The sequence below is a fragment of the Diceros bicornis genome, chromosome 20, assembly GCF_020826845.1.
Source record: "Diceros bicornis minor isolate mBicDic1 chromosome 20, mDicBic1.mat.cur, whole genome shotgun sequence".
NCBI classification, from domain to species: domain Eukaryota; kingdom Metazoa; phylum Chordata; class Mammalia; order Perissodactyla; family Rhinocerotidae; genus Diceros; species Diceros bicornis.
In genome coordinates this window covers 6,057,861-6,177,550 of record NC_080759.1, presented here as the reverse complement: position 1 = coordinate 6,177,550, position 119,690 = coordinate 6,057,861, and the positions used below count along the sequence as shown (strand labels likewise).

General features: G+C 56.9%; 4 protein-coding genes across 10 annotated transcripts in view; 3 read left to right on the top strand and 1 right to left on the bottom strand.

Annotated features, from left to right (window-relative positions):
- Window positions 1–5,576: 5,576 nt before the first annotated feature.
- FKBP8 (FKBP prolyl isomerase 8) lies at window positions 5,577–14,704 on the top strand. 5 transcript variants are annotated; one of them, XM_058563788.1, is made up of 9 exons: window positions 5,577–5,667; window positions 7,020–7,330; window positions 9,652–9,821; window positions 9,939–10,027; window positions 10,343–10,563; window positions 11,185–11,357; window positions 13,122–13,199; window positions 13,633–13,764; window positions 14,165–14,704. In XM_058563788.1, exons 2-9 carry the CDS (start codon window positions 7,045–7,047, stop codon window positions 14,432–14,434), a joined length of 1,419 nt encoding a protein of 472 aa, XP_058419771.1. In that variant the 5' UTR covers window positions 5,577–5,667; window positions 7,020–7,044; the 3' UTR covers window positions 14,435–14,704. The 5 variants fall into 5 exon arrangements, with proteins under 5 accessions (XP_058419771.1, XP_058419770.1, XP_058419769.1 ...); XM_058563787.1 differs by lacking the exon at window positions 5,577–5,667 and having other exon boundaries at window positions 6,331–7,330; window positions 10,346–10,563; XM_058563786.1 differs by lacking the exon at window positions 5,577–5,667 and having other exon boundaries at window positions 6,332–7,330.
- Window positions 14,705–24,996: 10,292 nt separating this feature from the next.
- ELL (elongation factor for RNA polymerase II) lies at window positions 24,997–97,790 on the top strand. 2 transcript variants are annotated; one of them, XM_058563781.1, is made up of 12 exons: window positions 24,997–25,148; window positions 69,589–69,636; window positions 75,791–75,912; window positions 76,236–76,399; window positions 78,878–79,152; window positions 82,145–82,269; window positions 88,765–88,861; window positions 90,131–90,605; window positions 93,167–93,233; window positions 93,433–93,604; window positions 94,765–94,809; window positions 95,559–97,790. In XM_058563781.1, exons 1-12 carry the CDS (start codon window positions 25,014–25,016, stop codon window positions 95,673–95,675), a joined length of 1,842 nt encoding a protein of 613 aa, XP_058419764.1. In that variant the 5' UTR covers window positions 24,997–25,013; the 3' UTR covers window positions 95,676–97,790. The 2 variants fall into 2 exon arrangements, with proteins under 2 accessions (XP_058419764.1, XP_058419765.1); XM_058563782.1 differs by lacking the exons at window positions 93,167–93,233; window positions 93,433–93,604; window positions 94,765–94,809; window positions 95,559–97,790 and adding an exon at window positions 92,956–93,150.
- Window positions 97,791–100,972: 3,182 nt separating this feature from the next.
- Window positions 100,973–104,181, top strand: ISYNA1 (inositol-3-phosphate synthase 1). Its single transcript, XM_058563780.1, has 11 exons — window positions 100,973–101,012; window positions 101,116–101,244; window positions 101,399–101,560; window positions 101,920–102,052; window positions 102,145–102,338; window positions 102,540–102,689; window positions 102,771–102,986; window positions 103,084–103,248; window positions 103,335–103,448; window positions 103,520–103,737; window positions 103,870–104,181. Exons 2-11 carry the CDS (start codon window positions 101,125–101,127, stop codon window positions 104,066–104,068), a joined length of 1,671 nt encoding a protein of 556 aa, XP_058419763.1. The 5' UTR covers window positions 100,973–101,012; window positions 101,116–101,124; the 3' UTR covers window positions 104,069–104,181.
- Window positions 104,182–104,412: 231 nt separating this feature from the next.
- SSBP4 (single stranded DNA binding protein 4) overlaps window positions 104,413–119,690 on the bottom strand; it is a 15,636-nt gene continuing 358 nt past the window's right edge. The window contains exons 2-17 of one of the 2 annotated variants that reach the window (XM_058563784.1): window positions 112,063–112,135; window positions 111,680–111,741; window positions 111,510–111,594; window positions 108,146–108,235; window positions 107,293–107,352; window positions 107,138–107,207; window positions 106,904–106,971; window positions 106,756–106,823; window positions 106,392–106,437; window positions 106,262–106,297; window positions 106,110–106,164; window positions 105,951–106,021; window positions 105,783–105,861; window positions 105,398–105,426; window positions 105,131–105,238; window positions 104,413–104,779 (exon numbers count right to left, since the gene is read on the bottom strand). In XM_058563784.1, coding sequence (XP_058419767.1) covers window positions 104,750–104,779; window positions 105,131–105,238; window positions 105,398–105,426; window positions 105,783–105,861; window positions 105,951–106,021; window positions 106,110–106,164; window positions 106,262–106,297; window positions 106,392–106,437; window positions 106,756–106,823; window positions 106,904–106,971; window positions 107,138–107,207; window positions 107,293–107,352; window positions 108,146–108,235; window positions 111,510–111,594; window positions 111,680–111,741; window positions 112,063–112,135 — 1,030 coding nt within the window. In that variant the 3' untranslated portion in view covers window positions 104,413–104,749. The remainder of the gene's footprint in view (window positions 104,780–105,130; window positions 105,239–105,397; window positions 105,427–105,782; window positions 105,862–105,950; window positions 106,022–106,109; window positions 106,165–106,261; window positions 106,298–106,391; window positions 106,438–106,755; window positions 106,824–106,903; window positions 106,972–107,137; window positions 107,208–107,292; window positions 107,353–108,145; window positions 108,236–111,509; window positions 111,595–111,679; window positions 111,742–112,062; window positions 112,136–119,690) is intronic. The other variant, XM_058563785.1, reaches the window with a different exon arrangement.

Genomic DNA, 119,690 nt, shown 5'->3' with positions numbered 1-119,690 from the left:
ATTATTAATTGGAATTCTACTGTAAACAAGAGCTGTCCATTCTCCAATTATGGATTTATTCAAGTATTTGTATCACTATGAACTTATGAATATTTATTTTATTCTGTGGATTATAGTTAACTTCTTTTCTTTTTTCCTTTTTTTTTTTTTTTTTGCTGGTAACATCCACTGCCAATCTTCCTCTTTTTGTATGTGAGCCACTGCCACAGCACGGCCACTGACAGACGAGTGATGTAGGTCCACACCCAGGAACTGAACTTGGGCCACTGAAGCAGAGCCTGCCGAACTTCACCACTAGGCCACCAGGGCTGGCCCAATTTCTATATTATTTATTTTTCTGCCTCTTTAAGTTAGCCCCTATGTCATTTTAATATGTCTGCACCTTTCTCTGAGCACTTCCTTACTTTTGGCACCACAAGATGTTCCATGCTTGCTTTGGAATATCTCTGGAGTCAGCCATTTCTCCAAAGAGCCTGGTACCTTTTCTTGGAGAATAGGATTTAGAAACCAAGATCTCGGGCCAGCCCCGTGGCTTAGCGGTTAAGTGCACGCGCTCCGCTGCTGGCGGCCCGGGTTCGGATCCCGGGCGCGCACAGACGCACCGCTTCTCCGGCCATGCTGGGGCCGCGTCCCACATACAGCAACTAGAAGGCTGTGCAACTATGACATACAACTATCTACTGGGGCTTTGGGGGGAAAATAAATAAATAAAATCTTTAAAATAAATAAATAAATAAAAGAAACCAAGATCTGGGTGCTGGCCATGCTCACTGCCACTGGGCTATCATTGCTTAGAGACCCTCTCAGCAGTCAGAGTTAGCAAATACATGTATGCCTGCTAACCCATGCACACACATTTATATTTACTTCTATATCTGTCTCCTTGTATATAAACTGAAAACTGTGAGTTCATACTGATATGAGGATGCATTTTTAAGTGAAGTAATCCAAGTTAAATGCAAGAACAAAATGGGGCAAATAGTAATTGCTCAATAAATGTTAATTAATTACCATTAGTTATTGAGGTCTTTTTATTTATTTATTTATTTTTGTGTGAGGAGATCAGCCCTGAGCTAACATCTGCCAATCCTCTTCTTTTTTGCTGAGGAAGACTGGCCCTGGGCTAACATCCATGCCCATCTTCTTCTACTGTATATGGGACGCCGCCACAGCATGGCTTAACAAGCAGTGCGTTGGTGCGTGCCTGGGATCCAAACCGGCGAACCCTGGGCCGCCGCAGCGGAACGCGTGCACTTAACCGCTTGCGCCACCGGGCCGGCCCCAGTTGTTGAGGTCTTATGATGTGTATATGTTATATATTGTATGTCTAATTTTTCTGGGTCTCAGTTTGTTAACTGGGTGATCACAGCATCTGCCTTTTAAGGTCGTTGAGAGCTTGGGAGATATTGAGAGCTTGGGAGATGCACACATGCTCTTAGGCACATGGAAGACTCTTTAAGAGTCCTGGAATTGGACATATGTGAGTTCTGATTCCAGTTCTGTCACATCCTAGCTGGGTGGCCTTGGGCAAGTGGTTTAACCTTATGAAATCATGCAGGTTAATTCCTTACAACAAGTCTTGGCCCACTGTAAGCCCTCGGTAAACCGAGGGTAGACTGTATTATTACTGCCACACTCTGCTGCCTTCATTCATTGAAAAGTTAATGAAGACCAGGATTCTTATATAGTCAGTTCAACAAACAGTTTTAAAAATTGTTCAGTAAACTCTCTAGCCACCCTTTCTAGGAGTGGCCCATATTCTGGGCATCCAGAGAGTACTCAATTCATGCCTAGCCCTGGAGGATGGAGACAGAGTCTGACACAGACACTCCCATCCCTAGGGGAACAGTGCTGGGCTAGAGGGAGGAGAGACTCAAGACTGAAGGAACCTGAAGAATGGGGTATGAGGACTCGTTTTGGGGACAAGGAATCAGGTACATCTGGATGGTTTTTTTGTGTGTGTGTGAAGAAGACCAGCCCTGAGCTAACATCCGATGCCAATCCTCCTTTGTTTTGCTGAGGAAGACTGGCTTTGGACTAACATCCGTGCCCGTCTTCCTCTACTTTACATGGGACGCCGCCACAGCATGGCTTAACAAGCAGTGTGTTGGTGTGCGCCCGGGATCCGAACCGGTGAACCCGGGGCTGCCACAGCGGAGCACATGCACTTAACTGCTTGCGTCACCAGGCTGGCCCCTGGATGGGGTTTTGAGGTAGGATTAGGAGTTTTCTAGGTGCTGACAACCATTCAGGACTGAGGGAATCACAGGAGCAAAGACAGGATGGTGGGAAAGCACATATCATGGACTCTATCTTTGTAAAAATTGTGGAGCTCAGTAAGCCAGGCGGCAGCCACTGCTGAGCGAGGAGCCGGGGCGGAGGCTGCTGGGAAAAGTGGAACCACAGCTCTGTCTGCAGGCTGCAGCAGAAGAGGCCCAAGCTGGAGAAATCAAGCTTTTTGATGGGTCCCTTGGGCTCTGTTGGAGGCCAGGAAACATTTACAAGGGTCCTGGAAGGGGTGGGGGTTGCACATCGGGCCAAAAGGGACTTGGCTGGCCTCAGATGTTTTGTGCACAGTGGAGTGGAGACAAGAAAATATTTCCCTCCTTTGTGTGTTCAAGGGAGAGGGTTGGAAGTGATGGGAACACTCAGTCAGCTCAGTGATGGGGCCACTGGTCTGGGGAAGGCCTAAGTCTGGGGACTGGAAGCCTTTCTTTTCAATTTTTTTGCCACTTCTTTTTCCTACATAACACTCATCACAGCTGCAAATTAGATACTTAACTGCATCATTCTTTGTGCAATATCCAGCTCCTTGGCTGGAATAAAAGCTCGGTAATGGAAGATACCTAACCCATACTGCCCTTCATCACTGTGACCTTGAACAAGGTAATTACCTTCTCTGTGCCTCAGTTTCCCCATCTGCAATATAAGGATAACCTTACCAAAACACATGCACCCAGTCCTAAAGAAAGCAAGAAAGCAGAGAGAAGAGCATAGAGCAGGTAGGACAGAGAAAAAAACACACAAGATGGCATATTTTAAGTCCAAATAGGTCCATAATTACATTAAATGTAAAATACACCAAATGCACCAATTAAAAGACAAAGATGGGGGTCTGGCCCGGTGGCGTAGCGTTTAAGTTTGCGTGCCCCACTTTGGTGACCCAGGGTTTGCAGGTTCAGATCCTGGGCGCGGACCTGCACACTGCTCATCAAGCCATGCTGAGGCGGCGTCCCACATGGAGCAACTAGAAGGATGTACAACTACAACTATCTACTGGGGCTTTGGGGAGACAAAAGGAAAAACGGAGGAAGATTGGCAACATATGTTAGCTCAGGGCCAATGTTCCTAAAAAAAAAAAAAAAATTTCCTCCTTCGTTTAAAAAGAAAAAAGACAAAGATGGGCAGACTAGACCAAAGAGCAAAACTCAACTCGATGCTGCTTATAGGAGACACATGTACAACATGAGGATACAGAAAGGTGGAAGATAAAGGGTGGAGCATTTAAAACAGGAACCAGGGGCCAGCCCGGTGGCGCAAGCCGTTAAGTGCGTGCGCTCCGCTGCAGCAGCCCGGGGTTCGCCGGTTCGGATCCCGGGCGCGCACTGATGCACTGCTTGGCAAGCCATGCTGTGGCGGTGTCCCATATAAAGTGGAGGAAAATGGGCACAGATGTTAGTCCAGGGCCAGTCTTCCTCAGCAAAAAAAAAAAAAAAAAAAAAAAACAGGAGGATTGGCAGATGTTAGCACAGGGCTGATCTCCTCACACACAAAAAAAACAGGAACCAAAGGAAAGCAGGTGTGCGACCTTAACACCAGACAAAGTCCACTCTAAGGCAGGAAGCATGGAGATAAAAGGGACATGTCATAACAATATAAAGTTCAGTTCACCAGCAAGATATGATAATTGCAACTCTGTCTGCAGCCAATGACATGGCCTCCACATATCAGAGTATTTGTCTCATAAGACTGATGTAAGAATTAAATACATGTAAAGCATTTGCCTACACCTGTGATACCTAAGTGCCAGCTGTGATTATTAGTGTTTTAATTGTTGGTGTTCTTAGTTTGTATTAGTTTATTATAGTTGTTTATGTATTAGTATGGTTGTTGGTAAGTTTACTACGGTTCCTCCCACCCCAAACAGAGGTGGGACTGGATAGGCAAGTGATTCCACTGTGCAGATAAAACACAGAGGTTCAGAGGTGGACGGGGACTAGTCCAAGGCCCTCAGGATCAGGACTGGCCCAGGGTTTATTTGACGTTCCTTCTCAGGCAATTTCTCATGTATCTCTGCTGCCCTATCACCTCTTCTGGATGGCCAGCCTGCCTTCCTTCCTTCCACAATGATTTCCCCGTATCCCCCACCCACCATTGTCAGGCACTGTGTAAGCCTCAGGGCTAAAACAGTGAGAAACAACAGACCGTTCCCAGACTCTGGGGGTCTTCCAATCTAGTGGGCAAGGCAGAGGTAAGTCAAATGATGGCACAGATACAAGTAAATCAGTTATGATGTAGAGGTTCATCGTGCCAAGAGGGCAGCCAATCAGGGCAGCTGGCCTTGCCTTGAGGAGGTCAGGGAGAGCTTCCTGTAGGAGATGACCTTGGAGTTCCAATCTGACAAATCAGTTACCTCCAAAGCCAGTTACCTCCTCCACTGTTATCTACCTCCTAAAGCCACTGTCCCATTCATTCATTCATTCAATTATTCATTTATTTATTAAACTCCCATAGACGCTAGCCATTATTCAAGGAGGTGGTGGGGACAAAACAGGCAAAATTCTTTCCAGACTGGAGCAGAATGGGGGTAAGTGGGGGAAGCAAAAGAATGAACAAGGTCATTCTGGAAGGGGGTAAGTGCTGGGAAGGAAATAAAATAGAGCGAAGGAGAAGTAAGTGCCCCCTACTTTCAAAACGTGATAGATAAAAACCCTTCTAATCGTTGCTGCCACCTTCTCCGGGGCAGTGGGCACCTTGTCACTCTCCAGCAGAGGGTGTAGGGAGGAGGAACTCCCAGAGGCCCTGCTCAACTCAATCACTCACCTAGACCTTATTGAGCTCCTCCTGTATGCACTAGGTAACCTTCCAGGGATTAGACAAACCACGCAAGGGGCGGGGGTTCTGCGTGCCCTTGGGCACGTTGCTCTCCCTCGGGGCCACATCTATAACTAGGGCTTCAGGGTGGGTTATCCAGCAGTCCCAGAGCCGCCCTGTCAAGCCTGAGCTCCTTAAGAAAATATCATTTAGTGCTGTCCTCGCAGCAGCCCCCAGGGTGACAGTGCGTGGATACGGGTGTTTATCCCCATTTCGCAGATGAGCAGGATTAAGCTCAGATTACAGCGGTGAGTCGCGCCAGGCTGCGCGGCGCTGACTGGCAAATAGACTCTGGTCCGAAGCCCTCGCCTTCGCCCCCGCCCCCGCCCCCGGTGGCGCGGTGGCCTCTGCCCCTTTAAGAACGCCCAGCGAATACCTGCAGGAAGGGGGCGGTGCCAGCGCCCGAGACGGATGTGCGTGTGGGCCACTGAGCGCTACAGTCGCGGCGGCAACAACCAATGGGCGCGGTGGGGGCGGGGCCAGGCTCCCGAGCCTGGTTCCCGAGGCGCGGCGGCCGCGGCTGGGGGCGGGGAGGGGGGCGCAGGACCCCAGGCGGGGGTCCCGGAGCTGGAGGCACGTGTAGAGGGGCGCCGGAGGCGCCGGGCCGGCCGAGGGCGCTGCCTGGGTCTGGCCCGGTCCGGAGGCCGGCGCGGCGGGGGCTATGGCCGATGGGCGGGGCGAAAGGCCGCGGGGGAGGCGAACCGGGGGGCGCGGCTGGGCAGTGGCGGCCGGGGGTGGGGGCCACCGGTGGCAAGGAGAGCGGGTGGGGGCGCTGCCGGCAGAGACGTGGCGGGCAAGGGTCTCCTGAGGGGTGCGGGCAGTCGGGGGCCTCAGATTGGTGGCGTCAGACAGGCGTGGGGCGTTGGGGGCCTGGGTCGGAGGTTGACGGAGGGCCAGGCCTGGGCGGGGGGGGGGGGGGCGTCTGGAGGGCGTGGGGTGTTATGGGATCGGGAGGGAGGCGTCAGGAGACTTCGAGGTGTTTACGGGGCGACGGAGCGGCTGCGTGGGGAGCTGGCCCGGGCTGGGGGCAGTGGTTGGGGGAGGGAGGAGGGCGATTTATGTGGGCGCAGGGGATTGTGGGGGTGGGGGCTGGGAGGGTCTCAGAAAATGGGGCGGGAGGCCGGAAGGAGCAGGCAGGTGAGAGTTGAGAGGGGATTCTGTGGGTTAGAGTGACGGCTCCACCACCTCTGAGCTTGGGGCCTCGGGGAGGGAGACAGTTCTTGATGGCCCAGGGAAGAGGCTGTGAATGCAGTGGGGGGTCTCTACCACCCCTGTAGAGGAGGCTCCTCTGAGAGGGTGCCCTGGAGGCCTGAGGAGAGGTGAAAGAGCTTCCAGGGAAAGGTTTGGGCCAGGATCCCTGGTGTGTAGGGGTGGTACTAGGTTCAGGGTATGGAAGGAGAAGGTTTGGGGTTTCTGAGTGCCTCCCCTTAGGAGCCCTGGTAAAGATTCAATTCCCTTTCTGTTGGGCTCTAAAAATAGCCTGCTCAAGACCTCAGGGGCTAACCTCCTAAAAAACCTCAGCACCCCCTCTTGGCGTGTAATCAGATAAAGTGCCAGGTTCAAATCTTGCCCCATGCAGTTGGCTTGCTCTGTGACCTGGGGCAAACCACTCTGGGCCTCAATTTTCCTTTTCTGCAAAACATGAGGGGATGTTCCCTACTTCCTGTGGTGTTTATAAATATTAAATAATAATTAGGTCCTGTAATAGCTAACACTGTTTGAGCCTGATGTCCCCAAGGCTTGATGCTTGGTGGCTAAATCCTCTAGACAAGCCAGAGTTGTTGCTCTACCCACTGTGTAGATGAGGAGACTGAGGCCTGGAGCCCCTGAGGCACACGGCAAGGATCAGCAGTGTGGGGAATGGATGCAGAGAAGAATTTGAGGGGCTGGGTGGGATTCTTACCCCTGTCCATTCCCTTCGCTAGGGCCAATTCCCGTCCCCCCAGCAGCATGGCTTCCTGTGCTGAACCCTCTGCCGTGGGCCCTGAGCCCGCCACCCTGCCACCTGCTGGAGTCCCACCGCTTGAGGACTTCGAGGTGCTGGACGGGGTGGAAGACGCAGAGGGCGAGGAGGAGGAGGATGAGGACCTGAGTGAGCTGCCGCCACTTGAGGATGTGGTGCGGCCCCCACTGGACGAGGCTGAGCAGCCCGGGGCCCTGGCCCGAGAGTTCCTGGCAGCCATGGAGCCCGAGCCCGAGCCCGCCCCGGCCCCGGAAGAGTGGCTGGACATCCTGGGTAAGGAGCAGGGGTGGCTTGGGTGACCCACAGGGCCCAGAAGCTCAGGTTCAGGAGTGACCTTGGCCCAGGCCCTCTCCTCCCCTGAGCCTCATTTTCCTGTCTTTGCTGTGGAGTATGTTGGAAGTCAAACGTGGTAACCGTGATGATCGCCAGCCACAGGCAACTGCTTGAGGCGCTTCATGTTTGTGAACCCCTTTCATTGTCACACGCGCACTCACAATGTGCTACGTCCCTGTTTCCCAGAGCGGCTAACAGAAGCTCAGAGAGGCTGATTCACCCGCTCAGGACCACACAGCCAGCACACCAGGTGCCAGCAGGTCCCAACCCCCACTGGCTCTTTTCTCAGCATTTGTCTGGCAAGTGCCTGTCCCCTGAAAAATGTGTCTTAGGGTCAAATAGATCTGGGGAACATCCCCTTTTGTTCATCCCTCTGTCTGGTTCATAGTATCTATTATAGTTCTCATTGCTCAGAGAAGTCCTGCAAGAAAGAAACTAGGAGAACCCACACATGTGCCCCCCACATACCCCAAAAACTCTGGAAGCAACTCCCAAAGCTACAGAAATGTATTGCTGCTAGTGCTGATATCTAACATACTAAATAAGGCTACTGTCCACACAAATAGTAGAAAACAGAATTACTACTACCATTAATACTAATGATACTAAAGCCACAGTGTCAAATAATACTGACGCTAATGAAACAGGATTGTTACTAATATCACCTCCACTACTCCTGATAAAAAATGTTACTACTTCTAAGAATAACACCAGCTAATAATTACTGAGCACTGGTTCTGTGCCAGGCCTGTGCATTATCTTATTTTATTCTCACAACAACCCTGTGATATAATTCCTGCCGTATCCCCATTCTGCAGATGGGGAAACCAAGGCTCAGAGAGGTGAAGCTCTTCTCCTCTACTGATAGTAAGAGCTGCCCTGCTCTGCCTCTGAGCACAAGGCTGACTCTATTGTTTATATTTGAGCCAGCCACTTTCTGAGGTCAGAATTCTGGCTTGTAGACAAGTAAACTGAGGCCTTGAGAGGGGACGTGAGTTGCCCAGAGTCCATCCTGCTGAGAGGCAGTGCCGGGTTGTGACCCTGCCAGCACATCCACCATTAGTGCCCAGAAACCTCAGGACACAGGGGTCCCTCAGGATTCACTAGTTCAGTTGTTCTCAGACTAGATGCAGGGGCATGTACAAATTGGGAAGCAGTACAGAAACTTGAAACATTCTAGAATATTACAGAATATGCATAGATAACTCTGTGTCCCTAACCTTTAGATTAGGGTCCAATGGGATTTGTGGTATATTCCAGTCATCGCTGGGGGGGCTCTGTGAGTGGATTCCTGAGGGCACTGGGCTTTGTGCCTGGCACTCAGTAGGTGTTGGCTGTGGCCATTTGGCCATTCCTGCAATTGTGGGAATGAGGGAAGCACAGTGGTCTCCTCGGGGGCTGTGGGGGCATCGGGCTGCTTTTACTTATGGGCCCTTTGGCTCTGTTTAACTTTTAAATTCAGTGGTGTGATGCTTTAGTGGGGTCACACTCCCAGTGTCACAGGCATTCTGCAAACCAAGCAAACTGCTCACCAGGGTATTGCCGGGAGACCCCCTGATCACCCTCACTTCATGGCTGGGTAAATTGAGGCCCAAATGACACAGGACTGAGATTGGAACGGGGTGGGGGTGCTCCAGAGTCTCTTTTCTGGGTGTCCCTGCCACCCTGACTACTTTGGGCAAGACAGCTTTTCTCAGCTCTGCTTTTGCTGAACCAGATTTTCCTTTTTTTCTTTGTGAGGAAGATCAGCCCTGAGCTAACATCTGCCAATCCTCCTCTTTTTGCTGAGGAAGACTGGCCCTGGGCTAACATCCGTGCCCATCGTCCTCCACTTTATATGGGACGCCGCCACACCATGGCTTGCCAAGCGGTGCGTCGGTGCACGCCCAGGATCCGAACCGGCGAACCCCGGGCCACCACAGCGGAGCGCGTGCACCTAACCGCTTGTGCCACCGGGCCGGCCCCTGAACCAGATTTTCTTAAGATAATGATCAGACCAGGCAGTGTTCGCTGAGCCCGTCCTTGGGGCCAGCATCATTACCCCCTAGATCCATCCCTTCATGCCCAGTGTCCAGCCAGAGACACTGAGGCCCAGAGGCATGGGGTCACCTGCCTAGTACGTGGCAGAGTGACCATTTGAAGCTCAGCTTGTGCCCCAGTGCTGGGCTACCCCTGGGATGGATGGAACTTTGGGGGGGCTCAAGGAGTAGGTGCCCTCTGAGCTACCTGGTGACAGGCTGCTTGTCCCTGGTCCCTGGCAGGGAATGGGCTGTTGAGGAAGAAGACGCTGGTCCCAGGCCCACCCGGGTCAAGCCGCCCTACCAAGGGACAGGTGGTCACTGTGCAGTTGCAGATGTCACTGGAGAACGGCACACGGGTGCAGGAGGAGCCGGAGCTGGTGTTCACCCTGGGCGACTGCGATGTCATCCAGGTGGGGGTGGGGTGGGATGGAGGCGGGATGGGGGAGGAGGTGGCTGAGTGGGTTGGGAGGTGGGCCGGGGCTGCGCTGCACCTGGACCTCGCTGACCCTCATGCCCTGCACACCTAGGCCCTGGATCTCAGCGTCCCGCTCATGGATGTCGGGGAGACAGCCATGGTTACTGCTGACTCCAAGTACTGCTATGGCCCCCAGGGCAGGTGAGAACCTGCTGCCAGCAGGGCTCCCCAGCTTGGGCGGGGGAGGTGGGTGAGGCAGATGCCCCCTCATCTCGCCCCATCTGCCTGCACATTTTATAGAAAAGGAAACTGAGGCTTAGGGAAGGCAACTCACCAAGTCCTATAGCTCGTGGGTGGCAAGAGTTACCGCCCTGTGTTTTACCGAGGAGGGAATGATAGCGGGGCCAGCTCTGGGCCTTGAGCTCTTTCCCACCTGCTCCCGAGCCAACCCGGCGTGTCTGGGGTTCCATCATGGTGGCTGCTAGGCCTGAGTGCTCCCCTCGCCCCACCCCCTAGCAGGAGCCCCTACATCCCCCCGCACGCGGCCCTGTGCCTGGAAGTAATACTGAAGACGGCCGTGGACGGGCCTGACCTGGAGATGCTCACTGGGCAGGAGCGCGTGGCCCTGGCCAATCGGAAGCGGGAGTGTGGCAATGCCCACTACCAGCGGGCTGACTTCGTGCTAGCCGCCAACTCCTACGACCTCGCCATCAAGGCCATTACCTCCAGCACCAAAGGTGATTGACAGGTCCAATCCCTCCACCTCCCCTGCAAAGGCATCCACTAGTGCCAGAGACCTCAAGCCACAGAGGGCCTTAGACTCAGAATGTTCTAGAATATTCCAGGATGTGGATAAATGGTCAGCTGTCCCTAACCTTTAGGCTAGGGTCCACTCCAGACTTGTGTTATATCCCAGATCCATGGAGTGTTAGAGGACACAGGTGATGTTGGCGTGTGGGTGACTGTGACGACGTCAAGCCACGTGCCCCGTGGTTCAGCACTCACTTCGCTTAGGCTCCGTTTGTAGACTCCTTGGGAGTGCCCTGAGGACGGTGCTGTTAGAGATGGGGAAACTGAGGCTAGAGAGGCCCGAGGTCCCCTGAGGAACAGGTAGTGGAGGCCCCAGCACTGGGAGCTCGGAGCCCCCCCACTTCCCGTGACTGGGACGCTCAATTAGAGACCCCTCCCCTAGTATCCTCCACCACCAGGTGCAGAGAGGATGGTCTTGGCTTGGGTCCCATAGCGAGCTGGGCCCCTTTCCCTGAAGTAGAAGGTGGCCAGCTCCTCTGCAGATGGGCGCTTGTGGGGGGTCAGCGGCATGGTGACCGCTGCCTTGGTTGGCCGCCATCTGCCTACAGTGGACATGACGTTTGAGGAGGAAGAGCAGCTCCTGCAGCTGAAGGTGAAGTGTCTGAACAACCTGGCGGCCTCGCAGCTGAAGCTGGACCACTACCGCGCAGCACTGCGCTCCTGCAGCCTTGTGCTCGAGCACCAGCCAGACAACATCAAGGCGCTCTTTCGCAAGGGCAAGGTGGGCCTCAACCACAGGCAGACAGACTATGGGCCACGGGCAGATGGGCACAGGCCAGTGGCAGGCAGGCTGCAGGCCGGCTCCCCCAGCCCAGAGCAGTGGGACTGGTCCTGAACCTAGGATTTGAAAAGGGCGTGGGTGTCAGCCAGCTGAGTTCTCTGGGGTACAGGTGGGGAAACTGAGGCCCAGACAGTGCAGAGGTATAACTTGAGTCACAGCAATTCATTGAGGCTAGACTCGAACCTCAAGCCTTGGATTCCTTCCACTTCCCTACACTACCTTCTGGCCCAGTGGTGATTGCTCTTCACGTATAATCCTCCATGGCTCCCATCTCTCTCAGAAAAAAGCCAGGTCGCCATTGCAACCCTTGGGGCTCTGAGCCATCTGATCTGCTTCGTGCTATCGCCTTCCACCTCAGCTCTTGCTTCTCTCCATCGTGCTCAGCCTCCTCACTGCTTGCTGCCCAGGCCAGGTCTGCTCCCACCCCAGTGCCTTTGCATAGGTTGTGCACTCTGCCCAAGACATTCATACCCTATATGCCCCCATGGGTTCCTCCCTTACCTCCTTCAGGTCTTTGCTCTGATGTCACTTCCTCAGGAATCCCTCCCTGCCACCCCCATTCTGACCCCCTGTTCTATCTCCATGTTTACCATGTCGCTATCAGCACAGGCCAGTGTCATGCTTCTTGTCTGTCTCTCCCATCAAAAGGCAAAGATTTTGTCTGTCTCACTCACTGCTAGGTCTCTACCTTGCAAACAGGGCCAGGCACACAGTAGGTGCTCAGTAAGTGGTGGGGGAATGTAGGGGTGAATTTGGTCTGTGCAGACTTGATCTTAATTGCTTTTGCCCCATGTCTCTTCATCCTCACAGCAACCCTGGGGGTGGCTTTCAGCACCTTTTAGCAGAAAACTGAGGTGCAAGCAAATGCTGGGTCACCTAGAGTGTTTGTGAGCGACTTGAGCAGGGTCTCCCTCCAGCCAGCATTTTTTAAGCACTTGTTGTTTGTAGAATTCTCCATAAAAAATCCCTGTTTTTGAAGGATTTATAATCCTCTTGGGGGCAGTAGGACTGTCTGCTCGTGTTGCCTCACATGTTTGGATCTGCTGGTTGAAGGTGACAGAAACCTACTCAAACAGATTGCAGCAAAAGGAGGAATCGATGACTTGTGAAACTGCCAAGTCTGGGGTATCTGGCTTCAGGCATGGGATCCAGGCATTAGTGTTGTGGGGATGTTGTGTCTGTCTGCTGTGGGTTTCCCTCTGAGGCAGACTCCTCAGGGTGACCAAGATGCTCCCCACTGCCCCCACCAAAGCTCCAGGCTTCTATCTTTCTTATTTAGAAGCCGGCCTCCCAGTGGTACTAGTATAGCTCAGGCTTGTTCCCATTGACTGGCTTGAGTCACACACCTGGCTCTGAATCGTTCATTGTGGCCCAAGCTTTGGCAACATCCAGTTGGCTTCTTGAGCCAACAGCCAAGGTGGTGAGGGAGGAGGAGGTGAGGCCAGTTCCCCCAGTCTTCTGCACAGGCTGAGACAGAAACACAGAGGAAGGAGCAGGTTGGGGAGACAACACTGAGCCCAGTGGGGCGCTCCCAGAGTTTCAGGTCTCGGGAGAGCAGTGTAAGGGAGGCTGGACCCCAGGGTGGTTGCTGGAGATAGATTTAGGACTTGTCAGGGTGGCCAGGAGCCTAGCAGGCCTGGGTTTCTTGAAGGAAAGCGTGACCCAGTGTGGGTTCAGAGTGATGCCACCTACTTCTTCCCACAGGTGCTGGCCCAGCAGGGCGAGTACAGTGAGGCCATCCCCATCCTGAGGGCGGCCTTGAAGCTGGAACCTTCCAACAAGGTGAACGGAATGGGGCGCCCTGGGCACGTGCCCTGCTGGCCTGTCTAGGAAGTCTGTCCTGGGGTCTGCCCCTTGTTCTTGCTGTGACTCTCCCTGTGGTGTTCCTACCGGGGCAGTGGCAGGGAGTGGGTGGCTGAACGGCCCCAGCCAGCTTGCTGAGACCCTCATGACCCCTGCAGAGGTGGTCTGGGCTCACTGCCACCCCCAAGGGTCCCAGAGGCCGAGGCCACTGCCAACCTGGCCAGTGCTGATATCCTCAGCTTTCCTCCCAGAACCTTCTTCTCTCTTGGCCACCTTGTGCTCCATCCCATGTCCCAGTGGTCCCAGCTTCCAAGTGACCAAGGGCCCCGGAAAGGCAGAGTGCCAGCGATGAGTGTCAGGTTGGCTGCTGCCACCACATGTTCTTAACTGAGCTGACACCTGCCTCTCACAGACGATCCACGCAGAGCTCTCGAAGCTGGTGAAGAAGCACGCAGCCCAGCGGAGCACAGAGACCGCCCTGTACCGGAAAATGCTAGGCAACCCCAGCCGGCTGCCTGCCAAGTGTCCTGGCAAAGGTGCCTGGGTAAGCTGAGGCTGAAAGGCACAGGCAGCTCCCAGAGAAGGGGCAGGGGCTGTGGGCAGGGCACACCATGCAGAGGGAGTTTCTTTATTTTGCAAACATTGATGTCTTCATCAATCGGGCTATGCTGAACCATACTGGAGACACAGGCCCCAGCCGTGTGTGACCAGGGCCAGAGCAGGAGATGGAACACAATCTGGAGGACTCAGGGTGGGAATGATGGTTCTTCTAGAGGGGATGGGGAGGTGTCCTAGAGGAGGGGACATTTGGCTGGAGTTTTGATGCATGAGTAGGAGTTTGCCATGAGACAAGAAAGGCATTGTCAGGCAGTGGTTTGCTGGGAGGACTGTTTGTGCTGTGTTAGTAGCTGAGGCCTAAGACATTAGTCTTGACTGCTCTCCAGCCTCTTCCCTTTATCCACAGTCCATCCCGTGGAAGTGGCTGTTTGGGGCGACTGCTGTCGCCCTGGGGGGCGTGGCGCTCTCTGTGGTCATCGCTGCCAGAAACTGACTGCCCAGGTGGCTGCCACCTCCTCTGCACACCATGGACCCCACCCTGTGCTCCCGAACTTCCCCAGACTCCTTGTCCACTGCCCTATCTAGCCTATCCCCCTCCCCTGGGGGGGTGCAGCGAGGTTTGGGGGTCGTGTGGCCCAGCAAGCAGGAGGGACTGAGGCCCTATAGGAGGAAAGTGAGGCAGGGCCGGGGCCCCACGTCCAGCCCAGAGGGAGGGGGCCCTCATTCCTCCAGACCCAATTCCCACCCCGACTCCCACCCCCCTGAGTTAGGTCTCAACAGGGGCCGGCCTCAGTTTCCCCTTCCCAACAGGCCTGGGGGCAGCCCTTCTCCCACCCAAACCTTGTCCAAGTGCCATCCCCTCTTGCCCTGCCTGCTGCCCTCTGTCCAGGCTCCCCCCACCGTGAAATAAAGCCTCCCACCCCACAGTCTGCTGGCTCTGGAGCCTTCTTCCAGCGTCGCTCAGGGCCGGGCCAGAGATAGCCTGTGCCCCATGCAGGGTCATGCAGCACCCTGGTGTAGCTGAGCCAGGACTAGAGTGGGGTATCTCCTCTCAGGCCACAGCAGACCTGCTTTACAGAGGGGAAACAGGCCTGGAGAAGTGGGGCAGTGTGCTCAGGGTGCCCAGCTAGACTCCACAGGAGTTCACACCCAGCTATGCTCGTGACCCCACCTCTCTTGGCCTGTTGCCTCACCTGAAAATGGGGACTCCGACAGGACCTAATGGAGCTGCGCTGCAACTGACCCCTGGGGTCTGGCTGGGCAGGAGCAGAGCCAGTGTGGGGGCCCTGGAGCAGGATTGAGCCTGCCGTGTTCAAGGGGGGTGAGCAGCAGAGCTGGACCCTGCAGGTCCTCAGGGGCAACAGGAGGGGTTGGGGTTGATTCCCCACGGAGGAGCTCCTCGATGTCATTTGGTCCTCCCCTCAATGCTGTCCACCGTCACAGCCAGGACAGGCAGAGCTGGCGTTGGGGCCTGCGTCGGCTCAGCAGCCTAGGCCCTTCTCGCTGCTCCATCCTGCCTCCTGGGGAGGGACCTCCACAAACAGCCTGCTGTGGGCGTCTTGCCTGCACCCTCCTTTTGCAGCCCAGGCGGAGAGGCCGCCAGCCACAGCCTCCTAGCAGGAGTTGCGTGGTCAGGCCCTGACTCTGGGTCTTTGGCCTGATTGCTCCAGGGCCCTGCTCTCTGGGCCACCTGGCTGACTCTCAGGGCACAAATCTGGGGGTGGCTTGAACCTGCTCCTCATCGCCACCATTCAGTCCTCTTAGGCTTCTGCTTTGTCTTCAGACAGGGTGGGGGGTGCTGTGGGTTGGCCAGGCTCTCTGGGCCTGAATTCCAGACAGGAGACCCCCTCTCTCCTCAATCTCACCAACCTCAGGCTGCGAAGCTGGCCCGAGTGGTGGCCAGTGGGACCATAGGCTGCTGGGTGACTTCCGGTCCTGGGTGTGAGAGTCACACTGCTGTCCTTCCTGAGTGCCGATCGCGTGCGGTGTGGCCTTAGTCCACTGGGTACCCACGGTGGCCTCATTCTGTGCCCACTTTTCATATATTCTGGGCACAAGTCCTTTGTCAGGTATATTGTGAACATTTTTCCCACTGTGGCTCACTTTTCATTTTCTCGCTGGTATCTTTCAAAGAGGAGATGTTTTAATTTTTTTTTTTTCCCTTTTTCTCCCCAGAGCCCCAGTAGATAGTTGTATGTCATAGTTGCACATCCTTCTAGTTGCTGTATGTGGGACGCTGCCTCATCATGGCCGGACAGGCAGTGTGTCGGTGCACACCAGGGATCCGAACCCTGGGCCGCCAGTAGCGGAGCGTGCGCACTTAACCGCTAAGCCATGGGGCTGGCCCCAAGGTGTTTTAAATTTTGATGAAGTCCAATTTATGTTTTTTTCTTCCATTCTATGTACTTTTGTCAATATTTGCTGAGCTCAGTGTGTAGACATTGTCCAGGTTTTATTTTTATTTTTTATTATTTTTTTTGTGAGGAAGATCAGCCCTGAGCTAACATCCATTCCAATCCTCCTCTTTTTGCTGAGGAAGACTGGCCCTGAGCTAACATCTGTGCCCATCTTCCTCCACTTTATATGGGACGCCGCCACAGCGTGGCCTGACAAGCGGTGTGTCGGTGCACGCCCGGGATCTGAACCCGGGCCGCCAACAGCGGAGCACGCACACTTAACTGCTACGCCACGGCGCCAGCCCTAGGTTTTCTTTTAAATGTTTTATAGCTTTCACTTTTACATTGACGTCTATGATCCACTTTGAGTTAATGTTTGTATGTGGTATGAGGTTGGGGTTGAGGTTCGTTTTTTTACATATAGCCATCCAGTTGTTCCAGAAACATCTGTGGGGAAGACTTTCTTTTCCCTGGTGAGTTACTGTGGCTGCTTTGTCAAAAGTCAGCTGACCAGGGCCAGCCTGGTGGTGTAGTGATTAAGTTCGTGCACTCCACTTCGGCAGCCTGGGGTTCATGGGTACGGATCGCAGGTGTGGACCTACATGTGGCTTGTCAAGCCATGCTGTGGTGGCATCCCATATACAAAGTGGAGGAGGACTGGCATGGATGTTAGCTCAGGGCCAATCTTCCTCACCAAAAAAAAAAAAAAAAAGTCAGCTGACCACACATGTGTGAGTCTTCTTTGGATTCCGCTCCATGCTATGGGTTTCTGTGTCCCCTTGGCAGGTCTCACACTGTCCTGAAGACTGTAGCTTTTTAGTAACGCTGAAGTCAGGCTGTGTGTGCCTCCCAATGTCGCTCCTTTTCTCCAAGGTTGCTTTGGTTGTGCCCATTGTTAGCTGAGCAGACTGAGGCCCAGAGAGGAGATAGCTCCTGCCCAGGGTCCCACCACCTGGAAGCAACAGGCAGGATTAGGCCCTGGTCAGCCTGCCTCCAGAGCCCATGCTGTGCCCATTGGCCAGTTCTGCACCTCCCTGCAAATTACAGCCAGGAGACAAGAGAGGCCTTGAATGCCAGGGCCAGGAATGTGAACTTTATTGTGTTCATCCCCTTGGTCATTCCATCCTCAACAGTCTGAAAAGGCAGGGTGGGGAGCCAGGGCATCCAGGCTGGGGCTAGGGGTGGCATGGAAGTTGTCTTGAAGGCACACTGGGCTGTTAGCAGGTGGTAAAGGGCACTCCCGGTGTTGGCATGGCACGGGCAGAACTGTGCTGGCTGGATAGCACGTGGTTCGTTCAGAGGACAGCTAGGATGGATTTTTCTTTCACATCAAAACGTGCCAGTGCCTCCTGTGTACTGTGTCTTGGGCAGTGACAGCCTGGTCTTGCCCTCTAGGGACGTGGCTCAGAGCAGGCTGCAAATTAGAATGAGCTGTGTGTGTATGGGTGAGAGTTCACATCTCCTGAGCACATCAACAAGAGTTGCATGCAGGGCCGGCCCCGTGGCTTAGCGGTTGAGTGCGCGCGCTCTGCTACTGGCGGCCCAGGGTTCGGATCCTGGGTGCGCACCAACACACCGCTTCTCCCGCCATGCTGAGGCCGCGTCCCACATGCAGCAACTAGAAGGATGTGCAACTATGACATACAACTATGTACCGGGGCTTTGGGGGAAAAATAAATAAATAAAATTATTAAAAAACAAAAACGAAAAAACAAGAGTTGCATGCCTCCATCTCATGTCATCCTTAAAGGACAACCTCCTGGGGGTGAGGGCTGGCTGGGGTCACCCAACGTGGGACCATCAGTGCCCCTGAATGCCTGTCCTCTGGTTCTCCTCCTGTTGGAACTCACCTTTACTCCTTTCCATGCAGATGGGGCTGGTCCCCACCAGCCTTCAGGGGTGGCTATGCAACCCAGGCCTAACCAATCATAGCATTGCAGCCTCCTGGCCACAATGATTGGCTCCTGGACGGTCATGTGACTTACAATGAGCCAATCAAATACTTCCCTGATATTTTTGCTGGAGCTATGGGCCAGTAGGTGCCCTCCTTCTCCAGGAGCTGCTGAGCTGGTGGGATGACGGCCTGGCACGGCTGTGGTTATCTTTGCCTCCACGAAGAGAGGGCCTGACTAAGAGTGAAAGCCACCTGGAGAGCAGAGCTGAGAGAGAGACTGAGTCATGGTGACCTTATTCAGCTCCTGGAGCCAGCTGTGCCTGGAGCCTGTCATTTCTTCAATCTTTTGAGCCAACACATTATTGTTTTTGCTTGAGCCAGGCTGGATTTTCTGTGGCATGTGAGCATTTGGAGGAGGAGAGTCTGCCAGGTTATATCAGCTTCTTTCCATGGCCTGTCCTTGTCCTCCTGGGGGAGCTTCCCTGACTGGAAGAGGACATAAAGGAGTGATGATAAATGCTTATGGACTGGAAGTGTTTTAATTGACACTAGAAACTTCCCAGAAGGTGCAGCCACTGCACAGGCTACCTTTGAGGAAGGGTCCCCATGGGGGTCACTACAAGCCTTTCCCAGGTCATGCTAGGCCTTACCCTCTTTATTGCTCATGGCAAGGATGATGCAGCTGACTCATGAAGCAAGATGGTGGTTTAAGAGCACTTGGAGCCCCACCTGATGTAGAGCAGTAAAGAAATAACTCAGCAGGCCTGCGTTGTCCAAACCCTGCACATTCCCAAAAAAGGACTGGCCCTTGATCAACTCCTGAGAGGTCACCTCTATGCCCTTGGAATGTCCTGACTGGTAAGAGTGTCTTTGTTTATCTGTGACCTTGGGCCACACCACATAGTCTATGTTAACAATGTGATTTAGGGTGGGGGCCTTTGGCCACATGGTATGAGCTTGACCTCTGGAGGTGCTGGAGGCTGAGGTCAACCACATGGGTGGTCAGCCATGTCTGTAAGACTGATCCTTTCTCCTCAGTAAAAACCCTGGACCCCAAGGCTCGGGTGAGCTTCCCTGGTTGGCGATGCTCTGTGGTGTTATCACACATTGCTGCTGGGAGAATGAAGCGCCATCTGCAACTGGAAGCTTGCACCCGGTTTCTGCCTTATGTGCCCTTTTCCTTTGCTGATTTTATTTTATTTTAATTATTTTATTGAGGTTGTATTGGCTTATATCATTGTGTAAATTTCAGGTGTACATTATTATATTTCAGTTTCTGTATAGACTGCATTGTGCTCCCCACCAGTAGTCTAGTTTTTATCCATCACCATACATATGTGCCCCTTTACCCCTTTCACCCTCGTTCACCCCCTTCCCCTCTGGTAACCACTAATCTGTTCTCTTTATCCATGTGTTAGTTTATCTTCCACATATGAGTAAAATCACGCAGTGTTTGTCTTTGTCTGGCTTATTTCACTTAGCATAATACCCTTAAGGTCCATCCATGTTGTCGCAAATGGCACGATTTTGTCTTTTTTTTTTATGGCTGAGTAGTATTCCATTGTGTATATATATATACACCACATCTTCTTTATCCAATCATCAGTTGACGGGCACTTGAGTTGCTTCCATGTCTTGGCTATGGCGAGTAATGCTGCAATGAACATAGGGGTGCATAAATTCATTTGCTGATTTTAGACCATATCCTTTTGCTGTGAACAATCATAGCCACGAATATAACAGCTCTTCTGAGTTCCGTGAGTCCTTCTGTTGAATCATTAAACCTGAGGGTGGTCTTGAGGACCCCTGACAATAGATGTCTTTATTCCCCATCCTGAGAATGGCTGTGAGCTTCCCCATTGCACGGGTGAGGCCTGAGGCCCCAAAAGGTGGACTTGCTGGCTCTCAGGTGCCCATTAAGGGAGTAGTGGAACAGGCATGGGACCATGGGAGCCTGAGACTGCCTGCTGGCCACCCCACCATGCAGAGGGGCCGGCTCCAGACCGAGTGCTCCCAGGGATCCTCATGTTCCCTCTGCTGCAAAACAGTGTTTCCAAATCCCTAAGGCCCATTTGCTCTCACCAAGCAACTCGACTTGTAGGAAGTTGTGGGACAGATGTGCAGAGATGGTGCTCCAAGGGCTGTAGCCTGCAGAAATTTTAAGGTGTTCCTTAAATTTCTCATCCTACATCATCCCAGGACTGGGAATGGGATGGATCTTATTCCCGTGATGATGTTGTTATTGGGCACCGCTGACCTTAAGATGTGGAGGTAATCCAGGTGGGCCTGACCCCACTGGTTGCAGAAGAGGAAGTCAGAGAGATTCGAACTATGAGGGGGATTCACTGTGAGGGAGGCTTTCTATTACTGAGATGGAGGAGGCCTCGTGGCCAGGGCCTCAGAGTGGCCCCCAGCTGACAGCAAGGAAATGGGGACCTTGGACATGGATCCTTCTCCAGCTGAGCCTCTGGATGAGGACGCAGCCTGGCCAATACCTTGATTGCAGCCTCGTGAGACCCTGAGCAGAGGATCAGTTAAAACATGCCAGACTCTGACACACAGAAGTGGTGAGATAATAAATGTTTGTTGTTTTAGGCAACTAAATTTGAGGTACTTTGGGCCAGCCCAGTGGTGCAAGTGGTTAAGTGCGCACACTCTGCTGCAGCAGCCCAGGGTTCGCCAGTTTGGATCCTGGGTGCGCATCGACGCACCACTTGTCAGGCCATGCTGTGGCCATGTCCCATATAAAGTGGAGGAAGATGGGCACGGATGTTAGCCCAGGGCCAGTCTTCCTCAGCAAAAAGAGGAGGATTGGCAGATGTTAGCTCAGGGCTGATCTTCCTCACACAAAAAATAAATAAATAAAAAATAAATAAATTTGAGGTACTTTGTTACACAGCAGTAGCTAACTAATACATGTATAGCCATAGCCGACTAATGAATAGTGGGTGTTCATCCCACTGTGGTTTAAAAACCCATAAGCTGCAAACAACATAAATGTCTAACAGAAAGGGATCATGTAGATAAACTATTGTAAACCCATTAATAATAATAATGATTTCCATGATGATGCCATTTGCCATTGGTCCAGGGCCAGGCTCTTGGGTAAATGCTGTTATTATCCCTCTTTCAGGTATGAGAAAACTGAAGAACAGAGAGGGCAAGTCATGTCCAAGGCCACACAGGGGATAAGGGGCAGGCTAAGGTTACTGTTTCCATGATAAAGCCAGAGCTTCTGCAATGAGCTCACCAGATGGAGTATGTGTCAAGGGGCCACCCCGAGGTGATCAATTGGCCTCCAATTGGTGACTTAGTTCTTAGAGACTTTTGGAGAACATGCCAATGCCCGATGATTCATCCAACATTGTTCCTGGTGTCTCACTGGGAGCCACTGGGGCATTAAGTGTAAAGTTGGGAAATGCTTGATCACAAGCAGTGCAGCCCATGGTTGTGGTGTTCCTAATTCTCTCAACTTCTCCAAGCCTCAGTTTCCTCATCTGGCAGATGGGTCCAAACCACTGTATCTACCCCAAAAGGCAGTTGTGGGTGCCAAGCACTGAGCACAGAGCCTGGTGCGTTTTAAGCACTCACTGTAGGGTGACTGTTGTTACTGTTGTCTGTTTCTCATGAATCTACAGATGCTCAGAGAGGGGAAGTGCCTTTCCTACCATCACACAGCAAGTTGGTCAGCCCTTAAAGCCAGCTCCTCCCGTGTACTCCTCCATTCAGCAGTCCGGCTGTTTCTACCCTCTCCATCCTCTACTCCAGACCACCTGCTCCCTTGCTACCCTATTCCTGCCCTTCTGTGGCCCCTCTGGGCAGTGCAGCCCTGCCTAGTCCAATGTTCATCTGGCCTAGCTTCCCAAATAAACAGCTGGGCACAGACAGTGGGCAGACAGGTCAGTGTGTCTGAGAAAGTGACGGGATCTTCCCTGTAGGATCGACTGATCTCAAGTGAAGGGTGGAGGGTCCCAGAGCTTTGACCCTTGGCTCAGACAGGCTGGAGTTGGAATTGCTGCAGTAGCACATGAGACCTTGCTGTCTTTCTGGGCCTCATTCTCCTCATCCATGAAATGGTCTGATAGCTGTGTTTTGAGGATTAAATGAGATCATTTATTCATTCAACACATATTTCCTGAGCACCTACTCTGTGCTAGGCCCTGTGCTGGGGGTGTTCAATGGGGAAATATATAGGAAGGGACCTAGGTACCAGCGGCAGGGTGAAGGCTAATCAAGAGGGCTCTGGGTCAGAAAGATCCAAGTTCAAGTTCCAGCCAGCCTACTACTGGCAGGCTGAATGCCCCCACGTGCTGCCTCACCCCTCTAAGCCAAGTTTCTCCATTTGTAAATGGAGATATTAATGACAGGTACAGGAAAAGGTTGCCAGGAATCTAGCATTCCCTTTGGGGCCAGCAGTTCATAGTCAGGGGGTAAATGGATGGTAGTGCCAGCCTGGCAGCAGTGGGCAGAGCTAAGGAGATCGCCTGGTAGAGACATAAGACGGTCACTGAACTTCACCTTCCCGTCTCACCTCAAAATCTTCATCCTATGACCACGGTTTGTAATTAGAATAAAGCAAGAAAGAAAACAACTCAAGAGCTTTCTGCAGGTCAGGAGACCTAGGAGCCTAGGAGGAGCTTGCCTGGGCAAGCTAGCACTGACTGGTCTTCAGCCTCAGTTTCCCCACCTGTAAAATGAGAGAGTGATAAAATGGCACAGTTAGGGGGCAAGCCCCATGGCTTAGCGGTTAAGTGCGCGTGCTCCACTACTGGCAGCCTGGGTTCAGATCCTGGATGCGCAGTGACGCACCGCTTGTCCGGCCATGCTGAGGTGGCGTCCCACATACAGCAACTAGAAGGATGTGCAACTATGACATACAACTATCTACTGGGGCTTTGGGGAGAAAAAAGGAAAAAAAGGAGGAGGATTGACAATAGATGTTAGCTTAGGGCCGGTCTTCCTCAGCAAAAAGAGGAGGATTGGCATGGATGTTAGCTCAGGGCTGATCTTCCTCTCACACACACACACACACACACACACACACACACACACAAATGGCACAGTTCCTGTGAAAAACGGTCTGGCAGTTCCTTGAAAGGTTAAACATAGAGTTGCCATATGACCTAGCAATTTCACTCCTAGGTATACACTCAAGAGAAGGGAAACATCGTCCACACAAAAACTTGTATATAAATGTCCACAGCAGCACTGTTCATAATAGCGAAAAAGTGGAAACAACCCAAGTGTCCACCAATGGACAAATGGATAAACAAAATGGATAAACAAAAACAATTGTGTGGTCCATCCACACAATTGAATATTATTCAGCATAAAAAGGAATGAAGTCCTGCCGCATGCTGCAACGTGGATGATGAACCTTGAAAACATCAGCTGAGTGAAACAAGTGTTGACCTTCAAAAATAAAATAGCCAGTTATTTTACCAGCAAGTGAGTTTATTCTGGAATAGCAAAGGAATTGCAATTCGTGACATGTAAACTATGCGGAGCCACAGGCAAATCGGAGAACAAAGGAGAAGAGCATTCTTTTATAGAGAAAAAGAGGGGCATTGGGAGGGGCTGTTTGGAAGGAAACGCCATCAGAGCAGAGTGAGAATTTGAACTTCTCATTGGTTGAGCGTAGTGGTTTCTCATTGGCTGGGGTGTTGCTGGGTCAGGAGAAAATCTTCCTTCTTCCTGCCGGGGTAGTAAACTAACCTTCTTCCTTTGGGGGATGAAAGGTCCAGATGTACATTCCTGTTTAGAGCCTGCAGAGGGCAACGAGTGGTGTTTGAGAGCTCCCCTTTCAGGGCTTCTTAACTCCAATTTAAATGAGATTTCCTTTTATTTTCACAGAAGCCAGTCCAAAAGGTCACATATTGTATGATTTTGATATGAAATGTCCAGAAGAAGGAAATCTATAGACACAGAAAGTAGGTTAGTGGTTGCCAGGGGCTGGGGAGCGGGATGGGGAGTGACGGCTTAGGGGGTACCGAGTTTCCTTTCAGTGTGATGAAAATGTTCTGGAACTAGATAGAGGTGGTGCTTGCACAACATTGTGAATGTGCTAAATGCCACTGAATTGTACACTTTAAATAGATTAATTTTATGATATGTAAAATATATATTTTTTTTAAATGGGGGAAGCTGGGGATGTAGCGGTTAAGTGAGTGCACTCTACTTCAGTGGCTGAGGGTTCTCAGGGTGGATCCCGGTCTGCAACTACACACTGCTTGTCAGACTATGCTGTGGCTGTGTCCCATATAAAGTGGAGGAAGATGGGCACGGATGTTAGCTCAGGCCAGTCTTCCAAAGCAAAGAGGAGGATTGGCATAGATATTAACTCAGGGCTGATCTTCCTCACAAAAAAAAGAAAAAAAGTCTACTTTTGGGAGCAAAGATTACCCTAATCCCGCAACAACCCTGGCAGGAGTCCCATCCGCCCACCAGCCCAACCCAGCGTCCAACGCGCTCTCGGTTTGCATAGTCAAGCCCACTCACCCGCCAATCCTCTGGCCCCGCCCCCACACGTGTCTCACGCCGGCCCCGCCCCCCCACGCCCTCGCTGCGGCTCTCAACAGATGCCAAAGACGGAAGGCTTGGAGAGACTTCATAAATAATGCATCACGTCAGCGGCCGGTGGGGCGGGACTTCGACGTGCCTGCCTGAGTCAGAGTCATGAATAATACATATTGAGGAGGGGCCTGGAGGGGCGCGCGTGTCGGGGCGGAGTTCGGGTGGGACTTCCGTGCCCACCTCTAGGGCCTTGAGAGGCGGGGCCATCCACGCTTCGAGGAGAATATACCCCCACGCTGGACCCGGAGGGGGCGTGGCCAGCCGCGTCATGAATAATGAAGCACGTCGGCGGGCGGCGGGGCGGGGCGGCGCGTGGCCGGCGATCCAGCGCTGGAGCCGGGAAGGGGGGGGCGGGGGAGCGATGGTCGCAAGATGGCGGCGCTGAAGGAGGGACGGAGCTACGGGCTGTCGTGCGGGCGGGTGAGCGACGGCAGCAAGGTGTCCGTGTTTCACGTGAAGCTCACCGACAGTGCCCTGAGGGCCTTCGAGAGCTACCGCGCCAGCCAGGTGAGCGGCGCGGGCCCGGCGCGGCTGTCGTGAACGTCGGGGCGCAGGCCGGCCTCGCGCGCCCTTCGCCGCGGCGTCCTGGCCTGAGGGCGCGGGGTTCGGCGTCCGCGGTGCTGCTCTCGGGTTCCTGGCCGGCATGGATCGCGGGGAACCCCGTTCCTTTTCAGCGCGGGGAGGCGATACTGGCGGGCGGCCCAGGCGGCTGTGGGGCCCGAACTCGCGCGCCTGGTCGGGGGGGGGGGTGTCTGGGTCGGCACTTGGAGGCGTCCGGGGCCTTTCCTGGCTCACCCGGCACCAGGGCAGGAACTGATCTGTGCACTTGGCCGGGGGAGGGGGTGGCTGCGCTGTCCAGGCACGGGGGCTGGTGGGGCTTGGGCTTCTCCGTCTGGGTCCCTGGTAGAGTGGCTAGTGAGGTGATTGCCCTTCCGAGGAGTAGCTTTTTCGTCTGGGTCCCTGGCAGGGTGGGTCAGTGGGGCACCGCTGTCGGGGGCACTGTGGGGTCCTGTTCCGTTTGTGTGGGAAGGCTGTCTGCACTTGGGGGCCGTCTTTGACGCTACCCAGTGACGCCCCTGCAGTTGGGCTCACTCTTGGTTCTTGAGCAGGGCAGTTGGGGCAGAAACTAACAGCTTGTCCCACTGGACACCTTTGGAGAGTGGGAGTGTTTTTGGGGGAAGAAGCTGTGCATGTAGGGGTGGCTGGCATGGTGCCTTTCTCAGGCTGGGAGCCCGTGGTGGGCACCTGGTGGGGAGCTCTGGCCACTGCTCCTGGCCGCCGACTCTCAAACTTCTCCTGGGCGGATTTGGGCCCATCTTGGAGAAGTTCCAGGCGTTTCAGTTCTGCCACCTGGCCTGGGGTGCTGGGGGTGGGGGAAGGCCGCTGTGCATCTTCTTTCAGGTCTGATTTTGGGGCACGTCTGGGGCGGTGGTCAGAAACCTGCTTCTTCCCATTTCAGTTTGTATCATGGCACCCTCTGTCTGTGGTGGGACAGAAGTTGCAGGTGCCCAGTGGTCAGGTCCTGAGGGGAAATGGGTTGGGGGCCTTTCTCCGGAGTCCTTGCCTGGAAAGTGGAGGCTTCATAGTCAGAAGGTGTCTGGGGAGGGGTCTGGTGTCAGGCTCAGGGATGCCCCACTCCCTGCGTGTGTGTGTGTGTGTGTGTGTGTGTGTGTGTGTCTGTGTGTCTGTGCGCGCGCGTGTGTGCGTGTGTGTATTTGTATTTGTGTATACTGGGGATGGGGGGGGCTCAGGCGGGTGAGGAGAGAGACTAACTAGGAAGGAATGTGGCTTTCTTCCTGCCCCAGACTTGTTCAGCACCATTAGCTAAGCTGGGAATTTCTTCCTCTGTTTCGTTCCCACCACTTTCCTGGTGCCCACCCTTCCCGTGCTTCTTCCCCCTTTTTGGGGCAATTTCCTTCCCTGTTCTGGTGTCTCAGTTTCCCCTTCATAGAACGGGGACTTCATCTTTTTTGGAAGAGCGAGTTCTCACCTTGTCAGAAAGATTCCCCAAGGTGAGGCTAAGGCGCCCCTACAGGTGAGGAGGAGGAGGTGGGGCCAGGAGGTGGAGCCTCCCTTCCCTGTGGAATTCTAGCCCTGAGCCATCCTGACTTGTCCTGCAGGAAAGCAGGCTTTCCTAGAGACAGCTGAGGGAGAGCTCATGAGTCATGTAAATGAGGTGAACTTGGTACCTGGTCACTGCGGGTTAGGAGCCCCACCTTCCCTGCCATGCTGCCCTCGCTTGAGCCGGTCGTCCAGAAGGCCTGCCTGTGCGTCCACCTCATGCTGTCATGCTGCTATTTTTAATTTAGGGTGTTGGTTACATCCCCTAGCTAAGCTGGATCTTCCTCATGTAAGGGTGAAGGTATAAGGCAGATTCAAGCTCGTCCCCCGCGGAGCCCAGCTGTGTACGTCACTGTTAATCAGCCAGGAGGGGCTCCCTTGAAGAACTACTCCAAGCCATTCTGGGCGACTTGGCTGGCTGGGCTAAATTTTGGGGGTGACCCAAACTTGCGTTTTTCTCAGAAACTGACTGGTAATTTAAGTTCCTTGGCAGTTTTCATATTTAGTCTTACCTGTTGGGAAGTGTAGTGGACTGAGCTAAAATCGGGGCAGCTTGAGAGCTCTGGGTGCTTTTGGGTGGTGGGCCTGGGAAAAGGGACTTGAAGAACTCGTTTGTGTGACCAGAGAAGTGTATTGGTTGTTAACAGAACCTCACATGCGCAGCTGTCGAGAGCTTTCTACTCTTTAGCACGATGGTTGTATGGTTTGCCAATGGCAGCTTGTGGAGAGGGTTTTTATTTTTACTTTTTAATTGCAAAGGGGCATTTACAAATTCAGATGTGGCAGGGGACTGGAGAGGAACTTCCTGCGAAACTTTCTCTGTGGCTTCAGGGCGCGTGTAATATTAGCGCTGGAGTAGCCCCAGCAGAAGTCCCCCACGGTTTCTCCCTCCAGAGGGGTCTGAAGTCTGAACTGCCTTTGTGCAAACCTGGTAGCCAGCCTGGAATGTAGTGGAAGGTAAAGATGTAGTGATATATGCAGCTGCCACTGTCCAGACTTGAACTTTGTGCACTTTCTCCTTGAATATAAAAACTCAGGTGAGTCCCGAGGTAGCTACTCCTGTGGATCTCCCTGTGATGGGCTACTTCTGGGAGAGAAGAGAGAGGAAGTGTAGACACAACCCATCCTTCCAAGATAGTGTTATGCGCCTGCTCAGAGAGGCGTCCCCTGACCACTCTGAGGAAGTGGCCCTCCCTGGGGCACCTGCCTTGACCACCTGGGTATTTCATCATTGGATTTGGTGGGCTGTGTTGCTTTTCCACTCTTGGATTATAAGCTCCTCCGTGGAGAGGGACATATCGTTCAGGAAAAATTGAGGGCCCAGAGAGGGGGCCCAAGGAGCCTGGGGATTGGAGCCTATCTGGGTTTGAATCTGGCTTTGCCTTCATGAGGCCTTAGGCCAGTGCCTGACCCTACCCAGTCCGGATCCTTCTCCTCACAGCTACGAGGATCCCAGTGCCTGACCCTCTCTGAATTCCAGATCTTTCTTCTGTCAGGATTTGAGGGTCCCCGTGTCAGACCCTCTCTCAGCTCCAGATCCTCCTCTTCTCAGGGCTGTGGGGATCCGTGCCTGACCCTCTGAATTCCGGATCCTTCTTCTGTCGGGATTTGAGGGTCCTAGTGCTTGGCCTCTCTGAGCCCTGGATCCTTCTACTCTCAGCCCTCAGCACATCTCTGACCCCTCCCATGCTCTTAGCACTTGGTGCCTGGACCCAGAGCCGGTCTCCTTCTGGATGTTGGAGTGGAACCTGTGGAGACAGGGAGCCTGGGCTCCTGCATCTGCCTAAAGCTGATTGAGCACTTGGTCTGTGCAGGACCATTGCTCAGGGGCTGGACATTCACCAAGACAGGCCCCTGGTGTCACAAGCTGACATTCTAGGAGACAGATAATGACCAGGGTGGCACAGAACTCCATACGAAGAACTTGTCAGTGGTCAGTATCAGGAAGGAAATAAAATTGGGCAACATGAAAGGGCACTTCCAGGAGATGCTAGAGCTGAAGTCTGCCAGGTGGTGGTGGTGAGGGAGGGTTTCAGGCACGGCGCATGCACAAGCCTTGAGAAATAGGGGGCCTGGGAGGGCATTCCGGCAGGGATGAGGCCAGGTCCAGGTTTGGAGGCAGCTGCAGGGCTCTGTCCCCGGAAGGGTGGGTAGGGAGAGGAGGTGGAGCAGGCCTGTAGCGAATACTCCATGACTGTTCTGGAGCTGTGCTGGGGGTCGCTTGCTGGCTGCTAAGGGGGTGGCTGTGTGGATGTCAGTCTGGCACCGTGGCAGGAGGAGTCTTAATTTAACCTCTATTCCTCTGCCACTGTGAGGCCCTGGGAGGCAGGCTCATCTACTCTTTCTGGGGATGCCCCACTTGGCCTTAACCAGTAATAGCCAACTCTGCCCCTCCTGGCTGTAGACCAGGCCGCTGTAAGCCCTTTGTCCATGCATGTGTCATCTTGACAACCTTGGCGGAGAGGGTAGGTTATTGTTTCTACTGTGCATTGAGGTTAGTTGAGGCTCTGAGGGGCAGTGTCACCTGCCTGAGGTCACTCAGACTATCCTCACTGGCCCAGGCTGCCTCTCGAGTTGGGAGGGAGCCTGAGCCACTGGATACAGCTATGAAAGGGAGTCCCACCGCGGTCTCCATTTCTAGTTGAACGCCAGTGTTCCGGGCTGCAGCGAGCCTAGGTGAGATGAATGGCTGTGCAAATTCCTGAAGTTGCCGGCTGTGACTGTGCTATATCCCCTCCTCCAAGAAACCCTAAAGATGATGATAATTAACACCTGTGGATCGTGCCCCACATGCCAGCACTGGTCTGAGGTGCACATGTTCCTTCGTCTCATCCCCTGTCAGCCCGCCCTGTGGCAGGGAGCGGTTCCCATTTCTCAGGTGAGGAAATGGGCGGAGACTCTGGGAGGCTGAGTCACCAGAAGGAATCTCCCAGCTGGGACAGGGCATTGGGCTCCAGTGCTGTGTATGGCCTGGAGCTCTGCCGCCCCCGAAGGGCTGTGGCTGGGCTAGATGGGCTGAGTGGAGTGGGCTGGCCTGTTGGCGTCAGGACCATGGCCTCCTGTTCCCTGGGCATAGGGGTTCAGTTTGCTTGTGTGTTTCATAGTGGGCACTTGATGGTTCTGGGTGGGATGAGTCTCTCCCAGAAGGTGCTTGTCTCATAGTTGCTTCAAGAGGGTGAGCACCCCGGGGTGTAGGGTGAGTGCTGGTGGTTACAGTAGGAGGCCCTCGAGGCTGTATGTGAGTGGCTGAGCCCAACCTCAGCCACTGTGACCCTTGACTAGGCTTCCAGCTCCATGTTGTTGGACATGGTGATTGTGTGTAAACAGCAGGCTGCTCGCGGAAACCCACCCTCTGTTGACTCATAGGCAAGGCCAGAGTTCACCACCCTTGAAGCAATTTTGACATCATACCCGAATTGTGACATCTCTGGGGAGTCCTTGAAAAACAAGACTGCTTTTCCTGTTCTGCGCAGCTCTGGGCCTGGAGCAGACCCTGGTTTTGGGAAATCTGCTCCCGTGGCAGCAGCCCTGCTTGACACGGCCTGGCAGGGCCCAACCTGGCAATCTGTACTGTGCCTTTGGGGTTTGCCCTCCCCGGGTCCTTCATTTTTAGGGCCTCGCTCTCTCACTCTCTGCCTTTATGACTTTCTCCTTGGTCTGTTACTTGCACAGCCTGGAGTTGTCTGAGATCTCATCACCAGTCATATGTGGCGGCTCCACAGTCACCCAGAGCCCAAAGGGACACTTTTGAGAACAGTCCCCCCAAATGACCTGTGACCTGTAGATGTAGTGAGTGACACAGACAGCCACATCATCTGGTTGTTTTGTCACTTTACTTTTCAATAAAAAAGCTGGTATGCAAATTAACCATCCAGAGGGGAGACCTGTCCCCACACCAAGTGGCCACACTGGAGTCTGATGCTAATTATATCCTCTGGGCCAGGTCCCTCCCCAGCCACGTTGAGACTCGGCTCCCGGCTGAGTCACTGGGTCAGCGGGCGCATTTGTGACTTGCCACAGCCCCTCTGGAGGGGGGTGGGGGCTCGCATGTTTGGGAAGTTTCAGGGGTCACTAAACTCCTGTTTAAAAGAGACACATGTGAAGTTTATTTGTTTTTATTATAAAAGCAGTATAGTTCAGTGTAGAAAACTTGCAAAATACCTAAAAGTAGCAACTCCCATGTGTCAAGGTCGTCGCTGTTGTTGGCACGTCTGCACCTTCCTCTGTCTTGCGTCCGGGCACTGCATCATCACAGTGGTGTCCTCATGTAGTCTTAGGTCTCACTTTTTCCCTGACACTGTATTAGCTCTGTTTTTTGTTGTAATCATAAGCTTTACTTTTTAGTGGCTATGTCTTCTGTGCAGTGTGGACCCTGACAGGTCAGTATTCCTCCAGCACCTTGTGTTCCAGGCCTGTGCTGATCTGGGGATTCCCGGGTGCCTGGTCCTCTGTCCCGTGCTGGGGGCTGTGTAGAGGCACTGAACCGCGATGGGGGGGCGCCCCCAGTGTACCTGTGTGTCCTTGAGCGCAGTGGGTGGGTGCAGGTGCTGAGTGGTACAACTACTGTATGTTGAAATCCAGGCCCCGGAGGGATGTGGTCTGGCCTGTGGGGGTGGATGATCAAAGAGGGCAGGGCTGGAGGTGAGGAGGCTGGGATGGAGGCTCTGAAGGCCTGAGCTGGGGTGGCGCTGGGGGACGGGCAAGGGGACAGATGTGGGAAGTATTTGGGTTGCCACCTGTGCCTGGTTGGGGGAGGTGGACGTTTCCAACTTTTCCTGATTCTGGCCATGTGGCGGAAACGTCTTCACCCGCTCAGCATCACTGACATGCCTGAGCTGGGTTTGTGAAAGTTAGGTTATGCAGGGCTTGAAGAAACGCTGACAGTCGCCTCTGGTCTGGAGGAAAGGTGACTGCAGCCAATTAGAGAGCCACCTTCTGTCTGTGGTGGGTGCACATCATCATCCTCCTCACTGAGGTTGAGATAGAAGACGTTTGTGCACTGCGGCCATGGTGCCGGCTGCAGAGCCCACGTCTTTCTGGATTGCCGTCTTTGTCCTGGGGCATGAATGTCAGAGGTTCTTTCAGATGTCCTGACAAGTGCAATTTGAAGATGGTTTTGAATGGATGTGGTGGCTCTGGAAGCCAACAGCCTTTCTTTTTCCAGTTCTTGGATTGTGGTCTTTGCTCGGAGGCAGTTGGATGCCAGGTGTCCCTTATTGCGATGGTGTTGGCCATTTCTGAACAGTGGGTGCTCTGGACAGAGGGGCTGAACCCCAAGATGGTGTCTGGGGGTCAGCGTCACTCCGAGTCAGCCTCGTGGGCAGGCAGGTGATGCTGTCCAAGCACAGAGAACATCGGGTTGAGGGCCCTGTGCCTGCTCATCACTTCAGCGTTCCCAGACGTGCTCTGAAACAGGCAGCCCTGGAGTAGCTCAGCCCACCTTGGACCATGCTGCCTTTGAGAAATGAATGAGCCGCTGGCCATCGAGGGCCGTGCTTAATCCTCCCGCCACTTCGCTGTCGATGTTCTCCTCCACATTCTTAAGGTAGGGGGCCTGAGGCTCGGTGCAGGGACACCTTCCCCGAGTGTGTGCCCTCCCAGCTACCCCAGTACCTACCCTAGGCCTGGTGGAAGGCGTCAGCTCCTCGCTGTTCGCCTTGCTGCCACTGTGTCCGTCTTAGACACTCAGGGAGGGTGTCCTAACGAGGAGGCGCTTCCCTTGAAGGATGCCACACATTGGGGTCAGGTAGACTGGCTCCGGCCAGCTCCCACTGACAGCCTGGGGGCCTGGGCCTCTGACTCCTCCCCGAGCCTCAGTTTTCCTGGTTGACGCAGCCTATGATATCAGTGGTCCCCCAGGGTACGTGGAGGTCAGACTGGCGAGGCTTGTGGATGCTGGCCGCTCCTGCCCCTGTGCATGTGTCACTGTCCTGCAAATGGCCTGAAAAAGTGAAGCCCTTAAGAATTTACAATATCTACTCCTTTGCCTCTGCTGTCAAGGATTTTATTTATTTTTTATTTTTATTTTATTTTTTGTGAGGAAGATCGGCTCTGAGCTAACATCTGCCAATTCTCCTCTTTTTGCTGAGGAAGACTGGCCCTGGGCCAACATCCATGCCCATCTTCCTCCACTTTACATGGGACGCCGCCACAGCATGGCCTGACAAGCAGTGCGTTGGTGCGCGCCCAGGATCCAAACCGGCGAACCCTGGGCCGCCACAGCGGAGCGCGTGCACCTAACTGCTTGCGCCTCTGGGCCGGCCCCAAGGATTTTATTTTTAAAATAAAGAAATAGCTTTTCCCAGTTTCTTTAGCAGCTTTCTTGCTGGGAAGTCCCCAGCAGTGTGTTGAGGAAGCTGGGCCCTCTGTGCATTCACATTCTTGATCCCTTGAGCCTCAGCTAGCCATGCTGCTGGAATTGGGCAGCAAGCAGGAGCCAGGGGCCAGACAGAGCTGAAGAGGGAAAGAAAGTGCTGGCTGGAGAGACATCGGCCGGGCCTGGGGTGACATGTTGAGCCCACCGAGCTGGTAGCTACTGCCGGCAGAGCGTGAGGGGTCAGGCGTGGCGGCGCCGACTTTGCCCTCAGCTCAAGCTCGTGGGTGTTGGGGAGTCACGTGAGGGCAGCCTCAAGGGGCCAAACCCCCTCTCCACTTGAGAGTGCTGTTGCCCGTGGATGTGAGGTGGGGGTTCCGTGTCCTCCATCGTCCAGCCTGGGCGAGCAGGGCCCTGGCAAAGTTGTGTAAGGGCTGAGTAACTAGGGGCCACCCCTGTCTGCCTCTGCCCTTTCCTGTGCCCCTCAGCCTCTTTCTGGGCAGGAGCAGCAGGACTTGGGGACAAGAGGCCCAAGCAGTTCCTAGCCCACCTCTGCTCCTACCTGGACACTTGCATGTGGCCTCGATGTCCTGTTTATCAGACTGATTTGGCATTTGTTGGTGGGCTGAGGTGGGCCAAGAGCCATTCTGGCCATGGGGGCCCCCATGTCTTGGTGATAGGCAGGCTGGCCAGGCCTCGCCCTTGGGCCCCCATGTCCCCACTGGGGTGGCTGACTGAGGGCATGGTGGTGATGATCACGAGCAATGACCACCAGGAGGGAGAAACACAGCGGGTGATGGGTGGGAGGTGCCCTGGGGAAGTGGGACAGGTAAAACCATTTGGGAAGAGGCTAAGGTTGCTGACATCCGAGTTAGATCTGAGAAAGTGGTCTTGGGAGGGAGGGTGGGGTGACGGAGCAGCCGGAGGACGTGGGAGTGAGGGGTATCCGGGCAGGAAGTTGGGGTTAATGTTGTCATCCGCGGAAGCCCCGACTAAGCCGCTGTGGCTGCGCTGGCCTGCGTGGGTGTAGATGGCTCCAGCCCCTTCCTGGGCTCACTTTGGGGGGCTCGACCCTGCACTGATTTCACTCCACGCATGGATGAATGTTTTTCCTCGGGGGGCTTCGTCCTGTGACAGGCAGGACTGGGGCTGGGGCTGGAGTCGGGGGGGCCTTGGGAGCTGAGACCAGTCAGCTGGAATCTTTACCTAGGATCTCTTGGAGCCTTTTTCTTTTTTTTTAAATTTTTTATTTGTGGTGAAATACACATAACATAAAATGTCCCATGCTAACCATATGTAAGTGTCCAGTTCAGCGGCATTAAGCACATTCACATTGCCGTGCAGCCATCCCCACCATCCACCTCCGGAACTTGTTCATCGTCCCAAACTGAAACTCTGTGCTCGTTAAGGACTCGCTCCCCATCCCCCTCCCCCAGCCCTTGGAACCCTTCATCCTACTTTCTGTCTGTGCGAGTCTGACCCCTCTAGGGACCCCATATAAGTGGAATCACACAGTATTTGTCCTTTTGTGACTGGCTTATTTCACTGAGCATAGTGTGCTCAAGGTTCATCCATGTTGTCATATGTATCAGAATTTTCCTCCTTTTTAAGGCTACATAATGTTCTGTGATATTATATAGAGCATTTTGTTTATCCGTTCATCTGTTGATGGACACTCAGGTTGTTTCCACCTCTTGGTTGCTGTGAATAATGCTTTGAACGTAGGTGTACAAATACCTATTTGAGTCCTTGCTTTCAGTTCTTTTGGATATACACCCAGAAGTAGAGTTGCTGGATCATATGGTCATTGTATGTTTAACTTTTTGAGGAACTGCCAGACTGTTTTCCACAGTGGCTGCACCATTTTACATTCCCACTAGCAGTGCACAAGTGTTCCAGTTTCTCCACATCCTCACCAATACTTTTTCTTTTCTGCTTTTTTATTAGTAGCCATCCCGTTGAGTGGGAGGTGGTCTTGGAGCCTTTAAAATAGACTAAGGTACATATGACTCTCTGAGGAGAGTTAGAGTCTCCTTGGCCTTTGACACCTGCTGGACCATCAGTTGGCTCAGGAGTCCCCTGGTTGTGGGTGACAGAGAACCTGACCCCAGCAGAATGGGGGCATGTTGGCACCCACACTTGAGGTGGGCTTGGGCTCACCTCAGGCCCTGCCTGAGGGAAGATCTTGAACAAGGTCACCTGTGCACAGGAAGATGAGAGGAAGGGCAGGGATATCCAGTGTGGCCCCGCCCTGGATAAGAACTCCAGGCCCAGTGGAGATGACAGTGATGGTGCAGGAGCCCAGCCCAGTCAGGCCTTGGTTCTCTAAGCTGGGAGGGTTAGTAAGTACCATGGGTGGTCTAGAGAACCTGTGGGAGGGGCAGGCAGTGGGGGCTGAGGACCAGGGAAGTGGGGGTGACATGAGCTCTGCCCGGGTGGCTCAGCTTTCCATGACCCCTCACCGCCTCCTGGCCCTGCCAGCGGCAGGACTTTTGTGCCTTCTACTCTCCCTAAAACCAGAGGCCCTGAGGGTGACAGAGTGGGCTGGGCTCCGGCCTGCAGGCACCTGAGGCTGCTGAGCCCTTCCCTGGCCACGAGCTCCAATGGGGTGGAATATCTGCGATTCACACAAAGAGTTTAGCTCTTTGTGACCCATGTTGAACCACAAAGTGACTCTTGTGGAAAACGGGCTTGCTTCCAGGTGTGAAGTAGCCTAGAGGCCCCATGGTCAGGCACTGCCCTTTGGGGGGCTCTGTGTATGCAGGGCTGCACTGTTGTCCTCGCTCCCGCCCTTGTCCTGGCCACGGGGCCTGTGCAAAAGTGTGTGGGAGGGAGGAGGAGGGATGTTTTCTCCTGACCCCACGGGCAGATGCGGCCTACTTGCCTGGGGATGCCCCTTGCCCCATCCTGCTGCTGCCTCCCCTCCTTCTGCCCTTCCTGGTGGGAGTGGTGCTGCTGGGACCCAGGAGTCCAGGGTGGCCTCAGCTCTTCCCACTGGCCTGAGGAGGGTAAGTGGGTTGGGAGGTTCCTTTTTCCTTTTCCTCTTTCTTTAGACAGTGACTTTTTAGGGGAATTCAGCTTCCTGTTGTGGACCTTGTGGTTCTCCCCACATCTGGAGGGAGTGATTTAAGGGTCCCAGTGTAGCACTTACAACAAGGAGAATGCTCACTGAATTGCATCAGGATAGCCTGGCTCACAGGGGCTGAGAGCAGGGGCGAGCCCCTAGATGGTGGGAGCCTCAACCTGCGACCTCCCCGCCATGTTGTTCTTGAGGTCCTGACAGGCATCCTGTGCTTATCTCCCAGGCTGCTCCGTTTCTCCATGGCATTAGTGGTAAAGCTCACAGGTCCTTGTTTTTAGCGCCCAAGGAAACTGAGTTCTGTCCACTGTGCCCAGTGTCACTGCTGTAGCTGCCAGCCCCCAAACCAAGGCCTCCAGCATGTTTGCTGCTGTGTTAGGTGAACGGAATTGGATAAGGAAGCTGACAAAATGGACTGTTACAAGCACGTTCTCTTTTCAGTGTCAACCTTAGAATCTAAAACACCTTGGTAAACTACAGCCCCAGGGGCAAAGCTGGCCTGCCACCTGTGTTTGTAAATAAAAGTTTTATTGGGACACAGTGGCATCCTCTGTGGCTGCTTTTGTGATATATCGGCAGCCTAGTCTTTGTAACAGCGACTGTCTGGTCTTCAAAGTCTGAGATCTTGACTCTCTGGCCTTTTACAGAAAAAGCTTGCAGGCCGCTGGAGGTCTGGAGTGTTGGGATGTGTGTGTGACAAGAGGACTCCGTGTCTGAACGGAATGTGCCGTCCTGGGCGAAGCTCAGGCCTCAGATCCCTGTCCCCCGTGCTGTGGTGTGCGGCCCTGCAAGCCCGGGCAGATGGCTTGCTGTCGCATCTCAGGGCTGGACTAAGACCTTTCATTTTACCAATGGGATGCCTAGAGGATGGTGGCTGACCCACAATGACATGACATGGTCAGCATAGACGTATCGAGCCTCAAACCCGAGGGTGCCCACTCTGGGGGTGCCCACCACTGACTGCCCTCCTGATTTCATGCAGATTCAAAATGCTTCCCACCCTGCTGGCGAGTCCCTGGGTTTCCAGGAGCTTTTCTTAGGCAGTATCAAGCCTGGCATAGCTTACAGTGGGCCTGGCCTTTTTCTTTGTGACCTGCTGGTGAACTCTGGAAACAGTCACGCGAGGCCTGGGCGGGAAGGGCCAGTGTGCCTGGGCCTGGCGGAGCTGGGAGGGCGGGCATCTGCCTTTAGTTTAAGCTGGGCTCTGGCCACAGCCCCCCGGCCCCTTGGCCTCAGCTTTGTGGGCAGACAGTGCGGCTGGTGGTGTCTTCTCAGGGGAGATTGTGCCCAGTAGGGAGTTGGCTTTTTGCATGATGTCTCAAACATGCGCATCTGGCATGAGGAGCAATCAGATGATGGTGGCTTCAGACGGGTCTCTTCTGTGGAGACAGTGGGCAGCAGGTGTCTCCTCCCCAGGAGTGAGCTCTCCATGGGCCAGGGGGCCTTGGTGAAACTTCTGGAGCTTTCTCAGCTTGGGATGAGTACCATATGTAGATAGATTCTGACCATTGCCATCTGTCAATGATTCTGAGTTAGATACCAGCAGCCTGAACAACTAGGAGAGGGTTTCTCAGGCAGGCCTCTCTGCCCAGGGGCTGCGGTTTCTGAGATCTGTCAGCAGAAATGGCATGATTTTGCTGTTTTTATCTTTCAATGTTGTTTCTCCCTTTTCAGAGTTGGGTGGAACTGTTGAACCGCTGCAGGCTGGGCAGGGGGACCGTGCAGGGGGAACTCCAAGGGGGAATCACATGCAGGACATCCCAGGGCGGGGAGACTGTGGGGAGACGTCTGAGGCAGGGGCAGGTCACAGCGAGAAGAGCGTGTTCCTTCCTCCCCTGGTGACACTATTTTTGGTGTTGGACACTCACAGATGTCTGATTGTTCCAGCAAATATGCTCAGCTCACAGTGGATCTGGCAAGTGGGACAAGGACAGCCAGCGCCGGTCGTCTGTGTCCATCTTGTCTCCAGCCTGCTCTGTGACAAGGCCGACTTTACCTGGGCACAGGGTCCCACAGATCGAGGGCCTTGTGCATAGAGCCACGTGACCCAATGATCTGTACCAGCTCCTCTTGACAGGAAGTGAAGCTGTGTTAAGAAGGATTCTGGGGGCCAGCCCCATGGCTTAGCGGTTAAGTGCACGTGCACGTGCTCCGCTGCTGGTGGCCTGGATTTGGATCTCGGGCGCGCACCGACGCACCACTTCTCCAGCCATGCTGAGGCCGCATCCCACATACAGCAACTAGAAGGATGTGCAGCTATGACATACAACTATCTACTGGGGCTTTGGGGGAAAAAAATAAATAAATAAAATTTAAAAAAAAAAAGAAGGATTCTGAGGTGCTGTCTGGCCCAGAGTATAGGATTGATGATACGTGGCCCCTGGCCCTCCCTGCTCTTAGTCTTGCCATGTAGCATCTCTGTGGGAAGGGTCCCCTTTTGGCTCTGAGCAGAGGAGGTTAATGGCCCTCCAGGTGAGCCTGGCCTCTGAGAGTGGGGCCAGTGAACGCGGTCTTCCGGCCCCTGGGTGTGCAGGGTGAGGCTCACAGGCCATCAGTGGAAATTGAGCTGGTGCTGTGCTGCAAAGGCATGAGGCTTAGGGCCCCTCCTCCCCAGGGGTGAGGGGCGGCTTGTCAGGGTCTGTGCGCCAGAGCTGTGGCTCTGATTGCACTTCGTCCTGGGATCTTCACACGGCTCCTGCTGCTTGCTTCTCCTCTTCCTGGTCTTGGTCTGTCACGTGTGAATTCACTGAGGCCTGGACACTTTCAGGTGACAGGAATTGCCAAATGTGTGATCTGCTGGGCACAGCTCAGCCTTGGTGAGTGGCTGGTCTGAGTGGATGTGGCTCCCAACCTCCGTGCCCTCTTCTTGGGGCTCCTGGTGCTGTTCCTGGGGCTCAGTCGTTCAAGAGCAAGCACGCCACATGCTGTAGGTGTGGGCATCCCTCTGTTGCGTGGCTCAGGGGGCAGGTGAGCTTGGAGTTGTTGCAGGCAGGTCACTGGAAGATGCAGGACACAGGGACCATGACTAGGGCACTGCAGCAGGACATCTCGAGTTGGCTGAGCTGGGGCTGATTCTGAGCTAGCCTGCAGACCTGGGGAGGCTGCCCACTGCCCTGAGTTCATGTGGGTGCCCAGCAGGCCTAGGCACAGAGATTCCGGCTGTCTGAGGTACTGTCCTTTGGACAGCTGAGGGCCAGGGCCAGGGGCAGGTTGTATTGTTTCCAAACCCTCGCTGGTGTTGAGTGCACTGGGCTGGGCAGCTGCAAAGTGCAGACCAGGACACAAGCCTAGGGGGAGTCGGGGAGAGTGGGCTGGCTGTACAGTGGCGTCACCCTCTGGGCCTCATTTTCCCCCCTGCAGGGTAGGGGTCATCGTTATGTTGTGGGGTCTGTGCCTGCCTACAGACCCCAGGAGACTGTCCAGGAGAATAGTCAAGGCCTGCGGCGTCTCTGAAAGGCAGGAATTTGTTCCTCCTTTGCTCCTGGTCAGAGCCATGGGCCGAAGGTCTCCTGGGTGCAGGCATCACAGACCCCAGGCCAGCTTGCTCCTTGGGCGCTCAAGGCTGCAGGGTCTGTGTGGGCCCTCAAGGCCTGTCAGCTGGACAAGTTGGTGGCAGGACTTGGTGGTGGCTGTGGGGCGCGTCGCAGAGTGGGCAGGTTCTGACGTAAGTAGCATCTCTCATGATATCCTGCAGGGCGTGTTGGAGGTAGGGAGCGGGCACAGCTCACTCGCAGACACCGCGCAGACACTGCTTGGCCTTCGCCAGGATGCAGCCTGGAGAGCTCCTTTTGTCTCAAGTTGGGCCTCAGGATTTTCGTTGTTACTTATTAATCCATGGATTTACCCCTGTGGATGGTGCTAGGCTCACCTCAGGTCTGATGGGTGGGGTGAGGAGAACCAGAGGCTGAGCCTAGCAAGCTGACCAGTTCTGACGGACAGGCATCGCTGCTCTGAAAACTGGGCCTCCAGCCTGAGGGTACTGAAGCCTCTAGCAGCTTCCCCTTCTGCCCAGTAGCGGATGAACGTGACAGAAGTCAGATGTGCACAGCAGTTTCACATTGGAGTCCAGGAGAAATCCTGAAGTCTGCGGAAAATTTAGGGGAAACGTAGAAAAGCAAGCCCCATGTCATGGTTTTCACTCAAGATGTGCGTTGAGATTTTTGTAACCTGGAGACTCATAAGATTGCATTTAAGAAACAAAACAGGAGTGGCATCAGTCAGCAGTAGGCAGATCGCTCCACGGAGTGGCCAGCTTCCTGCCCCGCACCCGCCTGTGGGGCCAGCCCTCAGCCCTCTGTGCCGCCCCGGCCTGTCTGCACATCACCCAGGGCCTGAAATGGGATGTGTGTGCGTCCTCTGTGCACTGTGGCCACCTGGCGAGTCCTCCCCAAACTCTGAGGCCCAGAGCGCCTGTCCTTGATCTTGGCCAGGCTGCAGCCCGGCCTTGTGTGACAGCCAGGTAACCAAACACGCGTCCCAGCCCCGGAGCGCCTGGTACTGTGCTGGGCAGTGTGGGTCCCGAGTGAAAAGCGACGGTCCCATGGGCTCTGATCCAACCTACAGGCCAGGAGGGCTCCCCGGAGAAGCAACATTTGCTGGAACCCAAAGGAAAAGTGGAGTTCCTGGGCTCCCGGGCCAGTGGTGAGGAAGAGCCTACACCCTAGGAGGCCGTGTCAAGGGAGAAGCCTGGCCCTTTCCTGCGAATGTCAAGGTCAGGGTGACAGGTCAGAGTGTCAGGGAGGGTGGCCAGGGCGTGTGGCACCGCAGGGCAGTGAACTTCAGGAAACAGCGTGCTTTGCTTGCACCTTACTTTTCCTCCAGGTCTTCATGGGCCTCTCCCTTCCCCGTCCCTTCCCGTCTCTGCTCAGAAGGCTCTTCTTCCACGTGTCCCTAGCACTCAGCATGTCCCCTGAGGTGTGCGTGTTCCTGTCCCAGCGTCTGAGACCACATCGGCTCACTGGAGGAGTGTGGTGAACCGTTATCAGATGAACATATGGTGGGGGCCATGTCGAGGAGGGACACAGGTCCTGTGTGATTCTCTCGTCCACCTCACTCTGCATGGTCTGTTCTGTCGCCTCCAAGGGTGGCCATCCTGCTCCGGATCCAGATCCGAGCAGCTCAGCTCCCTCAGTAGAGCCCTTGCCTGGAGCTGTGACTCTCCTCTGTGTGTGTATGGGGGACTCTCCTCACTTGCTTGTGTCTGATTTGCTTCCTTCGCTGTTCTCCAGCTCTGCCAGATTCCTTTCCCAGAAAATAAAGCCCTGCCACCTCCTTTTCACCCACGTTGTCCCGGTTCCCACCCCACAGTGGTGGTGTTCCCTTCCAGAGCTCCACGAAGGCACTCTGGAGCTGTCCAGAGCAGTGGCCCGTCCCCCAGGGCGCACAGTGCAGCTGCATGCCCTCTAGAGCGGCTGCTCACGGCACCTTCCCGGTTGTGGGCCTGGGTCTGCCTGACTTGCTACACTGATTTGAACACTTTTATTTTTGAGATGGGTTCCCTTTTTACCAAGTAAAACCAGGTGTAAAGTGCCACTTTACAAAACAGGTGACAGGGGCAGCTCTGGTGGGGGCCAGGTGGGGCCCGGCTCTACCTGGAAGCTGGTGGCCCTTGGTGAGTTCTTGGCTTTGTGGGGTCCTGGGCAGTGCTCCCTGATAGGGCGCTCCCAGATTGTAGCCTCAGGGCCATATGCCTGGAGCCCTGGCCTGTGTCGTTACCAGTGACCAGGCTCATGCCCACGTGTTGGCTAACCTCACCAGCCTGCTGAGTGACTTCCCCAGGCAAGGGCTTTTGGATTCTGCATTTATAGGCACCAAACTTCTTCCTTAAGTTGGCTCAGAAGCAAAAAGACAACGTGTTTCCTTGCAGAACACTGACCATGCTGCACACCCCACATTCCCACTCCTCTGCCCTGGTGATCTGTGATGTGACAAGTGGCAGGTGTCATTGCCGCTGGGTGCTCTTCTCGTCTCCACGCCCCGCTGCCTCCTCGGCCTCTTCAGTTGTCTTCCTTTAAAATGGAGTTTTGGGAAGCCCCACGTTTGGGGTACTGAAACATCCTTGGTGGGGACATGTGACCTTTCAACTCTATAACACTTGCTCCTAATCTGGCTGGTTGCAGGATTTTCCTTGGGAGTGGTGGTGGTGGTCCCTGTTAGCAGAATTGACTCAGGCCAGCTCACTCTGGGTTCTGGCTGCCTGTCGGCAGCACCGCCATCACCTGCACATCATGGGGTGAGTGCCTGCTGCTCACTGGGGCCTCAGCGGGGCTACAGTCGGCACAGGCCTGCTCCCCTCACCTGGGATTCCCTCCATCCCCTCCTGACTCACTTTTGTCACACCCACGACTCACGGAAAGTGCTCTGTCAGCATAGACAGCTCTGTTTGTGGTCACAGCTCCCGGAAGCCTCTCTGCACCAACAGGCATGGGGCCTGCCCTGTGTTCTTGTGGCTTGTCACCCCAGGGTAGCTGTGTCTGTTCCCTGGGTCCCCTCCTGTCCTAGAGCCCTCATTCATCTCTGGCTGGCAGACTGATATCAAGCCCCAGCGATAGGGGCCACTCTCAGGGCCTTCCTGTCCCACAGAGCTCTGAGATATTTGGTGGCCTAACATGGGACTTCTTCCACCCGTTACAAACCTCTTGTCTCAGCCAGCCGGGTGGCGGTGCCACTTGGTGCTGCTAGAGGATGTTCGTGGGTGGCGATGCGCAATTCCTGATTCCTGTTCGTGCGTCTCCGGTGCTTAAACCACCCTCATAGAGCGCCTGAGACCCCACTGCCCAGGCCCCAGTGTTCTCTCCTCCTCCTCGACTGCCAAGGGCCTTTCTTTGGAAGTCTCCACTCCAGTGTCAGTGCCCTTGCTGCCTCCCCTCCCTCCTGCCCACCGAGGGGCATGCTCCCAGAGCCCAGGATGCTCCCCAAGGAAAGAGTATGTGTGGAAGGGCCGGCACACACCAGGCCTTCACTGCGAGCCCGTGGTTTTGATCAGGACTTCCTTTTGCTGGATCAGTGGTTTCTGACTTTGTTTTGTTTTGCGTGGCATGGCCAGCTCTTGGGCCCCAGCCAGGTGTGTCAGACAGGCCAGTGGGAAGCCAGGTGTGTGGAAGCCCAGCCTGGGAGGATCTCCTCCCTGTGCACATCCTGCTGAGGCCCGCCCCGTGACTCCTGTCCATCCTCACCTGCTCCACTGAGCAACTAGCTCCTGGCCCAAGATGCTCGCCCAGCCTGACCACACAGGCCCGAGGGAAGGCCTGACTTGGAGCTGCTGCCCTGTGTGTCGTACTTTGTTCCCGCACCCAAACACTGGCCGATCGTTCATGCGGCCTCTGCAGGCTCGTCCCAGTGTCTTTCCCACTTTCTCTCGCACACCAGATTATCTGATTCTTCCTAATTTTGTGGTAGTGCTGGGCAAAAATGGTATCTTGTTCTCATGTGTTTTCCTGGTGGCTTCTCATGTGTTTTAGCCACTTGCACTATCTTTTCAGTTTGCACCGTATCTGTCACCATTCCCTGTGGTTGGGTTGTCTTTTAATGGGGCTCCCTCCAGTGTAGGTTGACCCCAGTGGCTCTCTTGCTGGGAGCCAACTGAGTGCTGTCTGCTGGCTGCGCGGGTGATGGCATATCGGTGTGCTTGTTCCTTCTCCCAGGTGGGATCCACCGTACTCCTGATGGAACAAGGTTGCATCTCCTGCTGTGAGTTTTGGCCCGAATTGGCAGCTGGAAGTTGTCCTGGCAGTCCCCGTGGGTCCTGCCTCCTGTGAGTGCCGCTGACTCATAGGCTCTGCTCTGGGGAATTATTATTTATTTATTTATTTTTGTGAGGAAGATTAGCCCTGAGCTAATATCCGTTGCCTATCCTCCTCTTTTTGCTGAGGAAGATTGGCCTTGGGCTAACATCCGTGCCCATCTGCCTCTACTTTATATGGGACGCCGCCACAGCACGGCTCAACAAGCAGTGCGTCGGTCTGCACCTGGGATCTGAACCTGCAAACCCCGGGCCGCCGAAGCGGAGCGTGTGAACTTAACCACTACGCTACCAGGCCAGCCCCTGCTCTGGGGAATTAAATGTGTGACTTAGAAACACTCAGATCCTATTTTTAGGCTATTTTCCAGGGTCTTGGATTTGCTTCAGTTTATGTCAGGAACATATTAGTGAAAAAACTAAAGCCACACTAACACATGGGAAAATTCTAAATTCTGTATGGCCCCCGAAGGTTCCCAAAGTTGGTTCACATACATATCGCATTCGAGCCCACAGCCGCTGACTTTGGGAAGTAGGGGTGGTCTGTTAGGGCCGCTGCACTGGGCCCCATGAGGCGCTGCCTGGCCCTGGGCAGAAGGAGGGCTCGCTGAGTGGTCCGGGCCCCTGCACCATGCTGACCTCTTCAGGGATGAGGATGAGCCGTCTATCAGTCCCAACACATAGCTGCTTCCTCAGAGGAAGCCCTCGGTTTCTCCTCTGTCCCTCCATCCCTCCATCCTGCAAGGGCAGTTTCCGTTTCTACCTTTGTCAGAGTCAGTTCCTCGAGGAGGAAACTGCTGACAGTTCCTGCTTGGAGAAAACTGGATTCACTGTGTAGGATTTCAAATGTCGTGACCGGAGGGTTGATGGGGCAGCTGTTAAAGGAATCCCTGACAGACAGGCGTCTGCATGGTGAGCGCTTGGTGCCGTCTGAGGGGGTTCAGTCAAATGTTAAACCCGCATTGTGGTCCTTACGGCGATACCCACCACGTGCATGACAGATGTGGGAACACAAGCATGGCCAGTAGTCACGTTTTGCTTAAATGAGCACTTATTATTATTGGCTTGTTATCACTTTGCTAAACATTATTTGAGGTCGTTGAGACAGTTTTGGGAAAGGTTCCGTGGTTCTAATTGTTCCCTCAGTTTAGGGGGCAGGGGTGCTCCCTTTGTCAGGGCCTCTTCCATCATCAGCCATCCTTGGTGGGGCCTTCTGGTGTGCCCAGAGTCCCTGAGCGTTCTTTCTCCCAGCCCTTGTCCCCTGTGGCCTGTCTGATACACTGGTGGGAGAGTAGATGCAGGGAGGTTGCACGGCCGTGGTGACCCCTGCTGTGCCCTGTGGGGTTGGGGGTGTAACCTCACTGGGTCCTGACTGCAGCCCCTGAGAGGCAGGAATTGGGTGGTTCCCATTTTACAGATGAGAAACTGACCAGCGCAGGCATGAAATCCCTCATCACCCATGGCCACATGGCGGCTTAGGGTGGTCTCCCTGACCCTCGTGGCCTCCCATGCTTGTGTCACAGTTTGTTTTTGTTTTTTAAAGAATGTTGCAATGCTTTATTTTCCAGCATTCAGAAACTTAGAGGCAGGAGCTGGAGGTCACGTGTGTGGTAGAGCTCATTTGTGCTGTTCTGTATGTTGTTTCAGCAGCCTAGTGAGTTAGACCGCTACCCCACATGACCAAGCCAGAGAGGTCCAGTATCTTACTTAGGTGCCGCAGCTTTTAAATGGCAGATCTGAAGCGGAAGCGAATCTTCTGGTCTCAGCTCCTGGGCCCTGAGACAGAAGTTTTGCTTTCAATTCCCAGCAGCTGTGGGTGGCCCCAGCGTAGCGTTCCTGTTCTTAAGCCCGTGGTTCCCTGTTGCTGTTGGGGCCAGGTGATTGATGTGGAAGCCGGGCAGGTGCGCTGCTCCGATCTGCTGTAAGGAAAGGTCAGGACACCTTCAGGCGCTGCTCCAGCTTTCAAGCCAGGCCTGGCCCTTTCCTCCAGTTGGGGCTGGGCTTGAGTGGCCTGGGGTGGTATGGAGGAGGGGCCTGGACCTCCGGGGTTTCAGCGCCTTTCACTTTGTCATTCCTACACATGTCTGTTCTTAACCCAGGCCCTTGGCTGTGTGATGCCTGCTCGCCTGCCCGGGGCAGGGTGCTGGTGTTGTGAGGCTGGACCAGCTGAAGGCCGTGACGGCCCCAAAGTTAACCAGACCTCTTATCCTGGTTGATTCTGGGTCCCTAGCCTAGAAGTTCAGGAAGAGTTGGGATTGTACTGTGCGGTCTCACTGCCGATACACGCGACTGTCCAGCCCCAGCAAGGCAGTTCCGTTTTCCTGTCCTAAATAGACAGACCTTCTGGCTTTCCTCTGGCTGAGGCAGCCGCCGCCTGGAGTCCTGCCAGGGTCTGCTTCTGTGATGGCGCAGATCATAAGCTGCTCCTGAAATCTCGTTTCAGGCCTGAAATAAAATGGTTATAATGACCCGGGGTTGATGAGCAGGAAGCTGGGAGACTTGATCTTTCCTTCTAGGTGTTTTGTGTTGCTGAAGTGATGTTTGCTCACTTGGAAGACTTGCTGTCATGGCCACAGTGAGAGGCTGCTGTGTTGCCTGCTGCACCCCAGGCCTTGGCAGGGGCCTCCTCTTGTCACTGGGCGGGCCTCACTGTCCCTCCTAAAGGACTATGCCTTTCTAGTAATGTTTTCAAAAATTGCTTCTCACATCTGACCTGGTTTTATTTCTCCTCAAGCCCAGGAAGACGGGCTCTGTCACCCACAGGAAATAGAGGAAATGCTCTGGGCTTGGCACGTGACGTGGTCTTGTCAGGCCTGGCCCAACAAGCAGCTGGGTAGTTGTGCTCTCCCATGTCACCCCCCTGGGACATGCTGCTGGTTCCCGAGCTTGGCGGTTGCTCTTGCTCTGTTGTTCACCCAGATTAGAAATGCTCCAGGAGGCTCCTGGCTCATTCAGAGTCTCAGCCAGTGTTGCTGTAGAGTCAGCGCTTGCAGAGTAGTTTCGAGATGAAGCAGGGGCCCACCTGCCCCCGGGGGCTCAGTGTAGCTCCCCTTCCCTCAGACATGTACGTCACTCGCTTGAGCACGGTCCTCACAGCTCGTGGCCAGCACGTTCTGAACTTTGGCTTGGCAGTGCCAAAAGACTCCTGCTTGGGGACCCAGCAAGGCTGGCTTGGAGTACTTTTTCCCTTGTCATGGGGTGCAGGCATGGCCGAGCCTCAGTTTCCCCCTCTGTAAGGAGGAAGTGGTCACACCTGCCCAGGAAGTTGTGGGAGACTGAGGGGAGCATGTAGTCAGTGTAGGGGAAACTGAGGCACGCAGGGTCAGCCTGCCTACTCCCCACCCCAGTGCAGACTGCTCCAAACTGGCCATGCAGGGGTTTCTGCTGGCTCAACCCAGGGCTGGGAGCCCTCTTTTGCTCCCCAGTGGGGCAGCCACTACTGGCAGCCCAGTCGCTGCCTGTCACTCTGCATGTCGTGTCTCAGCAGCCGTGAGGCCAGCCTCTCTGTTTGGAGTCCCCCTGCCCTCCTCCCTCCGCTGCCTCTTGTTCTGCCCTGCATTGGCCCAGGACACTGATTGATGTGCATGTGGGGCCTAGCCCCTCCCCTTTGGACGCCCAGACCCTTCTCCCCCTAATCCCTCTTCCCAGGCCTGGTCTCCCCTGAGGTCTATGCCGCCTTCTGGTCTCATCTCAGTCCTCCCTTGGGGGTCCCCTCGTGTCACTCTGTTGTCCACTCTGAAACCGTGCCGAGGGGCCCCAGGCGGGTACGACCACATCTGTCCTGTTGACTGCTGGGTCCCTGCCTCCTGCCTGGGTCTTCCTGGCTTGCCATAGTGCTTCTGCTGTCGTCTTTTTCGACTCTTTAAGTCCTAGGTGTGGTGATTCTACTGAGTGGAGCCGTCCAGGCACTGCTGGCTCAGGGAGTGGAGGAGGGGGAGGATTCCAGCTCGGGCACGCGTGGGGCTGATCCAGCTCTGAAGGCTAAGAAGATGCTGGAAGATGCAGTGACCTGGACTGGCACCCAGAATGCTAGTGAATGAGCCCTGTAATTGGCATGGGGTGCAGGAGGGAGTCACACTGGGCACAGATAGGGAGTCAGAAACTTTCCTTTGTGGCCTTTAGTGCCAAGTGGCAGAGAGGAGGGACCAGGCCGCGGTAAGGTAGAAGGACCTGAGGGGTCTTCAGGAGGGCCTTTGGTCTTTATGGACCTACCTGCCGTGGGATGGATTTCTGGTATTGATTTTTGTTTCTGACTATCTGCTTGGGATGGGAGGCTGTGAAATCACTATACTGTGCCCTTGTAGGACAGGTCACCTCTCGGCGATCTCTGGGATTTTCCCCACTGGAGGGCATCTGTGTGCTGGGACCAGAGCAGACAAAAAGCTGTGAAGAGTGGTCTGTGACCCAGCAGGCTTTTACAGGCTGCAGGGTGAAGGAGGGCATTTCCCGGGGACCAGGTGGCCAGTGACCCCTCTCCCCATATCTGCCGTGGTCATCCTGCGTGCCCTGTCCGTTGGGTCACAGTGGTGGGTTAGAGATGGAAAAATATGTCACATTTATGTTGTTCCATCCTCTAGAGGGGTGTCTTGCTCCCGTTTAACTGTCTTCATTTTCCACCCAAGATGAAGCCCCATGCCCTGCATTTGGGGGAGGCCGGCCCTCTCTGCTCTGATCAGTAGCTTCGGCCTTGGAGGGGACAAAGGTGTCAATATGCTGCCTGGAGCCCAGGACGAGCTCTGCAGAGCCGCGGTACAGAAAGGGTCTTTTCTGGAAGGTGCTGGACAGAGCTTCCCAGCACGGCCTGGTGGGCAGCTCTGGTGACTGCAGCCTCTTCTCATCACCCTGGTCTCTGAGCCGCCTCTGACTGTCTCCTGCCTCTTTCCTTTTTAATTTCTCAGACAAATCCCTGGGTTTGTAGAAATTGCTTTCCTTAATTGGTTCAAGCCCTCCCTCTCTTTTTGGTTACCGTTGTGGTCTGGTCTCGATACGGAAGGTGAAGGTAGCCTGCACTCGCCGCTGCTTGTCCCTGTCAGCTTCAGATACCATGTGGGATGAGGAGCAGCAGCCTGGCGAGGTCAGCGTGTGGCCCGGCCTGCACTGTGAGGTACTCAGAACTGCTTTTCATTTTGGGGGTGGGAGGGGTTCTCAGGAGGAATCATGAGAGGAGGGAGGGCATGTACTTGTCCCAGCCTTTCCTGGTGTCATCTCAGCCTGGTCAATGGAGGCTGAGCCGAGGCCAGTGCACAGGTGCTCCCTGCCGGGGGATATGGGGAGATGGGGCAGGAGGGACGGCCACTCCAGGGAGCGCAGTGTATGCCAGCCTGGAACATGCAGGGGTTGGGGGAGGTGCCCGGGGTGAGAAAGGGAGGCTCAAGAGAAAGGCCGGGTGGGGGCCGGGCTGGGGCGTTCATGTCCAGTGTTCTCTCAGTCACGTGATGTCTTGTGGCGCCACCTGTACCTGTATTCGTGATAATAGTGACGTTATAAATACCTGGAACCGGATGCTGCAGAACGGCTGTGTGTTCCCTGCTTCATGGAGACCTCCCTGCCCCGTGGGCACCAGGAAGCACCGTGGGCACCAGTCCCCCAGCAGCACTGGTGTGGGGGTCAGGGTGCTGATGTTGCAGGCCTGAGCTAGCATTTTATGTGGCTTATCTGGTGAGTCCTCACCCCAACTTTTTGAGGCCAGGAGTAAATATTGGTTCAGAAACAGCGGATTAATCAGAGCTACCTTTTTTTTTTCTTAACTCCGCCATCTTTATCAGCACTTTCCCAGTCGGGCCATCCAGGTCCAAGCCCAGTTTGAGGTAGCTCCTGGTAAATCAGTGAGTCGTGGGTGGGGGCGTTGGCCCTTTCTGGGCATAGATCCCTCTCAGATGCCTGCACATGTAGAATTACCAAGGAAATGCACCACACAGAGAGTGAGTAAAGCATTAAAAAGAAACCTGTGACCTAGTAACAAATTTACTATGTTAATGTGTTAAGTGATGAGATGTAGCAGCAGATCTAATTGCTGTAGTTTTTAAGTACTGGCGAGCAAAACTGGCATTTGAAGACATCAGCACAATAGCATTCAATGCACTGAAGTGTATCAGAGTCGATGGTACTCATACAATGGTAGTTTGTTGCCTATGTTTGTAACTGAAGGAATCCTGGGCGGGGTCCTCTGTAAGCTGCTGTGACAAAAGAGGAAGCTTCTGGGTCTCACTCTTGGACTAGGGCTCCTCGGAGAGGTGGGCAACCCCATGGCTATGGCTGGAGCAGGCCAGGTGGAGCCTGGAGCCTTTTGTGGTGCCAGGATGTCAGAGAGGGCTCAGAGGAGGGCGGGGACAGGTCAGGAGCCAGCGCCAGGGGCCCCAGGGCCAGCCTGGTACAATTTGAGCATCAAGATAATTAAGGACTGTAATGTGTTTGAGACTTTTGCAAAAGGCAGTCCATGAGTCTGTCTGTTTTAGGGTTCTCCAGAGAAACAGAGCCACTGGGGGCATGGAGACTTATTTTAAGGAGTTGGCTCACGCAATCATGGGGGCTGGCAAATCAGAAGTCTGCAGGGCAGACTGGCAGGCTGGAGACCCAGGGAAGAGCTGATGTTGTATCTCTAGTCCAAAGACAGTTTGGAGGCAGAATTCCTTCTTCCTCCAGGAGACCTTGGTCTTTTTTCTCTTCAGGCCTTCAGCTGATTGGATGAGGCCCATCCACATTATGGAGGGTAATCTGCTTTACTCAGAGTCCACTAATTTAAATGTTAATCTCATCTAAAAAACTCTTTCACTGTAACATCTGGACTGGTATTTGACCAAACAGCTGGGTTCCATAGCCTAGGCAAGTTGACACATAAAATTTACCATCACACTGCCGAGGGTAAGCAAGTACAGTAGTCCCCCCCCATCTGCAGTTTCACTTTCCACAGTTTCAGTCATCTGTGGTCAACCGTGGTCTGGAAGCAGATGATCCTCCTTCTGACATATCATCAGAAGATCAGTAGTAGCCTAATGCTATGTCACAATGCCTGCGTCATTTCCCTGACTTCATCTCATCACGTAGGCATTGTATCATCTCACATCATCACAAGAAGAAGAAGGGTGAGTACAGCACAAAAGGATGTTATGAGAGAGAGAGAGAGACCACATTCACATAGTTTTCTTTTTGTGAGGATGATTAGCCCTGAGCTAACATCTGATGCCAATCCTCCTCTTTTTGCTGAGGAAGATTGGCCCTGGGCTAACATTCGTGCCCATCTTTCTCTACTTTATATGGGACGCTGCCACAGCATGGCCTGACAAGCAGTGCATCATTGCGTGCCTGGGATCCAAACCTGCGAACCCTGGACCGCTGAAGCGGAGTGCGTGCACTTAACCGCTATGCCACCGGACTAGCCCCTCACATAGTTTTTATTATGGTATATTGTTATAATTGTTCTATTTTATTATTAGTTGTTGTTACTCTCTTACTGTGTCTAACTTATAAATTAAACTTGATCATCGGTGTGTATATATAGGAAAAAACATAGTATATATAGGGTTTGGTACTCTCCATGGCTTCAGGCATCCACTGGGGGTCTTGGAATATATACCCTGTGGATAAGGAGGGGCTACTATAAGTAAATGAATGAGGAGAGGGAGGGCTCCTGCTTATGGTGGGATGCTGAGAACGGCAGAGACAGGACCTGCATTTTATAGTCCCCACTGTGAAGCTGTAGATGGCGGGGCTGAACCTGGGCTGCAGGTGGGGAATAGGCATCTGCTGTGAGCTGCCTGGGGAGAAGACAGACTGAACAGGACGGCCTTGCCTGGGTGATCAGAGTTAACAGCCCCATGAGGGCGGACAGACCCTGCGTTTCTTGGGGTGGGGTGCCATAGGGGGCCACAGTCACCTCAAGGCACAATGCTGGAACACACAGTGAGGTTCATCATGGATCGTACTAGGCAGACTCAAAATGCGGCATGCTCTAGTAAAGAAAGGGGGGGTTCTGTGTTATCCAAAAATGGCAATGCCCTAAATGTCATTGAACAGCCAAGAAACTTCCAGATTAAAGGTGGCTGACAAGACTAGATGGTGCTGTGTGCCATTCTCCGTGTGAGAGGGAGAGCGACGCAAGGACACCAGTGAGCCAAGTGGCAGCGTGGAAGGCGGACAGTGGTGCAAGCCGTGCCATCGATAATGAACATAGTGAGGCTGGTGTGTGGTTATGGAGAGAATACCTTTACTCCTTGGAAAGCCGCTGAACGTTTAGGGGTCAAGGGGGTGACGTGGGCAGCTCGCTCTCACGAGGTTCCTCACGTGGTTCAGGAAAGCATGTGTGTGCACCTAAATCTGTATATAATGGTGTGCGTTTGTGCGTAAGGGGAGAGAACCACGTGCTTATGGTCAGGTGGGGAAAACTTAAAGGCAGGGCCTGTGGGGTTTCAAGGTATTTGAGTGTTCTTCATGCTATTGTAGCTTTTCTGTGAGTTCAAGATTATTGCCAGATTGTGTCTAGGAGAGATAGCTCGGCAGGGGCGCTTACTCCCTGCTCTCGGAAGCAGCGTCTCTCCTGCTGCATGGTGTGGTCAGGGCTGGCCCCTGGCTCCACTCAGCAGGCGTCTGAGCCCCAACTCGGATGATTTGGTACCAGGCTGTCGGCCCTGAAGACCGGCAGAGAGAGGACAATACTCCCTGCTCCTGGGACTCACCTTCAGGTGGGGAGAGCCCAGCCCAGCACAGCGGTCAGGGAGACGCCCTCAGCTGGTGCCCTCAGGGGTCCCAGTGAGCACGCCTGGCAGGAAGCCTTTCTGAGGAGGCCTCGATGAGGTTGAGGATCCAGTCAGTGGATCTGGGGAGGAATGCCCTGGACGGTGGCACAGGGGTCACACAAGTGCTGGGGTTGAGTACTGTAAAGGGGGCTAGCGTGGGCCCCCGGGGCTGCAGGATGTGATCTGATGGATGCTGTACAAGATTGAGGCCCCTGCAGGGAGACTAGGAGGAGCTGGTGGAGCTGGCTGGGAAGGGCACAGGCCTCGATGTTGGTGGGCGGGCGAGAAGGTCCACGCTGGAGGGAGTGTGGTGGGAGTGAGCCACAGCTGATGTGACGGGGACGGGAGCAGCCGAGGTCTGCCCGGCCTGTGCTGCTCTCCTGAAATCTCTCCACAGCAAGGACATTGTTCGATTTTACAGAATTTGAGAAATATTCTTCTGAAACTCCTAGGATTGTTGGAGCTGGAGCTCATGGAGGGACTCCTGCTCGCTTATGTCTACACTCTTTTCTTACCTGGAGCCACAGTTTGCTCAGCAGAACTCCAGCTGCCTCCTGGTTTCTGGGGTGCATCAGCTTTTAGGCAGATACATGGTACTTATTTTGTCACTTGGAGCCGAGATCATTTGCTTTTGTGTTTAGACAGGTGACAAAATCTTCTGTAAAAAGATGGCTGGCGGTTTCAGACTTCTGGCTCACTTGTGCTTTCAGGGCAAGGCTCTCCTCCAGCGAGCTGGTTAAGGAAATTGGATCTGCAGGAAAGGGAGTGCCCTGTGCACCTCCAGCCGAGGACGCTGGTTGACCTGTCAGGGAGGGCGACAGGAGCGTTTGAAGCAGCGTGACCCCATTTATGTGGAAGGGAAGACAGTCAGGAGAAAAGACACATCCCAAAGTAGCAGAGGGCCAGCTGCCTCCTTGTTTGGGGATGGTCGTGGGTTCCAGTGTGTGCTTTGCCACTTACTGAGCCGGTGGCCTTGAGCAAAGTGCCTGGCTTCCCTGAGCCTCAGTTTCTTCATCTACTTGAAGCTGGTCCTGCAAACGTGGCCTTGTCCATAGGAGGTCCCCACAGTCAGGCTCTTGAGGGTCAGTGGGCTCTGAGCACCTGGCAGAATGCACGCTGCTCCTGCCCTGAGAGAGGCCAGCATTGCTGCCCTACCTGCTCTATGGGAAGAGCCCAATTTGGTGACTTCTCATTGGGCTCTTTGCTCTGAGGGATGATCATCTTTCTGGGGAACGGTCAGCCAGTGGATCTTGGTGGACCCTTTGCATGACCTAACCCAAGAACAGGGCTCATCCTTTGTGTGATGGAAGCCAGGTGGCCACCGATGTGTGTAGAGAGGCGACCTGGGACGAACCTTACTCACTCTCACCTGTCGGGGGCCCTTGGGCACGTTTCTCAGAACTCCGGGGTGGTGAGGGTGGTTGAGGATGCCCACCCTGCTGACTCGCTCTAGCTGGCCCGTCAGTGCTCAGAGGGGCCTGCTCACCACTGGGCGATGGCAGCAGGCAGAAGCCTCTTGAAGGGTAAGTCTGAAGCCGGCGGCTGGGATTACAGCTGGATAGGCAGCCAGGCTCTGCCACCCTGCACTCCGCGGCTGCTGAGTGTCCAGAGTTTGGAGGTCCAGGAAGGTCCATTCCAGGAAGGCTTGTTCTGTTTGTCTGGGTGATAGAGGACCCTGTTGTTCTGACGACTGACACCTGGGCCTGTCGGAGGCCAAGCGAGGATCCGAAGGGACCGCTCCGTTCTTGGTTTAGTTAGTGATGAAACCTGAGAGACTGGCAGCCGCACGGGTCCTCATTACGGAGATGCTCTTCGGGACGCAGGGTGGTGTTTGGTCCCGGGGCCTCCCTGTGGGTCCAGTGCAGCCCAGCCTCGGCCAGGTCAGATTTGTGTCTCAAAGAAAAGTTTAAAATGTGCTGATCTCATGCAGCCTGCTCTGTGTCAGACCCAATGTGGGTGAGGGCTTTCCTGAGACCCGCAACTAGTAACTAGGGGCCCATATTGGAGGCTGCTGGCTGCTCCAAGCCTGACCGCCAAATGGCAAGTGGCCCCCAAGCCCAGCTCCATGTGCAGTGCCTACCTGCTCCCGGAGGAGAAGGACAATGGTGGGTGGAACGCAGCTGCCCGGCATGCTCGCCTCACATGCTTCTGTCCCATTTGCTCTGCTCTCCTCTCTTCTCGCCCTGCATGTTCAAGGGCAGGCCAGCCGAGCTCTGGGCCCAGTCAGTGCCCACCCTCCAGTGTCAGCAAGAGCATGTTGTCAGTGACCAAGGGACCTAGAGCTGCCATGTGGGTGGGGCTCGAACCCCAGCAGTCTTTTCTCCCAGATTTTGATGCCCTTTTGAGATTTTTGGAATTTTATTCCTCAAAATATCAGAGCTGCCAGAACGAGAGCGGATGACCCAGCTCCTTGGGGAGGTTGGCTTATCCAGACGTTTCTCCAAGCTTCCAGGATGTCTCTGGAGCCCTCAGGAGGGGTATCCCAGGTGGACATCGCCCTGTGGTCCAAGGCTGCATCTCTGAACCGGCTTTGTGGTGGAGACGGCCTTCTCTGCCTGGCTGAATGAGAGCCAGCTCTGCACAGAGGCAGTCTGCCTTCCTGGGAGCCCGGCTGGCAAGTGGTGGGTGTGTGCGCCAGGGTCTCTGTTCCTGAGCAGTTAGGATTTACTCCAGGGCAGGGGTGGAAGCACTGGAGGCTGTTGAGCATGGCCTGGAGCTGATGCCCGAGGCTGGATGGAGGCTAGTTGGGTAGAGAGGCGCATGGATTCAGAGCGTGTGCCTGAGGTGACACAGTGGGACCAACACTGAGTGAGCTCCGAGGCTGGGAAAGGTGGGTCCCTGACCTGGCAGCTCCCAGGTTGCAGGTTGTACGTGTGTGAGAAGGGGTTGCAGGAGAGTGGCCCTGTGGTGGGTGCTGGCTGAAGGCCACAGCTCTGAGGGGGAGCCTCAGCCCTGAAGGGAAGAGAAGGCTGAGTTCTCAGGCATGGCTTTTATTTGTCTGTGATTTGTGCCCGCATCTCCTGGGACCGGTTTGTGGCGCTTTGCAGGGGGCAGATGATGAGACAGAAGAAATGTGAGCTGAGCCTCGTGCCAAGATGTGGCGCATCCAGGCGGCCAGCAACCCGGGCTGTGCACCGGAGGACCTAGGGTGGCCTAGGTCAGGCCCTCAGCTGCCTCCTCTGTAAGATGTGCTCTTTGTCACTGCTGTCTTGTGGCCCCCAGGCCAAAGGCAGAGGACAGGTTGAGGCAGAGTGAAGTTTGACACCAATTTCAGTGCCTGTTGTTGATGAGTTTTAGTGAACAATTAAAAAGAACAAAACAAGCCCACCCAACACTCAGGCTCCTGGTGAGGCCACATCAGAAGAGTGTTGGTGCAAAGTGCCCCCTGTGCTTGCTTGCCCATTTATCTGCATTTCCCGTGTGTTTCCATTGGCCTCCTCAAGGGCTCCCTGAGGTCTGCTCCTGCCAGGAGGGAGGGGCTGCAAACTCCCAGACATGGTTGGGGGGTGGGGTTCTGTGCATAGGCTTGCTCTGTCCCCGCAGGGGAGTGGTAACACACAGGGACAGGTGGCCGAGTCCAGTGTGTGGATGTGGCCCCTCTGCAGGTTGAGCTCAGCGCTGCAGGCTGTGTGCGCTGGAGGCATAAAGCAGGTACCAACGCAGGGTGGCTTCTTTTTTTTTTTTTTTCAAGAGAGTGAATTGTTCACTCTCTCTCTCTTTTTTTTTTAAGAAGCACTATTTTATTTATTTATTTATTTATTTATTTATTTATTTATTTATTTATTTATTTATTTATGTGTGAGGAAGATCAGCCCTGAGCTAACATCCATGCTAATCCTCCTCTTTTTGCTGAGGAAGACCGGCTCTGAGCTAACATCTATTGCCAATCTTCCTCCCTTTTTTTCCCCCAAAGCCCCAGTAGATAGTTGTATGTCATAGTTGCACATCCTTCTAGCTGCTGTATGTGGGACTTGGCCTCAGCATGGCCGGAGAAGCGGTGTGTTGGTGCGCGCCCGGGATCCGAACCAGGGCCGCCAGTAGCGGAGCGTGTGCACTTAACCACTAAGCCACGAGGACAGCCCGTGGCTTCTTAATTTTTCTATTTGAGGAAAGGCAGATGGGAAAGATGAAATAATAATGAGGCAAAGGTGTTGAAAAGAGGGCCTGGCACAGGCGTGGGTCGCACAGCTCAGAGAGGTGGCAGGGGCTGGTGGCTGGGATGTGCTGCCGGCAACCAGGGGCACTGCTCAGGGGGGAACATTCTCTGTCGATGGAACAGGGCTCAGTGGAATAGAAGAACTTTATCGTGAAGAATTGTAATCTTATCTCATTACCATGGGGTCATGAGCATTTCACAGAGTTTGGATAAATTGTGAAACTGGGGTAAGATCAAGTGGAATGGTGACCTTGTACAAACCGTGTGGGAACCCCAGCCCTGCCCCGTGATGCCAGCAGCCCTGTCCCCCCTCTGCACCTCATTTTCCTCAGTTGTAACACCAGGAACCCCGATATCTGAGTAGTTGAAGATGGGAGTGGATTTTGTGATGGAGGCTATCTGTCTGTAATACTACAAGTCATCGTATTCAGTTTGGCTGCAAGTTCTGTGGAGAGCCTGTGCCCAGCAAGTCCGTCCAGCCCACTCCGGTCAGGGCTCAGATGCTGTCCACCCACATCTGAGTGGAGCATGCGCCTGTGGGTCCTTGTGCACTCCCTGTGCACCAACATCCCCTGTGCTCTGACTTGCTTGGTGCCCTATCAGTAGTCTCCACTTTGGGCACCTGGAGTGGTTGTGAGTGTTGGCTGACACATGAGGCACAGGGGGGACCCGGCAGTGGAGTGGTCTCAGGCCCACGTGGCCCAGGCCCAACTTATGTGTCACATCGGTGTATGGGCTGCAGCTCAGGGTGAGGTGCAGGTGTTGGGGGAGGAGGCCACCACCTGCCCCACCTGGTTAGGCTGAAACCAAACGATGTCTGCACACCCTCCACCATCTGGGTGGTCAGATCCAGGGAGCATGCAGACATGGAAATCTGAGAGAGACCCATCCATGGAGACAGCGGGAGGGTGGGGGGTGCTGGACTCAGCAGTTCCCTGGAGCTTCTTCTTGGGGAGAGGAGAGGGAAATTGCTAAGAATTTAGAAAATTTTCATGAAGTACAACTATTTAAAAAAAGAAAGGGTATAGCCATGGCACCAAGCCCTGTAAAAGAAAAAATTAATAAATGCCACTTCATCAGAATTAAGAACTTCTGCTTTTTTGAAGGATGCCGCTAAGAGAATGAAAAGACAAGCCATGAACTGGGAGAGAATCTTTACAAAACTCATTTGATAAAGCTCTTGTATCCAGATTATATGAAGAACTCTCAGAATGCGATAATGAGAAAACGACCCAGTTTTTAAAAATGCGCTAGATATTTGTACAGCTTCACCAAAGAAGATACAAGAATGGCAAATTAGGGGCCGGCCCCGTGGCTTAGCAGTTGAGTGCACACGCTCCGCTGCTGGCGGCCCGGGTTCAGATCCGGGGCGTGCACCGACGCACTGCTTCTCTGGCCATGCTGAGGCCGCGTCCCACATACAGCAACTAGAAGGATGTGCAGCTATGACATACAACTGTCTACTGGGGATTTGAGGGGAAACAAGGAGGAGGATTGGCAATAGATGTTAGCTCAGAGCCGGTGTTCCTCAGCGAAAAGAGGAGGATTAGCATGGATGTTAGCTCAGGGCTGATCTTCCTCACAAAAAAAAAAAAGAAAAGCAAATTAGTCCCTGGAAAAGATTCTCCACATCATTAGTCATTAGGGAAATGCAAATTGAAACGACAGTGAGACACCACCTCACACCTATGAGAATGGCTCAAATAAAAAACCTGACAGCAGTAGATGCTGGCGTGGATGGGAAACAGCTGGGCCTCTCCTTCATCGCTGTGGGAATGCAGAAGGGTGCTGCCACTCTGGAGGACAGCTTGGCAGTTTCTCACGAAGTTAAACACACACTTAACATAGGATGCTGCAGTTGCGCTCCTGGGTGTTGACCAAGTGAAATGAAAGCTCACGTCTTCACAAAAACCTGTATGTGAATGTTTATAGCAGGTTTATTCATTAGTCCCCCAAACTGGAAATGACCCCAGTGTTGTCAGTCGGCAGATGGGTGGACAAGCTGTGGTATAATACAGTGGGATGATACTCAGCAGTAAAAAGAAATGGCCTTCGGTAACAACCACCTGGATGACTCGCACAGGCATTGTGCTAAGTGTGGTTTGCTGATATGGCCCCCAATAGACGTGCAGGTGTTAACTCCTGAAACCTGTGTATGTGACCTGATGTGGAAAACAGGACTTTGTCGATGGGATTAAGTTAAGGATCTTGAGATGGGGGGTTATCCTGGATGATCGGGTGGGGCCTAAATGTAGTCACAAGTGACCTTATAAGAGAGAGGCAGAGAGAGATTTGACACAGACAGAAGACGAGAAGGTGATGTGACCACAGAGGCAGAGATTGGAGTGATGCGTCCGCAAGCCAAGGGAGCCCTGGAGTCCCCAGAAGCTGGAAGAGGCAAGGAAGGATCCTCCCTAGAGCCTCCAGAGGGACACAGCCCTGCCAGCCACACCTTGATTTCAGCCCAAGGATACTGATTTCAGACTTCTGGCCTCTGGGACTGTGAGAGAATAAATTTCTGTTGTTTTAAGCCACCAAGTGTGTGGTCATTTGTTACAATAGCCACAGGAAACTAACATAGTATGATTCCATTTTTATGACCTTCTGGAAAAGGCACAGCCGTAGGGACAGAAAACAGATGGGAGATGGCCGCATGTGAGGGGAGGGTTGGAGTACAGGTGGGCACACGGGAATTCCAGCAGAAAGGAAGGTGGCCTCTGCAGCACACTGCCTGTGTTTATTTGCTGACCCACGAAGAGTGGACAATGCAGGGGAAGGTGTCACGGCCACAGTTTCAGGCGATTTGCATCTATTTTCTAGTCCTCAAGATTTCTTAAAAACTTTACCCTAAGCTTTCTGTGTACCTCCATGACTTTAGGTGGAAACATTTGCTGTGCTGGCCATTGTGTGGGTCCCGATTTACACCTGGCTCGTGGCTGCTTAGAATCCTTTCTCTTGCCTTTACCTGTCTGTCCACGTAATGATAAATGTGTTGCCATCCTGCTGGCCAAGAGGAGGAGCTGCCCACTGTGTGCTGGCCCCCCGCACCCCTGCTCTGCCGTGACCTCGTCAAGTAAGTGTAGAATGTCAGTGTGTCTGCCCGGGTTTCCCAGCTTGGCCCTGAGCTGGCCATGCCCACTGGACCAACCTTCTGGGGACATGGCCCAGATCTTTCTCCATGTATGTGATTCACAGAAACAGCCCCTCATGGTCACAGACACTGTCTAAACTCTCCACTGCCTCAGCATCCCGCTTGAAACCAGCCAGGAAGTCTCAGAGAGAATCCCTAAAAGGCGTTTCCCAGTCTGCACTTTACTGGAAAGTGGGGGACAGTTGCCAGGAGGTCAGCAGCCAGACCTTTCTCGGGACTTAACCTCCCCCTTTCCCCGCCACATGCTGCTCTAGAGAGGTTTGATCTCAGCCCTGCAGAATTGCTCGTGGGCTTCCTTTGTGCTTTGCAGAGTCAGATAGACAGCCTCTTTAAGGAGGAACAGACACCTTCCCTTCCATCATTTTCCACAGGCACCTTTGTGTTATGGGGGTATCAGGCTGTGTAGACCACAGGGAGTGCACTGCCCAGGAGGAATTGATACCACACCCAGTGGGCACTTCAGGACCGGGAGGGGCATTCTTCCCACACAAGACCAGTGACAGGCGTCCTGGGGCTGTGTCCAGATCAGGCTGCTCCTTGCTGATCCTTCTACCTCCGCTGGCCCCATCCCTCTCCCCAAGATGATGCACCATCTCCACCAGCGCCTCCCTCACTGTCCTCAGCCCTCATCTGTTCTGTGCACCAAGAGCCAGGAGTCTTATATGTGTGCACTTTTTATTTTAAACCTTTCACATGGGGATGTTGACTCGTAAACGGGACAGAGACAAGAATAACGATCGTCCCCGAGCCATCAGCCAGCCTCCCCCTCTGTCCCCATCCGACTGTCTCAAGTCTCAACTCTTCCCTGTGGCACTCCACCCCCTCTTCCCTGCTGGGCCCCTGTTTTTTGTTTGGTTTTGCTGGAGCATTTTAAAAATAATCCCAGATATCTTTTCATTTCACCCATGGCTTTTTCAATGACAGTGTTGCCTGTCAACAGAGACGGGCTAATTATTTTTAGGCACAGCCTCTATGCAGCTCCTTGAAAGCGAACACCCGAAGCCTGGGCCCTGGCACCCTCTGCTGTCTCCACAGGGTCTTCACGGTAGCAGGGTGGAGTCAGGTCCACACAGAGCCACATGGCCCATGCAACTCAAGTCGTGGTAATTTATAGCACTCTATTGTTCTTCCCCTCAAGCCATCATCTGTGGAAGGAACCAGGTCACTTGTCCCATGGGATTTCCTGTGCTCCACGCTGCCCATTGCTTTCCGTGTGACAGATCAGCTCAGGACTTCTCAGCCTCAGCACCACTGATGCCTGGGACTGGATCCCCGTCTGTCGGGGCCAACCTGTGCACTGTGGCGTGTTGGGACGTGTCCCTGGCCCCCCCACCCAGTGGATGCCAGGAGCACCCCCGCAACCAAGTCACCTACAACCAAAACTGTCTCCAGGCATCACCAGTCTGCCCTGGGACAGAATCACCCAGTTGAGAACCGCTAGTATAACTTGATGCCTTAACCACTGCACTTGCTTCCTGTAAACTGATCGCTAGACCTGGAGGTGGATTTTGTAAGCTACTTCCTGTTGCTTCACCAGAGAAGCGCTCATCTCCATGGGGAGAGGTAGGGGGATTCTGGCCATTGCGAGGTTCCTCCTCGCCGCCCTGGCTTAGGCTTCGCTGAGAGGGATCTCAGGCCAGCGTTCCCTGACCGTCACCGCCCTGCTCCCTCCCTGTTTTCTCCTGCTCAACAATCACCATCTTTATTTCACCCGTTTCTTCATCCGCGGTACGCCTCCTGGATGGGGAGCTGCCTGGGCGCCAAGTGACTGCAGGGTGCAGATGCCCCTGTCCCGCAGTGGTGAGGTCTCCTCACTGCCCACCCTGCCAGGCCTCCCCACTCACCACCCAGGTGCTCAGCCAAAGCCTGGCACCAGCAGTGACTCTTGTCCTGAAGAGCACCCAGTTTCATCCCTGTGGGCCACTACTGGGAGATGTCTTCTGCCACTCGGGTGCCTGACAGGGCTGGTGTGGGGGTCAGGCCTCTTGAGGGCCTGCTTGGTGCCTGCTGCTTGGGAGGCGCTTCACTGGGCGGCTCGGCCCAGGGGAGAGCGTGACCTCAGGGCCAGCAGTGAGAGTGACATGATCCCTCAGCGGGTCAGAGGAGACGAGGGGCATTGTGTGTAATGTTGCCAGGCTGAAGTGCAGGCCACACATGTACCATGGAGACGGGCAGTGTTGTGCCTGGGGGGTGTTTTGGGAAGTTATGTCACTCAGTGATTTGCTAATCACAGTCTGGGGGCCGACCCAAAAGCTGCTGAGGCATCAGGGAAACGGGCAGTGCCTGGGCTAGTCCATCAGATCTTCCTGGCCCTGGAACACTGCCTTCTGTCCTGCTGTGTAGACGAGGTAACAGGGCGGTAGCAAGTAGTGCATCCCTGACCCCAAGAGCTGTTGGCCCCTGCAGGGAGCATCCAGCCAGAAGGCAGTGATGGGCTGTGTGAACCCATGCACGGCCAGGGTGTCCAGACTGTCAGGGTCCAGGCCAGCCTGGGTGGGTCTGGAGGGTGATGTGGGTCCTCCTGTGAGGGCACCTCTGATTCAGGCTCTGGCTGCTCGCTCAAAAGACACCGTTGGTGCCACACCCACTGTCTGGGGAGCCCATGAGCCCCGGGGGAACCCCTGCACCCCTCACACCACCAGTGCCCTCCGTTCGCCCCACGCCTTCTCACCCAAGGGTCGCTGTCCCTGCCACCTGGCTCAGCGTCTCCACTTCAGCCCCCGCCCAGCCTGGCACAGGTCTGCTCCCTCGCCATGTGCACCGTGCCCCTGATCCGAGCCTTTCATGTGTAGTCACAGCCGTGTGGTGTTCTGTCTGTGTCCGGCTGTCCTGCTTTACATGCTGTGCTCTGTGAGGCAAGTCTGGGACCCTTGGGGCCTGGGAAGTGCCCCTTGAGTGCAGGGATGGACGAACAGTCTAACCAGGCCAGGGGTGCAGGTTCAGCGTGTCCAGCAGGCAAATGTGTGAGTCCAGCGGCTCCACGCCCCCAGGGCTCTGGCGCAGGGAAGTCAGGGTCAGCTTGGTGCTAGGAGACCGTGACCCTCCAGTTAACCTCGTGCCTCAGGTCGGACGATGTCAGGACCCCGGATGGTCTGCTTCCATCTCCCCTCCCAGTCCTCACGCCTCGTCGCCACCCATTTAGTGCTGCGCGTCTAAAATCCTGGACTTCATTATTGTTTAGATGCCTTAAACTGTCAATTGTCTTTTACAGAAATGTAACAACAAGGAAAAAGTCTTCATATTCACACATATGTTCACCGTGCCTGGTGCTGTTCACCCTCTGTGCAGATCCGTGTGTCCATCTAATGTCACTCTCCCTCCTCCTGAACAACTTCCAGAACCTTCTTTGCAGTGCAGATTTGCTGTGAACAGATTCTCTTGGCCTTTGTCTGTCTGAAGGCCGAGGAGATGTTTATTTCACCTTTTCTTCACTGGATATGGAACTGTAGTTTGGCGGTGTTCTTCCTTCAATATTTTAAGGATGTCCTTCTGTGGTCTCTGGGCTTATTTCTGACATTTGGCCTCAGGAGTCTTATCTCTGCTCCTTGGTTTGTGGCATGTCAATCAGTGGCCGCACTGATTTGCTTGTGGTGTGCGTCGACATGGTTCTTCTTTTTGCTGCTGGAGCTTCTTGGATCTGTGGATTTATAGTGTTCGTCACGTTTGGGGATTTGGGGCCATTACTTCTTTGGATACCACACCCCTGGGATTCTAGTTACATGTATGTTAGACCTCTTGGAACCGTCCCACAGTTCACCAAGGCTGTGTTCATTTTCCTGTAGACTTTTTTTCCTCTGTGTGATTTATTTTGGAAAGTTTCTGTTGCTTCGTTGTCAGGCTCACTAACCTTTTCTTTCACAGTGTCTAATGTTAATTCCTCCCAGTGAGTTTTGCTTTCCAGACAGTGCATTTCTAGGAGTTCCACGTGGCTCTCTTCTGATACCTCATATTCCTCTTCTCACCAGTTCAAGGTTCCCTTTAAGCCCCCAAGCATTTTTTTTTTTTTTTTTTTGGTGAGGAAGATCAGCCCTGAGCTAACATCCATGCCAATCCTCCTCTTTTTGCTGAGGAAGACCGGCCCTGAGCTAACATCTATTGCCAATCCTCCTTTTTTTTTCCCCTTTTTCTCCCCAAAGCCCCAGTAGATAGTTGTATGTCATAGTTGCACATCCTTCTGGTTGCTGTATGTGGGATGCTGCCTCAGCATGGCCCGACAAGCGGTGCGTCGGTGCGCGCCCGGGATCCGAACCTAGGCCGCCAGTAGTGGAGCGCGCGCACTTAACTGCTACGCCACGGGGCCGGCCCCCAGCCCCCCCAAGCGTTTTTTAATTGATAATAGCTGCTCTACAGTGAAGCTCTTGTCTGCTAATTCTGTCGTCTTTGCCTTCCTGGGTCTGTTTCCATTGACTGATTTTCCTCATGCGTCAGCGGTCATCCCGCAGCTCCAGCGTCTAAGGGTTGCATTTTGGGTCCTGAGTGTTGTGGATTTCACAGGGCTGTGTGCTGGGTTCCCTTGTCTGTCTGAAGCGCGTCGGTTCTGCTGCTGGCAGGCCGTGTGCTTAGTGGGGGATCAGCTGATCCTGCGGAAACTTGTCTTTGAGATTCTTTAGTAAAGGGCGTCGAGAGAAGCCTTTACTTGAGGGCTAGTTTAACTCCGACTGCAGAGTGGGTTGCAGCGAGGACGTCCCTGGGCTGGCCATGTACATCCGGTATCTCCCAGCTCATGTCCCCCTGCTTGGGGCCCCGCCTCAGGGGGTTTCCCCAGCCTCAGTGACCCCCTTCCTGAGCAGCAGCTTGGGCCCTGGGCAGGCTCCAGGAGTAGACCCTCTGCACTGCCCCTTCCTCTGTGGGCCTCTGTCTGGATGTCCCAGCCCCCTCGGCCTCCCCCAGGTCTGGTCTGTGGGCTGGAAGTTTCCTCCAGGGAGCAAGTTGGGCGGTCAGGGCCTCCCTTGGCCGTCCCCTTCGCTCCGGGATCTCCTGCCGGTGCTGCCCGCATCCACTCTCAGAAAAGCCTTGTTGGGCGTTTTGTCTGGTGCCTTAGTTGTTGCCAGACGGTCCATCCAGCCCTGATGTAGGCACCTGCTTGTGAAGGGGCCAAGAGGATTCAGTGACATGGCCTATATCTGTCCATTTGTCCTTCCATCCATATGGCAAATTTTTCCTGGACTCAGGTGGCCCACTGTGGCCTCCTGACGGGGGAAAGGCCAGCCCCCTCTGAGTGGAGTAGAGGGCGTGAATCACCGACCCGAACACCAGAATCCCTGGACAGAATGTCAGAGGTGGCTGCAGCAGACCCGGGCTGTGTCCTCCTGGTGTCAGCCTGCAAGCCCCCAACGGGCTCGGAAAAAAGGAGGCTGCAAACATGCGTACCACCTAGCAGGGAGAATGTGGGCCTTGGAGGTGGACACGCGGGGTTGAATCCTGGCCCCCCATGAGTTTGGGTGAGTCATTTGACCCCTCCTGGGACTCGAGGTTTGTGGTGGAGTTTAGCCATAATAAACCTAAAACACACTCTCAGTTGGTGGCCAACAGCACGTGTTTCAGGTGCCACATGGTACCCCTGGTCCATGGTACCCCTGTTGGGGTGCTGCTGGGTCCCAAGTCTTCCCCAGCCGTGGAGGCTGCTAAGTCAGGGGAAGTGTGTACATGCTGTTCTCAGGGGTCCTGGATCTTCTTCTTTCGATGTGCACTGCCTACAGGAGTTTGGAAGTTGTTGGCCTGGGGCCTCGAGGCTGCCCTGCCCCTGTTTCCCTGGAGCCTTCAGGTACAGCCAGCATCAGACCAGTGGGCCTCCCTGTGCTACATGGCGTATGGCGCTGCTGGTATGAGCAGGTTCGTGGCTGCTTCTGGTACCACCAGCCCCCTAGACCACTCCTTGGGGTCAGGTGCAGGCCTGTGCTGGAGTTTAAGTCTTGAATGCACCCAGTGGACAACCAGCGACCTCCAAGAGAGAGACCCCATTGGCGCCCACTGCAGCTTGCCAGTTGGAGGAGGAAAAAGCCCAGATGGTCCTGCCTCCCCCACAACTTGTTCGACAGTGGAGGGAGGAGGCTGGGGGCCATGTCTCCAGGTACTGAGAGCCACGTCCATCAATATGACCAACCCAGCAGGTGGGGTTTCCAGAGTGGCCCACGGCATTTGGGGTTCCCCTTGGCCTGCCCCTCCTCTGAACCTGACTGAGAATAAGGGCGAGAGCCGGTGAGTTACCACGTGGCAGGCTTCATTCCAATAGATTCTTAGAGGTGACAGGGCTGGATGTGCTTTGAGTCTTTGAAATAAGGTGTATCTGCTGCACAGTAAATACCTGTGAGCTTTTGTTTAGGCGAATAAAACCTTCACTTTGCTCTAAACTCAAATCCCCATTTCAAGTAGCACCCCACAACCAAACAACACGTGCTGACGGCCACTTTGGTGGATGTTGGAGACACAAAAGCCGTTTTAGTACATTTTAGAACTCTTTGGAAAATTCATTTTTTTTTTTTTTTTTTTTGGAGTAAGACTGGCCCTGAGCTAACATCTGTGCCAGTCATCCTCTATTTTGTATGTGGGACGCTGCTACAGTGTGGCTTGATGAGTGGTGTGGAAGTCCGTGCCTGGGATCTGAACCCACGAACCCAGGGCCACCCAAGTGAAACGTGCAACCTTAACCACTATACCACCGGGCCAGCCTGAAAATTTGCTTTCTTAAACCTTCTTGTAATGATTTTAATTTTATCATATTTTATTAAAATGCTGCTGCGCCTCCGAGCTGGGAGTTTGTGACAGGTAAGATGGTCATGTGACAGTGCACAGGACACCCCAAAAATCAGAGACTCCTGAGAGGCGGCCCGGCTGGAGCCTTTGTTTCCTCCTGGAAACCTGATGGGGAGCACAGTGGCCAGCGGGCAGCTTGCCCGCAGGTGCCCCACGTGGAAGAGTCTGTACAAAGGGTCAAGGCTGTTGGCCCCGGCGTGGAGGAATGGATGGGTGGGAGCCACAGCCGGCTCAGGCAGCAGATGTTAGCCCAGACCACTGAGGGTGGGCTCTCCGGTGCCAGCAGACGTGCTTTATGACTGCAGCTGATCATCAGCTGTTGGGCAGCGTGGGCCGAGTGCCATTAGAATACACCTCAGTCATTGAGTGGGTGTCAGGGCTCTGAGGGCTGCTCCTCGCTCTGTCCTAACGTCTTGCCAGGCGGGGCCCCTGTCCCCCCACCTGCACAGAGGCTGGCAGAACTTAGACAGTTCTTGTCTTGGTGCCTGTTTTTGTTAATGGCTGTAGACGGGTGGCCTGTGGGTAGTCACCCACATGTGTACAAGTGAATTGCTCTGTTGTTGACAAGAAGGACGTGGTCCTCCTGCTGGAGAGAAGAGACACCTTGAGAACCCAGGTGGCCGGAAGCCTGGTTCTATGATAACAGCCAGGCTGCGTGGGGACATGCACTGGAGGCCAGCTCTCCCGGCATTGTGTAGAAAAATCTGGGCTTTTAGCCTTTGGCCGACTTGTCCAGTGCGTAAAGTCTTGTTTTCAGTGCCCTTGGGGGGTGAGTGATGTTGCAAGAAAAGAGTCTTTCAAATAACTTCCTTGGTGGCTACCCAGCCAATTAAGTGCTTCACCAGGTGGCCCATAGGGAGCGTGTGGTCCAGGGGAGGGCGGCCTAGCACACTAGCGTCTGGGATGCTAACACACAGGTCGTCATCAGTCAGGCACCACGGGGCTGCCCTGATGTGGAATTTCTTCTGGGGAGGTGCACCCTCTCTGGTTCCTCTCCCTCATTACGTAAATCTGCTCTCACGTCCTCACCATCATCATGACCCCTGTCCCCCAAGACCCTGGAGGACACAGGCCTTGCCATGCGTGGACGGGAGACACACACGGTGCTAGAGTTAGCCCGGGCTGACCCCTGTGTGGAGGTCTGGGCCAAGAGACCTGGGGGCACAAGAGCCAAGCCCCCACACTCTCTCCTCTGCACTTTGAACCTACTCTTCCCTCTGCTGGGAGCACCCCGCCTTCCTTGTGTGAATGATCGAGTGATGTCAGTAGAGAGCTTGTAAATGACACCGGGCAGGGGCGCTTGGCCTTTGCTGTGCTGCCCTTGTGCCTGCTGCTATTTCCGTTCAACCCACTTAAGTCACTCTCGCATGGTTGACAGACAGGAACTTCTCCCCTGCTTGGTCAGGGATCCTCTGTGTGTTCAGGCAATATTGCTCAAAGCCAAGTCTTCAGAAAAGGTCCTCTGTGAGTCTGCGGGCAGGCCTCAGCGTTGTGGGTTTACAGCCTGTAGCGCTTAGCATTTTAGGGGTACAGTCAGGAGCGTTCGCACTCCACCCAAGAAGTTCTCTTGAGCTATCTACAGTCACTCCCTGCTCCCACCCCAGCCCCAGGCACACACTGGTCTGCTTTCTGGCTCTTTAGTTTTGCTTTTTCTGGGAACTTGTATAAATGGAAACACACAACGTGTGGTGTCACATGTTGTACTCCTCTCACTTAGCCAGCGACTTCAAGGTTCATCCATGTTGTGTCCATCAGGAGTTTGTTCCTTTTATTTTTTGTGAGGAAGATCAGCCCTGAGCTAACATCCATGCCAATCCTCCTCTTTTTGCTGAGGAAGACTGGCCCTGGGCTAACATCTGTGCCTATCTTCCTCCACTTTATGTGGGATGCCACCACAGCATAGCTTGACAAGCGGTGCATTGGTGCGCGCCCGGGATCCGAACCCAGGCCGCCAGCAGCGGAGCGCACGCACTTAACTGCTACACCACGGGGCCGGCCCCAGGAGTTTTTTCCTTTTTATTTCTGGTAGTATTTTGTTGTTTCTCTGTCCACCAGTTGATGGACATTTGGGTTGTTGCTGCTTTTTGGATACTAAGAGTAACTCTGCTGTGCACATTTGTGTATGAGTTCTTGCATAGATGTATATTTTCATTTCTCTTGGGTCTGTCCCTAACATCCGTGCTAATCCTCTTTTGGCTCAGGAAGACCGGCTCTCAGCTGACATCTATTGCCAATCCTCCTCCTTTTTTTTCCCCAAAGCCCCAGTAGATAGTTGTGTGTCGTAGTTGCACATCCTTCTAGTTGCTGTATGTGGGACGTGGCCTCAGCATGGCCGGAGAAGCGGTGCGTCGGTGCACGCCCGGGGTCCGAACCCGGGCCGCCAGTAGCGGAGCGCGTGCACTTAACTGCTAAGCCACGGGTCTGGCCCTGGATCCACGTTCTTTTTAAAATTCCGCCAGAAGGCTGATCTCTGAATAGCTGAAGCTTGAAGTATTTTGAGTTTTTTAGTATATTTTTTCTTGTGACATTTGGAAATTCCTCCGCCCCAAGCACAGTGACGAACTGCTCTGAAGGTGTGACGTGGGAGCTGGGCCGGCGCTGGACTCTGTCCTGCCAGTGTGTTGAGGTGGGGGTGGGGTTTCCTGGCTGGCAGTGTTCATCCATCCTGTTTCTGAGAGGGTGTCTGAGGTAGGACCGCCTGGGCTGATGTTGGCTTTGGGAGAACAGTGAGGGCTGTCCATTGCCTGTGTCTCCTCTCTTGGCTCTCAGGTGGCCCCGGCCTTGTGCCATCCAAGGAACTCCTGTTGATCCTTCAAAGCTCTGTTCCAGCTGATCTTTCCTGTAATTTTCAGACTTGTGTGTGTTTTCTCTCGCCCCTCCTGAGAACACTGTCCTTGTGAAAGAAGTGAGTCTTTGGATTTCTAGATATCTTTATTGACATTTTCCCATTTTGCTTTTTTCTAGGATTCTATTTCGCTGAGACCGTCAATTCGATTTCAGGGAAGTCAAGGGGTGAGTCTTTTTTACCTCAATCATATTTGGAATTGTGGAACCAGTGCACTCTCTGGCCTTCATGGCTTGCTCGGCACAGCAGCAGGCTGGGGCCAGTGTTTGGCCCCATCCACCTCTGTGACAGGCCAGGTCCTGTGCCAAGCTGAGGTCTACTTCTGGATGCCCCCAGGCTGGTCCCATGGCTGGGGCCACACCAACAGGCCATCTGTGGGCTGAAGGCAGCTCTCTTGTCCAGTGGCCCCTCAGAGTCCTGCAGAGTCACCACGTGTCTACGTCAGTTTTTACCTGACGGCTGGCTGACTCCTTACAGAAGGGGGGTTCTGTGGGTTTCACCCTAGCCAGGGTGCTCCGGAGAGACAGCCTCTAAGAGGTACTTGTGTCTGTGTGTGCAGATACAGACATACCAGGAGATGTGTTGCGGGGCATTGGCTCACGCGGTTGTGGGCTGGTGAGTCTGAAATCTGTGGGGCAGGCAGGAGCCAGCACCGCGGTCCACAGGCGAGCTTCTGCCTCCTCAGAGAGACCTCAGTTTCCCTCTTACGGCCTTCAGCTGATTGGATGAGGCCCACCTGGACCATTGAGGGTCTGTTTCTTCACTTAAAATCAGCTGGTTGTGAATGTCACAACGTCTGCAGAACACCTGCAATGCATACCTGGATAAGCGTTCGTGGTGTCACCGGGGGCTTTGGCCTGGCCAGAGGGACACCAAACCGACCATCACACCAATGCCTGTCAAAGTCAGTGAGATGCCCCCAAAAGGCCCTAGGCCCTCTGGCCCCGTTGTCTCCTCTGGGGTATCTGCACCTCCATCAGCCCCATTGGGGTCTTGTTTTCACCCTTTTGCTGTCTCCCCTTTATCTTCCCTGGGACATTTCTCCAGGGGTTGGAGGTCAGTGTTGGGGGTGGGGCTGGCCTGGGCTTGCTGCCAGACTAGCCTCATGGCGCCCTCTAGTGCCCACAGTCATGCCATGCCCTCAGCATCAGGAAGACAGGGAAGTCACTGCACAGAAAGGGCCACTATTATCAGTGTTTGCTTATGCAGTGAGCAACGCTTTCAAGACACCACACTGCCGCTAACAGAAGCCACAGAAGCACCATGAGCTTGTGGGCTGTTCCCTGTGTCGCCCGAATTCCTATGGAAAGCCCGAGAACCACGTCCATGTGAGAGTTAGGGGTCCCTCCACCTTAGTTTTAGAATCACACTTTGCCTGCTTTTCCTTCCTCCTGGGCTTTCTCATATGTAGCAGAGTTTCTAGAAGGTACCTACGGGACGGAGGCCCTGTGCTGCAGCTCCAGGTGAGCCAGGTCACAGTTCTTCACCAGGAGGCTATTCCCTATGTGAGCCTGTGTGAGGGCTGGAGGGGGCTGTGTGGTAAGGGGGGCGCTGTTCTTCCCCGGCTTGCTGTGTAGGGTTGGGTGCTAGGTCTGCCCCTGTGATCTCTGGACCTTGTCCTCCTCCTTCTGGGCATTGATGGGATGCGTCCCCTCCTCCCTGCCAGATGTGAAGGGCCTGGCCTGGTGTTGGGCATGCAGCAGACACTTTCCTGGCCAGGCCACATCTGCATGGTCAGTCAGACTGGCGGCAGGGAGGAGGCAGCGTGCTTCAGCTCTCCCTCCCACTTCCGGTCGCTCCGCTGCCTGCACACAGCCTGGCCTCGTGTTCCTGTGGCGGGGCTCTGCTCTGTGCACTCCACTTGGAAGGTTGGAGATGGAGCAGGAAGCCAGTGGGGTGGGGTGAAACAGGCTCATTAGGGGCACAGGCTGATTCCATGTTCAGGGCCCCATGTAAGATGACAGGGACCTGCACTCCAGAGGCCCATGAAGCTGACGGACTAAAGATTGAGACCCCATCTGTAGGCTCCTTTGCTTGGGGACCTCGGACAGTTCTCTCTCTCTCTCTCTCAGCCTCTTCGCCCATGAAATGGGGACTTGTCCCCTTCGGGGGTCGTGAACGCACTCTTAGCTCCTGGTGCACATCCCCCTCAGATGTGAGTGTAGTACAGCTGGCGTAGGATCACGGTGTCAGGCACCTCCTGGGTGGGGAGTCAGCCTATGCCGGGAGCCCCATGAGAGCCGAGCCTTGGTGGTGTGTGCCAGGCCCTGGTGTTACCTGGGTCCTTGGAGCGACTCTACAGCATTTGCCAGGTTCTCCAGAGAACCTGGCCCCACCTGTAGTGTGTTCAGCCTCTAGAGCACTGTCTGCCAGAGCAAATGCTCACCTTTGTTTCTTTTGCTGTGTACATGTTTCTGGTTGTGTTCTCGGTTGTCTCACGGACACTGAGCTGGCTGGCCTGGGCGTCTCTGCTGTCGGGGAGTCATTGCTAAGTTGTTAACCCCTGACAGTGGATGAAGCGTCAGCCTCCAGAGGGGAAAAGAAACCCCCAGCTGGCCAGCCCCACCCCGAAACTCTTTAGTTGATTGAAAATGAAAGAGAAGTAGGATTGGCATCTAGGTCTGTTCAGGATCTTGGCGTTACCCTGTGCTGCAGTGTGAGCCCGAAGTACAGTTTCTAGAACGAGGTTTGGCAGCACTGGTCAAAACCTTGTGACCAATGTCTGTGTGTTTAGGAACCGAGTCTGCAGGAGCAGTTAGGGGTGTGCGCAAGATAGAGCCACAAGGGTGCTTGTTGCTGTGTGGTTTGTAACAGGGACAATTTGGAAACCATCTAAAATGGGGATTGCGGAGTCCGGAGCCATCCGTGTGCCAAGGTTGAGCAGCCGGAGACCTCGGGAGGCTGTGCGCAGGCGGGTGGCGGGGGCTGAGCACTGGCTCTTCAGAGTGTCCATGGGGAGGAGAGCGAGTGTGGCTCTCGGAAGGGAAGTAGGTGCTTAGAAAGCGCCCTGCGTTTGGGGTTGAGGAAGTGAAGCTTCCCACCGGGCGGAAGAGGCTGCATTGCTCTTGGAAGTCACGTTCAGCCGCGCAGCAGTAACTCTCTACCCAGAATATATTTCATTCTGAGGGTTCCCTGGGAAGTGAAAATAATGAGGACAACATGCCCTGAAAACCCCTCTGGCCAGAGTCTGGTCAGTCAGTACTTGGGTTCCTGTGTGTGCCTGCTTCATCTTTTTACCTGATGGAATATCCAGGGCTTGCCCCAACCCCCTCTGGGAGCTTGGTGTGTCTCATCAGCGCTCCCACCTGCACCGCACACACACGAGGACCCGCAGATCTAGCGGAGGGCAGTGGGCCCCACTTGGGACAGATTTCAGAGGGAGGAGGTGAAAGGCCTCTGGCAGGGACCTGACCCGCCCACAGTGGAACCAGCGCCCCCTCGCAGGTGTCAGGCCTCAGAGGCGCTTGGGACCATCTGGGATGGATGGGACGAGCCTATTTACCTCTCTAGGCCGGTCTTTGCACACAGTTGCAGGCTTAGGTTTGTAGCAACTCCCCTGCCCCTTAAGCTGGTGTCAGGGCTGACATCAGATGCACCCAAACCTGCTGCACTCGGGCCAGCTGAGGGCCCTGTGGCGGCCCCTATGGGGCAGTTGAGACTGGGTCCAGAAGGCACATGTGCCAGCCGAGTGGCCACATCCCAAAACACCTGCCAAACTCTCCGCTGGAGCAGAGAAAGCCGTGAATTCCTGGGCCATTCATACCCAGCTGGCTGGTTTCACTCTTGCTTCCCAGAGACTGGTTAACCATTAACCAGCATCGCTAACCAGCAGTAAACCAGCCCATTAACCAGGGGATTCCATGGGCAGTGGAGGTGCCGTGAAGCTGGAGAGACACTGGGACTGCGAGAACCTACTGTGCCAGGCTCCGAGCAAACCTCTCCCCTTGCCCCCTCCCTCAAGTGTCTCCTTCCCCTGTCCCTTGGCTGTCCTAAAGGACCCTGGCCACAAGCATGGTCGCTGCTGCCCAGACAGGCTGAGGTAGGGCTGTCACTGTCCTGGCAGCATGGCTGAGTCAGCCTCGCTGTGTCAGGCCCACTGTGCCTCTGTGTGCTCTGCCCTGGTCTCACCACCAGCTCTCTGCTGGGCCGCAGGGCGCATCCTGGAGCAGTCACGGATGGGCCCCAGCACGCCTGCCCAAGGGCTTCCTGCACCTCTGTGTCCTCGGGCAGTTGTCCCCCTTGTCTTGAAGCGGGGGAGCGAGGGCCCCCAGCGTGTGCGAGGGCCTGTCATGGCTCTGGCCACATGGTTTCAGAGTTTGGTTTTGTGGCTGGAGCTGGGGTGGACCCACCCTCCCTGCCCGCCCAGGTGGGTCGAGTCTGCCTCAGACAGGGCTACGCAGGCTCAGGTGGGTGGTGCCCAGGGTCCATGAGCGCCTTGGGACTCAGGCCAGATCTGCCTCCCCTCCTCTCAGGGCTGACGGCCTAATGGGGACCGGTGCCCTCGAGGCCGCACTGCGCCCTGAGCTGATAGGGAAAGATGCGGCCAGGGGAGGCTGGGTCTCTGGCAGAGCCAGGATCAGGTGAGGGAGAGGATCAAGGATGGGACAGAGGAAGAGCCGCCCACGACAGAGTTCGGGTTCCATCAGAAGCTCCTTTTGATTTTGTTGACTTGGTGGTGCACGGGCTTCCTGCCGTGTTCTGGGCTGCTGTGTCCATGTGCACCTGGCTGTGGGTGTGTCCCCCGAGGCGACCCTCACAGGCTCAGCCTCGACATCTGGGTGGTGTGTTTCCAGCTGCTTCTATAATTGAAATCAAAAGTCACATCCAAGAAGGGACGAGTGGGCAGCACAGGGTGGCTATGAGTTCTGGACAAGGAGATGCCGCATGCAGGTGGGATGGGGCTCAGCTGCCCAGGGCCACCCACACGGCTCCGGCAGAGGCTGCAGATAGTGTGTGTGCACATGTGTGTACCTGTGTGTTTGTGCATATACACTTGTGTACATGTGTGTTTTCCTGCCCGAGGTGAGCCATCGGAGGCATTCTGGGGTTTATTTTCTAGATGCTGGGTCGCACAGTGTTTTGGGCCAACTTGTGCCCACTGCTTCCATTGTCGGTCTGCATACTACCCCGAAGGGCAGGGTGAAGGGGAGAAGTACCCCTGAGCCTCAAGCCGTCATGTTCTCGATCTCAGGGACAAGGCTCAGACAGGCCGAGCTGCCCATGTTCACGTGTGACAGCTGGGCTGGGGACAGGGGGATTCAGCCTCGGCCGTGTTCTATCTGGTGCTGACGAGGTATGTTGGTATCTTCACATCACTGGAGAGGAAGCAGGACTTGGTGTGCTGGGGTGGCACAGCAGCCCCCCCCACCCCCATTGTGCTGCCCCTCTTGATGATCACTTGTGTCCCCTGCCTAGCTGTGACAAGCTCCTGCACTCAAACACAGGGATTACTTTATGTGGCATCACCGTGGTGACAGAGGGTTCTGGAGGGCCTTCCTGTGCCCTGCACAGGGACTGGCAGCTGGAGTGTGGGGTCCTCCCGACCACCTTCCTCAGCAGCCCCCAGGCCTTCACCTGGCGTGGGCAGGGGCCAGAGGGTCAGCCTAGGATGCAGTGGCCTCTGGGCATGATGCTGTCCTTTCTGCACTGAGCCAGGCACCTTGGCTGGGACTAGTGCTATCTGTCTGTGTGCTGGCCAGGGTGTCCATCAGTTCTCCCGGGAGGGCTGTGGTTCCTGGCTGGGCTGCAGAGGCACTGTCTGAACATGCGTCCTATGCCTCGGTGTGTTGGGGGAGTGCTGCCCACCTGTGAGCCCTGCAGGGCCTCTGCCTGCCTTGTTCATGGCCAAGGGGTGGTGAACGGACACTCCAGTGGAGTCTGTGCCGGCATGGAGGAGGCGGAGAGGGCGTCACTAAGCCAGAGTGAGGGTCAGAGCATCTTGGCTGAGCGCAGTTCATCTTCCAGAGTGTCCCAGGCCAGATCTGCCCTGTTTGGTGGGGAGGGAAACCGAGTCATGGCCCAGATCATGGTTGGGTTCCTGCCTCCAGGCGTGTCCTGAGTGCTCTGTGTTCCTCAGATTGTGATGCCATTGCTGCTTAGAAGCTAGACTTGGGCTCGCTTCCTCTTGGGAACTGAGGACCCTGAGTTTAGTTAAGGGCAAGGATGGGGACAGGCCGGGCCACTGGTCCTGTCACTGCCAGGAAAACAAAGGGGTGTTTGAAAAGAGAGCGCTGGCACTTTCCCACTGGAAGGGTCATGCTGCGGGGATGGGCCAAGGTCCCCTCCGTAGCACCTCCTGGTGACGTCCCCCTCTCCACACAGCACATCTCCATCCCCCAGCCCGATTGCCCCGCGGAAGCGCGGACCTTCTCCTTCTACCTCTCCAACATCGGCCGCGACAGTCCCCAGGGCAGCTTTGACTGCATCCAGCAGTATGTGTCCAGGTAAGGTCCTGCCCCAGCTGCCCCAGGTGTCCTGATGGGCAGACCCTCCCCCCACAGCCCACTGTGCAGACGTTTGCCCACCGCCTCTGGCACCGGCAACCCGTTCTCTCCAGCAAGCCTCGCTGCCCCTTTCAGTGTGTCCAGGGCGAGAGCAGGTCCTAGTGCCCGCATTCCCTTGTTCTTCCGGGTCAGGATTGCCCTGTGGAAGCCAAGTTGCCCGACTCAGCACTGAGCCCTGTTTCCCAGCTGGGTGGGGGTGTGGGCCCTGAGACTGTCCCTGGCATCTGAGTTGTTCGTCCTGACTCCTGGCCCTTGTCTTGCAGCCATGGGGATGTCCACCTGGACTGCCTGGGCAGCATCCAGGACAAAGTCACAGTGTGTGCCACCGACGACTCCTACCAGAAAGCGCGACAGAGCATGGCGCAGGCCGAGGAGGAGACGCGGAGCCGCGGTGCCATTGTCATCAAGCCTGGAGGCCGCTACCTGGGTGAGTATGGGGCCTGGGGCTCCACCATGGGGGCTCGTGCCTGCCGGGCAGCTGTCGGGGGGGAGCAAGAGGGACTCGAGGCCGGGCCAGGCCGGGAGCAGGAGTGATGGGTTAACATAGGTATGGCCCCCAAGTAGGCCCAGCGGGATCAGTGTCAGGTGAAGGTGCTGCTGCACCAGCTGCATTGGCTGGAGACTGTGGCATCTGTTGCCTTCCGAACCCCGAAATGGACTAAGGGGCCCCAGAACTCCAGGAATTCTGAATCTGAGGGCCCCTCTCCCAGGGTGCTGCCTCGGGGACCTCTGCCCATCAGAGACGAATGTACTCCATGAAGGCAGGGCTGCCGTGTGTCCTCTGGCTGCCACCCCTGCCCTCATCTGGCTCCTCCCCGAGGCCAGTGTGGCCGGGGGCAAAGTGCAGACGGTGAGATGCACCCCACAGTGGGCAGCCTGTTGCTGTATCGCAACCGGGAAGGAAAGGTGTTGATTCTTTGCTTGATGGGAAGCCTCTGGCAGCTCAGCATCTGCTTGGAAACAGTTTTGGTGAAGTTGAGACACCGACAACATTAAAAGTGGAGAGAATAGTACTGTTTATTTAGAAAGCTCCATCATCCTACTGCAGTCTTCCCGCCTCCTGGACCCAGACGGAGTTCAAGAGTCTTCAGAATTCATTGCTGGGGAAGAAGTGCGTCAGGCCTGAGAGAGGTGTGAGATGGCTTCTAGCAAACCAGAACCTTAATGGCTCTCTGGGTTTTTTCTTTTTTAAGAAAAGGTGAGGGGATTTCAAACCCCCCCAAAGAAGCATGTGATTTCACTTGCTCGGCAGTGGCGTTGGCTCTGAACGAAACCCCAGATATCAGTGCAGCTGTCAGTCGTGCTAGTCAGTGCTGGGTCCCCATCAACCTGGCCAAGTGTGTCCAGGGAGCCCACGCCCTGGGCCGTGAACTGCCACCAGAATCCCGACATGCTTCACCTGCCTGCTCTCACCGCAAGATGCAAATGTGGATATTTGTACACATTGTAATAAATTTGTGGGTCCTTTGGCCAAACACTTGGTCAGAAGTTTGTCTCGTACTACTCTGGGTACAACGAGGGTTTTTGCAGCGGCTAACGTTCTTTTGGAAACACTCATCTCCTGGCCTCTGAAGCCGCAGCCGTGCATGTCTGGCTGTGTCGGGTCTCTCCCCTAATCTGTGTTGACCCACCAGCCAGGTCCTCTGGGGACGAAGTCCGGCTCTGAGGATTCTAAAAGCACTTCTTCCTGAGCTAATTTGACAACTCAGATATGAGGAATAAGAGCAAAAGGGCGTCGTCATGGAGAGAGCTGTTTGGCTGGAGGACTTGAGGCGAGCGCTGACTTGACTCCCGTTCCCAGGTGGCAGGGACGCCATCCCAGGCGGAGTTAATGACTCTGAGTGGAGGTGCCGTCCCTGGGGAGCAGTACTGGAGGCTCATGGAGGGGCAGCCGTTTGACCCCCTACATGTTGCTGTCTGTACCGGGAGGGTGGGGGAGCACCGCACTGTCCCTGGGGCTCTGGGCACAGCACCATCTGCCCAAGGAGCACCTGGGGCCACAGCAGGGGATCTGCTCGCACCCCGAGGTCTCCAGAGCAGCTGCCCAAGCAGCTCTGACGCCTTTATGCACACCTCCGTTTTCATCGAAGAGCGTGGCAGATCCCATGGGGCCGGTGTGGTACTGTGACGTGCAGGCTCTGGAGGTGCCTGTCTCTGGCAGTTCAGGGACCCTGCCTTTTTTTTTTTTTTTTTTTTTTTTGTGAGGAAGATCAGCCCTGAGCTAACATCCATGCTAATCCTCCTCTTTTTTGCTGAGGAAGACCAGCTCTGAGCTAACTTCTATTGCCCATCCTCCTCCTTTTTTTTCCCCAAAGCCCCAGTAGATAGTTGTATGTCATAGTTGCATGTTCTTCTAGTTGCTGTATGTGGCACACGGCCTCAGCATGGCCGGAGAAGTGGTGCATTGGTGCGCGCCCGGGATCTGAACCCGGGCCGCCAGTAGCGGAGTGCGCGCACTTAGCTGCTAAGCCACGGGGCCAGCCCCAGGGATCCTGCCTTTTTAACATCAGTCCCCTCTCCCCATAGTGGTCAGGCATTTTGGGTCCCCAGCATTTAGGCTGCCTGTGATGAAGTCAGTTGAGGCTGTAAGCACACTTCTACTTTCTGCAGCCCCCACTTCTGGGACTGGGGACCCTGCAGGTGCCTGGTGAACCATGTGTGCTCAGCAGGTGGTATGCTCGGCCAACCAGCGTTCCCACCAAGCAGGCTGTGCTGGACGCAGGTCAAACTGTCTTCCCCTTGGGCTTGGCGTGGGCGTGGGCTGTTAGCCGTCACTTTCATGTCTCAAGCCTGTGGGCGTCCATCTGTCTGCTTGCTTGGAAACTTGGTGTTGCCCAGGCAGTGGAATACCTCAGCCACCCCCTCACGCCCTCTAGTCTCTAACGCCCTGGCTCTCGTTTTGCAGGTAAGAAGGTTCAGTTTCGGAAACCAGCCCCAGGGGCGACAGATGCTGTGCCCTCTAGGAAGCGGGCGACCCCCATCAACCTGGCCAGCGCCATCAAGAAGAGCAGCGTTGGTGGTGTTAGTGGGGGCAGTGGGGTGTCTCAGAGGCCCTTCCGTGATCGGGTGCTACACCTCCTGGCACTGAGGCCTTACCGGAAGGCCGAGCTGCTGCTGCGGCTGCAGAAGGACGGCCTCACGCAGGCAGACAAGGACGCGCTGGATGGCCTCCTCCAGCAGGTGCGTGCTTTCCCAGGGCTTGGGAGTGGGGTCCAGTGGCCTACAAGTGGCATCGGTAGACGGTCTGGACGTGGGTGGGCTGGGAGCATGGCGCTCACTGTCTGGAAGCCCAGGGGTGGGCCCAAGACCCTCCTCCTTGTCGTCTGCTAACGCAGGCACAGCATGAGGATTTAAGATTTCAGCTGCACGAGGTTTTTAGAATCGAATGAAGCTGAGGGCACCCACACATGAGTTAGTGAGAGCTCAGCCTCCACCTCGGCAGTCAGGCAGGGCCCCTGCCACTCACCGGCTGTGGCTCCAGGAAAGGGCTTCATGTCTGGACCCTCCAGCTTCTGTCTGTGACTAGGGCATGACTGTAGTGCCTCTCTTGGGGACGAGGGCTAAATGGGAAGCAGAAAAGATGGAGCTGCACAGATGCAGATCTGGGCTGGGGCCCAGCCCCACCCATAGATCCTGGGGCTGTGGGCAGGTGCCGCCCCCACCCCCCTACTTAGGGAAACTCCTGTGTCCCGGGGACTGAGGTGCTTGCTGGCCCCCCACGTCGCTAGGACCTCAGGGGCTCCCATGTCCGCTCACCAGGTGCCTCCACATGGATTTGGTCTCTTGGGCTGCCATCCTCCCTCCATGTGGACGTCATGTAGGGGAGGACCGAGCATCGATGTTTCTCCCCGTGAGCTCAGGAGTTGGCTCAGGGCCTGTTAGAAGATAGATAAATGGCTTATTGGCGCAGAAATTTTCTTTGGCAAGAGGCTTGCTAAAGCATCCAGAAAGCTCCAGAACCAGGAACAACATTCCCAGGGGACTCATTTCCTTGGAAAGTCACATGTGTCAGCCTTGTTCTCAGGAATTCGAGGGAAGTACGTGGGAGGCCCTTCCCCTGGGCTCTGCAGCATGGGGAAACCGAGGCAGGGCTGAGGGGAGCTTGACGGAGTTGTTAGACGTGAGCCAGGACTGAAGACATGGGTGGGACCCACGCCCATCCCTGAATGTGCCTGCAGCCTGCCTGTGCTGCTGTCCAGCCAGGCCCTCAGCCCCTGGTGTGGCATTCTTAGAAAGGCCCTTGCTCCCGTCCCCCTCTCTTGCCCTGTTTGTACCCGGATTAAAGACGAAACAAGTGAATGAGCCCCTCAGACACAGAATGTGCAACTTACCTGACTGAGCACATGGTTACACCTGAGATTTACCCTGTGCCTAGCCTCAGATGCGTCAGGCACCCTGGCCACAGTTCCCTGGAGAGTGGGGTCCAGGGATGCTGACACAGTTCTGGCTGGGGTACCTGCTCCAATTTTAACCCCCCAGATGCTCTCGGCCCTTTCCCGGGACCAGAGAGGCACCGTGCTTGGCTCTGGCTTCTCTGGTCAGCTTGGGTTTGGAGCCTCCTAGAGGGCAGCCTAGCTGGTGGCTGTGGGCAGAGTGTCCTCCCTGTGCCTGCTCTGATTTCTCCCAAGCAGCCCCATCTGCGTCGTGCTTCTGTGTTTACTGTCCAACTTGTTCTCCCCAGTGATTGTGGGGAGTGGCAGGACCCCAACAGCTTGGGAAAGAGGAAGGTCTCAGGGGTTGTGCCTTCCCCAGGCTGGTCATTTCCAGCCTCCCTCAGTGACCAGGGACTCTGATGAAACTACACTCCTCAAAGGTGCCTTCTCTCTTCCTTGTGTTTTGAAAACATGTAAAGCCAGGATTTCAGACATCTGTCTCCAGGGCTGGCTGGGCCTCAGAGAAACCCACAGGCCTGTCCTCCATGGGTAGGAGTGTTGATGGGTGGGTGGCTCTCCTGGAGAGCATTTTAGCAAAACATATCAAGAGCCATAAAAATGTTCAGAGCCTTTGACCCACTAATCCTGCTTCTGGGAAGCTGGCCGAAGAAAACTATTGCCAGCGTGGAAAAACCTGCACACAGTGACATTTGTTTATGCTACAAAGAAACTGGAGATGGCAACAGTGTCTGACAAAGGAGAAACGTTTGAGTAAATCACAGCGCAGCCACTCGGTGGAATATTACTCAACCATTAAAAAATGCTCCCTGCGGAAACTGCTGTGACATGGAGTCCTCTTAGAACCCAGCGATGGGGCAAAACAGCGGCTGCATGCCAGCCACACAGCTGCATACGCATGTGCTGGACCAGGGCACTTGGCGAGGCAGTCACAGAAGTCCTGCTTCAGGGCAGGAGCTGAAACCTTCAAGCACCCTTAAGGCAGAGGTTTTACATCTATCTTTGCAAACCGTCTTGGAGACAAGCTCACCTTTGGTAACCAATGGGAGCAGCGCTGGCTGGTTGCAGGGAAGGTGGGCTCAGCCTGGTTCCTCTAGGCACCCCTCACCCAGCACCCGCAGCCTCAGCTAACTCTGCCATGGGAGCTGCAACTCTGAGAGAGGGTGTCTTAGTCCATTGGGCTGCTGTAACAGACTACCATAGACTGGGTGGCTTGTAAATGACAGATGTTTACTTATCACAGTGCCTGGAGCCTGGGAAGTCCAAGATCAAGGCGCTGCCAGATTGGGTGTCTGGTGAGCCATCCAGTCCTGGTTCATAGACGGCGGTTTCTCACTGTGTCACCACATGGCGGAAGGGGCGAGGGAGCTCTCTGGAGCCTCTTTTATGAGGGAACTAATCCCTCCCAAAGGCCCCGCCTCCTAACACTCTTACATTGGGGGTTAAGATGTAACATGAATTGTGGGAGGACAGAAACCTTCAGTCCATAGCAGGGGGAGGCTGTGATGGGGTCTCGGGAGTACAGGTGGTAGCCCCCCTTTTTGGAGCCAGCCTGGCCTCCAGCACCTGTAAGATGTGTGCGTCTAGACCTGCTGCCCTGACTCTTCCAAGGGTCACCGCCCTGGCTTGCAGGGGAGCCACGGGGTAGGGTGCTGTCCTCTTGCCCCTTCCACGTCTGTCTGTGTCCTTCTGTGTCTCTCCCCCCACCCCCTATCAAATGCTTTCAGGGATGCCTGCCTCTGCAGGGCTTCCTGCAAGGTGATGCTAGCTCTGCCTTGCAGGTGGCCAACGTGAACACCAGGGACGGCACATGCACGCTGAAGGACTGTGTGTACAAGGACGTGCAGAAGGACTGGCCCGGCTACTCGGAGGGGGACCAGCAGCTGCTGAAGCGGATGCTCATCCGGTAATGCGCCTCCCCATCTCCCATCTCTGGGCATGTCCCCTCCCCCAGGCCTGGGGCAGATCTCAACTCGAGGATGCTGGGGTGGGCTCACCTGGTCCCGAAGGCCTCGGGGCTCAAGAGCAGGCTGGAGGGGTCTATGCCGACAGGCCATCTTCCCCACTGCCTGGGTAGCCCACTAGGCTTCCCACTGGGAGTGGGTGGGATAGAGGGTGTGAGTCACCATCCTGAACACCAAAATGCTGGGACAGAAGGCCTCAGTCCCCCCAGACCCATCCCACTGCCCCCTCCCATGAAGCTTCTGCCCAAAACCTGCGCATCCCCACAGGCTTCTGCTGAAGGCCGCTCCCTTCTTAAAAAGAACCTCTCAAGAATGTGAAGCAGAGAGAAAGCAAGCAAAATAAAACTCCCCACAGACGTGATTAAGCAGCGTTAATTAAACGCATCCTCTCTCAGATTAATTTCGACCTGAGGTCGGGAGTGGTCACAGTGGCTCTGGGGAGAAGTGGTTAAGTAGGCACCCAGCTCAGGCAAGCAGTTAATGATGTCCCTCCCAGCTGATGCCTGGCTTGGGAGCGAGGGCTGTGAAGCACAGAGCAGGCTGATATGCTAATTAGTGCTTAAGTGATTTCTCAGGGACTTGGAGCTATTTTTGAGGTTTTTTTTTTTTTAAGTTCAGCTGTTTAAAGCAGTAATTGCATCTGGAAAGCAGAGCTGAGTTGGGGCCACTCAAGCTGAAACCCGAGTTCCTCCTCAGCCCTGTGAGCGCTCACCTGCTGGCCCTAGGTCACCGCTCTGGCTGTCTGGCGGTCTCTGGGTGCTCGGGGAGGCTGACAGGAGGTGGTCTCAGCAGAAAACTCCCATTCCCTGGTTTCCCCTCCCTGGGGGTCTTCTGTTGCCCCAGCTAAACATGTCTTAGGTGGGCACGGTCACCTCCTGCAGGTGTTTTCCTCCGTCACACATTTTTTTGGCAAAGGGTCCAGTGTTGAAATGATCAACTACACCCACCCGAGTGCTTTGAGGTGACGAGGGGCACTAGAGGGTCCCCGCGAGGCTGTTCCCAGCCGTCTTCCCTCAGAGCCTCTCACTTGGTGCCCGTTGATTTCAGACCCTGAGTGAGCAGCCCTTGTGTGTGTTTGCGTATGTGTGTGGGTGTGTGTGAGGGGAGTTAGCAAACAACACCTGGGCTGAATCTTGAGGGGTGTTGGGTGGAAGGTTCCTGGAGCCATGTGCTCTGGAGCCAGTGCAATTCCAGGCTCACGTTTCCTCCCTCCCCCTCCACTGAGTGAGCTGCTGGGGCTCTTGTGAGTCTGAGGGTACTGGCTTTCACTCTGGGCCAGTGCAGTGCTCTTCTCTCTCTCTGCCTGGCTGGAAACTGCTCAGGGCTCGGGCAGTACCTGCTGCCCTTGGAAGTGCGAACTGGTTGGTGTGCAGAGGTCAGAGTCCACATTCCTGATGCCCACAACCACACAGGTTACCCGGAGCGCAGTCTGCACAGCTTTTTTCTTGTTTTGTTGCTTCCTCCCTGAAGACAGCCCCACTTAGAGCAGTTCTTGAAGCCGCAGCCTCACAGCAAGAAGGAAAAACAGGGCCTTGGGGTGTTGCTGTTGTTATGGGGAGGCGCAGAGACCAGTGTCACCCCAGGAGCCATGTGCCTCCTTTCGCTCCTTTTAGTTCTAAGCTCGTCCCTGAGTGAAGCATGCCCGTGGTTCTAGGCTCTGCTGGGCCTGTGGCTTCGCTCTGAGCAGATGCCCATTCTAGCATCGGCTGTGTTTCTTTTGATACTTCCTCTGCACTTCTAGTCCCCGATGTGTAGCTGCTCAGGCCTGGCCTGTTCCAGGCAGCATCTGTGGGTGTCCCAGTGCAGGATGAGGCCTCGGCGACCCTGCCTGGCCCCATACTCAGTCCCCCCACCCTGCCCGCATCCTGGCCTCGCCTCCCGTGGGGTCCAGCCTGGACAGCCCGAGCGCAGTCTCCGTCCAGCTCACACCCAATCTTGCTTTCCCTGAAGTTGGTAATAACCCTCTTGGCTGCCTGCTTGCTCTCTCTGCTCAGTGTCCCTTGCCCTTCGTGGGCAACCCCAACCTCCCGCCGGTTGTCCTATGGCCTCTTGTCACTTGCAGTGGATGGGGGTCCTGCAGGTTCTGCAGGAGCTGCTTCCCTCTCAGGGCCTCCCGTTCCTGGGTCTGCAGTTCTGCCCTGGTGCTGATGGGATGCAGCTGAGGAACGGGCTTTGGGAGGTCCGCTGGCCGCATCTTGATGCTCGGGCAGCAGTCATGCTGAATCGGCAGTTGGCCAAGTCCAGACTTCCAGATTCAAAGGAACTTTCCCTCCACGTTGAAGGCCTGGCCCCGGGGAAGCCCTGGAGGCTCCCAACTGGCCTTGTGCCCCTCTGCACAGTGACAGGCCACTTGGTCACAGGCTGGCCTGGCGGTGCTCTGGGGTGGGCGCTATGGCCACAGTGTGAGAACTCGCCCTGTCCTTCTTCCCATCCCAGGCGGTCGTGAGAAGGCCTCACTGGCCTCCCTCGCGCTTCCTCTGATTCTGCCATTGGTGGGCTATGCTCCTGGACTGTTTGCCGTTGTTTTCCTGTTGTCACCTCTCTCTCTCTCTCTCTCTCTGTTTTGTACTTTTGGGAGATTTCTTCAGCTTCTCCCATTGTCTTTTTTTTGCCATTGTTTTCAGTTCCCAAGCGTCTTTCCTGTTGACTTTTTATAGCATGATGTCCTTACTCCATGGGAGTGATGCCATTTTTAATCTACTCTCTCTAAGGATACTTTTTTTAATTGATGTCATAATAGTTTATTACATTGTGAACTTTTAGTTGTACATTATTGTTTGTCAGTCACCATATAAATGCATCCCTTCACCCCTTGTGCCCACCCCCCAACCCCTTCCGCCTGGTAACCACCAAACTGTTCTCTCTGTCCCTGTGTTAGTTTATTTTCCACATATGAGTGAAATCATGCAGTGTTTGTCTTTCTCTGTCTGGCTTATTTTGCTTAACATGATACCCTCCAGGTCCATCCATGTTGTTGCAAATGGGACGATTTTTGTCTTTTTTTTTTTTTTTTTTTTTTGCGAGGAAGATCAGCCCTGAGCTAACATTCATGCCGATCCTCCTCTTTTTGCTGAGGAAGACTGGCCCTGAGCTAACATCTATTGCCAATCCTCCTCCTTTTTTTCCCCTTTTCTCCCCAAAGCCCCAGTAGATAGTTGTATGTCATAGTTGCACATCCTTCTAGTTGCTGTATGTGGGACACCGCCTCAGCGTGGCTGGACAAGCGGTGCGTCGGTGCACGCCTGGATATGAACCCCAGTAGTGGAGCGTGTGCACTTAACCACTAAGCCACAGGGCGGGCCCTGATTTTGTCTTTTTTTATGGCAGTGTAGTATTCCATTGTATATATACACCACATCACTTAACGTTGCTTCCACTTCTTGGCTATAGTGAATAATGCTGCAGTGAACAAAGGGGTGCATAAGCCTCTTTGGATTGTTGATTTCAGGTTTGTTGGGTAGATACCAAGTAGTGAGATAGCTGGATCATAAGGTATTTCTATTTAAAAATTTTTTTTTGAAGAAGAAGAGTAGCCCTGAGCTAACAACTGTTGCCAATCCTCTTTTTTGCTGAGGAAGATTGGCCCTGGGCTAACATCCGTGCCCATCTTCTTTTACTTTATATAGGATGCCGCCACAGCGTGGCTTGATAAGCGGTGCGTGGGTCCGCGCCTGGGATCCAACCTGTGAACCCCGGGCCGCCGAAGTGGAACTCGCGAACTTACGCCACTGGGCCGGCCCCTATTTTTAATTTTTTGAGGAATCTCCATACTATTTTCCGTAGAGGCTGCACCAGTTTGCATTCCCACCAGCAGTGAATGCGAGTTCCCTTTTCTCCACAACCTCTCTAAAATTTGTTATTTTTTGTCTTGGCGATTATAGCCATTCTAATAGGTGTAAGGTGATATCTTAGTGTTGTTGTGATTTGCATTTCCCTGATGATTAGTGATGTTGAACATCTTTTCATGTGCCTATTGGTCATCTGTATATCTTCCTTGGGAAAATGTCTGTTCATATTAAGGATACTTTTTAAAAATAACAGCTTTATTGAGCTCCAGTTTGCACACACAAGTCACTCACTTAAAGGGAGCAATTTAGTGGTATTTAGTACATTGACAGTGTGTGCAACCATCACCTCTATCTAGTTCCAGAAGATTCACCCAAAAATGAAACCCCACATTAGCAGTCAGTCCCCATCCCCCGTCCCTCCAGCTCCTGGCACCCACTAATCTGCTTTGGTCTCTTTGGATTTGCCTCTTCTGGATGTTTCACATAAATGGGATCAAACAGTATGTGGCCCTTTGTGTCTGGCTTCTCTCACTCAGCATGATGTTTTCAAGGTTCATCCATGTTGTAGCGTGTGTCGGGGCTTCATTCCTTTCTATGGCCGAGTACTGTTCTATGTGTGATGGACCACATTGTGTTTATTCATTTATCTGTCGATGGACACCAGGATCGTTTCCAAACCTTTTGGCCATTGTGAGCAGTGCTGCTATGAAGTCGCATGTATAAGGATTTGTGTGGATATAGATTTTCACTTCTTTCCCATATATACCAAGGTGTGGTGTTGCCGGGCCACATGGCAATCCTATGTTTAACTTTTTGAAGAACTGCCAGACTCTCCTCGGTGGCTGCACCATTTTACATTCCCACCAGCAGTGCACAAAGGTTCCAGTTTCTCCACGTCCTCACCAACACTTGGTATTTTCGTTTTTTTTTTAAATTCTAGCCCTCTTAGTGGGTGTGGGGTGGCGTCTCACTGTGGTTTTCATTTGTTTTTCCCTAATAACTAATGATGTTGAGCATCTTTTCAAGTGCTTATTGGCTTTTTGTATATCTTCTTTGGAGAAATGTCTATTCAAATCCTTTGTCTGTCTGAGGATATTAAGGCTGGAGTTTTGTTGTGTATTTAAAGTTTTCATTCCCTTATAGTCTCTCTCCTTTCAAATGCATTTTCCTGTCTGTCTCTTTTGGGGTCTGACATTGCTCGCCTGGAAGCCCAGCTGCAACCTCTTCCGGACTTTTCTCTGGGTAGCTCAGTTTCCTCAGGAGGGCTGCTGAGGTGTCTCTGAAGCCCCCATGGGCCGCTGTTTCCTCTTCTCTGGATGCCACACCTCTGTCCATCCCATCGTCCATGTGTGGCCCGAGCAGCTTCCCAGCTACCTGGAGAAGGCCTAGGCTCCTTCACTACTGAACACGCCTTGGGCTCCCTTCCCCACAGCCCCACAGCAGACCAGCACCCAGCACAGGGCTGCAGGGGGACAGCTTGGCAGGAGCCCTTCTCTGAGGTCCCTGGGCTCACCCACCCGGGCCCGTGGGGCTCTGCAGGCTGGAACTTGGTGCACGTAAACACCTGTCCTTGGTTTTCCATCTGTAACCGGAAGTGGTGGTTGCCTGCCCGTGGCTGGACAGCACACCTGCTCTGCCTTGGGGACTGTGTTGCTCTGGCAAGTGCCTGCATGTGGCAGGTACTTCTCCTGTGGCTCTCCTTGCCTTTGGGCCACCATGGAGAGGATAGCAGAAGTGCTCTGGAGTGTAGCCATTGATCAAGGAGGTGGCCTCTGCTCGTTCCTGGTTAGAGCAGTGGAGACATGGCCCTGGACCTCAGCCTTCCTGCAGGGCATTGGAGGGCCCTTGGGGCTATGCACAGCCCCGAGCCACCTGCCTGGGCTCCCATGACACTTGCAGCCTCTGGGAGTGTGAGAGGTGAATTGGAGAGGGATCCCAAGCCAGGGTCACTACCGGGGCCTCCATTTGTACAGGTGTTGGGGTGTCTCTTCCCTCATCCCTGACTGCATCGTTATACTCAGGTCCATGTGGGCCAGTGGCTGCCCCTGCCATCCTCAAGGAGGTGTGGTGTCCTGGGCTTCCAGGAAGGCAGGTGCTGAATCCTGGAGGCCTTTCTCACACAGACCGGGGCATCTTGGTCCTCTTCTGCGGTCTCTAAAGTTTCCGAAGGGAACGTTATTATTGGTATGAACAATTGTTTTTAAAAGGAGGGACCAGTACCCCAGTGTCTCCAGCTTGCGCGGGGAAACAGCACGGATCGTGTGAACTGGTCTGATCAGTGTCTGGTCAGTTTTATGTGGGTCCTTGCTCTCCGTGGTAATGGGAGTCTAGATGAGTGGGAGGTCAACTGACTCTTCTCTGGGCACAGAAGGATACCTAATGGGGCAGTCCTCTGAGCAGTGAGGCCAGGCCACAGTGCAGCTGTGGATGAACCTGGGGCAGGGTGTGCTCAGGCCACTCTCTGCCCACCAGGCCTTGATGCACTCATCACGCTCAGCCTTGCTTTGCTTCAGTGGGGCAGTGGGCCCTTCCCAAATCACTGGTTGTGGGTGGGAGAGTGTGGTGTCACTGCAGAGACCAGTGGGCCTGGGTGTGCCCCATGGAGCGCGTCTTCAGAGCCCTCCAACCTACCCTGCTTCTCCTTTGCAGGAAGCTGTGCCAGCCACAGAGCACAGGCGGCATCCCTGGAGACTCTGCTGCTGCCAGCCCTCTGGGCGAGCATGGGAGCTCAGCCTCGCCCCCCCAGGTGGGAGCTGCCAGCCCGGGTGTGACAGCACGGTGGCGGTGAGGGAGGGTGGGTGTCACCCGGAGCCGCAGGCCTGACCCGACCTTGGTGCTTGGAGAGCCTGTTGGGCCCTCAGCCCAGGGCTGGGAAGTTTTCTTCAACGAGTGAGCAGCTGGCTAGCTTCCCCCGGGCTGGGGGTCCTGGGCCTGGGACCTGGGTGCGCTTCCCTGGGACACCTATGGGTGGTGTGGCCGAGGAAGGGAAGGCTGCAGGACCGCCCTGACCTCGTTTCTTCACAGTGGGCTCCTGCCTGCCAGGGCTGTCATAAAATCAAGCGTGCTGGCTGAGGCCCAGGCGCCCAGTGGGCCCTGTGAGCTGTGGCTGCTGCCGTTGTAGTCAGTGGTCAGGAAGGGGTGCTCGGGGGAGCCTCGCTGCCAGGGCTGTGTGGCTCCCGCCTGGCTCTGGCTGGGGGGATTTGGCCAGGCCCCCCTCACCATTGCTTGAACTGTTTGGTGAAAGCTGTCCCCGCCCACCTGTGTGCTCTGACTCATGAGTCCCACCCACATCCCCAGACCCCCACTCGCTAGTCCCTCTTCCCTCCTCCTCCTCTGCCTTGGAGGCACCCTGCCCATGTCCACAGCCTTGAAGCCCCCTGTGCACACCCTGCTGTGGGGCCAACATGGGGGGCAAAGGGCCTCACATAACCCATATCCCCACCGCTGCCCTCTGGGCCTAGGCCACCTGGCCCAATCCTGGCTCCCCTCCTGTGGTCTGGCCTCGCCTCACAGGCCTCAGTCTTCTCATCTGTGAAAAGGGGATGAGGCCCACGCCATGTCACAGGGTTGCAGTGGGGATCCAAATAGTCAGGGGTCTGGGGATGATGGTCCCAGCTTGTGGGGCTGCCCTGTGTCCCTCAGACTGGGCTCTCTCACTGTTTCCATTGTCTGGGGAAGATGCTGAGTGCAGCGCTGTTTTAGAATAAACCCTAGAGCTGGCCCTTAAGGGCTGGGGCCAGGCCCGCTGATGACCTGACTGCCCTTCCTCTGTTCCTCACCTTCAGTCCCAGCTGAGCTCCAGGCGTTCTCTGCCTGGCTGCTGTCCAGGCACCACCATGTGGCCTGAGCGGGCCTTGCATGGGGTCACTGGGTTTCCTTAGGACCTGGGGCTGCTGGGCCTCGCTGAGCTCAGGGTTGACTTTTTGCTGCCCAGCTGCTGCCCAGCTGCTCCCCGGGGAACACCAGTAGCTCTAGGCACAGGCTTCTCTCTGAAATTGTCTCCCTTCCTTTGCAGAAACGGCCGCAGCCTCCTGATTTCATCGATCCCCTGGCCAACAAGAAACCCAGGATATCGCACTTCACCCAGAGAACTCAGCCTACAGTCAATGGGAAGCTGAGCACACCCCACAGCCGTGAGGCCCTGCTGCCCACCCCAGGCCCGCTGGCTAGCACAGACTCCCACCTGCCCCCGCGGCTGGAGCCCCCTCAGGCCCATGACCCCCTGGCCCATGTCAGCAACGACCTAGGCCACAGTGGCCGGGACTGTGAGCACGGGGATGCGGCCGCCTCAGCCCCCACTGCGCACCTCAGCCTGCCCCTGCTGACGGACTGTGCCCAGCCCAGCAGGCCCCACAGTGGTTCCTCGCGCGGCAAGTCCAAGAAGAAGTCCAAGAAGCACAAAGACAAGGAGAGGGCGGCTGAGGACAGGCCCCAGGCCCAGCTGCCAGACCATGTGCCTGGCTCCCTTGGAGCCCCGCCAGATGCCCCAGGTAGGTGCCGAGAGGCAGGCCTAGGGGCAGGAGGCTCTGCGGGAGGGTGCTGCTGGGAGCCTGAGTACCGGCCCCATGCCCACCCTGACTCTACAGGGTGCCGAGGGGGTTGCACTGCCCCACAAGCCCCTACTTTGGCTCACCCTGCACATTTGGGCCCTTTGCACCCTGTGTTCTTGCACCCGGTCATCTGTGAATGCCTTGGCTGTGTCGGCTCCAGAGCCTCCCACAGTCCTGCTATGTGCCAGGCCAGCGCTGGGGGCTGGGGGCTTGGGACCTGATGGAGCTGAGGCTTATGGGAGAGGACAGCACACGGGAAGGGGACTGAGTTCAGGCTGCAGCTCTGGCTGCAGGGTGGTCCCAGACCCTGAGAAGGGAGCAAGGTGGGTCCGGGGCCTGCTGAGGAGTGAACTTTTCAGCCAATGGAGAAAGGAGGAGGCCATGAGGAGGTGGGAGACTGTCCATAGGACAGTAGGCGGTAAGAGCTGCAACGAGGTCACGCAGCGAGTGGGGAAGCCGAAGGTCGAGAGAACTGGGATGGCAGCAGCAGTGAGGGGTGCCAGGCTGGCCAGGGCCGTGCACTGAGCAGGGAAACCTCTGCAGGGCACTGGGGAGGCATATGGACGGGCTGGGCTGATGGTGGGGACGGGCGTCAGCACCCCCAGAACCTAGGCCACCCTGTGTTTATAGCTCCGGGCACCTGAGCTGAGCGTCCCTTGTGGGTCTAGCTTAACCTAATCAGCCTGACAAGCAACAGAGGTGCAGCGTGCCTGCCATGTGGGGCCGAGGCTGCGACGGGTCATGGACAGCCTGGCTGGGTCACCTGTTGCAGCTTTCAGATTATTCCCCCAGGAGCCCAGGAGAATCCTGAGCTGGGGGGGGGGGGGGGGGCGGGGCGGCATTCCTGAATCAGGGTGGAGTGGCTCCTTAAGGCTTTTGGATGAATTGCTCAGCTGCCCACCAGAAAGGCTGTGCCGGCCCCTCCCTCTGGCTGAGGACAGGTCCTTGTGCACCATGGTCGCTCGGCTCAGTCCTCTAGGTTCCTCTCAGCCCTCTGCCCACTAGGCTTCCCAGTGTCTGGGGGTGGGCAGAAGGGGAGAAGGCGGCCTGGTTCCAAGTGCCGCATCTGATCTGGGTCCTGCCTGGGGACACAGGCCCTCAGCAGGCTCAGCCGGGTAGCACGTTCTGTCCCATAGGGTGGGAGTGAGACCTTGTGTCTCCCAGCAGGGCCCTGGGAAGGAAGAAGGCTGTTGGCGGAGGGGTGGGGGTAGGTTGGGGCCAGGAGGATACTGCCCAGGCCAGCCCCACGCCCCGGTGTGTGTCGGCCTTGGGCAGCTTGTCCCCAGGCCAAGGTGAGAAAGTGAGGTCTGGGATCAGGCACGCTAGAGAGGAGACGGCCCCAGGGAAAGAAAAAGGACAACTGAGGCACCAGCCGCTCCGCCTGGCACCACATGATCCGTCTTACCCAGCGTGTCTCAGGCAGCTCAAATGGTGATAATGGGTGGGTGCAAAGCCCCTGGTGCCTACCTAGAGGCCCCTGTCCTGCTGCTGCGCTCCTTCCTGGGTGACGAGTGCGCTCTGCCAGGCAAAGCTCAGGCCTGATGACCCCAGGCGCAGGCGCACAAGCGGGAACCCCTGCCTCCTTGTGACAGTACTATTCTCTGCACACCTCCGCTGGCTGCAGAAGGCTCCAGGTCAGCACGTGTCCTGGGGCAGAGGGACAGGCATCATTGTAACCTGCCGTTCTGCATGGCACTGTCCCCTAGTCTGGCCCTGTTGTTCCAGCCCTGCCCCATGATTGCCTCTGACCCCAACAGGTGCTGCAAAGTGATAAAATTGCTTCTCTGTTGGGGGAAGAGGCCATCTGGAAAAAGTCCTGGGGGATAATAACTAGACTGTAGTTTCGGCTGCCCACAGTCCAGGCAGGCCTGGGTCATCCTTGGAGCTCCACTGCCAGATGGCTGAGGTGTGGCCCTTGGCACCTCCAGCCTGGCTCTGTTCTGGGGCTCCCCTTGGAGCCTGCAGTCTGGCATCCAGGAGGAACAACGAGAGGATTGGTGGGGCTCAGACCAGGGACCAGAGCCCACAGGGCTCGCAGCGCCATCAGCAGTGACAGGTGTGAGCGGGATCAGGGCCCTTCCTTGGTGGCCGTCTGTCTTTGTCCTCTGAGGCTCTGGATGGGTCCAGCTCTGGACGAGTTGCCCACGCTTCAGCCCACAATTAACCTGTCCTTTCAGCTGCTTGCAGAAGACATACCCACGGCACCATCTGGGCTCCCTGTGCTCTGGGTGGCTGTGGTTCAGGAACACACACCCTCACACACTGTCTTGGCTCACCACCTCTCCCACAGGTGGCCCTGAAGTGGCCAGATGGCGCTCACCCTGTGCTCGCACCTTTGCTGTCTTGGGTCCTGCTGTATGGCCTCGGCCCCATCTCACACAGCCTCCCCCTCTGCCGTCCTTCCCTCCGTGTCCTTCAGACAACAGAGCATGAACCTGTTACGGATCTTGCTGTGGACGCAGGAGCTGTGGACTCAGGAGATCCACGTTTGCTCTTTGTAGGTTTAAACGGGGCCTGCAGCAGCTCCAGCGTCCCCACGTCGACCTCGGAGACGCCTGACTACCTGCTGTGAGTACTTCACTTGCCGGCGGGGGGTTCGCTGCTCCTGCCCTGCATGGCGGGTCAGCAGAGGCAGAACTGAGTCCCTGTCCGTGGGTGTGAGTGCCCAACTGCCCAGCCTGTTCAAGGTTGGAGCAGCTTCCTGGGCACTTCTGGCCTCTGCCACAGCGCCCTGAGCCCTGCCAGCCCCTCTCTGCCGTCTCCCCAGGAAATACGCCACCATCTCCTCCTCGGAGCAGCGTCAGAGCTACAAGAACGACTTCAATGCTGAGTACAGCGAGTACCGCGACCTGCATGCCCGCATCGAGCAGATCACGCGGCGCTTCACGCAGCTCGACGCCCAGCTCCGGCAGCTCTCCCAGGGCTCTGAGGAGTACGAGGTAGAGCACCTGCCTGCGGGGGGGCTCTGCCAGCTGCTGGTACCCACACGCATGCTCCGTTGTGTTCTGGGCTGAGGGCCCTGCCAAGCGCTCCTTCCCACCCTGGTTCAGCCCTGTCCTCAGGGCTCTGCCACGGGAGTCTGCCGGCTTGAGGCCTGGCTCAGCCTCCGCCGCCGTGAGGCCAGTTGTGACCAACTCCGCAGGTGGGAGACGACCTGTGGGGGTCAGGGAGCACAGGGCTGGGGCACAAGGGGCCCCACCTGTGAGAGTGCCTGGGGTCCTCTCTGCAGCCACATCACAGGGACACTTCAGTCCCCCACCAGGAGGGACAGGGCCAGGCTGCATCCCCCATCAGTGCCACCATAGCCACAGTGGGAGGTGGGAGGAGATGGAGGATCCCTGTGGTCCGCCCACCTGTACTAGGAGTCCCTCGTCCTTTGGCCTAGGGCACACAGGCTCCCCAAGCCATCCATGTGGGAGCTCACTGCGGGGGGAGGGCCTCCACCCTTGGTCACCAACTCTGGGACACCAGCCTCCCCCTTGTGGCACTTTTCAGAGCTGGTTACTTGATTAATCAGGGTATTAGGGTCTCTCTCCCTGGGCGGAGGCCATTTTGGTTTCCAGAGGAGACGGCTTATGGTTAGAGCAACGATGGGGGTTCTAGAGTCGGGGACAGACGAGCGCCCAGGGCATCCCTGTCCTCCCTCCTCCTCGCAGCCCCTCTGTGGTTGCTCCTCACATCCCACTGCACCCCAGGTAGCCACAGGGCTTCTGCGTGTGGCCTGGAACAGCGGACAGGCCAGTTGGGGGCCAGGGAAGGAGGTCGTCCTGCCTGTTCTTTGCCTCCTCCTGAAGCTCTAATTGGCCCCCTCCCACCATGCAGGCCTGAAGCTGGGCCTCTGCCCCTTGCTCCCCTGGCCCAGCTTCCTCCTCTGCCTCCTGCCTTGCTAATCTCCTCCAGCCTGCTCCTCCTCTGTACTTCGGTCAGCTTCTCCAGTCAGCTTCCCTCATGCCATCTTGAGGCCATTGTCCCCAAAGGCCATTGTCCCCAGGCAGGTGGTGGTTGTGCAGGTCACAGGTTATCAGGGAGAAGGGGCCATTCAGTCGAGGTTTCCTGCAGGCGAGGGCATTGTTTGCTTTCTCTTTTGTTTTTTCTCCAGACTACTCGTGGGCAGATTTTGCAGGAATATCGAAAAATCAAAAAGGTGAGTCTCTGTGCTTTTGTGGGGGATGGGGTGGGGTGAGAAGAAGCTGTTTCAAGGTGAGCAGTGCCCAAGTCTGGGCAGGGAAGGAGGAAGGGCCTCACAGGGCTGAGGTCTCAGGTCCTCAGAGCAGCCCCTGCCCCCCTGTTTACAGCTGAGGAGTTGAGCCTGTCCTGTGTGAGCTTTGGTGCACCCCCTAGCTGGGCACCCCTGCACCCCCTGACTCTCCCACTGCTTGGTGGGTGCAGCCCCCAGGCCCTTTCCAGCTCCCTCCAAGGTCCAGGGGAGGAGCTGAAGTTCCCTGCCCCAGCCTGGCCCCATCTTTCTTCAGCTGCTAGTCTGGCGGGAACACCCAGCCTCATGGGCTCAGGCCATCTCCTGGGGGGCACCGAGCCCCAGCTTCAGACTCCCTGAGGGTCTGCTATGAGGTGGTTCCACGATATCAGCTCTTGTTCCTGAAGGCCACTAGCTTTGGGTTTACCACGTGTGCCCCTGTGTGCCAGGGTGGTTCCCTGCCAGCGAGTCCCCAGCCCGGTGTGGAAGTTTCATAATGAACCTCACCTGTGACTCCATTTCCCAGGGCGGGGCCCAAGGGCGGGGCCGGGGTCCCTGTCATTGCGTGCCAGGCACAGGCCTGTAAGCAGGGGGAGCAGGAGCCGGGGCGGCCAGGCGGGCGGGTGCTGTGCACAGTGCTGGACTGCCACCCGGCACGGCGACACTCGGATGCTGCTCACACCGCCGCTCTCTCGCAGACCAACACCAACTACAGCCAGGAGAAGCACCGTTGCGAGTACCTGCACAGCAAGCTGGCCCACATCAAGAGGCTCATCGCCGAGTATGACCAGCGGCAGCTGCAGGCCTGGCCCTAGCCCGAGGCTGCGGGCCAGGAGGTCTACTCTGCTGGCCAGGCCAACACACCTCACCGGGCTGACCTTTCTGGATGGCGGGGAGCTGGGGTTGGGGGAGCTAAAGACGGGGGAAAAAGATTTATTTAAAAAAATAAACATGAGGAAGACATGTTCATCTGAGCCAGCAATGCCGGCTTTCAGGGGAGCCCCTGCAGACCTGGTGCCCACAGGTCACAGATCCCGGGAGGTGGGGTCCTGCCTCCCTCCCCCCACACCTCCTGAGCAGCCCCCACCCAGCACACGCTCCCGGGAAGCCCACCTCCTCGCAGGCCGAAGCCTGAGGGGCTTCAGCTTCCTCTCGCCGGAAGACTCGGAGGCTGGCCTGCCTGCCTTTTCTGGTTTTCTACAAAGACAGTCACTTTTAGCTACTGCTTACGAGACTGGAGTCTATTTTTGTACAAAAGAGAAAGCATCTTTTTTCTAAACCTGTGCCTCCCCTCCTTGGATGCCTGGGGTCTAGATGCCACCCTCTGTCCTTTCTGCAGTATTACAATTGCCATCGGAAAGTTTGGTGGCGTTGCTGCAACCTCCGAGGAGAGAACCCCTGTGTGGTGGGGGGGCTGGCCCGGGTCACGTCTCCCCTGCTGCTTTCCTGCTAGGCACCAGGCCAGGCCCTCCCTCCCAGCACCTGCCTCTCCTTCCCCTCCCTGGCTCCGGTGGGGTCTCTGCTCTAAGGGGTTGGGTGGGGCCCCTCCCAGGTCTATTTGGAGAACCCCAGCTGGCCCCCGAACAGCTGCTGCTGGGAGCCGGCTGGAGCAGAGCGGCTCTTGGTGCTCCCGGCCTGCCCTGCTATTTCAGACCCTCAGCTGTCGGGGGTCACTGGGGGTTTTCTGTGCTACGAGCTCGCACTCTGCAGCAACAGTGTTGAATTTTATTTTGTGATGTTCTCGATTTTCCCCTTTGCTGCTGCTTTTCATTTCGCACTGTTGAGACCGTGTGGTCTCCATGCTGTTGACCTCACTGTGTCCCTCAGTCCACTTGTGGGTCCTGGGGTTGTTTTAGCAGAGCCACCACGAGGTTTGCACTCAGGGAGGGGCTGGGGGTCTCTGGGGTCGGGGCCCCCCCCAAGAGCGAGCTCAGAAAAGGCACCCTGTCTGCCTGCTCCGGGGGTCGCAGGCTCCGTGGACACCCCAATTGCTGCTTATTTGCTGTGCCTAGTCTAGTGTCCCCCAAAGTGTCGGGGGGCCGTGCATGCGTGAGTGTGTGAGAGAGGGGCCCCCCCAGGGCGTGGTGGGGGCTGAGGTGTGTGTGCACATTCAGGGCCATGTCCAGTAAAGCCACCAGTGGGGGTGGGGGTGGCTGCAGCCTGCAGCCCTGGGGTCACAGGGGGGTGGCTGCTGCCAGCAGTAGTGAGGCAGCGAGAGTGGAAATGCTCACGTGGACACATCTGTTCTAAGCTGTGGGGGTCTCCTCATGGCTTCCCAAAGAGCGTCCTCGTGGAGGTGCCTGCACAGTGCCCCCCCCAGCCCGAAGTCTCTCCCTCTGCCAGCCCCCAGGGGTGCCTGGAGCACCGGGAAACGATCCTTCATGTTTCACTAGCTGTTGTCTTGTTTTTCATTTGGGAGAGGAGGGAAGGGCTGAGCAGACCCGGCAGCCCCCGAGCTGTGCCGACTGCCGTGCTGTGGATGTGGATATCTGGCCCAGCCGTGCAGGTGCCGGTGAGGGATCACCTAGGGAGGCTTTCTGCCTTGGGAACCAGTTCAGGGGACTCTCAGCTCATTTCCTTGTTGTTGTTGTTTTGTTTCTTGTTTTTTTCTCCTTTAAGGAATTATGAAGCTAAGAAAAGTTCTGTGCTTTAGAAGTTGATGGACAAAAGTTCTAGCTGATTAAATATGTTCTAACTTATTGATACTGTGTTTTTTCTTTCCTTTTAATATTGTACTGTGGAGAAAAACTATTTTGAGCCATGGAGTTGGTGTTTACAAGAACTTTTCACTTTTGCCAAAATGTTACAATTGAAAGGCATCCACGTCTTCAGTTTCTTAATATTTTCTTAAAAGACCTCGTGTCCTTTTTGTACACTAAACAGGTGAATGCTGATTTTTTCCAACCTATAATAAATGTCACTGAGCCGAACCTAGCAGCCCAGGCTGCCTGGGTGCGTGTGTGTCTGTCATAGCTGGGGAGTGGGCCAGGGTCAGGAGGTGACTTGGCACCAGGTGACCACGGTGAGTGGGGCAGGGGTGGGGTACGGGCTGGGATGGGGCAGAGAAGACGTCCTGGACAACCTGCTAGAGCCGCTGCGCAGGAAAAAGGCCGGCAGGCGGAGGCTGGCCTCGGGGTGGTGGGCCCTGTGGGTAACAGGGTAGGAGGCCAGACCACCTGGTCACAGGTAGGAAATGGAGAGACTGGGGAGGCGGAGGCAGTGGGGTGCCTTGGCAGTGTGTGAGCAGGGCAGTGCCCCAGTGTGGACAGGGTAGGCTGAGCAAGCAGGGGATCCCCGGGCCTCCTGCAGCACCAGAGCGCCCAGCAGTAGGGCACATGGGGCAAGAGGAGTGCCCTCGTTTGGGGACATGGGCTGTGACTGACAGATGAAAACGGTTGTAAGTAACCGCACTGTTATTGTTCATTCCAACTAGGCCAACAGGCTGGGACTGGGGTGTCCCCTGTGCCCATGATGGGGATATGAATGCTGAGGCCCGGTGCAGCCCCACAGGCCCATCAGCGGGCATGGCTGTCCTTGCCCTGTGTTCCAGGTGAGGAGCCAACGGCAGGGGGCAGGTCCTGCCCTCCAAGGACGCGGTGAGAGTGGGCGTTTATTTTAGCAAGAAAAAACAGACAAAGACAGGGATTGAAGGAGTCCAGGGGTCAGGGGCTGTGGGCCTTAGCCTCCCTGGTGGCCCTGCTGGCCGGCGGCCTTGGTCTGAAGCAGCTGAGGAATTTGGGGGCTGCGGGAGGTGAGTTCAGACAGTGTACCCTGTTCCTGGGATGGCCTGGCTGCGCTGTTTCCAGGGTATAACATCTCTGTCCCCACACCTCGGGGCCCAGGGCCGACACTTGCTACCTCGACCCTGTCATGCCTCAGCCTTGCCCTGCCTCCCCCTGCCCTCCACCAGACTTGCCTGCAGCCCTCCATGCTGCCTGGTAGCACCCTGGCCATAGCCACTTTAGTGCCCCTTGGATGCAGGTGGTTCCCTGACCATCCTTCCTGAGGGGAGGACGCCACGTGTCCAGCCCCCTGGGGGCCCAGAAGGGTCTTCCCACCCTCATGACCTGCACCGTAGCCGAGGGGCCTGGGGCTGCCCACCTGCTCCTGCCACGTGCTGGACAATGTCCCCGATTGTTGTTCTCCTGCCAGCACCTGGACCCCATAGCCCCTCCTGTGCAACGGGCTCCATCTGGGCACCGGCACTCAGCAGTGATTGAGACAGCCCTGCCCTCAGGAGCCTGTCATCTGGTGGCGATGGGGGGGGTCCCCAGGCAGCACACTCACTCCATGTCACACACCCAGGCCATCATCTCTGCAGTTGCTTACAGCGCCAACCAACTGCTAGGAATAGAAGCAGCCTGAGGCCAAGTCCCTCCCAGCTGCCCCCAGCACTGCCCCCAGGGAGCCCATCTGGGCCCACTCTCTCCCCACTACCCTCCTGCTGCCACCTCCCACGGGCTGCCTTGTGAATGCTTGGGTTTCCCAGGGCTGAGTCTTGGGGCCTTTCTCTTCTCTCTGCACACACTCCTGTGACATCACATGTGGCCTGACAGCACAAGCTTCCTCCAGGATCCTCTGACAACCAGCTGGACATCAGTTCCCGGGGCTGGCATCAGACCTCACAAGTTAAGACACCAGCCACAAGTCTCTGGCCACCCATACTTCTGACCAACTGGTCATATATGGAGGTTCCCACGACTCCTCGGTTTGGTAGTTTGCTGGAATGGCTCACAGAGCTCAGGAAAACACTTCAACGGCCAAATGGAGGAGGTGCAGAGGGCAGGGTGTGAGGAGCGGAGCGGGGCATCCATGCTTTCTCCAGGTGTGCCGCCCTCCCTGCGCCTCTATGTGCCCATCCCTCCCCTAGTGTTCCGCAGTGGTGACGGAGGTGCCATTACGTAGGTGTGATTGAGTCTATCACAGGCTGTTGGTGACTGAACTCAATGTCCAGCCAGGAACTGGGGACAAACCCCAAATATTTATTATACCATATTCCCGAGGGTCTGCCCTGGTTCCCAAACAGCCTGCCTCCCCCACCTGTCCCCCTGCCTTTTCATCCGACCCTGAACCCACTCTTCCCGGTTTTTGCCTGGGCAGCTCTTCCTACTGTTGATAGAAGATGTCTTCATATCTCAAGACTCCCAGAAGCCACCTCCTCCAGGCAGCCTGCCCTGCCCGGCCCTGCCTCTGCATTCCCTCTGGCTGGGGGTGCCCCAGTCCACTTCCAACTCCCCCACACTGAAGTCCCTTCAGGGCAAAGCCTGGGGCTAGAGCCTCGGAGCCCCCACCTCCTAAGGCCAGGTCTTGACCATGTTTTCTATGAACGTTCTCAACTATCCACCTTTTGGGCTAGCTCCAGTGATGGAAACTTTCCAGCCGAGGAGGCCGCTTGTTTTGGAAAGTTCCTGGGGGAGCCGCCCCCGCCCGCCCGCCTAGTTCCCACGCTCCTTATCACTCGGCGCTAGGGGGGGCGCCGTGCTTTGCCGGCCTAGCTCCTCCCCAGCTAGCGGTCTCGGCCCTGTCTTTCCCCTCCTTCCCACCGAACAGTTTCCCCCTCCAGCCTGCCTGCCAAGCCCTCCTGTTACAGGTGGGGAAACGGAGGCCTCACAGGACCCTCTGTGTGAGCCTGTGGGGCTGGGAGAGCCCGGTGCTACTGCTCAGGAAGGGGGAGGGGGGCAGCCTGCGCTGGAGGCGTCTCTGCTTTGGGGTCCGAATCCCGGCTTAGTCCTCTATCTCAGTTTCCCCAGGGACCCCGGAGGCCCAGCCTCCCTACCCAGTTCCACCTCCTGCCTTGTGGCTGCAGCCGGGAGCTCACTTGCAACCTTAATGTCTTCTTTTGTAAGATGAGGATAAACGGGCTGAGGTGTGAAGTGAATCAAGGCGCGCCGCGCTCGGGCCGGGGTCTGCGACCCACGTGGTGGCCTGGCCGAGCCCGGCGAGGCGGGGACCCCATAGCCATGGCGGCTTGGGGCTGTGGGGCCTCGAACCCGAGTCCAAGGCTGGCGCGCCCTCCGCCCCGCGCGCCCCTCCCCCGGGCGCAGGCGGACGAGGGGCGGGGCGGGGCGGGGGCGGGGCGGCGGCTCTTTTCTCTGGAGTTCGCGCGGCCGGACCACTCGCCGTCCGCCGCCGTCCGAGCGCACTCCGCGCCGGTGAGTGCGGCCCCGGGCGGGATGCGAGGGCCTCGGGGACCGAAGTCGGCTCTGCCCGGCCGGCTCTCGTGTCCCCGCTGATCTGCCAACCCCATGCCCCCAGCTCGCCGCGATGAAGGCCGCAGCCGAGTTCGTGGTCGAGAGCCCCGACGTAGTCTACGGCCCCGAGGCCATCGAAGCGCAGTACGAGTACCGGACGACACGCGTCAGCCGCGACGGCGGCGTCCTCAAGGTGGGCGAGGGACGGGGGGTGGGGGGGGAGGCGTAGGAATGGGGGACCCGGAGAGCCGTGAGTGGTTGGGGATTGCCCCACGTCTGCGCCCCCGACCCTGCGGTGAGGGAGAAAGGGCCTGGGACCCCAAACACATTGCGCCGCCCGACCCCAGGTGCACCCCACGTCCACGCGCTTCACCTTTCGGACCGCCAGGCAGGTGCCCCGGCTCGGGGTCATGCTAGTCGGCTGGGGCGGAAACAACGGCTCCACGCTCACCGCCGCCGTGCTGGCCAACCGACTGCGCCTGTCCTGGCCCACGCGCACCGGACGCAAGGTGGGGGGTCGGGCGGGGTGCGGCGCGAGAGAGGGCTCCGCCAGAGTCCGTGCGGGAGGGGCAGGGGCCTCCAGGGGCGGGGTTCCACGGAGGAGGGGGTCCGCAGGGGACGGGCTCCGCGCGGGGCGGGGCCTGGCTGCCGGTGGACTCCTCGGGGGGTCCTGCGGGGGCGGAGCCTAAGGTGTCGGCAGGCTCCGGGGAGGGACCTCCGGCGGGGGAGCGGCTTCCGCCCGGGTTTCGAGCGCAGAACTGAGGCGCCCCAAAGTAGGGCGGAGCTCGAGGGTGCCGGGCGGGGCCCTGGCCGTCTGGTGGCCCGCGCCACGCCCACCCCTCACCTCGCCCTGCCTGCCGCCCCCCAGGAGGCCAACTACTACGGCTCGCTGACGCAAGCGAGCACCGTTAGCCTGGGCCTGGACGCCGAGGGCCAGGAGGTGTTCGTGCCCTTCAGCGCACTGCTGCCCATGGTGGCGCCCGACGAGCTCGTGTTCGACGGTGGGCGGGGTCCCGGGCCGGGGGTGGGGCGGGAGGCGGGGCCTGGAGCGGCCTAAGGTCTGAGCCCGGCCGAGCTTGCCAGTTCCTCGTAGGCTGGGACATATCGTCGCTGAACCTGGCCGAAGCGATGCGGCGTGCACAGGTACTGGATTGGGGGCTGCAGGAGCAACTGTGGCCGCACATGGAGGCCTTGCGCCCGCGGCCCTCTGTCTACATTCCTGAGTTCATCGCCGCTAACCAGAGCGTGCGCGCTGACAACCTCATCCCAGGCACGCGAGCGCAGCAGGTGCGGCCCCACCACAAGTCCCTTATCCCTTGCCACTTGTTCCCCTCTGCCACCTGTTTATTCCTGTTTGTGCTATCCTTCTTTTGTCCCCATGCTCCCATCCTGAGGGTCCGTGCCCCACTTTGCACTTGAGGAACTGAGTAGCCCAGGCCTCAAAGGGGTCCGGGGACCTGTACAACCTCAACCCCCTCCACCCCTCAGCTGGAGCAGATCCGCAGGGACATCTGCGACTTCCGGTCCAGCGCCGGGCTGGACAAAGTCATCGTGCTGTGGACAGCGAACACGGAGCGCTTCTGCGAAGTCGTCCCGGGCCTCAATGACACCGCTGAGAACCTGCTGCGCACCATTCAGGTGAGTGTGCCCAGGGGTGGCGCAGGGTCAGGGCCAGCCCTGAAGGACCTCTCCAGGCTGACTGCCCACCTGCACCTACAGCTGGGCCTGGAGGTGTCGCCCTCAACGCTCTTCGCCGTGGCCAGCATTTTGGAGGGCTGTGCCTTCCTCAACGGGTCACCACAGAACACACTAGTGCCTGGTGCCCTTGAGCTCGCGTGGCAGCACCGGGTCTTTGTGGGCGGAGACGATTTCAAGTCTGGCCAGACCAAGGTCAAGTCCGTGCTTGTGGACTTCCTTATCGGCTCTGGCCTCAAGGTGCGTGGGCCTGGGGAATTCATGATTCAACGGGGGTGCCACCAGGCTTATGCGATGCGGAGGCCCGCATTGCAAGTGGGGCTCCTCATTCCCACAGACCATGTCCATCGTGAGCTACAACCACCTGGGCAACAACGATGGGCAGAACCTGTCAGCACCGCCCCAGTTCCGTGCCAAGGAGGTGTCCAAGAGCAGCGTGGTGGACGACATGGTGCAGAGCAACCCAGTGCTCTACGCACCCGGCGAGGAGCCTGACCACTGCGTTCGTGGGGCATGGGCAGGGTGGGGGATGGGGGAGCTCCCAACAGAGGTGGGCTAGGACCCCGGTGACCTCGAGCTGCCTCCCAGGTGGTCATCAAGTACGTGCCGTATGTGGGTGACAGCAAGCGTGCACTGGATGAGTACACGTCGGAGCTGATGATGGGCGGCACCAACACTCTGGTGCTGCACAACACGTGCGAGGTGCGGGGCGCTCGGGGCGGAGTGGGGCTGCCTGCCAGCCCTGCCCCACTCTTGACCTGCCGGCCCCGCAGGACTCGCTCCTGGCCGCACCCATCATGCTGGACCTGGCGCTGCTGACAGAGCTGTGCCAGCGTGTGAGCTTCTGCACAGATGCCGACCCCGAGCTGCAGACTTTCCACCCAGTGCTGTCGCTGCTCAGCTTCCTCTTCAAGGCGCCTCTCGTGCCGCCGGGCAGCCCGGTGGTCAACGCGCTCTTCCGCCAGCGCAGCTGCATTGAGAACATCCTCAGGTGCGCCCCGGCCTTGGGGTCCCCACCAGTGGCCCATATGTGCACTCGAGGGGCTGTGCACAGGGCCTAGGGATTGGAGGCTGGGGGGCGCTGGCCTCGGGGTCTGGCTGTTGAGCCCTGACCGTCCCCCAGGGCCTGCGTGGGGCTCCCACCGCAGAACCACATGCTTCTAGAGCACAAGATGGAGCGCCCCTGCCTCAGGGGGGGCGAGCCTGTGGCTGCCTGCCCTGGGCCTTGCAAGAAAGGATCGGCCGCAACTGCCCCCAATGGCTGTATCGGTGACACCAAAGGGCACTCAAAGGCTGAGGCACCCCAGATGCTCACCACCTGAGCCCTGGCCATACAGCCCCCCCATGAGTCCTGCTTCCACTGCCCCTCAGGACCCGACCCTTCCAGCCCCCTCTCTCCGGCAACACAATAAAGCCAGTGCCACTGTCAGCCACACCTCTGGGTTCTTGGTGCCTGTGATCTAACACACACACCCCCAACTCCAGGCCTAGCTCTGCTTTTCACCTGGTCAGATTCCTACCTACCCTTCAAAACTGTTATCCCAACTTTTAAGGGACCTTCCCAAACTTCCGAGGCCTCTGCCTAACCCCAGCCCTTGAAGGTAGGGCTAAGACCGCAGGATGGAGGATGTGGCTACACGCAGAGATCAAGAAACCTAAGACCAGATACCAAATACCAAAACCCAGTTACATTTATTGATGGGGGCCCACCCCTTGCTGTCCAGGGGAAAGGCAGTCCCCCAAGGAGCCCCCCAGGCCAAAACAGAAATGGTGGAAGGGCCCACATAGGAAAGAATGTTTCTGAGGTCCTTGCGTTTTTTAATAAAATCAGAGTCCTGCGTGCGCGGCCTCCCAGCCGTCCAAGCCTTGACTGGGAGTCCAGCTGCCTGAGGTGTGACCTCAGACCCTCACCCTGCAGACCACCCGAGCCCCTGGACCTTGACCCTGGGCAGGGGTGCTCGGCAGAAGCCAAGGCCGGCAGTGGGCACGGGGCTGCTGCCCCATCACACGCTCATGGTCATCCCGGGCGAGTACTGCGGAGAGACGAGGAGATGGCGCACGGGGGCGGGCTCAGCTCCGGCCTAGACTGGGACCCGCCCCCCAGGGAGAATGCGGGACGGGGCAGATGTAGGGAGGGAAGGAGACAGGTGGCGAAAGGTGGGGAGGCCGCCCTGGGGTGCGGGTCCCAGAGCGGGGAAGGGACAGGGTGGTGAGACAGGAGCGGGGGAGGGAGAAAAGAGAGGAAGGATGCCGCGGCCGCCCCCCCACCTGGCCCGCCGCGGTCACGGTCTTGCTCTGGCCCCCCGGCCGCCCCGCCGGGGCCTGCCTGCCAGGCCCCTCCGGCCCGACGCCGCCGCGGGGGGGGAGTCGACGCAGTCGCTTACGCTTTCGCTCGGGAACGGGTGCAGGAAGGTCCCGGCGGCCGCCATCTCGCCGTCATCACGCGGGGTGCCCGGGGCGTTGCTCAGGCCGGCCACGGCGCCGGGGGAGCTCTGGGGGCGGCCGCGGTCAGCGCGGAACTCCCCGCCCCCGGGCCAGGCCCTGCCCGCCGCGCGGCCCACCTGGACGAGGCCTCTGCACTCGGGCCGCCCCCGCATCCCCGCCCCCGCGCGGGCCTCACGCCCCGTCCCCGCAGGAGCCCGGCCCCTCACCTTCGGCAACCCGTCCAAGTCGCCCGAGCCTGTGGACCGATAGACGGCGGACACGCGGCTCAGACGCGCCTGCGCCAGGCGCACCCCAGGGAGCCGGGGTCACCAACCCCTCCCGGAACTTCCCCCACGGCCACGCCCCCTCCCTCGGCCCAGCCCGCTGGGGGGCCCGGGCAGAGGACCCGGACGGGGGGTGGGGGTCAGTGCTGACGGTCCGGCGTCCCCACGGTTTAGCTACTGGACCCTTCCCTCAGCACAGCCCGGGTCGCCGGCCCACGGAGGTTCCGGGAGCGACCCCGACGCCCCGGCAGAGAACACAGGCCGCCAGGGGGCGCCCGAAGCTCGCGACGGAAGGTGGGATTGGGGGTGTCCCGGGCCGCGCGCTCACCCAGGGATCCGTTCACGTGGTGAGGCTCCATCGCACTCATGGCGGCCATGGGGCCCTCGGGGCCAAGGCCCAGGGGAAACTGTGGGCAGAGGGGCAGCGTGGGACTCGGGCCACCAGCCCTCCCAGCAGGTCACCGCCTGCCGCGGCCCCCACCGGCAACCCACTCACGTTAGCCCGGCCCGCGCTAGGCCCGATGGGATTCATGATGGTGTACATGTTCTCGCTGGAGTTGGTGGAGTCTGGGAGAGAGGGCGGCGCGTGAGGGGGTGGGGCGGGAGGGCTCCTCCCAAGCACACCCCTCCCCACACGCCGCCCAAGCCCTAGTACCTCCAGGGCTGGGCATGATGGGGGTTCCAGGGGGCCCACCTCCTCCTGGGGGTCCCTGCACACGGAGGGAGAGACAAGGTGAGAAAGGCCCCCATCTGCCACCCCACAACCCTTGCCCCCGGGTTGGGTGGCCCAGCCTCGGCCCCACTCACCGAGTAAGTGCCGGGGGAGGAGGAAGAGTAGGGAATCTGGGGAGAGGGGCAGCTGTGAGTAGGGCGCCCACCCTACCCCCCACATACCTCCGACCCCCCCTCTCCCTTCGGCCCCCAGCCTGAGACTCACCGAGTTGCCACTGGGGCTGGCCCACGGGCCTCGCACTCCGGGTCCCCTAGAAGAACCGGTGGGTGGATCCTGGGGCGAGGCCGGGTGACACACAACCACCCCCAGCCCCGCCCCACGTGCCCCCAGACAGGCTGGCAGACCAGGCATAGATGAGAAGTGGTAACCGTGCACGGGCTCCAGGCCAGCCTTCAGATCCCAACCCATCACCACTGGTTTTTGCGCCCAAGTTTCCCCACCCAACAGGGGAGTAAACAATATATTGGGGGCTGTTGTGCGGGTTCGGGGTCTGCCCCAGCATACCCGGCCCATGAAGCTGGGAGGGGGGCCCCCACGGGCACACTCCCAGCATCCTTGGGGACCTTACATGTTCACGGTGGGCAGGCCTGGGCCGGCGAGCGAGTTGGGCGGGGGCCGCATTCCACCTCCGTAGCTCTGTGAAGTCAAAGGGCCGTGAATGCAGGCCAGAGGAAGAGAGCCCCTGATGCCCCCCCACACTTGGACCCAGCCCTTACCTGGAGCCCAACGCTGGCCATGCCCCGTGGAGGCGTCACTCTCTGCACTGGGCCCATGCTCGGATGCCCTGCGGTGGCGGCAGAAGGAAGGGGACTCAGGCCAGGACCACTCCCCAGTGTGAACACACGCGGGGAGGGGGCGGGGGTCTGCACAATGAGGTACCAGGGCTGGGGTGCTTGGAGCTGGGGTCCTGATGGGTGGTGGGGATACAGCAGCTGGACTTCTCTACTCACCCTGAGCTCGTGGGGAGGGGTCCATGGCGCCAGGAAGGAGGGGCTGGGAGCCGGGGAGGCCCACGGGAGGCTGAGGAGGGGGCGTGGCAGCACTGAGTGTGGGTGCCCCCACTCTGACCCAACTCCTGCCCTCCCTCCCCTCATCCCTCTCTCACCTGACTCGGCATCCGCAGGGTGGGTCGGGGGCCCCCCGGGAACCGCGGTGACATGAAGGGCTAAAAGAGGTGGGCCGAGGATCAGCACCTCCCCCCACCCGCGCACGCCCCAAAGCTACCCTGTTCCTGCTGCACCCGGGCCCCCAGCCTGGACAGCCCCCTCCTCCAGGACCAGCCAGCAGACCTCAGCCAGCCGGTGCCCGGTGCGTGCGAGCGCTGTCGGGCGGGGGCTCGAGTGGCTGGGGTCGGGGCGTGCGTGTGCGAGGGGGCGGGGCGTCACAGGTCCTTACCTGAACGTGAGGCCCCATCGTGGGGGCGTTGGGGTTGTGGGGGGGCGGCTGGGAGTCGGGGGGGCCCTAGGAGGACATAACCAGGTGGGTTGGGAAAACCGAGATCACCCGAAACCCACTGTTTCCTGTGGCTCTGCTGAGCCTGTCGGGGAAGGGGAAGGGGACGCCATGGAGGTGGGAGAGCTGGCCAGCCCCTGCGCTCGCTCAACTGCAGGACGGGGTGGGGGTGAGGTTGCCCACGGGAAGGGTCACGGACAGGACCCGTGGCTCAGAGAGCGACACTCCGCGGCCCCAGGCATCCTGGCACGCATCCTCGAAGGCCAGGTGTGCAGAGACCACGCCCTCTCCTGCGATGGGGCCCAGGCCATATGCCCCTCTTCCCTGGCCCCACCAAGGCCGGCAAGAACATACCCACCGCACCAACAGCCCTCCCACCCCACTCCAGCCTGTGGGCCTCAGGGCCTCTCCCCACATGGGACCCCACCCCCGTCACTGCCCAAGCCTCTGTGACAGAGGCTCCCACCTAGGGTCAGGGGACAGGGGGCAACCAGCCCTGACTGTACCTGGAAGAAGCCGGGTGCCATGGGGCCTGCTGCCAATGCATCGTTGGGGGCCATGCTCCCCATCACAGGGCTGGGGGCGGCTGCAGCGCTCTGCAGGGCAGGGGAGATCGCAGGGCCAGGTCAGGCCACTTCCTGCCCTAGTGTCCCTTCCTCTCCCCAAGTAGCTGGCCCCACGGAATGGGGAACCCAGGCCATCTCCCCCTCTGTCCACGCGTGGGAGGATGCCTGTGGGTCTCTCTAGGTTATGGAAGAGCAGCTGCCCGACCTCCCACCCTGGCTTAACCCTGACGTGGCTCGGATACGTGGGTGACTCAGCAGGGGCTGCCCCCAAGATCCTGGAGGTGGCCAGGGAGCCGGGGATCCCAGCCCCCAGTGATTCCCAAGCCTGAGGATTCTGGGGGTCTGAAAATGCCAGCAACGTAGGACTCCAGTGTGCACCTCCTCTTTCTAGCACAGGCTTGTTCTTTCTGCCTGCGTGCAACCTCAGACCCAGGCGAGTGCAGTCCCCAACTCTGGGCCCATCCCAACTGCCCTGTGTCCTCCTGGCTGGCAAGGCAGCTTAGCTGGGTCCCCAGCTCTACCCAAGATACCCCAAATAAACAAAAACATCAACCGCGTCTTCGAGATGAACCTCCCTCCTGGAGGGCCCCTCCTTGGAGCCGCACAGAGATCAGGAGGGAGAGGAAGGAAGAGCAGGACTCTGGGGGGGGTCTCCAGGCCCCCAACCTCTCTTCAGATGGAGGAGGGGAGACTGGGTGCTAGAGAAGGGAGTTCCTCTGTCTGCCGAGGGCGGAGATGCTGGTGGCAGGCCCAGAGCTGGCAGGGGGACAGGCTGACAGGCCACTTCCTCTGGTCAGTTCCAAGTTCCAGGCAGGAGGGGTGGGAGAGCTGGGATGGAGCCTAGTCTCCCAGGGCACAGGGGACATGATCAAAGCACAGACAGGGAAGGGGCAGGACACTGCAGGCACAGAGTAGGGGGAAAGCACTTCTCTGGGGGCCCCCTGACTTGTGACTGTCTGCATCATCTGCCCTCTGCCTCCCCCCTGGGTCACTGCTGTCCCTGGGGCTGGCACAAGCCAGCACACAGGGGCGCTCAGGAATTTGTGGAACTGCAGCCACTTGAGCACAGAGGGGTTAACACTTCACCCCCAGCCACACAGCGCTTCCTGCCCTACAGGAGTGGGGAAAGGGGCCCCTTGGCTAGGTCAGAGTAGGGCCCCTGAGACAGGCCCCTCCCCCTTTGAGACTGCGGCCGGCCCCCTTCCTGCTCCTTCTCAAAGGTCAGCCTCTAAAGGACTCCGGCCCAGGCCCCAAGCTGGAGAGGTAGGAATCCTCCGCAGGCTTGACCGACAGCACTCCCAGGGCCCAGCACAAATCACCTGAAAGCCCGAGCAACCCGGGGGCGGGGGGAATGGGGGGGTGAGAGGGGGCAGCAAAGCTCTCAGCCCCGCTGCTGACTGCAAACACACAGCTTGATGGGCCTGGAGCAGCTACTCTCGCAGGTGTCCGCCTCAGCGGCTGGAGGGGATCAGCTCTGAGCCCTGGACCTGTCTACCCTCCACCGCCTACCCCATATGGAGAGCAGCCCCCCTTCCGAGCCACGGCAGGCGCCAAAGCATTTCCTGGTCGGGGAGAGCGGAGGTTGGGGTGGTTGCGCGCCGGGCTCCCAACCACGAGGTGTTGGGGGCGGAGATATATGGGGTACCCCTCGCCCCCTGCGGCTCCCCAACTCTAGGCCCTGAAGGGTTAATTCAGGGCCTGCCCACCCTCCCAGGCGGGTGGCGCGGGCTGGACCCCCCACGTCAATCATTCACCCAGAGGCGCCCGGGCCCCACCCGCGTTGCCATGACGACCGGCTGGGCGCGCTCGCGTTTCCTGGAGATGCAGAGGTCGGCCCGGGAGCGCGGAGGGGCGGGAGGAGGGCCCCGATCGACGCGGGCAGGGCCCCCCGCCCCAGTTAGAGCGGCTAGGCAGGACGTGCGCCCGGCTTCCGCCAGAGGCCGCAGGGACCCCGTCACCCCGGGGCCGGGCGCCCTCAGCCCGCTGTGCCGGCGCCGGCTCCCCGGACGCGCCCCGTTGCCATGGTAACCGGCGCGCCCCCGGGAAGCGCGCTCACGCCTACGGGGAGACCTCGCGCTCGGCCCTCCCCAGAGACGCCCACAGAGGCAGCTACACCCCGGCGGAGCAGGGGCAAAGGAGGAAGGGGGCCCAAGTGAGAGGCGCAGGGAGGGGGCTGGGGCTCGACTGCGGATAGAGAGCCCACGTGAAGTCACACACACATAGCTCCAGACACCCCTGGGACCCCAGTTCTGGCGGGACCGGGGCAGGGGGACGGCACACGAGCACTGGGACCCGATGGGAGCGAACAGCAGTGGCTCCGGCTCCCATGCACGCACCCAGCGCGTGTGGAGCATCTTCAGAGACACGGTGAACCCCCTACCTCTCGCGGGCTGCACCCCGACCGTGCAGAGGCCTCCTCTCCCATGCAGGGGGCAGAAGGGGGGGCTCTGCAGGGAGGCAGTGTAGTAGTGCATAGTGTACGACCCTGGCCAGCTACAGAGAGAGGTGGGGACCGCCACCTCCTGGGAGGCCCGAGGAGGCAAAGAAGGGCAGAGGCGCCAGCTGTATGAGAATGGGTACACAAGGGAGGAGGGGGGACTCGCCTGGAGCTGCCCCACCCCTAGAAGCCAGCTGAGCCATTGCTGCCCCCTCAAACCCACAGCCCCAAGCCCTCCCTGGCCTGCCCAAGATTTCTCTGAGGGGCCAGGTGGCCAAGCCCCACAGGCCAGGGCAAAGATAAAGGCAGGGGGCTGCTATCTGCTCCCCCAAAACAAGAGAATGCAGTCCCCCAGGCACATAACACTCCCCCACCGCTTCCGCCTGTTCCTCTTCAAACAGGCCTCTCACCCCCACTCAAAGCAGAGGGAAACAGGCCAAAGCAGTGGAGTCAGCAGCCCCAGCACCGACTAGCTCAGGAAAGGTGTGCAGTGCTCGCTTCTACTGCTGGGGCGCACTGGCCCTTTGCCACCCCTGCCACCCCCGCCCCAGCCCCACCTCAGAAGGCTCAGAAAAACTGGGGTGGGAGGAGACTGGCAGTGAGGGAGGCCTGAGCTGTGCCTCTGTCTACCCTGGCTCCACCCTGGGTTCACAAGAGGGAGGAGAAGGGGCTGGCCTTGGGAGGGTGTGGGTGGCTGTGGGGACCCTCAGTAGCTGGGTGCAGTGGAAGCAGCCTCTCCCACCTTGTAAGTGACCCTGGGCCGAGTGGAGGGCATAGGGACCACCCAGAAGTGGCCAAGATCCAAGATCAAACCCCGAGGCCTGGCCCCCTGCCCACACCCTGCCCACGCCCCAGCCCTGGACTCACGTAGTCCTGGAAGGCCTTGGCCTCACTTGAGTGCTCGCACGCCTCTCTGCGGTCGGGCGCTGCACAGTACAAGTCCCAGAACACGCTGTGGACGGCAGGTGGACGATGGTTTCCCGGTGCGCCCCCACCCGGCCCCCTCCATGGCCCGCCTGCGCCAGTCCCGCACGCACCACCACCAGGAATGCAGGAAGCCCGGGGGCTCCCCCAGCGTAATGTTCTTCTCCCATCGGATCTGCAGAGAGAGGGAAGGCAGGTGAGGGCCCTCCACCCGGCCCCACCTGAGGCAGCCCCCGCCCAGCACGGTGCCCAGGGAACACGGGGCAGGGGACCAGTGGGAGCAGGGTAACCGGGTGAGCGGAGGGGCAGAGGAGCGAGCGGCAGACCCTCAGATGGATGGACAGACATCTGGATACCAGCCTGTGGGCCCTGGCCTGCCCCAGCCCTCAGTTCTCAGGGCCGTCAGAGGGGCAACTCGACCCCTGACTGGAGCCCCAAAGGAAGGAGAGTAGGGAGGACCCTGGATGGGTGGCAAGGAAGGGCTGGGCCGGCTTACCTCGGACAGAAAGGTCTGGGCTGACTTCTGGGCACCAACGTGCAGCAGGTACTCGTACACGTACAGCGCCAACCTGTGGGCGGGTGGGCGGGCAGGGTGGGGGCTGGCCCTCAGGAGGCCTGGGGCCAGCCCTGAAGGCCGTCCCCTCCAGCGGGCAGGTGGAGAGGACAGGCAGGGGCCCATAGTGAGCCCCTCATCACGCCCACCCCAGCCTCACTCGCTGCCCCCCCTGCTGGTCCCCCAATGCCCCCCATTTCCCCCACCCCTCATGAAAGATGGTCTCTTCACCAGTTGCTCCACCAGGCCAACTCCCACACATCCAACAACACCCAGCCTGCAGGCCCCTCCTCTAGGCAGCCCTCCTAGCAGTCCTAGACCCTCCACTTCCAGGATGAATTCTGCTTAGTTCAACACCCCCTCGTGGACCAAGACCTGGCCCATCCTGCTGATGCCCAGATCCCAGAGCAGCCTTGACCCCAGGGAGGTCTTCTGCCCGGGAACAGGGCTCCTGGGCGTTGTGCCAGACTGTGCAGTGGGTGGGGTCTCCCCAAGGGCACCCTGGGCAGTGTGGCCAGGGCCCAGCACCTGAAGCACTCCCAGCCTTGCCTGCTGAGGAAGGAGAGAGGCCCCCGCCCTGAGCTCTTCCTCCTCCAGTGTCCCTGGATGCCAGCCTCTTCCTCGGGGTCAGTGCCCGTCCACCTAGTGGCCAGGACCTCTCCATACCAGCCCCCCAAGGGGAGTCTCGGGCAATGGGGGCAGGTGAGCTGAGGAAAGGCCAGCAGTGCCCCTCGGCTGCCATGGCACCGCCCTGCCTAGACACCCACTGTGCCTGGTACCCCTGGATATACCAACTTGGCCACTGCCCACCCCAAGAGCATGGACCACCCTCTGTCTGGCAGTGCCTTCCAAGGGCCACACAGGGAGGCTGGCCCATCCACACCACCTTCTAGGGCTCTCCATCCTTGGCCTCCACCACCCTCCAATTGGTCTTTCACATTGGTGGGCAGAGGGACAACTCCCCACCCACCTGGGTCACCCATTCCCCAGCCATCCGCTCCACTGGTACCAGCCCCTCCGGGTACCCTGGGGCCTCCTACTGCCCAGCCAGGCCCCAGGGCGGGGGAGGCGTCTAGATCCAAGCCTGGGGGCTCCCCAAGGACCAGCTTGAGGCTGTGCCTCCGGTGAAGGCTGGAGGCCCTTCCAGAGGCCTCCACGCTCAGCTGGCCGCCCTGCCCTGCCGCAGGCCCATCCTAAAATAACCTTACTTTGACTCGTGCTCCTGCCCTCCTCCACCTTCCCGGCCAGGCCACTCCATGTGCACGTCCCAGCCCCCATCAGACCAACCCCCGGCCCCTGGTTAGGCCTCACCAGGGCACGCCCCGCCCCACGGCTTCTGCCCTTGCCCTGGACCCTCTTCCTTCCTTCCTTCCTTCATCCATCCACCTTTTCACTCATTCGTTCCTTCAGCGTTCACCTAGTGCCTCCTTGTGCAGTGAACACAACACCTGTCCCCCTGGAGGCTACCTGCTCGCGGGGAGAGACACAAAGAAGGTAGGTTACAGGGTGGGTTAGAACGTAGTGCGTGCTACGGAAAGACAAGGGGGGACACTGGGGGGCCGGGGTAGGCAGCTATCTCAGGGCGAGCCGTGTCTACCTCTCACACCACCCCATTTGAGCTGTGACAGCCACCCGAGGGACAGGGACGGGGCACAGGGGGAGGACTGTGGGCGGTCACGCAGCTCTGAGTGTAGTTACCGCTAAGACTGGCCATGTTATCACCCCCTCTCAGTAGCACCTCCACCCACACCCCCTAGATTCTGACGTCGTACCACCCAGCAGTCTCCAATCTCCAGCATCTGCGCTTCTCCAATCCAGTCACCCTCCTGGCCCCCGGCCTCCAGGCTCACCTGTGCAACCCACTCCTGTGACCTCCTTCCTTTCTAGAGGCTTCCTGAGCCTTCACAAGTGGCCTGCGTCCCCCAGGCCCACATCCATCTGTGCAGGAATGAGTGTGAACAGCCAAGGGGCCAGAGCAGACCCGACCAGCCCAGGCCTGCCCACGGCCTCACCCTCTGGGCGAGGACAGAGGCTGAGAGGGGTCCAACTGGCCCCCTGCCCACTTTGGGGGTCAGGGCAGGGAGCAGGAAAGGCTGAGGGGGGGAAGTGAAACGCCCAGAGACAGAGCAAGATGGAGCGGAGCATTCAGGTAGGCTGCCTGAGGAAGGAAGGACACCGAGCTGGGGGAGGGCAGGAAGGCTGCAGTCCTGCCCTGCTGCATTCTGGCCACCGCCGCAGGGCGAAGCCTCTCCTCAGGGCTCAGGGAGCCTCCTGAAGAAGTGGCCCTTGGCTCCCACCACATCCACCAAGAGCTCTGCGCTGCCAGCACGCTGGGCTCTTCTCCATCTCCCTGTGCCCTTGACTGTTTAGCGGTGGCGTGTGACCCAGGACGCAGGTCCAGGAGCCAGCCTGCCCACGCTTCTCCCCGCTCCGCCTCAGGCCCTCCCCTCCCCTCTCGTCTCCCTGGGCGGCCTCCCCTCCCGCTTTGATGACATCCTCGTGCAGCTGCCCACGGAGTGCTCAGCCTGGCCTCCCAGAACTCGGGGTCCGCCATCCACCTGACCCCGAAAGGCCCAGCTCGACGTGCCCCCACCCCAGCTTCTTCCTCTCCAATCCCTCTGGCGCCCCCCATGTGGTCTGACCCGGGTGTCTAGCCTTGACTCACACAGGTGTGCGCAGACATGAAGATCCATCCTGCTGTCCCCGAGATCACCGTACTTACGGAATTTAGGGAAAACCTTAAGGAGAAAGCTCTCTCCTGATTTGGAGCCCTCTCCCTGCCTTCCCCATTGCATACCTGGTCCAGGCACCGTCACTTCTTGCCTGGATTTGGACAGGGCCCCTCCAGAGCTTCTCTCTTCCCAGCCCCTAGAGTCTACAGCCCCCTCCCCACAGCACTCCTAGCTCAGACCCTGCAGGGCGCCCCCACACTGGCCACCAGCCACCCCAGGGCCTTGGCACAGGCTGTTTCCCCTGCCTGGGGCACATCTGCCTAGAAACCTTCATGCCTCCGATGTCACCTGTCAGAGGCTTTGCTGCCACATCTAACCCTCATCCTGCTCCATCCCCCCATCTTATTTATCTCCATCTGACACACGTCTCTGCTCTCTGGCTGCAGCCCCCACTGGAATGTGGCTTTGGGAGGGTGGGGACTTGGTCTCTCTCCTTATAACAGAGCCCGGGCATCCTGTGCCCCAAGCTCCTACCCCTGGAGGAATGAACAACCAACACCACTCCCACCCTTGGATATCAGAGGATTAACTAAGGTGGTCTGGTGAGCACTGAGAAAGGTTAGTGTTAGCATTTCCAGGTGAAGGATTTGGGGGTTTCATCCAAAGAGCAAAGAGAAGCCAGAGAAAGTCTTCGGTTTGCTGATTTCTCTTACATGTTGATACTTTAATTTTTACCAGGATCGAGTCTGAGGGAAGAAGTGTTTTTGTTAATTTTCGGTGAAAAGCTGTGAAGCCTGGACGTTTGGCCAGGTGGTTTGGGGACCTGCGGGGCCCTCCCTCACGGGGGGGAATCCGGCTTGGGGTGTCATCGTCTAGGCCCTGGGCTCGGGATCTAAATCTTCTCCAAATTTCACCCCCCACCCGGTGATGACCTATGGAACAAAGAGCAAAGAGCCCACCCATCCCACCGGAGGGGCTCCCACCGCAGAAGGGTAGATGGGTGGAAGGGAGCTGGGGTAGCCTCAGGGAGGCCCTCCCTCCAGAAAGAATGTGTGACCTGGAGGATATGGGTGCCCGGATCTGGGGTGCTCCCAGGGAGAAGTGCACACGGGACTGTGCCAGGAAGTGGTGACATAATGAGACGTGAGAGCCTCTTGGACGGAAACATGGCACTACCACCTTCATTATCAAGAATCGCGGTGCAAAGCACTCCCTGCCCGGCGCCCTCCTCCCCCTTAAAGCCCAGTGTACACGCTGCTGGGGGCTGGGAGACGCCCTCTATCACCACCCCCCACCCCGGGCTAATCCATCACCAGGTCCCCCTGATGCCCCAAAGGAACTTCCAGCCCACACACTTGCTCCCTCCCCTCTGCCACCCTCCTCATCAGCCTCCTGCGACCCTTCTTCCACCCAGCAGCCAGAGTGATGACCCCCACTCTCAAATTCCACCCTGGCCTTCCCCCGCCTCCCTCCTCCTCCTGTCTCCTCCCCAGACGCAGCCTCTTCTCAAGCCCTTCCCCGAGGCTCCGCTGTGCCGGCCAGCTCTGCTCAGCCTCCAGGACTCAGCGTGCGGATGCCTTCTCAAGAACCTCTTTCCCGTGTGCCCCGGGAACAAGGATATCATGGCTACACCTGGGAGCCCGGCCAGGGCCGGGACGGACACACGGCGATGGCCTCGCCTGCTGGGCTTCACGAACAAACCACTCGTGCCCTCTCAGAACCAGTCCTGGGAACACAGAGGCGCTGTGACCCCGACCGTGGCCGTCATGTGTGGAACGCTTCCCTGCCCACTGGGCAGCACTCGTGGCGCTGCACGCTGTGCTGTATGAGGATGTCCACACAGAGTCAACGGTCAGACCTCTTCCCCAGTCCAGGACGGAAGCGTCCTGGGCTGAAGGGGGAGAGACATAAAGGGACAAAGGAGCCTTCAACTGTCCCAGTCACCTTTGTCCCCTTATTAAAAAAGACCGGAAACCAATGACCACACACAAGCGCTGGTCAGTTCTGGGCAGTAATGCTCCTGGGCTCCCCTGTAGGTTGGCAGTGTTTATCATTTACAGAAGGAGAGGCTATGTCTTCCCACACGCGGCCCACCCTGCCCCCCCATCATTGACTTCCCTGGGCTTTGCAGTCACTGGTTTGCCATGAGCCCCCAGGGGCAGGGACCCCCCTTCCGCACACCCAGCAGACGCTCGGTCCGTTTCTGGGACAGGCTGGCCCAGGCCTAATGTTGAGATCGGGAGCCAGAGGTGGCTCAGGACAGGAGCCCAAAGGAAGGGGAGGAAGGGCAGGAGGGTAGGAGGAAAACACAGTCCCGGAGAGTCGGGGACCTGAGCAGTGTAACCCCCTTCACCCCATTTCACGGAAGAGGAAACCAAGGCCCAGAGACAGGAAGTGGCTCAGTGGGTGGCTGCCTGTGCAGGCTCTGTGGGCAGCCTCTCTCCCAGTCCTTGGGAGAATCCTGCAAGGCCGCTTGTCCACATCGCTGGTGAGGAAACCAAGGCTCAGAGCACCCAGCCTGCCTCTCCAGTGTGTTGGCCCCCATGCTTCTGAGAGTTCTCCCGTGCACCAGAACCTGAGACCCTGGCATGGCACCTCCTCTCTGGGGCCCGGCCTCCCGATTGGTGAAATGGGGGATGCAACCATGTGGTGTTTTCCAAACTTTGTGTAGCAGCAGAACCCTACCTCCAAACTGACACTTATACAGGACCCTCCACGAGAAACGGATGAGCACAGGAAGGCTTCGGCCAAAAAACAGGACTGGAGAACAGGTGTGATATGATGGGAACTTCAGCCTCCACATGAGGCGTTTCTACACATCCAGCATTCTCTGAGAACCTCCGCTGATCAGGCTAGGGAAGGGGGGTTGATGGGGGAAGGAGGCCAGGAATTTGGATAACCCCCTCTTCCAGCCCTGGCCAAGAGTCAAGGGCAGGTTCAAAAAATCAAAATCCCTCCAAACTCAACTCCAGACCCCACCACCTCCAGCTCAAACCTATCATTCCCTCTCTTCTCTTATCTCCATGACCACCACCTAAGGTGCCATCATCAACCCTCTCCCCAGTAAATGTGCCCGCCTCTCCCAGGTCCCCTGGTCCTCTAGTCCCAACCCCTTGTAAGCCCTACTCCACACAGCAGCCAGAGTGCACTTTCCCTTCCCCCACCCGGGGCACCAGCCCCAGCGCCTTGGCCTGGCCTCAACCCAGGGCCTTTGCACTTGCTGTGCCCTCAGCTGTCTGCTCTTCTTCCAGGTCTCTGCACACCTAACATCCCCCCATACTTCACTATCACCCACTTTCCCACTTTGCTTTCTTCATAGCACATCTCAAGAGCACCCAATCAGCTTGCTGGGTAACTCAACGCCTGCCTCCCTACTGGATGTAGGCTTCTTATGGCCAGAGCCTGCCTAACCAGACCACTACACTCCAGGACCCAGCCCACCACGTCTGCTGAACAAGTGAATGATTCCCATTGGGGGGTGGTAGCCCCCAGACCCAGCAGCCAGAGTACAAAGATGGCGAGGACACGCCAGGATCCCCAGGGATGGGGTGGCCATGCCAGACACTCCCTGCTTCCAACCTGGACAGGAGTTAGGTGCCTGTTGTGAAACATCTTCCCGATTAACAGCGCTTGGAAATGGGGCCCAACCTCCCAACTGTGCAGACAGACAAAAGGGGCCTGGAAGAGGAATCATCTGCCCAGCATCTTCTGGCCTGAAGAATCATTTCTCCAAAATGACCCCAAGGCTGGGCAGAGAATGGACACTCAACCTTGTGGGGGGAGCAGGGGGTCCCAATGTCAGTCCACATCCAGGGCTCCTCTTCACTGCCCAGACCTTCAAGTCTTCACTCCTGTCCTAGCCTTCAAGGGGGGTCATCTGGGACATCTCCCTGATGACCCAGCCTCCTCTCTGCTCCAGCAACCGGTTTCCCGCCCCAGGCCACCCTGCGCGGCTGGACTCCTAGCATCCTGAGAATCGACCACTGCCATCAGCCATGGCAAGCCATCCCTCCTGCAGGCCCTTCTCCCTCAATACCAACAATACTGCAAACCGTTCAGTGCCCTTGCTGTGGGACGGTCACAGCTCCAAGCACCTTTGAAATGCTCCCCAAACCTAAGAGACGGCACTGTTGTTACGTCCGCTCTTCTCAGGAAAGGTAACCGAGCCTAGGAGAGGGTGCTCCCCCACTCAAGGCCACAGAGCAGGCGAGAGGCAGTGGCGGAAGACAAGTGCAGCAGCCCAATGTCAGGCTGCCTCCCCCCTAGACCGTGCTCCCAGCTCCGAGCGCCCCCAGCCCCGCCGCAGGGTCCGGGAATTAGGAACCTGTGCCCCCACCAGCCCGAGAGCATCTGCTGCCCCCCGCCGGCGTGACAGGTGGCCTCGCGAGGGTGGGGCTGGCGTCCCTCATGCCCTCCACTCCCCTCTCCAGCTCTTAAGGCCCGGGTAAACTTCCCTGGAGGCCACGGAAAACAACGCAGACAGCTACCATCCGGGAGGTCTCGTGCCCCTCGAGTCCAACTCGGATCCCGCGCGCCCCCTCAAATCTCGCGTCCTCGAGTCTCGCGCGCCCCCGCAAATCTCGCGCCCCTCTGCTCTCCCGCACCCCTTCAACTCGCACGACCTCTCCGGTCTCGCGCGCCCCTTTTACCCTCACGACTCTCTGCACCCCTCACGCCCCTTGACTCTCGCGCGCCCCCTTAAGCCCCTCATGCTCCTTGGTTCTAGCGCGCTCCCACATATCTCGCGACCCCTCGAGGCCCCTCGGGCTTCGCGCGCCCCCGCAAATCTCGCGACCCCTCGAGCGCGCTCAGGCACCGCACGTCCTGCACCCCGCACCCACGTGCCCCGCGCGGTGCCCGCCGGCGTTGGGACCCACGGAAGCGGCGGGGCCGCCGAGC

Excerpts from the sequence above, each read along its gene's own strand:
- FKBP8 (XM_058563786.1), top strand. The coding sequence starts at position 6,955 with ATGGATGCAGAGAAGAATTTGAGGGGCTGGGTGGGATTCTTACCCCTG. Across the intron at positions 10,028-10,342 it reads TGCTATGGCCCCCAGGGCAG|CAGGAGCCCCTACATCCCCC; the intron begins GTGAGAACCTGC and ends CCCACCCCCTAG. Across the intron at positions 13,200-13,632 it reads AGCTGGAACCTTCCAACAAG|ACGATCCACGCAGAGCTCTC; the intron begins GTGAACGGAATG and ends TGCCTCTCACAG.
- ELL (XM_058563781.1), top strand. The coding sequence starts at position 25,014 with ATGGCGGCGCTGAAGGAGGGACGGAGCTACGGGCTGTCGTGCGGGCGG. Across the intron at positions 93,605-94,764 it reads AGGGCTCTGAGGAGTACGAG|ACTACTCGTGGGCAGATTTT; the intron begins GTAGAGCACCTG and ends TTTTTTCTCCAG. Across the intron at positions 94,810-95,558 it reads AATATCGAAAAATCAAAAAG|ACCAACACCAACTACAGCCA; the intron begins GTGAGTCTCTGT and ends GCTCTCTCGCAG.
- ISYNA1 (XM_058563780.1), top strand. The coding sequence starts at position 101,125 with ATGAAGGCCGCAGCCGAGTTCGTGGTCGAGAGCCCCGACGTAGTCTAC. Across the intron at positions 103,249-103,334 it reads GCGAGGAGCCTGACCACTGC|GTGGTCATCAAGTACGTGCC; the intron begins GTTCGTGGGGCA and ends GCTGCCTCCCAG. Across the intron at positions 103,449-103,519 it reads TGCTGCACAACACGTGCGAG|GACTCGCTCCTGGCCGCACC; the intron begins GTGCGGGGCGCT and ends CCGGCCCCGCAG.